The 144,179-nt window shown below is 40.7% G+C and overlaps 1 protein-coding gene, 1 long non-coding RNA gene and 1 pseudogene across 5 annotated transcripts; 1 reads left to right on the top strand and 2 right to left on the bottom strand.

Moving 5' to 3' along the window:
* Positions 1–37,429: 37,429 nt before the first annotated feature.
* LOC133371355 (uncharacterized) lies at positions 37,430–49,553 on the bottom strand. Of its 2 annotated transcripts, none has more exons than XR_009759311.1 (3): positions 49,038–49,553; positions 42,282–42,324; positions 37,430–39,311 (listed from the first exon to the last, which is right to left on the bottom strand). It is a non-coding gene; the product is annotated as an uncharacterized LOC133371355 (long non-coding RNA). The 2 variants fall into 2 exon arrangements; XR_009759310.1 differs by having other exon boundaries at positions 42,291–42,324.
* RB1CC1 (RB1 inducible coiled-coil 1) lies at positions 48,830–141,611 on the top strand. Of its 3 annotated transcripts, none has more exons than XM_061598669.1 (24): positions 48,830–49,198; positions 62,072–62,193; positions 64,844–64,973; positions 65,552–65,678; positions 65,760–65,930; positions 69,184–69,386; positions 70,565–71,000; positions 73,392–73,562; positions 78,753–78,937; positions 80,028–80,214; positions 80,467–80,548; positions 84,648–84,709; positions 87,600–87,703; positions 93,677–93,803; positions 99,841–101,747; positions 106,478–106,631; positions 107,657–107,765; positions 107,866–108,106; positions 117,564–117,615; positions 119,683–119,730; positions 132,927–132,985; positions 136,381–136,517; positions 138,590–138,660; positions 140,396–141,611. In XM_061598669.1, exons 3-24 carry the CDS (start codon positions 64,903–64,905, stop codon positions 140,471–140,473), a joined length of 4,782 nt encoding a protein of 1,593 aa, XP_061454653.1. In that variant the 5' UTR covers positions 48,830–49,198; positions 62,072–62,193; positions 64,844–64,902; the 3' UTR covers positions 140,474–141,611. The 3 variants fall into 3 exon arrangements, with proteins under 3 accessions (XP_061454653.1, XP_061454672.1, XP_061454663.1); XM_061598688.1 differs by having other exon boundaries at positions 48,831–49,198; positions 136,381–136,508; XM_061598679.1 differs by lacking the exon at positions 48,830–49,198 and adding an exon at positions 52,062–52,136.
* On the bottom strand, positions 125,825–125,943 carry LOC133375709 (5S ribosomal RNA; annotated as a pseudogene).
* Positions 141,612–144,179: the final 2,568 nt, after the last annotated feature.

The following is a 144,179-nucleotide window of genomic DNA, read 5'->3' as shown; positions in this document are numbered from 1 at the left end:
CCACATAAGGAAGGCAGGAGAAGGAAGGATGTACAAGCATCTTCATTTACTGAATGGTTGGATCGTGAAGCTTGCCTGCTGGTGCCTTCTTACCACAGTTTCTTGTCTCGGAGGACTCATAGTCTTGAGAGGAAGGGAATGGTTTGAAGAAAATGGAAATACGGAGGAAAGTGGCTCTTTTATCCATCTGCCCCAATTTTCTCTGTTCCACTCATCAAATTTGTGAGCCTTACACATAGTATTTTGTGCTTCCCATCACATTAGTAGTCATTTGTTTAATGTAACTTCCAAATACAATCAGAGAAAAGGGCTTTCAGAGACTGTTTACGCTTTGACGAATCTGTCCTTTTGAAAGTCTAATATGTTGAGGGACGCTCATATACAACTGTAGTCCACACAGTACTCAAAATTTCAGTGAAAGCACCAGGTCAGTGTATGAGTTGCGTTTTCCAAGCAGTAAAATATTTCAGAATGTTGTCTGTTGCAGTTTCCTCCCATCAGGATGCAATGCTCTTGCAAAAGAAGCATTTTATTTCTTTGAGGCAAGTTTTTTGGATTCCCCACATTAAAAGAGTATTACTGCACTTTTTTTTTTAACACCACCACCACCACTCAAGAAGGTTTACATCAAAGTTAGGAAACACAATAAGAAAATTTCATAAAAGCAAATTAAACACATTAAAAGAGACGTTGCCGTAAAAGAAACCAGGCAATACAAAAAGGCTAACCAGGAAATATAAAAAGCCTATCTAAAAAGAAAGGTCTTAGCTCAGCAGTGGAAAACAGTCAGGGAGGGGTTGAAATAGATCTCTGAGAAAGGCTCTACACTTTTTCCACAGCCCTAGAATGGTCTTGAGATTTTGAGACATATTAGTGGGCTGTTCTTCAGTTCTAGGAACACTCTCAGCTAACATGATTTCTCAGTGAGGAGAGGGGAAAACATGGGCATGTCTAGCCTGCAGCCTAAAAATTGAAGTGCCTTGGCATGAAACATTTAGGCTGTCTAGGGGCAAGTGCAGGGATATGGAATCTGTGGCCCTCCAGATGTTGTTGGAATACAATTCACATAATTTCTGATCATTATCCATGGTTGCTGGAGCTGATGAGAGTCAGAGTCCAACAACATCTGGAGGGCTACAGGTTCCCCACCCTGGGCTGCTGTCTCTAATCTGATAAAAACCTGAACATATTTGTTCTAGTCTGTAGCAGAGGACCAATCTGGCTTATATCTTTGCCCAGGCATTTTAATATTTTTAGTATTTTAGTATTTGTATTTAATGTTTGTAAAGATAGTTATATGTTTCATCTTTTTTTCTCTAATTACTTTTGATTTGTATTTAATATGGGTTTATTATGTTAATCTCACTGTTGTTGTATGTTTAAATTGTTGATTTGATGATCAGGTGGTTTTTAAATTGAATGTAAATATATATTTTTTTATCCAATGTACACCGCCCAGAGAGCCTTGCTATGGGCGGTATAAAAATTGAATTAAATAAATAAATATATTTCATAGTACCAGCTGAATGTTGCCTGGACTACCATTTGATTTCTGTTGACTGTCTATCTAAGGGGTAGCCAACATGGTGCTCTCCAGATGATGATGGACTCCAACTCCCATCAGCCCCAGCCAAAATGTCCATGGTCAAGGATGATGGGAATTGCAGTCCAAAACATCTGGAGGGCCAGGGCCAGATTAAGCTGAGGAGGGCCCCTATGCTGATTCTGAGCTGCCCACTGTCCCTTCCCATCCCCCCCGCTTCACCTACCTTTCCACTTTTTTTGCGGCTGAGTGCACTGTGCGCGCAGGGTTGCCATCAATCAAGGTGGTGGCCGAGGTTTCCCTAAGGGGCTGAAGCCTCTGCCGCCATCTTGGTTGATGGCAGCAATGCAAACGTGTAGCACGCATGCTTGCCATCAACCAAGATGGCAGCAGAGGCTTCAGCCCCTTAGGGAAACCTCGGCCGCCATCTTGATTGATGGCAAACCGCAAAAAACAGCAGAGAAAAAGGTAAGTGAAGCGGGGGGATGGTGGGTGGTCCGGAAGCTCTTGTCCCACAATCCGTGGTTCCTGTCCTGCTTCCGCGGATCGTGAGCCCCCAAGAGCTCCGGGCCCCTAGGCTTCAGCCTACTAAGCCTAATGGACAATCTGGCCCTGTGGAGGGCATCACATTGGCTGCCCCTGTCCTTGGTCAAGACGGTGCACTTGGATTTTTGATTATGGATCTTTCTGGCAGTCTGGTGCTTTCAATGTGGTTCATGCAGCTTCACACTTTGTCTTTAATGTCAGTTTCAGATACTATAGATCTGGACCTAATTGTGGCTCTCAGATATTCTGTGTAGGTAGTTTCCAGCATCTTACTGCTGAAAGACATTTTTTTTTAATCCACTCTACCCCTGCTTTCAATCCGTCTGTCAATTAACCTTAATCATTCCTTTGAGACAGGGTTTCTAACTGGACATCAGAGTTGAGCTAACATTCATAAATTGAGGAAAGGCTGAGTGTCCTCATCTCAGATCTAACATCCATATAAGTCTATTTAGTTTAGTTTAGTTAAGTTTAACCTTAAGGGCAATGAATATCAGCTACTGCTAAACATAAAGGGATATATTATCACATTTGAAAGAAACAGTTCCTATTGAGATAAAAAATATTCTGGATGAAGATAAAACACACATGCATTATTATTATTGTTAGCAAAACAGTAAATGTAAGGACAATCTAAACACTTTGATTATATTATATTATATTACACTTTCTTTTCCTGTACATCTGAAGTCATTAGGAAAACATAGTAGTGAAAAGGTCTTAGACAACCTGAGTGTAAACACACTTCTTAGGGAATCAGATTGAACACAGTGGTCAGGGCCAGGCCAAGACATTTTGCTCCTTGATGCAAGGGGTGTTCCAACTCTCCAAGTCAAGGGGCATAGCACTCAAGGCCAGTCAAGTTATTTTGCCACGTGAGACAGGAAACCTCACAAGTACCCATCCCTGGCAGGAAAAATACAAGAAGAAATCATGGGATTTAAAACGATTAGCAAATTGGTCAATTTTGGTCTCTCTCAGTTTCTTACTTTTCCAGTCTTAAATTCAGTTCTCCACATTTCCACATTTTTTTTAAAAAAAGCCCTCATGAACATTTATCAGCACCTTGGTGCACATTTCTCCCAATATACATAGTTTTGTATGCAATTTTGCCTAATACACATTTTTACAAAGCAGTGCTCCCTAATATAATGCATTTTTGTAGGTTATTTTCATATATGTGAAATGGCTACCTATCAGCTACCAGGCTAAGTTCAAGGTTCTACTTTTAGTGTACAAAGCCCTATACAGCTTGGGACCAGGATACCTGAAAGACCGTCTTATCCCTTATATGCCCGTCAATCACTGTGCTCTGAAAGTGAGGGCCTCCTACAGATACCATCTTATCAGGAGGTCCGTTCCACACGACATAGGAAACAGACCTTTAGTGTAGTGGCACCTACCCTTTGGAATTCCCTCCCTTTAAATATTAGACAGGCACCATCTCTGTTATTTTTTTGGCGCCTACTGAAGACCTTCCTCTTTCAACAAGCCTTTTAAGTAGAGCTTTTATCCCAGTCTGTGTCTGTGTTGGAATTGCTTTTTAATATGTTTTTTAACCTTCTTTTTTTAAAAAATAGATGTTTTTAAAGCTTTTAAAAATGTTTTTAACAATGTTTTGTTTTAATATGTTTTTAATGGTTGTTTTGTTTTAATATATATGATGTATTAAAGTGTTTTTAGTGTTTTTAGTGCTTTTGTTTGCCGCCCTGAGCTCCTACTGGGAGAAAGGGCGGGATATAAATCTAATAAATAATAAATAATAATAAAATGTATTTTTATGCACACTTTAATATGTGCATTTTTGTACACGTTATTTGGCTGAAGAAATATCTTGCAAAATTTGGAAAAGTGTGAATTTCAAAGGATTGCTGTGTTTCAGTTTGTTTATTGTTTTGGGAAGTGTGAATTAGGTAGGCTTGCCTTTAAATGTGAATTATGGGTTATATTCAATGTAGCATTAAGAATGTAGTTCCGTCAGTGCAAAGATTTCTTCTTGCACATGGGAATTTTCCTCCATCTTGTCCCCTAGTACACCCATAAATCTGTTCTAGGAGTTCCCCCAACCCTCTGGAGCAGATTTGAGGGTGGGAGTCATGCATGGGGGAGAGGAGAGGGAGAAAGTTCCCTTTGTGGTATTGGTAATTGTTGTGCTGATGGGATTGGATAGCAGAATACTGCCCTGAGTTGAATTACTTGTCCATCCATAATTGACATCCAAATCAGCTGCCGAAGGGCCCACTTTACCCGACCTAGTGGTAAGGCCTATCCTGATGGTGGGACTTATACCTGAATAAATATGCATAGGATTGCACTGTTAATTGTGTTATTCACAAACACATGTTCTCAAACTTATCTGAACTGCATTTTTCCAAACCATTATTGCTTTATGAAATTATCTTTCCTGTGCTCACAAGTGGCATTTTAACTGCATAGTAATATTGCTAGTATCTGAAAGGTACAGACCAATCAGAGAAGATGTCTGTCTATTTTATTTTACAAAACACGTTCCCATTAAAAAAGGATATTACAAAATAAATAGAATCTGGCTATGGTTATTTACTGTAGACTTGCTGAGTAGTCAGGCTATTTACAGTTAATGATTTTAGGTTGCTGCTTATTGAATTGATTGATATAAAATGCTTAGGTTGCTTTACAAGAAAATAAATCCATCCAGCTAAGTAAGATAAAATATCAAATTCTATTCCAGGGATGGCTTTTAACCCAGATCTGTCCAAAACTTTAAATGAAATACACAGATCCCCTTGGAATAGGCAGAGAGCAGAAGTAAAGAGCAGCATGACAGTATTTAATTCAACAAAGCTACAGATTAATGCTGGGTGTTGTACTAGGGAAAAAATGTCAACTAAAGCCAAATTGTACAGTATTACCTGTAACGTCCATCTTCAAGGGGTGGAAAATCATCTTTCTCTGGTTGTAAATCTGCTCTGAGCAGCTAGATTTGGTATTCTTCAAACAGATCAAAGTCAAACGGAGACTCTCTTCCTTGTGTGTGCTCTTTGTCCTCCCTCTCCTTCTCTCTGGAGCTGACTGAGCCCAGGCTGGCTTCCTCCTTCCCCATTCCCAGGGCACAAAGAAGAAGACGAGGAGGTCACATACACAACCAGAATTCCAAAATCCACATCTGGGCAGTATCAGTTTTGGGAACAAGAAAATGTCACAAAAGTGTGGCAAGCAGTAGTGTCCTCCAGAGCTCTTCAGACAAGATATTACACAAAGCAGGGGATGAAGGGGACGAGGAAAAGTAAAAACAAACTGCCCCCCAAAGTACAAAAATAAGGCTGGCATTGCAGCCATGAGGTCAGTTTGTAGGCTCAATGCCAAGGGAGAGATTGCAACTCAGAGATGGGGAGATGCCATTGCTTGTTTATCCCAAGGTGGAGAACCTCAGGCCCAGGGGCCAAAAGCCTCTCTATTTTTTAAAAAATATGTTTTTAAGGTGTTTTGTCTTAATACGTTTTAAAAGATATTTTGTTTTGATATGTTTTAAAGTCTTTTGTCTTCAAGATGTTTTAGAGTGCTTTTAGTGTTTTTGTTTGTTGCCCTGGGCTCCTTCTGGGAGGAAGGATGGGTTATAAACTTAATACATACAAAAATAATAAATATACTCTCAATTAAGACCAATGTTTACTTATGGTTATTGCCTTTTGAATTTCATTTTGCCTTGCTTCTCTGGATCATTTGTCTGGCTCTCTTGGGTGGGAGAGGATATGGGTCTTCAAGATCCTTTTCTGAATTATGTCCATTTCTCTCATAGTCATTTCCTGATGTGACAATGATGAAAAACAATGGGATGAAGGAGAAAAAGGGGGGGAAATCTTACAGACACACCAGACTGTATTTGTTGACTCTCATCACTCTTCAGATTAAAATATTCTTATGAATGCATATTGCTTTTTATTCATATAGAAGCTGGCACATTCATTACAGACATAAGTAGCAGGACACAGTTTAATTAATCTTGCCTTGGAATCATTGGGCCTCACAGATTTGGGGAATTAAAATTAAAGCAAGTCAGTAAATTACCAAGAAAAATCTTTTGGGTACATACTTCGGGAAGTTCTTTTGAAGTTTTAAAAGAATCAATATATCGACAGTGGTATTTAATTTTAGGTGATATTTAGAAATGCAGTGGTCTGTGAAATGTGTAATGCGGCTATGCAAAAAGAAATTGCCAGTGGAGTTTGTCAATCTTTAGAATAGATTTACTTTTGCTTATTCCTTACTATTTCAAATATACCTAAATGCAGCTGGCATCTAAAGCAAGAGATTTGTTTTGCTTATCCTGCTGATGGATGAATGATCTCTAGAGGAGCTTGTGTGGCAAAAACATTTTTCAGTGAAGATTAACCATAAACTTATTTGTTTGTTCCTATATGTTGCAAAAAGTAACCAAGATCTATGATTAATATTTATGTGTATTTGGCCATGCCAATGCCATTTTTTTAAATGCAGTTGTCATTCTGGAAGAAAAAAATGTTTGTCAAACCCAGCATGCATTGGCAGACAGCTGCACTTGTTTTCCTGTGAATATCTTGAAACCATCTCTTTGTTGAAGATATTTCCATTCCTTTGTTCTCTTATTGGTGGGAGGGGGATCCACATTTTCAGAAAGAAGCACTTACCTTATTAAAATGCTGGTCCACATTTCTTTTCCTCACTTAGGAACTTGTCTGATATGTTAATAATCTGTCTAATGAAGGCTGCTGCTTTCCCCTGCATCAATCTGGAAATTTGTTTTATGCCCTGGATCCAGAATAAGAAAGGCAGAGGGAGGTAATCTCACCTAGGTCCAATCTAAAATCAATTAAACAAACACTCACTACTAACTTTCCTCATCGAATTCCAATGAGACTGAAGCACAACTTTCTCCAGATAAGACCCCATATATATAATGGCTTAAAGATGCTTAATAGAGATATGATCAATCTTTCAATATTCTGAAGCAATGATGAAAAGCAAATATTGTCTGGGTGATAATTGTATAGATAAAAATACTATTTTTCTGCAAACCCTTTGCTTGTTGAAGTGAGTTATGATTTTTATCTTTGGCTGGGAGCAGAAGATTATGGAAATAATATTTCTGTTGACCTCTATACATTTAAAGCAACATTATACCACTTTAAACACCCATGGCTTCTCCCAAAGAATCCTGGGAACTGTAGTTTGTTAAGGGTGCTAAGAGCTATTAGGAGACCTCTTCCCAGAGTTCCAGTTCCCAGAGTTCCCTGGGAAGAGAGATTAATGGTTAAACCACTCTAGAAATTGTAGCTCTGTGAGAGGAATAGGCGTCTCCTAACAGCTCTCAGCACCCTTAACAAACTACAGTTCTCAGCATGCTTTGGGGGAAGCCATGACTGTTTAAAGTGGTATAGTATTGCTTCAAATGTATAGTGCAGATGGGGCTTTAGTTTCAATTAGAAATTACTGAGGAAATTTCCTCAAACTTCTGAATAAAAAAAAGTGGAGGGGAAAGGGGCCTGTTGAAGTTAGATTGATTTTGAAAAAAATGGTTAAAAGAACATACGCTTTAATATTTGGCAGATTAGTGGTGCTTTTTCTGCTTTGTATACTTATTTTATAATAGCCTACACTTGTTTAAGATGAGTATTTTCCTTGTTATAAACTGACTCATTTGTAGAGTCTCTCAAACAGTTAGGGTAGCAACTTACTCATCACCAAAGCAGAAGACAAAGGGGTCATCTACACAGTGGATTAATGTGTGTTTGGTGCTACTCAAATCTCCTTTTAATCTGCATGATTCACATGACATCACTAGCAAACAGAAGCTATGTCACAGTTTTTCCCCAGTGAATCTGTACTAACCCAATCCTCTGATAAGGACAGGAAAAAATGTTTTCACTCTGTATCTCAGTGAAATATGAACTGATTCTTCAGTTTCTTGACCATGACATTTTTTATTTGCAATCTTGGTGAATAATTCAATGCTCAGCTATAATTTAATTCTGAGAAGAATCCAAGATCCTCATTGTTGGTTTTATGTCAGCCTGTGAAATCCTACAGTGATTCCCTTTTTAAATCTGAAATTTATATTTAAAATCTGCATGAAAATGGTTTTCCATTTGGCTGGGGGGCGGGGGTTGAGAAAAGAAAATAACAGCACACATTTACCATGCAGGACATTAGGAAGCCTGAGAGACGACCAGAAACATAATGTGAAATATTTTTCTAGATACACAACTGAAACAAACAAAAAGACAGACAGGTTTATGCTCCTAAAAGAGTGTGGGAGGTGTAGAAGATGTAATGAGACTTCTACTGAAATTGCCTCTGCAGTGTTCAGAAGCTCAGCAGCTGAGCTGCCAGGGCCAATTCTTGTTCAAACAAGGCAAATGAACAGCAACTCAAATGTGCTGCTGTATGTATAAGATAAATAAATGTTTACCAATATAAATCAACAGCAGGTAACTTCACAGACTCTAATGAATTTACATAAGTTTGAAATCTGAGGCTCCTCTCCTGTTCCCTTCCCTCCCCCCCAAGCTTATTCACATGTTGCACTGACTGAACACAGGTACACACTATCTCTACATATGTACAAGTGTTTGTGTGAAAGACAAACAGCTCAACTGTTGTATAATCAGGTACACAGACTGTACACTTTTTGAACTCTACATGTGAATAACTACAAGCATACAGCTGAATTATTTGTGTAGCGGATACACAGCTTGTACACTCATTGAATGTAATGTATGAACACCCTTCCCTCTCTTTCACATAAACAACACACATTTCCATATTTATCAAATGCTGGGATCAGTGAAAAATCTGCAGGGTGATATATTTTATGAAACATATGCTTTATGAATTAGATGAGTTCATTCTTGGCTAGTTCTCTCTGCTCCTTTCAGTGCACCCTGTGCTTGTCAGCCCAGTTTTTAGGTACGTGAAGGCCAGTGGCTTGAAATTGCCAGTGGCTTTGAAATACTATATATAGACATACATATAGGCAGAATCTATTGAAAGGTAGTAATGGAATAGAAACTGTTTGATCAAAAAATTAAGATTGGAAGGGTAATTTAGAAGTTCAAGGCTAGTTAATGTCAGAACAGAAGTTATATTATTTCTCAATGAATTAGTATTTTCAAATAAATTTATGTTATTGTCAAATAACAGAGAAGCAATAGGAAATGGAATAACTGGAAAGAACAAAATTGTTGGAACAGTAAAGGACTAAAGAGCTCATGCCAAGTGATACATTTTCTTCCCACCAAATTTCTAAATGGTGGTGTTTTAAGCTCCCTTCTCCTGCAAATGAACTGGAAAGCGGTGCTTGGGATACTTGTATACATATTTGCATGGCTGTCATGTCCCCAACAGTCTGAGATCCAAAATCAGTTTTATTCCTCATGCTGAAAACAGCTGCAATGACTGCTGAGTTACTAGATCACAAATTAGCTATGATTGTTCGTGAAACAGAAAGCTAGTTCTTTATATAATATTTTGCCTTTGCAAATTGACATTTGGCAGTATTCTCAAGTATGAAATAGGTCTGTTCCTCATTTACCTGATTTTTTGGGGGGTATGGTGGAGATTTGGGGCAAACCCTGAAACAGGGAGAAGATAGGGTGGCAAGAAGTGATTTAAGCATGTTGCAGGATGGAAGGGCCTTATGATGCAGAGGGTTCTGGGTTCAATCACCAGCATCTCCAGGTAGGGCTGGAGACAGCTGTCTGAAATCCTGGAGAGCTGCTGATAGTCAGTGTAGACAATACTGAGCCAGGTGCCGCCTTGGCATACATCAGCTTCCTCTGTTCCTCCCCATGCCTCTGGAAAGGAAAGATGTCAGCAACCCAGCCCCACTACTGCTGCCACACTGCCAAAGCCACTAACAGAGCCAGAACTTTTAAAAGTTTCTAAAAGAGAAAAAGAAGGCAAGTCCTCCACCACTGCAAGTTTCCCCTCTGCAAAAAAGAGAGAGTCTGATTTCATAAAATAAACAATTGCTACAACTTACTCATACATGACCCTGTGAATTGGATTCTGGATTCTCATTAGATCCACAAAATTGCATCTGAACAAGTATGATATTCAGTCAAAGCACACAAGAATAATTTTAGAAAACAAGCTGTCCATCAGTGTGATCACATCAAGCCTAGCCTCAGGTCAGTAGACCAGTTTCAAAATCTCACCTATAAACTGTTGCAATATACAAATCTTTATTGATATAAATGCATGTGTTGCCACATTTCATTATGGGTCAGATTAGAGGAATATGCTATAGACTTCCTACATTTTTTGTTTCATTCCCCCCCCCCAGTCTTATTGGGGATCGGTATGCAAGTCAAAATCCCACATTTCAGGGTTTGCGAGAAAGGATAAACAAAAAATGTAAATCACTTGATATCTGACTACAGAGGTAGAGAAAACACAAGAAGATTTTCTTCCAGATCAGAATGTCTGTGGATAGTTCAGGAGGCCATTCTATTTTCTGAATAACGGTCTAGAAATAACTATATTCAGTTATAGAACATATACATGTTAGTCTTTGACTGGAGAGGGAATAAACCTACTTCTCCAAAGAACTGTTGACTGGTGTGTTGCATTAAAAAAGACAGATGAGACATTGAAGTGGTAATATCTTTATTACTCACAACTAGGAATGGAGGAGAAATTTGATTCAATTTGCTTTAAAAGTGAAAGCTAATTCACATTTTTCTGAAACAAGATTTGAACCCAAACATGGCCATCCTTCAAAATTCACACTTTTCCTAACTTTGCAGTTCAGTTCTCTAGCCAAGTAATGTGTAAAACAAATGCACATACTAAGTATAAAGTATCCATAGAAATGCAAATATAAGTGAAAATAACATTCAAAATTGCATTAGGGGGAACCTGCTTGCAAAAATGTATATTAGTCAAAACGGTGTACAAAAATGTGTATATTAGGAGAAATTCTTACTAAAATGTTGATGAATTTTCATGAGGATTTAAAAAAAATTACTGTGGAAATGTGGAGAACTGAATTTAAGACTAGTAAAAAGGAAAAACATAAAGAAACAAAATTGACACATTCATCCATCGCTGTCTACAACTTGTGTAAACCATTTCCTTTTCCTCAACAAGCAAGACTTGAGTAAAGGTTTGGCCATGCTTTGGTTAAAATAGGTTAAGGCCAGCTCACAGGACTAAATGTGGCTTATGAGCCACCACTTGTTCTCCCCATTTGTCACAGAGGGTGCCTCCAGATTGTCGCTATATTCAGGTGGGATTCAATCACATATCAATATACTGAGGTTGCACAATTAAAGCCAATTTGAGCTCTTGCACAAACCCACATCATCAAAATATCAGACTTTTTGCAACAAGGGAAGTGATGGAGAAATATGGTAGAAAGTGTAGAATAACACTTGCTTTGATACAATGTCACCTAGCCTTCCTACAAACAAATCAGAATGAATGCTCATTAAACAGCCAGTGCCATCTAATCTCCCTGCAAACAAATAAGGATGAATGCTTGATCAACAGGCCATCTGGAAGCACTCTGAAAACACATGCACAAGTATTTTTGGAATTCAAATCAGGTTAACAATGCAAACCTTTTAAAAGAAAAGGAAACACCATTTCTCTAGCTAACCTCCTATATGTAACTGAGGCATCCATTCTATTAATAAACTTGTTCCACTTGATACCCTTTGCTGGCCAAGGGAATGGATCAGAGTGGTTCTTTTTAGTTGTTGCTGGGGAATTTTTTTTGGAGAAAATAGTTACAGGTGCTAGAAGTGAACCCAGTCTCCGGAACCTTCTGAATCAGAAAACCTTGAACCCAAGACCTCCAAGCTAGGACCTCCAGTGACTGTGGCTCCCAAGCTGCACACCACTGAGGGACCAGCATCCTTCCTCCCCGCAAAGCCTCATGTGTCACCAAGCCTGCTCCCCACTGCAGGCAGGGAGTGCCAGGGTCCAATGGGGGGTGTCTGTTTAAGGAGTTCCATTCTCTAGCACGTGGGTGGGGCCTGGAAGGGACAGCAAGCTGAGGGACTGCACAAGAGCTCAGAGAGCACTTAGCATTTATTGAAAGAAGTTGTGTCTCCCTCGTACCTGCTCAGGGTTCTGAAGAAGAACTTGTCTCTGACTGCTCTTGCATCCTGATCCTGTTTCTTGATCTTTGAGTGGATACTGCCCTTGCCTGTCAGCCATTTGCTCTGACCGCTCCAGTCTTCTCCCTGAGCTGTTTTCTCCAGATTTGGATGGGCTCATCTGTGCTAGAACTGGACAGTTGGGAAAATGGGGTAGTTGCTCAGTCAACTCCAGAAGTACAAATGTCTGCATTTGTAGCAGAGTAATTGCTGTGTATCTAAGCCTTGCTGCATTTTTAAGGAGCTACCGAGGACTTAACGGTTGATAATGCTGTGAATAACAAGATAACAGAAATTTGGCCAAGAAATATTTGTTCAGAAAAGTGCTTCCATAAAATAAGGACAAATTTTTAAACAATTCATCATATCCAAGATTTTTTTTCAAAAATGCAAAAGGGAAAAAATAGTGAAAGAAAATTAAGGAGTAAGTGTGGAACTGCTTTGCCAGTGTCACTATTTTTTTAAAAAATATATCACATGCATATCTTACCAAAAAGGAACTTTTAAATACATACTTTAAAATATTCATCCAGAAACTAATAAATTAAATATAACATCAATATTTAATGTAACTTTATGTATTATGAGTGATGTGAAAAATAATAAACTTATAAAAAATCAATATTTAAAAGAAACAATATTGTATTTAAGCAGGGCTGGCTTCAGCCTGCCCTGGGCCCCTCCGCTCCCCTTCCGCGATCCGTGGCACAGCTGCACCATGGATCGCAAGACAAGAGCTTCCGTGCCAGCTGCTGCTGCCGCCGCCACCCGCCACCATCCCCGCCACTTCACCTACCTTTCTCTGCTGTTCTTTGCGGCTGCACGCACTGCACACGCAGGGTTACCATCAATCAAGATGGCGGGTGAGGTTTCCGTAAGGGACTGAAGCCTCTGCCGCCATCTTGGTTGATGGCACGCAGCGTGTGCATTGCTGCCATCAACCAAGATGGCGGCAGAGGCTGCAGTCCCTTACGGAAACCTCAGCTGCCTCTTGATTGATGGCAACCCTGTGAACACACTGCGCGCAGCCGCAAAGAACAGCAGAGAAAGGTAGGTGAAGCGGGGAGGATGGTGGCGGGTGGCGGGTGGCGGTGGGTGGCAGTGGGTGGCTCAGAAGCTCTTGTCTTCATATCTGCAGCACAGCTCGTGCCATGGATCACGGAAGGGGAGCGGAGGGCCCCTTAGGGGCCCCCCAGGGACTCCTGTAGCTTCAGGGCCCTCAGGCCAGTGCCCAACCTAGCCGCCCTTTGGAACCGGCCCTGTATTTAAGAATGAATGGATGCATGAGATGTAATAAAAAAAAAAAAGTAGGAGCAAAATGTGCAAACCTTAACCCCTGAAAATATATACTGTTTGTAAATATGCATTACTGGCCTTTCTTTGGTTGTAAAACAGGGTTGGGAAATCTGTACCCTCCCACTCTCCAAAGTTGTTGGATTCCAACTCCCATCAGTCCCAATCAACGTGGTCAGTGGTCAGGGATTATGAAAGTAGTAGAATAACAACATGTGGCCACAGGTTTCCTGTCCCTGCTGTAAAGGATCCTTTGTACCATCTTCTCCACCTTCTCCTTTCAATCAGTATTGTGCCATTGGATCTGAATGAGAAAAGCACTTTGTTCTTAATTTTCTGGATTCAGAAGCACAACAATGGTCTTCAGAAAACAGCCACAGATAGTGAGAATCAGAAGTCCATAGGGAGGAATGATGTAGAATATTATGGAGAAAATTGTGAAATTGAGGATCTCCTTAACAGTAAGAGACACTTGAGTTAGGCTGTAGTGAACTGTGATCTTAACATTATTTAATTAATTAATTAATTAATTAATTAATTTGTATCCTGCCCTTCCTCCCAGCAGGAGTCCAGGGCGGCAAACAAGGCACTAAAAACACTTTAAAACATCATAAAAACGACTTCCGGGAAGGGTGACTTCGCCTGTGCCTGCCTTTGAGACGAGCTCTCGTCTCAGAAGAAGCTTTTTCAGTTTTAAAATCAGTCAGAACGTTTTTTTTTGACTGGTAACGACTTTCTCCCGGGCAGGGAGAAGCGTAGAGATTAACCACAAAAGCCTGTGTTTGTTGGGAGGACTGGATTTCATTAGTTTATGAGAGAAGGTTCAGCCAGCAGTGCCGGATGGATTTTCAAACAAGCTCTAACTGATTAAGCGACACATTTATCTTTTCTTTAAAGAAAAACGGATTTTAACAGGCAAGCATCCTTCTTTCTGTTTTTATCATCTGGTTTAAATTGTTGCAGCAAAAAGAGATTTGTCAATGAATCAGCTATAAAGAATCCCTGGGTGAGTTATAACTCTTCTCTTTCATTCACGAAATTAAGAAGGAAAGAAATTGAAAAAGCTTATCTTTGTTTTTATTGCAAAAAGCTGGCCTGGAATTGTGCATTTTAAAGATACAAACGGATGAGGGATTTCTATTCCGAGGAGAAAAATAAATAAATCTGATTTATGAATTTTGGAGTATTATATGTCTGGGACTATTTTTTTTGGTCTATTCCATTTTGACGAATCTGCTTGTTCAAGATGCCACTAACTGTTTTGATGCTGTGAACTAAATTTGTTTTGCATTCCTGAACATATAAGAGATAAAGCAGGCTGTGCTGTCTACACTGTGATGTCATCAGGCTTGGAATATTAACCCAATTGTTGCTGGAATAAGAAGTGTTTTTTTTTCTTCTTCGTGGTTTTAAGAATGGCAATCAAGAAAGTGGCTGAGACCCTGGAAGTAATTATGTTTCAGAAAATAATGGATGAGATTGAGATAACGAAACAAACCCTGAGACAGGGTAGACAGGAGATGAAAATTGAATTTGGCAAAATGAAGCAGGAGCTTAAAGAAATAGGGGATCTTGTGACAGAGGAGGTTGATGAGATCAGAGATACAACTGGACAAGCATTAGAAGATGAAAAAAGAAAAATTAAAGGGAAGATGCAAGCCCTGGAGATTGGAACAAATGTGGAACTGGAAAAAGACTTGGAGTTTATGGATATTAGAGATAAAGTTTACTGTTTGGAATTCAACGTTGTCTCTGAAGAAATTAATGAAGATATTAGAGATAAAGTTATCAATGTCTTGGATAAATTTCTGTACTGGAATGATGTGATGGAGCTTGACATAGAAAAAATCTATGGAATTAATTACAGATATGTGACAATGGAAAAACTCTCAAGAGATGTGCCAGTGCATTTTGTAAAAAAGAAGAACAGAGATATGACTTTACAACAATATTTCAGCAACACATTCAGAATCGATGGCAAGGAAATATTTGTGATAAAGGAAATTCCCATCAGACTCTTATTATATGACTATGGCTATGACAGCAAGATTATTATGGGACACTGATAATGGAAGAATGGCTACTGAAATTACTGGACTTAACAGGATTATTATGGGTGCAAGGATGGAAGATGGAAGATGGAATTAATATTGATAATGGAAGAATGGCTATTGAAATTATTGGACCTAACAGATTTGATGAGATGGATTAATTGACATGTTTATTTGGAGAAAAATTGATAGATATATTTCTCAAGGAATTGAAACCTCTCTTTGACTTTTTGTGGAAAGAATAAAGTAATGTTTATGAGATTTGATGATTAATTAAGATAACTACTGGAGGAAAGTGATTTTGTAATATAATTTAAGAGACAGGTTTGTTATATATTGTAGACCTATAACTGATCTGCGACAAATCGGAAGTCAACATTTTATTTTATTGTTTAATTATTTTTGTTTTGTTTTGTTTTGTTTTTGAAAATTTGAATAAAAATTAATGATAAAAACAAATCATAAAAACAAATCCTAAAATACATTAAGACAAAACAGCGTTAAAAACATTTTAAAAACTTTTTTAAAAGGGTTAAAAACATTATTAAAAAACATATCAAGCAATTCTGACACAGACACAGACTGGGATAGCTCTCAACTTAAAAGGCTTGTTGAAAAAGCCATGAAAAAGTCAATTCAGCATGGCAGCTTGACACATGAAAAAATGGCATACAAATTAAGATTTGAGATGGGAAGAGGAAACTGAAGGCATCTTCATACAATATTACATGATGACAATAAATTCATATTATTTTCATGTGACTCATAAAAAAGACTACCCTTCAGTCTTCTCTGTAAATCGTCAAAACGTTTATTTGGCTTTAGCTTTCATTTTAGTCAGCAAATTTGAGGAGTTAGATGCATATTACCTTAACTCCCTTGAGTAAGCAACGGCAGCGGTGTCAGTCTGGCATGGATTGTCCTTTCAAAGAAATATTTTTTTCCAGGCTCCCACAAGGCATCATCTTTAAATTAAAGTTCTGCTAGAATGTCTCTTAACTCTTCTGTTTTGACAGGGCATATAATCATATTTCTAGGTTTGAAACCTCTTAAATAGGGCACCAAAGTGAATGGAACTAAGGCTGCAGTTATGTGGACACTTACCTCAGAGTAATTCCCAATGAACTCAAGGGGACTTACTTCTAGTAAACATGTTGTGCTGTGATCCTACTGACATGCTACTGTTTTCAGCTAGCAGTGTCTCAGTGGAACAAAACCAGCTGTTCTGTCAGTAGGTTTCTATATATAAATCACATTTTTAAGCACGGCAAAAGTGCATATTATCATATCATAACAAAGAAATATAAAAGACATAAAATATAACCCCATGGTCATTGACTAGCCTAATGGTTCTGTTTCTTTTCATAAGGTTCCAATAACGAAGCAGAGAGTAAGCAATGGCAGCGGTGTCAGTCTGGCAAGGATTGTCCTTTTCCTGCAGAGAAGAAGAGATACTGTTTCAATGGATCCAAATGTCCAGACACTCTGAAAGTTTTGCATTCTATTTTGGTTTTAAAATGAAAAGAACAGTATATTAGGCAGACCTGACATTTTTAGTATTGTAATTCTTCCCAAAGTAGAAAGATTTAACTTCTTCCAGAGATTAATGTATTTCCAGATTTTATTTATTAAATGGGGCAAAGTTGGCCTGGTATAGTTTATTTAGGTTTTTATATATCATCACCCTCAGATACTAAAATTGTTTGTAACTGAATGAAATGTTAAGTCTTTGCAGTACTTAGGGCGCAATCCAACTTGCACTTACACCAAGCTGAGGGGAGTTGGATGCGGCAGGTTTCCAGCTGAGCTGGTGGTGTTCTGGCTCAGCTAGGCTATGCTGGCAAGTCCCTCATCCCAGCTCGGCCAGGGCTCAGCCAGCTCAGCTGAGACCGGCAAAAGTGAAACTGGCATAAGCTGACCTAAGGCCTGAAAAAGGAGCATGTTGGAGGGATGTCTGGGTAGGGGTCAAGGTAAGGGGACTTAAGCCACACCCAACTCATGTTTGGAGCATGCTTGCTGGTCCCTATTCAGGCAAAAGTTACACCAGGAAAAAGGTTGGTCTAAGAAAATAAATACAGTGGAAGTCAATGGAGAGGGCTTACTCCCTGGAAGGGGTATTTGGGACAGCAGACTTTTATTTTCTGGTCCCTGCGTGCAGCTCCTGGCTGAGCCAGCCTTCAACCAACCCAGAGGCTCCTGAATGGGAATTGGATGCAGTGGAACTTTATGCTGGCTTGTCTTGTGCCGGCACCACTTATGCCGGGTTCCCCTGAGTTGGTTTGCTCTGCCCATTGCTGAGTGAAACTGAGAGCAGTGTGGAATATCATCATGGTTGATTTGGAGTAGTTTACAGAGAATCCAGCTACCCTTCTATATCTTTCTAATTTTTGCTTGAGGTGTGGGGCTGCTGCAAATGAGGCTGCCAACATCGCCACCATTTCATCAGCAAAAACATTTAGTAGGTGTTCCTTCCCTTTAATATTGATCCCTTGATATTTGGGTTTGCCCCAAGTCCTTCTGCCAATGGTTCTAATGCCAGTAAAAATAGCTGGGGTGACAATGGGCACCCCTGCTTTGTTCTTCTTGTAATCCTAATTGGTCTGATGTCATAATTTTTTATTTTTATCAGTCTGGAGACAGAGGATTCATAGATTTTCTGGACCGCATGCAGTATTGATGGGCCCATTGCATATTACAGAGTGGCTGTAATAACAATTTCCTTGCATACAATTGAAAGTATTAAAGGTGTCATGCTTGGTGGTTCTGCAATGGTGAATTACATTTAGGAGATCTTCTGATATGGACAGCAACTTTTCTCCTGAATAAGAAACCTGCCTGATCTAAATTAGTATATTGTGAAATTATCCGTCTAAGTCTGTTGACCAAGAAACCCAAGAAAATTTTGTAATCTCTGTTGAGCAATACATGTGGGCAACATGAGTCCATCTGCTTGATATCCTTAGCAGTCTTAGGAATCAAAATTTTTGAGTGATGCCAGGTTTCTGGCATCAAACCTTCTTTTAAAATTTCATTAAATAACTCTTGTAGGTGGGATCTCAGAGTGTCTTTATCGTTCTGTAAAACATCTCTGCTAAGCCCATTGGGGCTGGGAGCTTTCTTAAATATTTCCCTTCAAAGTAGAAATCCACTTACTTAAAGTTTCTTTTATTTTCTGATTATATTTTTCCTCATTCCACCCCCTCACCCCCCCGGGTTGAACATGCCATAGCATCTCTAGTGCCAGTGTAATGTGAGCACAGGGTTGCTCTGCTCATCAATCAATCTCTCTGTTAAATCTGTATAAATGTACATATGAATAAAACAATAGAACTGAACAGAAAACCCCACCCTTTTTGTTGCACTCATGTCACAGGAAGCATCATCACAGCAAAAGCAGGAAAAAAGTTTTGAGTGGTGCTAAAAACCAGAGAGGCAAAGCACCAAAAGGATGCTTAGAAGTAGAAAACTGTTATTCAAAGATGCAAACTGTCTTATGGGTTTTGGCATAATGCCTTATATAGTTGAGTCAAAGCACATTGTCTAAACTTAAACACTTTGGGCATTTTGTATTTTTTTCACTTTAAAACATCATTTTGAGGCTTTGCTTTTTGGGAGTGGGGTGCTGGTGTTCTCAGAAGAGCTCTTTCGACACAGTGTGTAGATATAGTTTGTGGATTACAAAACAGACAATGTAGTTTTAAGAGTGTCTTTGGAGAAAGTCATTAAGCAAAGCTGGCTGCTCCTGCTGCTGCATTACCTGCCGTGTGTGTGTGTGTGTGTGTGTGTGTGTGTATGTTGCATCTATACCTGTGTCTATGTTTGGGGGTAAAGGGAGAGGACAGAACTGATAGTGCCCTGTTACCTGGAAAAAATGGGACATTTCATGCACAGCCTGCCTACTCTCCCTATTTTGCAAGAAGGCATGTGCTATAGCTCTTAAAAACTTCACTTGCATAGCAGAGGTCAGTTTCAGTTTGACCCTGTTTTGTGGAAGAGTGGTAGCTGCTTACACAGTGTCTGATTCAGTTAGGGGAGGATGTCTCTTGTTGCTGGGCAGGCATGGCTCAGTTTGCTCTGGGAAGCTTTCCAGCAAGAGAGTACAGCAATATAGTAATTAAAGATTCATTCTCTTTGATTGATGGATTTACTTAATTAATACTATGAGGATGTACAGGGACTCTCCTTCTCAAATGACAAATAAAGCCATAGCAGCTTTTAAGGCAGACATATACAATCCCTTTGAAACAACTGTCACCTGTGAATTTAATTGGAAGTTATTAATTCCATATATGCTCTTACATAGTCTCTCTGATGTTGTTCATTATATGGCATTATTCACTATTCTCCTACCAGCACAATGCAATACAATGAACTCCTTGGTCAGAGGGCTTGAAAAATAATAAATTACCCTCCACTCGGAAGATGCACGAGAGTACTTCTTTAAGTGTCCCATGATGTTGAAAGATGAACAGGTGCTGGGTCAGGCAGGATATGAGCTAATGAATAACGCATGCATTTGGTTAGTTAGGCCATGTGTGTCAGCCGCATTCCCAGCCCTAGAGGATTTGTTCAAACTTTGATTGGCTCCTTTTCTGCTTGTCTCATTGTGACCCCATGAATGACTCATATTTCTGTAATGGGCGCTATGTCTTTTGGGGACCTAAAGTTTGCAGTGATCTTCAAAGGATGAAACAATGACCATTATCATAATCTTGGTTTTGAGTAATATGAATTAACAGGTATGATGGCTGGAGAACAGAGAGAGGAAAATTTGGGAGGAGTCAGACCAAGCACAGTCTGAAGCCTATTTTAATGAATATTCACTAATAGGCAAGAAACCTTGCAGTTTAATAATGTACCTATAGCTAACAGATATTTCTATCAAACTTCAAGTGACTGATGGGTGGGCAGCCCTGCCCACCTCAGAGTGGTCTGGCAGGGTTCCGCTGGTCAGCTGGAAAAAGTTCCCCACCCCTGTATTAAATCTTTCATATTGCAGTCCATTCAAAACCAATGTATCTACAGAGTTAAAAACATTACACTGTTAATGTCATTAACTTCACCAGTACTAGTTAACACTAGAGCAACTACACTAACACCAACTCCAAGAAAAATAGTTTCATTTGAATTTTGTTGAAAGTAATGTTATTTGAGCTGGTCACAACTTACTTCCCCCATTGATTTCCATAGGTCTTGTGTGATTTCTATGCAGCAATTGTGTTTTAATTTGTACTGCTAGTCTGCAGTATCATTGAGTGGCTAATAACAACCAGCACAATATCTGCTGTCCTTATCCTTATATACCCAGTCAATCACTGCAGATGTCATTTATCAGAAGGTCCACTCCGCACAACATAGGAAGTGGACCTTTAGTGTCGCCACACCTACCCTGTGGAATTCCCTCCCCTTAAATATTCACTAATAGGCAAAAAACCTTGCAGTTTAAGAATGTACCTTTAGCCAACAGGTATTTCCATCAAACTTTAAAAAGCAGGGAAATTGGGCAGCTATAGTGAATGCACCAGGGGAGCAGGAGACCTGACCTCCTCTCTGAGATCTTGTACTCCCCTACAAATTTGTCAAAATGCAAATACAAGTTGGCTTGGTCTTTCACAGTCCATTCCACTTGCTGTGTAGCCTGGAAGAATTTGGTAACATGTGCCTCAACTTTTAAAAGTTTGATAGAAATATCTTTGGCTAGGGTTTCTTTGCCTATTAGTGAACTTCTCTGCTTTTTAATCATGGAGGTAAGAAATGGGATCTTGTGCAAGTTTGCTGAGAATGAATTGATTTACAGGCTGGTTGAGTTCAATGGGATTTACTCCCCTGCAATCATGTTTAAGATAGGTGAAACTGACCACGGGGGAATGGGGAAGGGAGGAGGGCAGGTTTGATCATTTGAATGTTTATTGAGTTCAGTGGGATTTACTCCCATGCAATCATGCTTAGGATAGGTGAAACTGACCTGGGGGAGGAACAGGGAGGGGAGGAGATTGGGTTGGTGGGCACTGGGCAGAGGGAAAGCCCCTTTTCTTCTAAAAGGAAAACATTTTTTACAGTATCATTGTTTTATTCCACAGCAGGCACATGTAGTCTCCCACCCAAATTTAAACCAAAGCTGTCACTGGCCATATCCACACTAGATCTTTATTTCACTTTAGACACTCATGGTTTCCCCAAAGAACCCTGTGTAGTTTGTGAAGGGTGCTGAGAGTTGCTAGGAGAGGCCCTATTCCCCTCACAGAGCTACAATCACTGTTAAACCCCTCTGGCCACTGGAGCTCTATCAGGGGAACAGGAGTCTCCTCTTAGCATCCTTCACAAACTACACTGCTCAGGATTCTCGGGGGAAGACATGACTCTAAAGTGGCATAAATGTCTGGTGTGGGTGTGGCCACCTGATTAGCCAAGCCAAACAGCTGTGAATCTGGCTTTTAGAACACTGACGGTTCTTACTGAGCATGCCTGACATGATAATAGATTTCAATGTTAAATTTCTTAAATTAATTAAAAATCAGTCATGCATTTTAAAAACTTAAACTGTAGAAGGTCAGAGTATGGAGCAAGGTCAGTAGTAGGATTACAGGTACTCTGTGAACATGACAGAATTTTAATTAATTTCAACAAATTGTGAGACCCCGACAGAAAAAAGTCCAACGGAGGTCTGGATTATTTTTCTCTTGTTTTACACTTTGAACTCTCAATTCTCTCTGACTGTTTTGTGTAATGCCATGAAAAATTAGAAGGTTGTTAAGCAAGTGTTTCTGAGTTTAGGACTATACGTTTTGTAAGATTTTGTTTTGAAATGAGCTTATGGGAAGCAGCAGAATGGCATGGGGGTATTTTCAATTTAACATTGTGGAATGTGAAAAATCCATGCTGGCTATAGTATACAGCCACTCTTGTGGCTGTATAATTCTGTGGCATGAGAATATAAGAACCCTACCAGATCAAACCAAAGGTCCATCTAGTCCTGCATCATGTTCTCACAGTGATCAGCCAGAAGTCTATGGAAAGCCCACAAGCAGGACCTGAGTACAAGAGCATTCTCTCCACTTGTGATTCCCAACAACTGGTATTCAGAGGCATCTTGCCTCTGACAGTGAAGGTAGGACATAGCCATTATGGCTAGTAGCCACTGAAACCCTGATTACATGAATTTGTCTAACCTCTTTTACATCCACCCAAGTTATTGGCAAATTCCATAGCAATGATGGAATGGAACGGAACTTAACTTTGCCCTCATTGTGTCTGCTTGTTGCAATCGAGCAGAGCTTGCTTTCTTTCTTTCTTTCTTTCTTTCTTTCTTTCTTTCTTTCTTTCTTTCTTTCTTTCTTTCTTTCTTTCTTTCTTTTTCTTTCTTTCTTTCTTTCTTTCTTTTCAGTGCTAACATGCTGGACAGTAAGGTATTGGCTTCATTTCTAAATGCTTTGCTGATAAAATCTCCATTTTGGCTTAGTTGCCATATTTCAGTACAACTCAAATGTTGTACCTTTTTCAAAATCTGATGGGTTCAGATTTTGCAGCCTGAGGATGTGGAAGGTGCTTAGAGAAATAGAACCAGCCATTTGTTGTGTTTGTCATGCGGCCCTCAGTATAACTTCATGGGCCCTTGGGCTAATCTCTTGTGGTTGGCAAAGGGGGAAATGGAGGTGGCAGACAGAGAGAGACAGAGAGAGACAGAGAGAGAGACCTATTCACTTTTGGCTCTGGCCTCACCAGCTCTAGCCCTGCCCATTGGTGGCATTCACCTCTCAAACAATTACCCCTGGGGAAATGTGTCCCTTTACAGAAAAATGGTTCTCTACCTCTGCATTAGGGCATGATTTTGCATTGATGGCTGGTTCAGCTTGATACCTGACAAAAAAAATTACATACATTTTGCTTTATAATGGAGAACATGAAGCTGGGATTTGAAGTTTTTTTGCCTCTGGCTACCCAGCATCACTGTGCTCAGGAAGGTCAGCTGTTTTTTCCCAATCTGAGTCAAACATTCTGGCATGGCATTGCACCCTGAAGCAGTTTCTGGGTCCATATCTTATCAAAATCAAAATAAACATGGTGAAAAAAAGACAAAGCAAGTTACCATGTCATAGATCTTTAGATTCCTACCTGAGACAAAACAAAAATGCACAAACATTAATGCTGCTGCTAGCAGTTAAAAAGCAACAGTGTAGGATAGAACTCTGTTCCTCAGACAGAATTATGGCACTGGAAATCATGTTTTATTTTTATACTGTAAAGATTTTGGCTGCAATCATATGTGCACTTATATGTCCCATTGAACCCAATAAGGCTGAGTAGACATCTATACTAAGATGCATCCAAACTCAGAGGAAGGCAATGGTAAACCACCTAGGAATGTCTCTTACCACGAAAAACTTATGAACAGAGTATCCAAAATGCAACACGAGATAGTGCTGGAAGATGAGACCCCCCAGGTCAGAAGGCACTCACCGAGCTACTGGGGAAGAACATAGAACAAGTACGAGTAGTGCTGTGACTAATGATGCAGCTGGGTCAAAGCCTAAAGGAAGCCCAGAGGCTGATGCGTACAGATGCAAAAGGAGAGTCCGAAGTTGTACAACACACACAATAGGAACATGGAATGTAAGACGCATGAACCAGGGAAAGTTAGAAATTGTCAAGCAAGAAATGGAATGCATCAACATTACAATATTTGGCTTGAGTCAATTAAAATGGATGGGAATGTTATAGATCATGAACTGGTAATATCAAAAATCAGAGTAAAGCTAAAGAAGAACAACAAAGCAATCATAATGTCAAAATACAATTTAAATAACACCCCAGAAGAATATAAAGATCAAATAAGGAACAGATTTGAGGCTTTAAACTTAGTTGATAGAGAACCAGAACTATGGACTGAAGGCAGAGAAATGAAAGGGAAATTTAAACCAAGAGTAGGGATGTTGAATAATCAACAGTAGAACACACTGACTGACCGAAATGAAATAAAAGGAAGATGGAGCAATACACTGAAGAACTATATAAGAGATGCAGGGATGACAGATTCATTCACGGAGGAACTGTATGATGAAGAACCAGAAATTTTAGAATGTGAGGTGAAAGCTGCTCTTAAAATACTTGGAAGAAACAAATCACAAGGAACAGATGGCATACCAATAGAGTTGCTACAAGTACCTGAGACTGAATCTGTCCAAATTATGACAATAAATTGTCAACAAATTTGACAATGGGCTCCTGCTGGGAGGAAGGGCAGGATATAAATCAAATAATAAATAAATAAATAAATATGGGAAACTAAACAATGGCACACAGACTGGAAGCATACAATATACATCCCAATTCTAAAGAAAGGGGATTCTAGGGAATGCAATAATTAATATCCCATGCAAGTAAAATAATTATCAAGGTTCTACAACAAAGGCTCTCACCATATATGGAGCAAGAAATGCCAGATGTCCAAGCTGGATTTAGAAAGGGAAGAGGCACCAGAGATCATATTGGAAACATATGTTTGATAATGGAACGGATCAAGGAATTTCAGAAGGAAATCACCCATTATGTGCTTTATAGATTACAGCAAAACATTTGACTGTGTAGATCATGAAAATATATGGAATACTTTAAAAGAAATGGGGGTGCCACAGCATCCAATTGTCCTGATGCACAACCTATACTCTGGACAAGAGGCTACTGTAAGGACAGAATATGGAGAAACTGATTGGTTCCTAATCGGAAAGGGTGTGAGACAGAGGTGTATTTCATCACCCTATTTGTTTAATCTATACGCAGAACATATCATGCGGAAAGCAGGATTGGACCAAGATGAAGGAGGTGTGAAAATTGGAGGGAGAAATATCAATCATTTAAGATATGCAGATGATAACATACTACCAGCAGAAACCAGTAATGATTTGAAACAAATGCTGATGAAAGTTAAAGAGGAAAGCACAAAAGCAGGACTAAAGCTGAACGTCAAAAAGACTAAAGTAATAACAGAAGATTTATGTAACTTGAAAGTTGACAATGAGGACACTGAACTTGTCAAGGATTATCAATACCTTGGCACAGTCATTAACCAAAATGGAGACAATAGTCAAGAAATTAGAAGACGGCTGGGACTGGGGAGGGCAGCTGTGAGAGAACTAGAAAAGGTCCTCAAATGCAATGATGTATCACTGAACACCAAAGTCAGGATCATTCAGACCATGATATTCCCGATCTCTGTGTCTGGATATGAAAGTTGGACAGGAAAAAAGCGGATAAGAGAAAAATAAACTCATTTGAAATGTGATAGCTTGGCACAGTCATTATTTATTTATTCATTTATTTATTACATTTATATACCGCCCCATAGCCGAAGTTCTCTGGGTGGTTTACCGCAAACCAAAATGGACACAATCGTCAAGAAATCAGGAGAAGGCCAGGACTGGGGAGGGCAGCTATGAGAGAACTAGAAAAGGTCCTCAAAAACACTAAAGTCAAGATCATTCAGACCATGGTATTCCCGATCTCTATGTATGGATGTGAAAATTGGACAGTGAAAAAAGTGGAAAAGAGAAAAATCAACTCATTTGAAATGTGGTATTTGAGGAAAGCTTTGCGCATACCATGGACTGTGAAAAAGATAAATAAATAGGTTTTAGAACAGATTAAACCAGAACTATCACTAGAAGCTAAAATGATGAAACTGAGGTTATCATACTTTGGCTACATCATGAGAAGACATGATTCACTAGAAAATACCATAATGCTGGGAAAAACAGAAGGGAGTATAAAAGGAGGAAGGCCAAACAAGAGATGGATTGATTCCATAAAGGAAGCCACAGACCTGAACTTACAAGATCAGAACAGGGTGGTTTATAACAGATGCTATTGGAGGTCGCTGATTTATAGGGTTTCCATAAGTCATAATCTATAGGATTGCATTGTTCATGTGTTCCTTTAACAAGCATTTAATTGTCTTTTCCTTGTTTTCATCAAATGCAAAATTTAGTAATAGTGCTGTATCAATGGGATGTTGAACACACACACACACACACACACACACACACACACACACACACACACACACACAAAGTCTCACTATTTTGGAAGGCTTCTTAATTTACCCACTACTGGATTTTAATTTGTCTCAGTGATATTCATGCTGCTGATGATCAATACTTTGAACTTGCATGAGATCACAATTTATTGTTTTTTAATGACACTTGAAATTTTATATGCAGTTCTTTGTTCCATTTATATTGAGCTTTGTTTCCCCCCCCCTCAAAAAATAAAATAGAAACAGCATGTAAATTATTAAAATAAACAAACACCCTTGGAAGAAAATGGAAAAGCAGAGAGCAGCCCAGGCTATGAATGTTGGCGTGTGCGTGTATAGATCATACAAGGATGGAATCCAAGAGTCGTATAGAACAGGAATAAGCCAGGCCAGGCAAGTTTCTTGTAAGAGTCTTTACTAGGCAAAGACATTAGACACAGTTCTCTTCACAGACAGCTTTTCCCCCACACTGAGCTTTTTTAAGCATCCCACCTTATCAGGCTTCCCAGCCAGCTACTGACCTTGGCAAACCTGGCGCTCTGTTCTCACGGCTTAACCCTTCTGCTTCAGGTTTCACTCTCTTTGCTAAAAATCCTGTCTGTGAGTCTCACAGCCTGCTTCACTGACCAACAGCCCCCACCTGAGACTCACAGATTACAAAACTTCATTGTTCATCATTACATTTCTACAATATTAACTTTTTCATTACAATACATATCAGTACATGGTTTGTTTTCTTACAGTTTCTATTTACATTTTCAGTTCAGTTTTTGTTTCTTTATTTCTTTATTCACACAGGTTTTACAGATTCATTTTGTTCACTTTTATTTGATAATACATTTATATTTCATTCCTCAACACAAAACTTCCACATGAGATCCATTGTTTCTTTATCTATTGGTCCTTCTTTTTCCCATTCTACTGGATATTTATCTGTTTCATTATTCTGTTGTGTAACATTAAATGTGAATCTCTGAGGTGGTTGACCTTTCGTTTTTCTTTCTGATCTCCTAACATTATCTATTTCCATTTCTTCCTCACTCTCTATTTTACCTGCACCTGTGTCTGCACTTGTACTTGGCATTTCTGTGTCTTGCATTGCCATGTCTTCACCTCTCAGCCTTTTTACAGTACGTTTTCCACCGTGTATTAGATCAGTCAATGCAGTTCTTAATGGAATTTGCTGCCCAAAAGGAACATCTGCTGCTTCCTGCTTGCTTGCACTATCTAGGATAACTGTTTGACTGTCTCTCCAAGGTTTATCTATCACCTTTATGCTTCTGCTTAACACTACTTGTTGTTTCTCAGGCAACCAAACTCTATAATATGAATTCTGAAATCCCAAAATGCGTCCTGCCTGAGCTCTTGAGCCTAATTTACCATGCCTTTTCTGTTTTGCAACATGTACCCAGCATTTTGCCCCAAAACGTTCTATGTGTTTCACCCTGGGCTTTCTTCCAGTCAGTTTCTCATAGGGAGACATGCCTATTGTTCTGTGCATGAGACGGTTCTGAATATAAACAGTGTACAGAATACATTCACCCCAATAAGTGTTATTCATATCTGCATCTGCTAGCGTGGCTCTCATTGAATCCTGCAATGACCGGTTCCTCCTCAATGCAGTTCCGTTGGAGGATGGGCTGAAGGGAGCAGTGAGACTCTGTATTATTCCCTTCTTTTCCAAATATGTTTTAAATGAATTACTGGTAAATTCCCCACCTTGATCTGATTTGATATTTTTGATAACAACCCCATATTGTGTCTCTGTCCTCTGTATAAATGCCTTCAATTTCTCTTCTGCTTCACTTTTCTTTTTCAATAAGAATACATGTGTAAATCTGGAGAAGTCATCCACAATCACTAAATAAAACCTTGCTCCACCTTTTGAGCACTGGAAAGGTCCAGCCAAATCCACATGTATGAGCTGATAGGGTTCAGTGGTCGTGCTTTCACAGCTCTTATTTACCGGAGTCACAGTCATTTTTGTTTTATAGCATACCTCACACTCATCCACATGCTCACAATGTGTTAATTTCAAATCTTGACTATGCTTTGGGGTGTTTTGTACCTTTTCGAAATGTGCGTGTGCTAATTTTCTGTGCCATTCATGTAAACAATTATCATGTTTATCTTTATTAACTCTTATCCAAGCACACGTGGGTTTATCAAGATTGCACTCAACCATAAACATTTGGTTCTGTAATTTCCCTTGCATGCATATGTCACCATCCTTTCTCACAAAACATCTATCCCCTTCAAATGTAACTTTACAACCTATTTGAGCCAATTTTCTTACTGATAGAATGTTATATTTTAAACCAGAAACCAATAACACATCTGTTAATATAGTTCCCAAATTACTCAACCTGAGCGTGCCTTTCGCAATCATGTCTTGAGTCGATCCGTCAGCCAGATAAATCTTCTCCTGTGCTGGCTTTGAAGTGTAAAATAAACTAGAGTCTGTGATTAGGCAATTAGATGCTCCACTGTCGAGAAGCCACTTAGAGTTAATGAGTTTATTGTCCTCCTTAGTAACAAAGTTCACGCTTGTTCTCTGACTTCCAAAGTCCCTGTTATTTCTCTTCTTTAAACAATGTCTCTGTATATGTCCACGGGACCCACAAAAGTAACATATTTTATTCTCTTGCCTGCTTCTTTGATTTTGTTGTTGTTGTACAGCCACAGTCTCTTTTAACTCAGTTTTCTTATTTTCTTGTCTTCTATTCCACTCTTGTTGAAGTTTCTGTTCTACAAAGTCCAAATTCAGATGTCCGTCGGGTAAAGTTTCCAGACTAGAGACCATGACCTCCCATTTTTGATCAAATGAAGATAACAGTATCTGACCATCTGAATGTCACTATGATGCACTCCTCTATCTTGCAGCTCAGCATTTAATCTACGGAATTCAGCCAGATGCTCTGTCATAGTCACTTCATCTGTAAAACGCATCTGATAAAGTTTCCGTGCTAAACACAGCCTGCTCCCCGCAGTTTGCTGCACATGAGCGGCTCTTAACTTCTCCCACATCTGATTAGCTGTCGGCTCATTACTCACCAGCAACAGTTGAGAATCAGACAGCCCCAGAGTAATAAAAGCCTTCGCTTTCTCATCTTTCTTCAACCACGCTGCTGAAGGAGCTGCCGGAGGGGTTTTTTCTACAACATCATTCAAATCTTCTTTAATCAGAACTGCTCTCATTCTCCATTTCCAGCTGGAGTAGTTTACAGCATTCAGTCTCTCCATCGGCATCCCGGATAACAGGTTTACAGCCATGTTGTCCACTCTTACTTGCCTCTTTCTTGCACTTTGTTTCTCTCTGCACCAACGTCACGTCAACTGCTCTCGAACCTGCTACCTTGTATGATAAGCTGGGCCCATAACCCCTGTTGCGTGTGCGTGTATAGATCATACAAGGATGGAATCCAAGAGTCGCATAGAACAGGAATAAGCCAGGCCAGGCAAGTTTCTTGTAAGAGTCTTTACTAGGCAAAGACATTAGACACAGTTCTCTTCACAGACAGCTTTTCCCCCACACTGAGCTTTTTTAAGCATCCCACCTTATCAGGCTTCCCAGCCAGCTACTGACCTTGGCAAACCTGGCGCTCTGTTCTCACGGCTTAACCCTTCTGCTTCAGGTTTCACTCTCTTTGCTAAAAACCCTGTCTGTGAGTCTCACAGCCTGCTTCACTGACCAACAATGAATACCTGGACAGCTGAATATCACAGATGCTTCTCGGCTGTACTGTGTTCATTCCAAATCTGTCCTGTCTCAGGGAAGATGAAATAGATGAAGATAACGTCATTCAAACCACTCAGCAGCTACAACTTTGGAAAGGAGGGAGGACCTTTGATTCTCAATTGCATAGGCTTGTTAGCATTGCATTCTCCAGGTGCAAAGTTTCTCTGTAGAGGTCCATTAAAATGTATGAAATCAACTGAGTCTCATTTTAACATTTCTACAGAAAAGATTTGGTAGAGCTCATTGGGAATTCAAGGAGTGTGTTGAATCCAGCCATGTAACTGTGGGCCCAAGTCTCACTCAAACCTAAAGTTAACTTCTTTATTTAGTACTTTCTCTACATAGGAGAGTGTAACTCTAAGCTGCAATCCTATAACTCTTTCCTGGAAGTTTGTCACATTGAATTCAACATGGTTTACTTCTTAGTAGACATGTATAGAATTTCACTGTAAATAAGATTTTGTTTTGTTTTGTGGTCCTAGAAAGTGTGTGCATACAGTGTAACATTTTATGTTTTACTGAAGTATTTATTTACCACTAGTTGAGAGAAAGGGAAATGGGAGACCTGTGTCCAGACCAAGGACCCAACCCCGAACCACTGGAAGAACTATGCAGAGATTTGGCTGAGTGGTCTATTTTGGGAGGAGTGAACCGGTCAATTTACATTTCTCTCAGTTTATTTTTCCAGTCTTAAGTTCAGTTCTCCACATTTCCACATCAGTTTGGGTTATTTTTTTAATGACATGAAAATTCATTAGCGTTTTAGTGTGAATATCTCTGAATATACAAATTTCCCAATAGACACATTTTTGCTAAGTAATTTTATTTATTTACTTTATTTATTTGGATAATTTCTATACCACTTATATGTAAACAAAACTCTAAGAGGTTTACTACGCAAGTTAGCAAATGCAAGAAAAGCAACAGCAAAGAATTTCTGCAGTCTATAAAACACAACTAACAACTGGACAGAACATCCTCTTTAGTATCAAAATATAAACACTGCACATGAAAATCAACTACAGAAATTCAGGAAAAATACATAACATTAAACAACTGAACAAAATATTCTCTAGACATTGGGTAATAAAATTACTAATAAAAATCAAGTTTATATACATTCAACCTTTTTTTAAACAACATGAAAGATGAATAGATAAAGGAAAATCAACTCACTTCCCAACCACTAGGTATCAGTCATATCATTAAACAAAGCTAAATATTAAACTGCCAGCCCCCTTTATGGTAATAAACACAACTTCATCTAACTACAGTTGGAAATAGATATCATTCAGTTTACTAACACACCCTTACAAGATCAACACACATTAATCAAACCTATCAATATTCTAAACCAAAGCACTCAAACTTAGGCTGCTTTTATACATGGGGCTTATTGCGTCAGTTTTGCAGGTTACGTGCTTCTGTCCCAATGTCTAAAATTCTGTTCACACTGCAGTACCTGTTGCATTAAGGAATCATGCCTTTTTTGGCCGATATACCAGCATTTCATGCAAATGTCTTTCACACGGCTGCAATGAACAAGTTCCTCATCTGTTAGACACATGCACACTGTAGTTCCCCCATAATTCACTGCTTGAGTTAGTGTCTGAACACATGGGTGTGTGTGGGAAAAGGAGGAAGGGAATCTGCTGCCTGCTCCTACACCGGAATACTGGGACAGTATTCATCAGGCAAAAAAATGAAATAAAATTGACTCAGGCCTGAACAGCAGGAATGCATTCCATGCCGGGATACCTGCCATGTGAGCGGCTGTAGCTAGCACAAACTTCCTGTGATTTTCTGGGTTCCCAGGCTTGCAAATGGATATTTCTGGAATAATTTATCACAGAAATGAGCGCTAAACTTCCATCATATTCCACTAGAGTTCCGGAACTAGTTTTTATGTCATGTGAAAAGATCAAATAAAACACAAATTACCAGGTCAGAAATCATCAGACTAACGGAATATAGTGCAGTGTGAAAGCTGCCTAAGTATTCTAGTACACCTTAAATCACACTCTGCAAGTGCTCACATAATTCAACCTCACATCCTCAATCAACAACCCACTGGTGCGTTTACACCATGAGAACCTGCCCAATCTAATTACATACAAGCAAGCAACAATAAGTACATAAGAAAAGCCTGTTGGATCAGGCCAGTGGCCCATCTAGTCTAGCATCCCGTTCTGACTGGCCAACCAGATGCCCATGGAAAGCCTTCAAGCAGGAGAAGAGTGCAAAAGCACTTTTCCCTCTTACAATTTCCAGGAAGTGGTATTCAGATGCATACTGCCTCTGACTATGGAGACAGAGCACAGTCATCTTAGCTAGTAGCCATTGACAGCCTTATCCTCCATGAAGTAAATACACACTAAATAGAACATTCATACCAAGCTCTTCCCCTTGTTTCTCATTTGAGGGGACAGAAATTATTCCCAAGAGGCTGTCTCACTTTGGAGGTATAGAAACCACTTTTTTCCAGCATAATAGGCAATGACACTTCCCTTGTCTCTCACCTGAGGAAAAAAAAACTATCCAAGTATCAAGCTTTCACCCTAAAAAGAGGTAAGCTTTCAGTGACAACAGACTGTCAGTTTGTCCATCTCTCTCCAGCACTTAACAAGGTGTGGTGATGATTTCTCCTGAAGGGGAACAGACTCCAAGATGACTCCAAGTGTGACACTAATACAATGCATGTTGGACTTCAGACCCCATCACCTACAGATGGAACAGGCAATTGTAACAGATGATAGGAGTTGAAGTCCAGCAACATCTGGAAAGCCATTCTCCCCAACCCTGTACTAGAATGAATATGCAATATAGGTACACATAGTGCTGTGTTGCAGTGTCTGCAATAGTGGAGAGCTAGCTAGATACTGATAAGGGCAACTAGATGTTTGGGTAGGTCAGAAGGGATGCCAGTTCACTTGATGTTTAGTCCATTTAAGTCTAACAACAAAAGGATTGTTCCAACAACACTATTTGTAGTTCCCAAGCTAACTTTCTCAATATTTACATTCCTTAAATAACATTTCTTGAGGGAAATTTTGTTCTGCATGTCAACTCCCGATAGAGCACTATGAAAATCCACCTGGGCTCCTGCTGGGAGGAAGGGCGGAAAATAAATAAAGAAACAAACAAACATATAAATAAATCATAGTACATTAAGAGACTAAAACCACAGCAGAATAAAAAAGGCATTTATATCCAGGAAACCTAAATAGTCAGACAGGGAAGCCAAATGCTTGTATAGACAAAAATGTTTTAACATAAGAGGCGGGGCAAACAAGATCTTATGTGGTGGGGAGTTCCACAGTCTGCATGCTGTCACAGAGAAAGCCCTTCTCTGTATTTCTGCCTACTGCACTGTAAGTGGTGTTGGAACAAGGCCTTCTTCAGCTCACCGCAGAGGCAAGCAGAATCATACAGGGGGTGATGGTCCTTAAGGTTTCTTGGCCTCAAACTATGTTCGGGCTTCAAAACTGATAATCAGCATCAGCACCAAAATGAGTCAGCAGACAACAAAGATGATACAAGAGTGGAGGGACGTGCTTCCTAATTAGATTCTTGTTAAAAAACACACAACCTTTTTTGTTGTTGTTGCCAGTTTTATTAGAATAACATGAGCACATAGTGGTGAAGAAAAATATATCACTTATGCTTCTTATTCACGTTCTTTTTCACATACTTGAAATTATTTCACATTCAATTTCACATTCAATTATTTCACATTCTTGAAATGTGGTGTTGGAAGAGAGTTTTGTGGATACCATGGACTGAGAAAAAGACAAATAATTGGGTGTTAGAACAAATTAAATCAGAACTATCACTAGAAGCTAAAGTGATGAAACTTATACTTCGGACACATAATGAGAAGACATGATTCACTACAAAAGACAATAATGCTGGGAAAAACAGAAGGGGGTAGAAAAAGAGGAAGACAAAACAAGAGCTGGATTGATTCCATAAAGGAAGCCACAGACCTGAACTTACAAGATCTGAACAGGGTGGTTTACAACAGATGTGATTGGAGGTCGCTGATTCATAGGGTTGCCCTATGTCATAATCGACTGGAAGGCACACACGCACACACGCACACACGCACGCACACACGCACGCGCGCGCACACACACACACACACACTTCTTATGTAAGGTGACAGGCATTTGATTTGTCATTTGTAAATATTGAGTTCAATGGAATCTGCATCCAAATTATAGTGTATTTATGACTAGGATGTTATAATACTTCTCATTCAAATATGCATGCACTTCAACAAATTTCAATACATACATTTTATCATCAAAAAAGTGTCATTGTCCAATCTGTTATGTCTTCTCCACTGATGAAGACTTTTGAAATGGAAATTATGGTTTGAAGTGTCCTCTAGTGGTACGGTGCGAGTATTGCACTTTGCAGTTTGTACAAGAAGAAGAAAACCAAGGTTTGGATTATCTTTAATGCATTTGTTGCTTGTGACATGGCATCATTTTCCAGAAAAGGAACAGTTTGGTATGCTATATTTCACATACACATTAAACTCACTTTTGATCCTGAAAGGCAAGGAGCTTGAGCAAACTTTAGGCAACACTGAAAGAACTAATGCAGAAGCATCACAGTCCATGCATGTCAGTGAACAAAAAGAGAAAAGGAAAGTTTTCACAGGTTAATCAAACGCATCCGAGTGATGAGATGCTTTGTGATGGCTTACCATTGCAAGTGATATGTACCAGGCTCTTCATGTGTGGGGTCACTCCAAGGTAAAAACCCAGAAACTCCTAATCCATCAGCACAGGCTTGGAATCTAAGTAACATAAAAATCATGTTTGATTGCTCCAGTACTCAAACTATTGGGGTGGGGTTATTATTGTTATTATTAGGTTACTACCCGCCCTTCACCCTAAGGTTCCAGGGTAGGTGACAACAATTTAAAATAAAACATTAAAAACACTACAATAATAAAAATAGGATGGGTCCTAAAATATAGTGCAAGTATTCTTGGATGAAAGAGATTATCCAGCCTGGGTTCAGGCCTGGTTATGGGACTAAATCAGCCTTGGTCGCCCTGATGGATGAACTTTATTGGGAGGATGGGGGAGTGCGACTCTGTTATTCTTACTTGAACTCTCAACAGCTTTTGATACCATTGACCATGGTGTCCTTCTGAGCCGATTTGGTGAGATGGGTATCGGTGGCACTGTTTGGAGGAACAGTGGTTCCAATCCTATCTCCAAGGTTGTTTTCAGAGAATAGTATTGGGTGACTGTCTTTTGGCCCCCTGCAAGTTGTGCTGTGGGGTGCCATCTTGTCCCCCATGCTGTTTAACATCTATATGAAGCCCTTGGGAGCAGTCATCAGGAGATTTGGGGTGAGGTGTCAGCAGTAAGCAAATGATACCCAGCTCTATTTCTCTGTAACATCTGAACTGGGAGAGGCCGTGCAAGCCCTGGACCACTGCCTGGACTCGGTGGTGGGCTGGATGAGGGCCAATAAACTGAGCCTGAATCCTAGCAAGATGGAGGCACTGTGGGTTGGTGGTTCCCGAGTTCAGATAATTAGTCAGTTGCCTGCTTTGGATGGGGTTATACTCCCTCTGATAGAGCAGGTCCGTAGTCTGGGGGTGCTCCTGGATCCATCTTTGTTGCTAGAGGCCCAGGTGACCTCAGTGGCTAGGAGTGCCTTTTACCAGCTTTGGCTGGTAAGACAGCTGTGGCCGTTTCTGGACTGGGATAGCCTGACCACTTTTGTCCACACACTGGTAACCTCCAGGCTGGATTACTGTAATGCAGTCTATGTGGGACTGCCCTTAAAGTTGGTCTGGAAGCTGCAGCTGGTGCAAAATGCGGCGGCGACTGCTCACTGGGGCAGGGTATCACTAACATGTCACCCTGCTGCTGAAAGAATTGCACTGGCTGCCCATTTGCTACCGGGCCAAGTTCAAGTTTCTAGTCTTGGTGTACAAAGCCCTATACAGCTTGGGACCAGGATACCTGAAAGACCATCTTACCCCTTATATATTCAGTCGATCAGGTGAGGGCCTCCTGCAGATACCATCTTATCAGGAGGTCCGTTCCGCACAACATAGGAAATGGACCTTTAGTGTGGCAGCACTTACCATGTGGAATTCCCTACCTTTAGACAGGCGCCATCTCTGTTATCTTTTCAGCACCTATTGAAGACCTTCCTCTTTCAACAAGCCGTTTGAGACCTTATCCCAGTCTGTGTCTGTTTTGGAATTGCTTTTTAATATGTTTTCAAACCTTTTTTTTTTTTTTTTAAACCCAATATGTTTTTAACTTTTTAAAAAAGATGTCTTGAAAGCTTTTTTTTTTAAAGGTGCTTTTAAAGATGTTTTGTTTTAATGTATTTTAAATGTATTCCACATTACATATTTGTGACAAAGGCTTATCACATCTTCATGTGCACGTGCAGCATAACTTATCCACTGTAGGGATGGGATCTGTTGGCCAGTGCCGGTTCAAAAGCATTCCGTTGAACTAATAGGTAGAAATTTGAGATCGTTCTTTGTCCACTACCTGCTGCTTTTACCAATCCATTTTTTTCCTTCACAAAAAAGATTGATAAAAATATGTTAAAGGAAACATTGATATTTTCAATGGAAATACAGATGTAATTATCGTTCTTAATATCAATATTTTAGATAAATATTTTAGATCAAAAATAGCTGCAGAAAAATCCGATCTGCAACAATAGAGAATAAGCGACTTAATGGAAAATTTGGTACTAAACACAAATTCGGTGGAATTCTAGCACATCACTAATCCAGTGCAATATTATCTTTGCAGAAATGTTATTTCACATCTTCATCAGTACCTATTTGCTTACATACCTCACTTTTGTAACAATTCTAAAGTCTGCATTATTATGTACACTAGTGCCATTTTATCTAGAGCATTGGGGAAGACAATTGATTTTGACCTCTCAAAAGAAAAGGAGCATGTTATTGTTAGTTAATTGGAAGATACTATCTGCCTACTCTTTTCCCCCACTCCCTTATTCATAGGTTTTGAAATATTCTAATATAATTGACCTTGTAAAGGGGAGTATAAATAATGTAATAATGATAAATAGTAGGTTTCCACATGACTCTTTATTTTCTCCCAATACAAATACAAGTCTAATAATTTTGAGCGGAGTACAGAACATATACAGAACAAATATTCATCTTTGAATAAGTGGCACTGTGCTTTGTTCAGGCTTAGAAACAGAGAAGTCTGGTCACTGGTGGTGTTTAAGAATTTATTCCAGGCAACCAGACAGAGAAGGATTTGTATACTGGAGAAATGCTTAGTCCCGCTCCTCCCCTTGCTGTTTCTGTTCAACAGATTGCTAGCATAGGTATGTGTGGGCAGGTGGACTTTTGAGTTTTCTGTTTCAGCTTAGTTTTAAAGCAGAGTACAGAACATATACACTGTAGTAACTTCTGTGCAAACAGGCAGACATAAACACCAGGCCTTGGTACATCCCATCCAGTTGTCACATCCAAAGAGCATCAGGCAACATGAAAGAACAATCTAGGGCAACCTGCTTTTTTCTGAGGACTTCATTATAGATAATGGCCTGGATCCTAAGATGAGTGAAGGATGTTTATGTATGGAACATTTCTTAAGTATTTATTTAGAACATTTCTTAATTGCTTGATACTGAAAAGAACCTTAAAGTAATGTATAAATACAATATATTAAAACAATACAATTATAAATTACCAGATGTAAACCAATGAAAAATAAAATTATACTTTTCCAACATTAATAGTGACCAGACCAGGATCATACTTCTGGGAAGACCTGTTGGAATAGGCTGGCAGACAGGAGTGCCACTGGTGTGTGTGTGGGCTCTGCTGTGGCAGAGGCCCCCCATTGTGCCTGAGTAGGCAGAAAGTGACCACCAGCGATTCTGCTACCAGTACTAGCAGGTGGACAGTCCCCAAACTGGGCATTTCAGGGCACTGGCAGCTTTAAATCTGCTGGATCTAAAGTCCTGCAGAATCCTTGAGGGGCCCAAGCTATGCCAGCTCCCTCGTCCCCATGAAGGATTATGGAGGAAAGTGAATTCCTTTACTTTCCCCACAAAATGCCCTTGGGCCTATTTGGATGCCACTTGGCAGGCTTAATCCACTCTGGAGGGCTCATGGGCCAGTAAATTTCATCCACTTTGGGCCAAAAGGGGGGAAAGATATATTTGTTTCAGATTCCCTGTTATAGTGAATGCGAAACACAGATTAGTTTAAACAGAGCAGCTCAGAAGCTGAATAACAGATGAAAAGGGAGGAAGCACACAGCAACTCAAAAGAGATTGGAATTTTAAAAAACTTAGATACATATACCAGCCAAATCTTCACCCCCCAGTCTTTATATTTTTCTGGGGAGAAATAAAATATGAGAAGCTTAAACTTTATATCACAGTATATTGAGCTTCACAGAACAGCAAGTACAATACACAGTGGCCTGATTTTTAATTGGGTAACCTCATACCTCAGAACAACACTAATTTCTCCAGGTTTTATTGGTAGATGTAGATTGTGAGTCCTCTGGACAGGGTCCTTGTCACTTGAAACTTCAATGCTAACCCTGACTATTTAGACATAAGTCCCAGTGATTAAAAGGAGCTTACTCCCATGTTAGTGGAGTTAGGAATACAGCCCAAACCTTCTATTACAGGAAGCTAGTCATATGTTAAAAGGTAGCTATGGGGGAAACGGGTGTTTTCCTGCTCACAAAAATTCCCCTTCTTCCTAATGCCTTTGGTATTTACATTGGCAGATATAAAAAACAAATTAGTGGAAGTAGCACTTTACAGCATCTCTGTTTTGAAATAGCATGCCTAAATAGGCAAGCTCTGTCATTTTCTTTGTCCAGCAACACCCCCATTGAAACTCTTTGGATTCCTGCAGTCTCAAAGATTACAACATCTCATGGATTCTTCCACGTGGTATGCTAGATTTCTTCCACCAAATTTCCCTCTCCTGAAAAAAAAAATACACTTTTGTTGGAACAAGTTTTAAGTACTAAAATGCAAACTACAACACCACCACAAAAATTATCAGTGCAATCCTCCCCACAGATCTATTATTATTATTATTATTATTATTATTATTATTATTATTATTATTATTATTATTATTATTATTATTATTGTTATTATTGTTATTATTGTTATTATTGTTATTATTTTAATTTATTTATTTATTTATTTATTAAATTTATTAGTCACCCATCTGGCTGGCTGTCCAGCCACTCTGGGCGACATACAAAATAAAAACATACAAATACATTAAAACATTAAAAATCTCAACAACAATAATAAAACCTAACCTACCCCAAAAGCCTGCCTGAAGAGCCAGGTCTTCAAGGCCTGGCGGAAGCTCATCATAGAGGGGGCATGGCAGAGATCATTTGGGAGAGCATTCCACAAAGTGGGGGCCACAATTGAAAAAGCCCTCTCCCTAGTTCTCACCAGTCTAGCTGTTTTAACTGGTGGGATAGAGAGAAGGCCTTTTGAGGCTGATCTTGTTGAGCGGAATCCCTGATGATGTTGGAGGCGCTCCTTCAGATAGACTGGGCCGAAACCATATAGGGTTTTAAAGGTCAGAACCAACACCTTGAATTGGGCCCGGAAAACAACCACTAACCAGTGTAATTCCTTCAGCACTGGAGTGATGTGATCTCGCCGGCGGCTGCCTTTAATCAAGCGAACCGCCGCATTCTGTACCAGTTGCAGCTTCCGGACTGTTTTCAAGGGTAACCCCACGTAGAGCGCATTACAGTAGTCTAGGCAAGAGGAGACCAGGGCATGTACCGCAGATGGTTGGGAAGGTAGGGGTGCAGCCTCTGTACCAGATGGAGTTGATACAGCGCCGCCCGGCTCACAGCCGAGACCTGAGCCTCCATGGACAGCTGGGAGACAAGAATGACCCCCAGGCTGTGGACCTGGTCTTTCAGGGGCAATTGTACCCCACTGAGCACCAGATCAACATCCCCCAACCTTCCCTTGTACCTCAGTTTTGTCAGGGTTCAGCTTCAGCTTATTCCTTCCTATCCAGCCACTCACCAACTCCAGGCACTTGGACAGGGTTTCTACAGCCAACCTCGGTGAGATTTGAATGAGAGATAGAGCTGCGTGTCATCAGCATACTGGTGACACTGCAGCCCAAATCTTCTGATGATAGCCCCCAGCGGCTTTATATAGATGTTGAACAGCATCGGGGAGAGGATGGAGCCCTGTGGCACCCCACAAGTGAGAGGCCAAGGATCCGAAACCTCATTCCCCAATTCCACTCTCTGGTACCTACCAGAGAGGAAGGAACGGAACCACTGCAATGCAGTGTCTCCTATGCCTAACTTCTTCAGGCGGTCCAGAAGGATACCGTGGTCAATGGTATCAAAAGCCGCTGAGAGATCCAGGAGGACAAGGAAGGTGCATTTGCCCCTATCCAACATATCCTCATATCATCCACCAAGGCGACCAAGGCCATTTCAGTCACATGTCCAGGCCTGAAGCCCGACTGAAATGGATCCAGATAATCCGCTTCCTCCAAATGCACTTGCAACTGCTTTGCCACCACCCGCTCAACCGCCTTGCCCAGGAATGGCAGATTTGAGACTGGGCGAAAGTTGTTCAGATCTTGGGGATACAAGGAGAGCTTCTTTAGAATTGGTTTTATTACTGCCTCCTTGAGAGCTGATGGCATTACTCCCTCTTCCAGGGACGTATTTACCATCATCTTGATCCCTTCGCCCAGTCTGTCCTTGCTGCTTATAATGAGCCACGACGGGCAAGGGTCGAGTAAGCAAGTGGTTGGCTTTAAGGTTGAAAGCACCTTGTCCACTTCATCAGAAGGAAGAAGCTGAAACCGATCCCACACCACTGGAGCACCACTGGCCGCCTCTGGCTCGCTCAGTGTCCACAGCGCATGGCATAGCACTCTTACTACGATCAATTTTCTCTGTAAAGTGCTTTGCAAACTCATCACAGGAGACCTTAGCATGTTCTATCGGTTCCAGGGCAACTGGACCGACCAGGCTCCAGACCACTTGGAACAGCCTCCTGGGACAGCACTCTGCGGACGCAATAGAGACAGCATAAAAATCATTTTTTGCTGTCCTCATTGCCACATGGTAGGCTGTCACAGCTGCTCTAACCCGCGTCCGATCGTTGTCAGAGCGAGATTTCCGCCACCGGCGCTCTAGCCGTCTCACCTCCCATCTCAGAGTTCACAACCGTGTAGTATACCATGGTGCCGTCTGAGCTCTATTCAGGGGGAGAGGGTGTTTCAGAGCCACCCGGTCTAATGCCCCAGTGATTGCAGCATTCCACCCCTCCACCAGGGTCTCAACCGGATGCCTGTGTGCATGCTCCAAAGAATCCCCAAGTGCATTCAGGAATCCATCTGGATCCATCAGACGTCTGGGGTGGACCATCCTCATGGGTCCTCCACCCCCACGGAGGGTTTGTGGCACCAAGAAGTCCACCCTCACCAAGTAGTGATCTGACCATGCCAAGGGGGTGATGGATGTACCCCCAATTTTCAGATCACTCCCCTCCTCTCCCGAGACAAACACAGGGTCGAGAGCATGACCAGCTACATGGGTGGGCCCCATTGGAATAAGGAGCAGCTCCCAGGAAGCCATGGTTTCCATGAAGTCCTGAGGCGCCCGTGTGAGGATGGCCTCCGGATGTACATTAAAGTCTCCCAATACTAACAAGTTTGGGGACTGCGCACGGACATCCGAGACCACCTCCAGTACCTCGGCCAGGGAGTCTGTCGTGCAGCAGGGTGGACGGTACAAGAGCAGAATCCCTAGACTGCCCTTTGGGTCCAACCTCCAGTACATGCAGTCAACAACCTTGGTCTCACGGAGAGGAGGCCTGGTGAGAACCAGGGACTTTCAGTAAATAACCTCCACTCCCCCTCCCCGACTACAGTTCAGCACACCTGGTATACCTTTCAGCTGGAGATGGTAATATCAACTTGGTGCCTGCGAAAACAAGCAAGCAAACACAACATTCACTTAGATTACATTTTGAATGCTCTCTGTAATTGAATTACTCTCTGTAACAGAGAGTTACAGTGTACTCTCACAATTCCTGCTTTATATGTTTTCATTGCAAGAGATGAAAACAGAAATAGCCAGGAACAGGGCTTTTACTGCAATGTTCCTGAGGCTTTGAAACAACTGGCCTTCAGACACAAAAAATACTTATCTTCAGTGAGGAATGCAGCACTTAAATGAAGTAAAAAAAAATATCAGCAGTCGTTTGGTTGATTGAGTAGCTGTGGTGGTGTATAAAGACACACACACACACGGGACGGTGTAAAAGCCGGAATGGAACGGAACAGGCCGGAACGGGCCCTTTATAAAAGAAATTGATGCCAAAAACACTGGGATATGTTAGAGACACTTGAGAACAACATTTAGGAACAAAAACCATTCCGATAGGATTTTTTATTAATGCTTTAACAACCAAAATGCTCTCCAGAACGGAATGAAACAGCCCGGAACGGTGACTTCCCAGCGAGCCAGACTTCTGAAATTCACCAGTCCCACATGACTACATGGGATGCATGCAATAAGACACAAAACTTCCACGCAAACCACATTCTGATACCCGTTCCAGGCTATAATACTGTAAACAATATAGTACATTGTTGTTTTTCTTTCCTAGCAAGGTTTTTGTAGTAAGCTATACTAGTATTGAATGCAACTACAGATAGCTTTTGTTGCTAGAGAATAGCTGCAGTTTACTCTTCTTCCAACTAGGGGCACTATAAGATCTGTTGGTCTCTGCAGAGACAGGATGATCCCTTCTTTTTTCAGACCAAAAAGGCAGCAGCCCAGGTATGTTATATTTATACTGTGGAGGTGGCTCAGTGGCAGCAAGTAGTGTCTTCTCTCATTACCTACAGCAGAAAAGCCACGAGTGTAGTATACATGCGTAAGTTTGAGCAACTTTCACCATTTGAAGCTCTTGAGATTTTGGAAAACCCAGTAGCAGGGAAAATATCAACTCTCCCAGCTGCTAAGCCAAAATGTGTGCAGCTGTTTGTCTATAGCTACGAAGGCCACAGACATAAAAAAGATGACTGGAGATGTGATCAGTACAAATGGATTCAAAAAGGAAGGCATTTGTTGCCAAGGGCGGATCCTCTGGTACGAAAGATATACTTTCAAAGACTATTTAATGCAGAGCAAGTGTTGTTTCACAGATACGCATATGAAGTGCCTGATGGAAGTGTAGGCAGAGTAATTGTCCATTACCTTGGACAGGATGAGAGACCTGAACCATCTGTGCCTCATGGAAATATGAAAAAATATCCCATGAGATGTCATGTACGTACCATGCCTTCTGTATTGTCAGAAGCTATGGGGCAGAAACACTTTGGCCCGTGCAAAGTTTACCAGCGTAAAATATCAACAACAATCGTTTCAGCTGAACATATGAAAGTAATGCTGCCTAAAGATACACAACAAATAAAAAATAAACTGAAGTATGAGAAACAGAAAAACAGAATCAGCCATGATGATTTATATGGTGTGTATGAGCTTCACTATGCTCTGGAAGGGTTTGTATGTGAATTCACTCTTGTCCCTGAAGTGTCTGTAATTTTGGCACTTCCAGAAATTATTAGCATATTTGAAGAGGTGATGATGTTGAAGCCAAACACACTTTTGTCTTATGACACAACCTTTCAGTTTAGAGACTTCTATGTGTCACCTTTAATTTTCCAGTGTGCTTTCTTTGAGGAGAACCCATCCATGATAAGCGCACAACAAATGTGCATGAGTGGGTTTTTTTATTTATAGGAAAACGTGTGCCCAAGATCAACAATGATTCCACTGTGATAGCACAGACAGAGAAGCAGCCATTGTGCATGATATTGAGAAAGCTATCAGAGGCTGTGCACATGTCCTTTGCTGGAACCATATTATAAAAGATGTAGAATTCTGGGTCTCTGCACATGAAGGAGGGAAAGGTGATAGGAAAGTTTACACCAACAATATTCTTCAGCTTCTGGATAGTGAGAGTGAAGAGGAGTTTCTGAAATTGCTGCACAAATTGAAAGTAAAGTGGAGTGCAGGCTTCCTCAACTATTTTGATCAGAAGCTGAGAAAAGTTGTTATGACAAACTGTAGAAGATGGCTCTTGGAAAAAAGTGGGACCTATAAGGGAATCAGTGGCATTACCACAAATGTATCTGAAAGCATGAATGCCGTGTTCAAGAGGCTATGCAGTGAGAAGGAACTGAATATGGATGAAATGGTTTCGGTTTTTTATTTCCTTCAGACATATTACCTAAAAGAAATTTTAAGAGGATTGTGTGGAACTGGAAATTACCACCTCTTAGCAGAACATAATAGCAGAAAATTAAATCCTGATACCACACAGTTTCCAGTAGACTGTGTTCCTGTAGATGACATTGTTCATTTCATAAAGCAGGGAAAGATGGACACAGACCATGTGCCTGAACTTCAAAGAAAAGACTGTAAATCAAAGACTATGGAAGGTCTAGCAGATTTAATTGTAAAGCAAAACCGCATATTCTTACAAGCACAGTCTGGCTGTTTCCTTATCAGAGGATTACGTGAGAAGGAATATGTGGTGAAATTATTTCCAAAAGAAACATGTTCTTGCAACAGTTCCAGGACATGCTACCATATTATGGCAGCACAGATGTCTGTAGGAAAAAGTCTTCATCGGACAAAGGTAATGTATTCTCTGAAGAAATTGAGGATGAGTGGACGAAAAGGAAAATCTGGAAGAAAGAAACCTAGACAAAAAGATGAGTTAACCATATTGGCTGCATCAGATTCCCTTCTGATGCACGGTTATACTACAACTGATGCCTCCCAAGAGAGAAATGAGAAAAATGAAAATCAAGCTGATAGCAAGGAAAGGGCATTATCATCCTTTGCCTTTAATCTTGAGCAGGAAGCCCCCTATTTTTCAAGTACTCCTCAAAAACCTACTCAAGGAAAGCTGATGGGGAAAAAAGAACATGTTCCATGGGAATCTATAACATGCTATCCACACATGAGAAATTCAACCATACAAAGGGTCTACATCAATGCAGATGACAGGAAGTCTCTTCTGAATCAAAACTGGCTAGTTGACACTGTAATTGAGGGATTCCTAATTATTAGAACAAATCTAGAGACTGTGACAAGTACAGATGTTGATGTGTGTGTCTTCAGCCTATTTATTATGCAGTCCATGGAATTACAGGGATATACAACAAGTGTTCATAACTTTGGCACAAACTTGGATGTTGTGATGAAGGACATCTGGCTCATCCCCACCAATGTACACAGTTGTACACATTGGGTACTCATGATTGTGTTCTTCAAGTGGAAAATTACTCTGTATCTTGATTCCAAACATGGCATCTCCGCCAAGTACACCAACATGCTGCAAACATTTATAGAGATGTAGTCAGCTTCAGCAATGTATTGGTCAGAGTGGATCATTCATGCACCTCTTGACATACCAGTTCAAAAGGACTCTTCCAACTGTGGGGTGTTTGTATGTCTGTTTGCGCATGTGTTGTGCAGTGGCTCTCCAATCCCCTTCCCAGTAGACATGGTCCCTGTACGGCAGTGGATTGCTAGGGAACTGCTCAGCAAGAATGCATTACTTCCACAACCAAGTGCAACTCAGAGACAGCAGCAGAGAACAAAGAAACAAATAAATCAGAAAGTCATGAACAATTTCAACACTCCTGTCTCAAGAAATGTGCCTAAAGGATCATTGTCTACAATTGCATTCTTATCTTCAGCAGTACAACAGTATTATAATTCATCTTGGTCATTGTGTTTAATGGGTAATCTGTGCAAGAAACCCAAGGAGGACACAATGATTCTCTTCCAGGGAGTCTGTCAGGACTGGTACCATCTGTCCTGCCTTGAGATAAATCAAGCTCCTCGAGGCATATTCAAATGTCCAAAGTGGCACCTGGTTGGCCACTGTGAGAACAGGATGCTGGACTAGATGGGCCACTGGCCTGATCCAGCAGGCTCTTCTTATGTTCTTATGTTCTTCTTAAGTGTTGTGACAAATGAAGAATCCATGACACAGGCAAAAATGTTTTCCTCTATAACATGATCTTGTCTAATGTTATGATTATTTTCAGTGTTGTTCTCTACTTGAAATGATCTTGCACGCCTACTTGCACAAAAGAGTACATTTGTGTTCTATTTATTTTGCAAAATATTTACAAAAATATTGGTTCAGTTGCTGCTATTTATATTTTGTTACATTTTTTTCCTAATGTTGTTTTAGAATATATATATATTTACACATATTTGTATACATTGTTTTACTTCTTGCTATGTGTGTTTATTTTTTACTGGATTCATATTTTTCCAAAGAATATAGCTAATGATGCTATATGTTAAAATATCTTTAGAAGAATGAAAAATCATTACAGTATTTCAGAACTACTCTTTATAGTTATATTTATTTATTTGTGTCATCGTAGCCGTACATAGAACAGGTGTGCTAAACCTTTTCTGGGTGGAGGAATGAATGCTTGCCCCACCACTTTGTAGGCCAGATAATGTCAGAGGGACTGACCTCAACCCTGACATCTGATTGCTTCGTTTTGTGATTTTGTTGATATACACTGGTACAGTGGTGTGGCATTTTCGGCAAAGGAGGTGGTACAACAACAACAACAATAATAATGATAATAATAATTATCATCATCATGTCAGGACCCCACTAGGGATCAGCTGCCCTGCACCTTCAATTAAGTGTCGCAAAGCTCATCGTGCAATTGTTTATTGCATGATTGGTATTTCATCTAGTTTGGCCCTCAGACTGGCAGTGGCTGTCCAAGGTCCTGTTCACCAGCCTTCTTGCCTGAGAGCCTTTTGACTGGAAAGTTCTTCTGCCTCCACCTCATGCGCTCTGCCCAATGAGTGGGAGTCTTCCCACAGGTTCCAGACTTTACTAACCTTGATTTTGAAAGTAGTTGTGTCAGAAACTCATTTCACAGAAAGCAAACTGGTGAGGTTTGGCCCAGAACTTGAACACAAGGCAGAGGTGGAGTCTGAGCCCAAGCACACAAGAGCACTTCTTGGGACCCGTTTTTTTCCTGTGATAGCACATCTATTTCACAGAAGGCAAACTCAATTTCTCTCCCCCTTCTGCCAGCCGACTTGCCCCTCCAATCTCTCTTTCTCTCTCTCTCCCCAATTCACCAGCCATTCGTAACCTGGTAGCAGCACCAATAGTGCTGCTTAGTGGACCTACAAACAGCAAGAAAGGGTATTGCTGATCACCCCAGAGGTTCCTGGGTCATCTTGTGTTATCTCCCATTTCCCAACAAAAGGAGAGGCAGCAACATGTGTGGTTGGTGAATTTTGGTAGGTCTGGCTGATTGGGAAGTCGCCATTCCGGGCTGTTTTACGTAAAAGCGTGTTATAGCCTGGAACGGGTATTGGAACGTGGTTTGCGTGGAAGTTTTGTGTTTTATTGCATGCATCCCATGTAGTCATGTTGGAATGGTGAATTTGGTGGGTCTGGCTCGCTGGGAAGTCGCTGTTCCGGGCTGTTTTACGTAAAAGCATATTATAGCCCGGAACAGGTATCGGAACGTGGTTTGCGTGGAAGTTTTGTGTCTTATTGCATGCATCCCATGTAGTCATGTTGGACTGGTGAATTTGGTGGGTCTGGCTGATTGGGAAGTCGCCATTCTGGGCTGTTTTATGTAAAAGTGTATTATAACCCAGAACAGGTATCGGAACGTGGTTTGTGCAGACATTTTGTGTCTTATTGCATGCATCCCATGTAGTCATGTTGGACTGGTGAATTTGGTGGGTCTGGCTCGCTGGGAAGTCACCGTTCCAGGCTGTTTTACGTAAAAGCGTATTATAGCCCAGAACAGGTATCGGAACGTGGTTTGCGTGGAAGTTTTGTGTCTTATTGCATGCATCCCATGTAGTCATGTGGGACTGGTGAGGTCAGACGTCTGGCTCCCTGGGAAGTCGCCGTTCCGGGCTGTTTCATTCCGTTCCGGAGGGCATTTTGGTTGTTAAAGGGTTAATAAAATCCTATCGGAATGGTTTTTGTTCCTAAATGTTGTTCTCAAGTGTCTCTAACAGTGTCCCAGTGTTTTTGGTATCAATTTCTTTTATAAAGGGCCCGTTCCGGCCTGTTCCGTTCCGGCTTTTACACCGTCCCCACACACACGTACGTATGTAGCTAGATCAAATACTGTTTTGAACGTTGTGAATTCTAAATATTTTAAACGAAATAAATGAAGATACAGGAAGCACAAATATCTTGACACTACCAAACAAGGCTTCTACTTCCTAATTATATTTCCTCTTCCTAACTTTCTTTATTGCAACTTTCCTCTCCATTACCTAGGCTGATTCCTCCAGCATTTCAGTGACAAAGCTATATTCCCGTTCCTCCTTCCTATTGACCGAAGAGAAGGCTTTGGTGCCTGTCTATCCCCTGAACCACAATATCCTCTCTATGGTTCCTCCCCCCTCTTGCTCATCCGGCTTGTGCCCTACCCAGCGTACACTGCAGCGGAAGAGAGTGTCGACAATAACAAACAGCGGCGACGACAAGGACTACGCGTAAGCGAGCGGCGGCGGCGGCCCTGATAAGCACCCGGAATCCCCTGGTGTATTTCCCCCCCTTCGGGCCTCTCCTGTCAGGAGCCACGCCGCCCGCGCACCTGTTGTTTCTCCCGCTCTCCTCCGGGAGGCGAAGCCTGAGGCTGCCCTGTAGAGCCGCAGCGAGGAGGAGGAGGAGCTTCCGCGGCCGCCGGTCACCGGCGAGGGATGGTACGCGGGGCCGTCCAGCTGTTGCTGCCGCTGCTACTGTGGTCTCCTTCGGGTACGTCGGGAAAAGGGCGCTTCGAAGAAGCAGTGGCGAGCGAGTTGACCGCGGTAGTTGCTGTCGACCGGGGCGACCCCCCCCCCTTACCAGGGTGGCGGAGGGAGCTTTTCGTAACTGGGGTGGGCATATTCGTGTGTGGAGATGAAGCCGCCTCCTGAAGGAGCCTCTCCCGTTTGTTAAAGAATCTAGAAGTTGTAGGGATCAAAGCTCCGGTTCTTCTTCGTCCCCTTCCTTCCATCTCTCTCGTCTTCTGCTTCACGTAATTCAGCTCGGAAGGGGACTCTTCCTGAAGTTAACTCCACCAGGGGGATGACTCAGCCCATCTGCACTTCTCGCAATCCCGCCCACCCCTTGTTATGAAAAGGAGGCAACGTGGTTTTAGGGTGGTTGTGGTGGTTTGTTTTTCTTTCTTCTCACACCGTGCTGTCTGTTTTAAAGCCTTTATTTCTAGGGCCATTTTTTTTAACTTTCCCCCCAGCTTTCCTTGATGTCTTGATTCCTTTTGTGTTGAAGGCCATATGTAAATACCAAGTCACTTGATTTGAATTGCATTCCAAGTCAAGTGGTGTTGGCCCAAATTTGTGTGTGTTAACACCTGTCATGATTTATATTATTTTATTACTATAATTATATCTCACCTTTCCTCCAAGGAACTCAAGCTGGTGTGCAAACATGGTCTCCTCTGTCCTGATTTTGTCCTCACAACAACCCTGTGAGTTAGGTTAGGCTGAGAGATGGTGCTTGGCACAAGATCACCCAGCGAGCTTCATGACTGAGCAGGGATTTGAATCATGGTTTTCCAGGTTCCAGTCCACCATTACACTATGCCACACTGGCTATGCACACACACAAACTAGGTGACTGCTTGCTTGTAGATTTGGTAGCGTTGACAAAATATTCTTTACTCTCCCTTTGATGTAAGAATACTGTTACCTACTACAGGTGTTTGAGAGAGTCAAAAGCTTATTTGGCAGAGAAATTAATCATTACAGTATAACTGATTTTGTTGGCACTAGGGGAAAGTGGATTGGCTTAAGTGATGTATGTTACACTGAATATCATAAAAAGCTGATGTGCAGTAAGTCGTTGTAGTCCATTTTTGCTGTGGACGCTATAAAAAGTCTTGTGTTTTTCTACTGTAAAATAAAAGTTATTGGGGCATTTCTCAATGCATTTACATTGTAACTGCTTTTCTTTTTAAGACTATCCTAACTTTGAACAACTCCATATGCGGGCTCCTTCATGGAAGTCTTTTACTGAGCAATCCTATACTCACTTTCCTGGGAGTAAGTTCCAGTTGAACACAAGACTGACTTCTGAGTCAGTGTATATAGGATTGCACTATTATTCTAATTTCCGTTTGGATGGAGAGAGGTTTTCATCTAAGGCTTATCTCTGTATTAGTCTATAACTGCTTTGGTGTGTAAATTTCATGATGTTAGATTGTTAAGTTGAAATAGGTTTCCTGGTGGCCACAGGAGAGTTTGGGATTTCATGTAAACAAAACAAACTGTTACAGAATTTAAACTGAGTTGACACAAGAGAGGGAAGAAATTGTATCCCTGAATTTTTAGAATCCATACAAATGAGAATTGTTACTTGACAGCATATCTTATTTGGAAAGAGGATCAAAATTCCAAACTCTCTTCTCCCACAATAGTCTGGCATGCAGGATGTTGTCTGCAAAATGATGACAAACATCACAGATGAGAAGGTAGTGTCTTGCTATAGGCAAGTGAACAGTCTACTCACAACTTTGAATTTGGCTTCTCAGCTCCAGTCTTATCTATTAACATACATCCACTCTATCTAATGGAACACCATCTTTTGGGATCTGTGCAGTTTTTTCTGTTCCTACATGGCAAACCAATGTTAATAGCACATTTAATATATTACTGCTGGGGAGAAGTGAAATTCATAGGTATGAGATTTTTAGTATTTGAGATGTTTGATTCCTATTTTGGACATGGCTGAGAAAATTCTCCATGTGCTATTAAAAATATTTAGGTGCCTGGGATTTTTCCAGCTCTCCTTGAGTTTTCAGTGCTACTATTTAGTCATGCCCTTGCTAAGAACAGTAACAGCACTATTCACACAACATGGGAAGCCAAATTATGGCTTATGGAGACCACAAATGTGTTGGCTCCCAGAAAGGAGCTTGCAGTTGCTTTTTTCCTCCCCAGTCCTTCTTGCTGCTGCACCACATTGAGCTAAGCCATTATTTGTTGTCCAAACTGGTTCATGGATTAAGCTCTCTGTGTGCATACCGTAGCCAGTCTTTTGTTTTTATTTAATTTATGACTCATTTTCTATGAGGCATTCTGAAGTGATTTGCAATATCAAAACATATATGAAACAGCTGCATATATTAACAATTAAAACAATTGCATATATATATATATATACACACACAAACTTTTTTTAAAAAATAACTGTTCTTGATGCACAGTGGGATTCACATATCTTGCCTGTAGCTGAGTGCTCACTGAGAATGTGTGATGGAAGGAGGCTAACTCCATCTTGTGTCTACATTTGTGGAGTTGCCACTAGGACAATACTCCACCATCCAGTATAAGGAAATGCACTGGAACTCTGTCTTCAGCTATTATTTGTTTTTGCCATATGGGCTCCTACTGGGAGGAAGGGTGGGATATACATCTAATAAATAAATAAAAATAAATATGCCCTGCCTCTGGTTATGCAAGTTAGAATGCTTTGTGAATCTACTTGGCCAGAATCTGAATTGGTTGGGGTGGTGTGCTTGGTGCTCACTAATTTTTTTGTGTGTGCTTACTGATAATGATGGCTGTGTTTCCTAAGCTCAACCTAGGTTTGGAAGTTTGTGGCCCCCAGCTACCTTCTTCTGGCACAATACATATGCAAATTCCTGGTTAAGGGAGAAACTACTACTACTTGCTGAGTAAGGGAATGATTAGTGAGTATACAGTTTCCCCATATTACAGGGGATATGGGGAGGGGTCTTATGGTTATGCATGTTTGAATGCTCTACACATCTTGAGAGGCTTGGAGTTAGGGGGAGGAAAATAAGAAAAGCCTGCTAGATCACACCAACAGCAAAATGCCTCCAGCAATCCCACAGCTAGGCCATGAAGGCAATATCTCTTCCCTGTTTTATGTCTCTAGCATCTGTTCAGATATGTTTGCCTCGTGTAGCTATTGTGGCTAGTCACTGTTGATAGAACTTTCCTCTGTGAATTTGTATAATTCCTTTTTACACTTTCTTAACCAGTGGCTATTACCACACCCTGTGCTTTTCAATCTGTCTAAAACTGCATACAGTATTACAGCTGTTGGTGCACATTGTATTATGTAAAAGACATGATATGGTTAGTTTTATTTTCAGTCCTTTTCCTAATAATCTCTAACATTATCTCCCCCCCCTTCAGTGCTGCTCTTAAATTGAGAGGCACACCACGATCTCCTTGTAGGGTAGTCATAGTAAATTTAGACCTCATTAGTGTATGTTTGAAATTAGTAGTTTTTTGCATGATGCATATCTCTATACTTGGTTTGAATCTCATTTGCTATTTTGTTAACCATCCAGCTTGGAAAAAATCTCTTTTTGGGGCACTTCAAAGTCTGTTTGAGTTTGGCCATCCTTAATAATTTTGGCTCATCCACAAACCTAGGTACTTCACTATTAATCTCTGATTCCAGACCATTTGTGAATATGAAGTAGCACTGGTCCCAATACAGATATTTGGAGGACCATACCGCTTATATAAAAGTGTCTCTTCCTACCATTTGTTTGTTTGTTTATTTATTACATTTATATCCCACCCTTCCTCCCGTAGGAGCCAAGGGCGGCATTTGTTCTTTCACCAGTTTTCAACCCATTAGAGGAAGACATGTTCTCTTTTCTCCTGGTTGCTGAGCCTACTCAGAAGCCCTTGGACAATGTAAAAATGCTATTTGTCAGTCTCAGATGTATAGGGTTGTATTCAACTACATTTTCCTGTATTCAGATGACCCATTTAAATTAATGGGCCTGAGTTAGTAATGCTCATTAATTTCAGTGGGTCTACTCTGAGTTGAACTAACATTGAATACAACCCATAAAGTTTACCTGATTACCTCCATCTGCATACTTGTTGACACTCTTTCATTATAAAATGTTGGCAGGTTTGGACCTCTTTGATGAAGCCGTGCTGACTTGCACTAAGCAAGACTTATTTTTCCAGACATTTAATAGTTCTGGCTTTAATAATGCTTTCTGCAAATTTACTTAGAACAAAAGTTTCTTGTTATGTGCCTTCAAGTCAGTTATGACTTACAGAGACCCTATAAATCAGTGACCTCCAATAGTATCTGTTATAAACCACCTTGTTCAGATCTTGTAAGTTGAGGTCTGTGGCTTCCTTTATGGAATCAATCCATCTCTTGTTTAGTCTTCCTCTTTTTCTACTCCCTTCTGTTTTCCCCAGCATTATTGTCTTTTCTAGTAAATCTTGTCCTCCCATTATATGTCCAAAGTATGATAACCTCCGTTTCATCATTTCAGCTTCTAATGTTAGTTCTGGTTTAATTTGTTCTATGACTCAATTATTTGTCTTTTTCGCAGTCCGTGGTATGTGCAAAGCTCTCCTCCAACACCACATTTCAAATGAGTTTATTTTTCTTACTCGCTTTTTTCCCTGTCCAGCTTTCACGTCCTTACATAGACATCAGGAATATCATGATCTGTATGATCCTGACTTTAGTGTTCAGTGATACATCATTGCATTTGAGGACCTTTCCTAGTTCTCTCACAGCTGCCCTCCCCAGTCCTAGCCTTCTTCTGATTTCTTGACTATTGTCTCCATTTTGGTTAATGACTGTGCCAAGGTATTGATAATCCTTGACAAGTCCAATGTCCTAGTTGTCAGCTTTAAAGCTGCATAAATCTTCTGTTGTCATTACTTTAATCTTCTTGACGTTCAGCTGTAGTCCTGATTTTGTGCTTTCTTCTTTAACTTTCATCAGCATTCGTTTCAAATCATTACTGGTTTCTGCTAGTAGTATGGTATCATCTGCATATCTTAAATTATTGATATTTCTCCCACCAATTTTCACACCACCTTCATCTTGGTCCAATCCCGCTTTCCATATGATATGTTCTGCATATAGATTAAACAAATAGAGTGATAAAATACACCCCAGTCTCATACCCTTTTCGATGGGGAACCAATCAGTTTCTTCATATTGTATTCATACAGTAGCCTCTTGTTGTATACTCTGGGTTGTGCATCAGGACAATCGGATGCTGTGTCACCCCCATTTCTTTTAACACATTCAGTAGTTTTTCATGATCTACACAGTCAAAGGCTGTGCTGTAATCTATAAAGCACAGGGTGATTTCCTTCTGAAATTCCTTGGTCTGTTCCATTATCCAATGTATGTTTGCAATATGACCTCTGATGCCTCTTCCCTTTCTGAATCCAGCTTGGACATCTGGCATTTCTCGCTCCATATATGGTAAGAACCTTTGTTGTAGAATCTTGAGAATTACTTTACTTGCATGGGATATTAAGGGAATACGATAATTACTGGATTCCCTGGGATCCCCTTTCTTTGGCATTGGGATATATATTGAACGCTTCCAGTCTGTGAGCCATTGCTTTCCATACATGTTGACAGATTTTTGTGAAAATTTGGACAGATTCAGTCTCAGTAGCTTGTAGCAACTCTATTGGTATGCCATCTGTTCCTGGTGATTTGTTTCTTCTGAGTATTCTAAAATTTCTGGTTCTTGTCCAGATCCACTTTTAAACATTGGCATGTTACATTGATTGCCCTCCAGCCCTCAGCCTATGGCTTTAATATGTTATGTTCTTTGATAATGTTGGCAATTTTCACATTTGAGTTCTTAAAGAAGTCTTGGATGAATGCTATCTCTACATGTTAGTGATTTAATAACTTGTAATTTGACATTTAGCTTTAAAATGGTATTGTTTAGCACATTTATTTGGCATAGTTCTTGAATGCCTTCCCTGAAAACAGTGGTTTGGATGTTGATCTCTCTTCCACATTTTCTTTAATTAATATTAGTAGAAAGAATTAATTTAGTTTCTCTGTATTCTCCCATTTTTTTCACCCTTTTGCCATCTAAAGTCCTTATTGCCTCTTGGGCTGGTTTCCTGCTCTTTGATTCTTGAAATGAATGCTTGTGGTTTATTTTGTATGCCTTTGTTTATTAAACTCTTTGCTTGCATCCACCTTCATTTGCCACAGTGAATACTCTGGTTAAAGTTTCTCATTTGAGCAGGGCTTCCATTTTTTATAGATTTCTTGACCTAACTATTTAACCACACTGGTAGTCTCTTGGATTTGTTCCTTTGCTATCAGTTCTATCATATGGTATATATTTTGTCTGATTTTTTTATTGTAGTGCTTTTAAATTATCTCCAAGCATTTTGGGAAGATTTGGGCCTTCATATTCTCCCCTACACGTCTTCTTTTTAACCATCCATCTCCTATTTGAAGAGTTGCCTCTTCTAAAATGAATTATGACTATGTTGGACTTACTAGACAATTTTATTTATTAAAAGTATTATAGCCCACTCTTCACTGAATAATTTTAGTCCCAGGCAAAATAATAAACAGAGAAAAAACATTGTACAAAAAGTACGAATTAGGTACAGTAAACAACTTAACAATTCTGTCATAAGGCAAGCAAGCAAAACTACTATGAGGACAAAAAGTAAAGTTTCCAATTCAACCAAATACCTAGGTAAAAAAATAAACACAGTACATTCAAATACATCAAACAGCCAATAGCCTTAACAACTCCTATTCAGTTTTTGACATATGTCAGCCCACTCACTCCCCCTCTGTCTCTCACACCCTTTGGCTTAATGCTAAGCAGTGCCTAGAATCAGATCAAAGATGTATTGCTAAGCCTCTGATCACAACAGTACCTAATTCAACATGCATGTGAGTGAAAAATTCATACCACTCGGGTGTGAGAACCTGGATGAGTTGGAGAGCGGGGATGAAATTGCGGAAAAACCACTTGTTTTTCTTCCCACATTGGTTCTGGATAGGGTGCCAAAGGACCCAGAAAGTGATGGTGGGCAACTCTTCTTAGAAGGACAGTTGAAATATTGAACCACTGTTTGGTAGCTGTGAAGAACTAGATGGGTTGGAACAAGCAAATCCATACTAAGTGGAGCAGTGGTAGTTGATCTACCATTGCAGACAAGACTCGCCCATGCCATTGCACAATAAACCTCCCATGTAAATAAAACGACAAGCTGTGACCTGGTGATCTCAGTACACAAACCAGCGCTTATCGGGAAAAACACTTGTTTGAGTACTTGGGTACCAAACCATTCAAGGCTTTATACACTAATGTCAATATGTTAAATTGGGCCTGGTAGCATATAGGCAGCCACAGCAGTTCATGAAGGAGTAGTAGTATGTAATTACGTTTTAGAAGCCTGTATAGCAGTCTTGTTTCTGTATTCTGCACTAGCTGTAGCTTCCAGAGTAGTCCTACATAGAGCACATTGCAGCAGTCTAAATGTGAGGTTACTGGGGCATGAATAAATGTGGTTAGGCTATCCTGGTGTAAGAGCAGGCATTGCTGGTGGACTTGCCAGAGCTGGGAACTGTGACTGAAGACACCTGAGCATTAAATGACAGCCTAGACTATGCACCTGCTCCTTCAGAGTGAGTGTGATCCCATCTAGAACAGGCTAGTTCTCAGACCCAAAAATCACCCATCAGTCTTGTCAGGATGTAGCCTGGTTATTGGCCTGCTTCAAGGCAGTTGCTCAGCACCTGAACAATGTCACCTGATTCAGATGATACAGAGCAAGGATGGCTAACTTTTTTGAGCCGAGGACTATGTTGAGCCATGGCCTAGCCTCTGGACTGATGTGTAAAGTGGGTGTGATGAGAGTGTAGTAATCCAGGCTTCCTTCCAAAAGGCGTTCCCATCTATGTTACTTCTATATCCATATTATCATTATTCAAATTCAGTAAAAAGAAATAAAGAATATTATTTAGGGCTTGGGGGTCACAATTCTTTTGGCGTCGCAGAAAAGGGTCCCATAAGAGTGGTCAGTAAAAAAATTAGTTTTAGTTTTCCCCCCCAAATGGGCAAATTTTGAGAGTACAAAAAAACCCTTTTATCCTCATGACAAGACACTGGGAGACCCCTGGGAGTGATTTTTTTTATTAAACTATTTATGGATTTCAGGGTGTGTTGGTTTCAGGGTACCACAAAAAAGCTTCTGTGGGGCAGAATACAGGCAGAGGATTAGCTACTCATAATGTGCGTAGGGCGTGCATGCTGCTGACATCTGCATCAAGCTGTATGTCTTATAACTTTGCCAAATCTTCATTATACTGAGCCCATTCTGATTGCTTCTCTGACTGCCTGTCATGTTTGGCCTTTCTTCTTAGGAACACTTTGTTTCTGCCACTTCTTAGTTTTTATTATGTATTCAGTATCCTTTTCATTGTTCTCTCTCATCCTATTGATCCATCTAGATTAAGGTTTTATTTTTCTTTGTTTGAGTTACTGGTGCACTAGTTCAACATGTCTGATATTTACAACCCACACAAGGACTGTGCCAGTCCATCATGTCAGGGTTAGCTAAATGTTGTTGGACTCTCAACTTTCATAAGTTCCAATCTACATTAACAGTGGTTAGGGATGATAGAAGATGTAGTCCAACAGCATCTGGTGAAAACTACCCTGGCTACTGTTACAACCCTGCCCTTGGTGATCTATAGTAGTGCAAATAACAGATTGAGAAATTCCGAGATTAACACAGTCCAAAATACGCCTGTTGAACTTGTCTTTGCCAGTGATATGATATGGAAAAATGGATTTTTGTTCCATTTGTGAAGATGTAGCTTCATGAAATTAATTGGTGACATGATGAATGTATATACAGTGCCTTGCAAAAGTAATTGGACCCCTGACGAATGCTCTCATATTAGTGAATTACAAATGGTACATTGTAATGTTGTTCTGTTTGATATTTTATTATATTATATTTTAAACATGGATATTCAAAATCAATTATTGTAAGGTGACATTGGTTTTATGTTGGGAAATGTTTGTAAGAAACAAAAAATTGAAGCATTTTGCTTGCATAAGTATTCAACCCCTGTGCTGTGGATCTCCCAGTTTACACAGATGAAAGAAATTGCCCTGTCCAGGACACTATTACCTTACCATTGGCTCCACCTGTGAACCATTAAAGTTGCTGTCACATTGTGAGGATAAAAATGCCACTGTTGAAGGCATTGGTCAGTCTGTGGATCTGAAGGAAAATGAAGACCAAAGAGCATTCTACACAAGGAAGAGACAATGTAATACAAATGCATAGATTAGGAAAAGGGTACAAACTAATATCCAAGTGTTTGGATATCCCAGTGAGCACAGTTGGATCAATAATCAGGAAGTGGAAGCTGCATCACACCACCCAGGCATTGCCAAGAAAAGACGTCCCTTAAAACTCAGCACTTGAACAAGAAGGAGACTTGTGAGAGAAGCCATAGAGAGGCCAACAATCACTTTGAAGGAGCTACAGAGTTCAGTGGCTGGGAGTGGAGTAATGGTGCACCAGTCAACCATATCAAGAGCTCTGCATAATATTGACCTGCATAATATAGAGGTGATCCAGTGGACATAGTGTACTTAGACTTTCAAAAAGCATTTGACAAGGTACCGCACCAAAGACTTCTGAGGAAGCTTAGCAGTCATGGAATAAGAGGAGATGTCCTCTTGTGGATAAGGAATTGGTTAAGAAGCAGAAAGCAGAGAGTAGGAATAAACGGACAGTTCTGCAAATGGACGGATGTAGAAAGTGGAGTCCCTCAAGGATCGGTATTGGGACCTGTACTTTTCAACTTGTTCATTAATGACCTAGAATTAGGAGTGAGCAGTGAAGTGGCCAAGTTTGCTGATGACACTAAATTGTTCAGGGTTGTTAAAACAAAAAGGGATTGCGAAGAGCTCCAAAAAGACCTCTCCAAACTGAGTGAATGGGCAGAAAAATGGCAAATGCAATTCAATATAAACAAGTGTAAAATTATGCATATTGGAGCAAAAAATCTTAATTTCACATATACGCTCATGGGGTCTGAACTGGCGGTGACCGACCAGGAGAGAGACCTCGGGGTTGTAGTGGACAGCATGATGAAAATGTCGACCCAGTGTGCGGCAGCTGTGAAAAAGGCAAATTCCATGCTAGGGATAATTATTGAAAATAAAACAGCCGATATCATAATGCCGTTGTATAAATCTATGGTGCGGCCACATTTGGAATACTGTGTACAGTTCTGGTCGCCTCATCTCAAAAAGGATATTATAGAGTTGGAAAAGGTTTAGAAGAGGGCAACCAGAATGATCAAGGGGATGGAGCAACTCGCTTACGAGGAAAGGTTGCAGCATTTGGGGCTTTTTAGTTGAGAGAAAAGGCGGGTCAGAGGAGACATGATAGAAGTGTATAAAATTATGCATGGCATTGAGAAAGTGGATAGAGAAAAGTTCTCCTCCCTCTCTCATAATACTAGAACTCGTGGACATTCAAAGAAGCTGATTGTTGGAAGATTCAGGACAGACAAAAGGAAGTACTTCTTTACTCAGCGCATAGTCAAACTATGGAATTTGCTCCCACAAGATGCAGTAATGGCCACCAGCTTGGATGGCTTTAAAAGAAGATTAGACAAATTCATGGAGGACAGGGCTATCAATGGCTACTAGCTATGATGGCTGTGCTGTGCCACCCTAGTCAGAGGCAGCATGCTTCTGAAAACCAGTTGCCGGAAGCCTCAGGAGGGTAGAGTGTTCTTGCTCTCGGGTCCTGCTTGCGGGCTTCCCCCAGGCACCTGGCTGGCCACTGTGAGAACAGGATGCTGGGCTAGATGGGCCACTGGCCTGATCCAGCAGGCTTTTCTTATGTTCTTATGACCTGTATGGGAGGGTGGCAAGAAAGAAGCCATTACTCAAAAAGTACCATCTGAAAGCCCTTCTGGAGTTTGCCAGAAAGTGTGAGAGTGTCCCAGCTGCTATGTGGGAAAAGGTTTTGTGGTCAGATGAGACCAAGATAGAGTTTTTTGGCCAAAACTCAAAGCGCTATGTGTGGCACAAACCTAACACTGCCTATGCCTCAAGACACACCATCCCTACAGTGAAGTATGGTGGTGGCAGCATCATGCTGTGGGGATGCTTCTCATCAGCAGGGACTGAGCAACTTGTTAAAATTGAAGGAAGAATGGATGGAGCAAAATACAGGAAAAAACTGCAAGGGAACCTGCTTCAGTCTATTAAAAAACTGAAGCTTGGCAGGAAATTCACTTTTCAGCATAATGATCCCAAGCACAAGGCCAAAGTAACATTGGAGTGCCTCAAGAACAAAAAGGTGAATGTCCTATAGTGGCCCATTCAAAGTCCTGATCTCAATCCCATGGAGACTCTGTCATGCTCTCTGAAAACGGCGGTCCACAAGCAACGTCCAACCAACCTGAACGACCTGGAGCAAATCTGCCAAGAAGAATGGGCTAAAATTCCTCCGTGTGCAAAGCTGGTCCATACCCACCCCAAAAGACTTTGGCTGTTGTTGCAGCGAAAGGTGGCTCTACCAAATATTAATGTGTGGGAGTTGAATACTTATGCAAGCAACATGTTTCAGTTTTTTATTTTTCTTACAAATATTTCCCAACATAAAACCAATGTTACCTTACAATAATTGATTTTGAGTTTCAGTGTTTTAAAATAAAATATACAGAACGAAATTACAATGTACCATTTGTAATTCAGTAATATGTGAGCATTGGTCAGTGGTCTCATTACTTTTGCAAGGCACTGTAATCAAATTGGAGAGTTTCAAATGTGTAGTAACTTTCGGGGTATATATCCCAGGAAGATGTAAATTAAATATCACAGACGTTCATTCTAGCCCTAGTTGTTTGTAAACAGGAGAACAAATTAAAACTAAAAGTACACATAATCCAAACATTCTAAATCTGATCCCAGTCAATTTAGTGCCTCAGAAAATGTTCTGCGTTAAAGAAAGCAACTCCTCTACATCATTGATCCCTGTGCTAGTTGATACTTCCCTGCCCCCATAAACATTAGTTTCACTAGGTATGCTGAATGCTGTCATATGAACAAGCCCTTATTCGCTGATCTGTACAGAGAAGTTTTCACTTGCAATCTGAATGTGGATCTTTTTCTGTCTTCCCCTTCCATCCTTTCTAGTCACAGTCTTCCATCAGCCCACCAATTTGATCACTATGATATGGCCAGACCTGAGGGCCTTTCCTCCTTAGAGTACTATGCATTTTCATGGTGACTGGTCATTATTATATAGTAAAATGCTCGTCTTTGAATAAGTGGCACTGTGCTTTGTTCAGGCTTACAAAAAGTGAAGTCTGATCACTGGTAGCGATTAAGAATTTCCTCCAGGCAACCAGACATGGATGGATTTGTCTATTGGAGAAGAATTTGTTGGTTTCTCTCCTCTCCCTTGTTGTTTCTGTTCAACATATAGCTAGTGCAGGTGTGTGGGCAGGTGGACTTTTGAGTTTTCTGTTTCAGCTTTGGGGAAATTCTTCTGTTTATGCAGCACTGAAATATTTTAAATTATTTTTTTCAGGATTAGTCTCCTACTTCTTTTCTTTATCATCATCTAGTCCTGTCCATCTAATGCTTATTGTAAATCTTCTGGACAGTGGCTGTGGTAATTTGGTTCTTATTCTGTTTAGTACAAAGTATACCATTACCACAAAAAAGTGCTTTAAAAGTAGTTTCTGAAGTGCAGTGTTGCCATGCACATTTAAATAGTCATTGGTTAGGTGCTTCCTGTTGCATGAATATTAACACTTCATTCCTTTTTTTTCACGTTACAGGTCTTTGATGCTCTGCGTTTACTAGAAGTTTCAGTCTGTTGCCAAAGTCAAATGAGGAAAATCAGTTGTTTTGCAATCCAGCTATTATTAAAGACAGCGGTACCTCCATGCAGTGCCTGAAGGTAACTGTTCCAAGCTAAAACTCATAACATATTATTTGCTATAGTGGGTTTTTTAAAAAGAGAATTTGTTATTAAGTGGTTGCCATCATAATAGAATTGAAGTTGCTCATTTTGTGCTCTTTTAATTTAATGAATACATTATAACGATTCCTCCGAACCATCTAAGCATGACAGTGATTCTAGTTATTATACCCAACAATTCTTTTTAAGTCTTCAAAAGTGGCCAGTCAGAGGTAGAAAACATTTTTCAGCCCAAGGACTACATTCCCTTTTGGGGAACCTTCAGGAGGCCACATGCAGATGAGTGATGAGGTGGGGCCACAGGCAAAAATTGGTGGAGCAATAAGTGTACATTTTACGTTTGTATAGTAGGCTAGTTTCTAAACATATTCACATACTCCTCACTTTCCTGCATCCAGGTAAGCAAGAGGCATTACTGGAGTTCAAGGATGCATTTCAGTCAGGGAAAAACACTTGAGGGTGCAAAGCAGAGCAAGTGAGGGATGTGGCTTGGGAGAGGGGGTTTGGCTGGACAGAATCCCAATAGCCCGAGAGAGAGGCGTGGAAGGCCACATTTAGCCTCCAGGCTAAAGTGCAACAATTACATAATACTCTTCAGTGGTCTTATGAAGATTTTTTTTATCTGAGAAAATAGATGGCATTGAGCACCATTATTTTTGTCTAAACATTAGCGGGGCAAATGTGTGGAAAGAATTCCAATACTTGGTGTTTGATGTCTGCTATCAATTTTTTTTAAAAAAATGTTCTGCTGCTAATAGTCCAAAGTCTATTTCTTATAAATGCTACTTGCAGTAGTGTCTATATCTTAATATTTGAGGTATCCAGATGTCTAGTCTGTTTTTAATTATATGAAAAATAAGCAGAACGTCTATGTAAATCAGGTCTTAAAGACACAGATGTAGCTATCAAATTAGATTGTAACACATAGCCTGTGAATAAGCTTGTGATAGGACTGGGGGAGGGGTATGGCAGAGGGAGAAAACAAGCACTCTGTTTTTCTCTCCCACCTCCCTCCAGTTCTTTCTGCTTTCCCCTTGCTCTTTCTCTCCATGTGTCTTCTGTCCATTTATAAAGTAGATTTTTTCCTTTCCTTGATTAGTTGCCTTGCTCAGTAAATAGGTTAATACTTGACCAGCTTCTCTGTCACCATACAGATCTTTCTCAGTAGTAAGTATAGATTTGTAGACAAGAAGCTGTACAGGGTTAATTCAAATGGCTGATTGTGGCTTGATTAATTTCTAAGTCCAAAGACTTTTTTAGGCAGAAGCCTTGGTTTAATTTTCCAGTCTTTCTTCAAAGGAAGCATACATGGCTTTCTCCTCACACATTTTATTCTTGTGTGACCCTGTGAAATAGGTTCAGCTGAAAGATAGTGACAAGCCTAAGTCAGACAGTAAGCATCATGGTTGAGTGAGAATTTGGGGACCAAGCCTGACATTTTATTCTTGGCTTCTTGATTCACACAAATGTAGCAAAGCATGAAACCACAATTCAAACAACACTTGGTATATCTTACGTCACTGTCAATAATTTAGGAGCGTTAGTTGGGTGGTTCCCTGTTGAAATCTCTTGTGTCCATGAGCTCACTAGGTGGCCTTTGACAAGTAACTGTTTTCAGCTTCTGCTCCGTATATAGCATGAAGATATATTTATTTACAATATTTGTATATCATCCCAAATATATATAGTTCTCTGGGCAGGTTATGAAAAATAAATAAAAACAGTTTAAATATAAAATAAAACATACAATTAAAAGCTACATTAGCTTTTAGGAGGTCCAGATTATATAAGTGATTTAAAAGGCCCTGGCAGAGCACAGAGGCCTTCTCCTGGCATTGAAAAGACTACAAAACTGGCATCAAGTGAGCTTTCTTGGGAAGGCTTTCTGTAATCAGGTTGCCGTTACTGAAAAGGCCCTCTCCTGTCTGATTTCATTTGGAAGTAGCACCCATGGAAGGGTATCTAAACAGGATTTTAAGATTGGGGTAGGTACATATGGAGGAAGGCTGTCTTTCAGGTAACATGGTCCCAAGCTGTTTAGCACTTTAACACTTTAAAATGAGCCTGGAAACTGATTGGGAGCCGGTGCAACAAAGCAGAGGTATAACATGGTAAACCAGCCCAGCTAGCAGCCTATTCCATAGTTTTCTTCTAAGAATTCCGGAAAAAGTGAGTGTGAAAAAACTGGAATTCTCAGGAAGTTATGGAATGCCATAGTCTGGTCCATCAACATGGGAAGGCATGTAACTATCAGGATCAATCCTCATGTTCAGGAGTTTTTTATGTGCAAGAGAAGACGTTGGAAAAGGCTCAATAGACTAGAAATACGATGATACCCTGTGTGATGTTACCGTACATTGGCTAGTAGGCTTGGGGTAGTCCCTTTCACAAATCTTTCTGGTCCCTCTCAGGGTTTAACTAAGTGAATCTACAACTCCTGGTAAAGGCTACCACACACATCCTGACATAGATCCTCTGTGTCCATGAAATGGTATAAAGTCAGTTCCTAGCTGTACATTAGGATTTCCTGTCCTGAATATGCCTTATTTATTAACACTGAAGGTGTTCATTTAAATTGAAAATGATTTTTGTGTGCGTTTATGGAGCTAATACTTGGGTTTCTTTGCAGCTTCTAAATTATAATCACAGAGCTGAAGATATAAACTTCAAGAACCTAAAGAAGTCACCATGAAGTTATATGTATTTCTGGTCAACACTGGAACTACCCTTGCCTTTGACACGGAACTTGCAGTACAGAAGTAAGAAGACCTCTTCTGGTCTTCTCTGAAAAGTCTATTGCTAGATCATTTTGCTAAGATCAATCTCTTAAGTAACAGTATATGCTGTATCTGGGAATGAGAATTATATCAAAGCTACAATTAGAATGCACCAGTAGGTGAAGTCTTACAGCTTTTCTGTAGTGCTTGAACAATTTAAACAAGCTTTTTGTGCCATTAAATAAACCTTGCTACAGCCTATCCCCTTCATCCTTGCTTGAGATTCTTCTTCCTCTTTCAGTAGCTCTTTAAATCAAGGGAGATTGTGATGGATTTATAGCATGGTAATTGCAGTGGGGACAGCTGGCATTGCCCATCTAGTCTTTAAGCCACTGAGATGGCTCCTCATAATAGAGTTGCTGATAGGTGGCCAAAGTGCATTCATTCGTGGTCATTCTTTGTTTTACTGTAGGATGTAACAGTTTAATAATTTAAGTTTGGCATTATCAGTATTATGTCTTTAATGTTTAGAGTACTGTGTAAATACAGTTTTTACACAACTGTTGTGTATAGTTCTTAAAAATCTGTGGAACCCATACCTTTTTTATCATTTTACTCAGTGTGGCAGACCTTAAACAGGCAATCCAAACTAAGTACAAGATTGCTATTCAACATCAAGTATTGGTTGTCAATGGAGGAGAGTGTATGGCAGCTGACAGGAAAGTCTGTAGTTACAGTGCTGGAACGGTAAATACTCATTTCCGTTTTTATTATTTCATCAAAAAACTCTGGAAAGAAAAGGAAGTAATAAGTTTTATCTTAACACAGGACACAAACCCAATTTTTCTCTTCAACAAAGAAATGATCTTGTGTGAACGTCCTCCAGCTATCCCTAAAACAACATTCTCAGCAGAAAATGAGATGGAATTAAAAGTGGAAGAATCTCTTATGATGCCTGCAGTTTTTCACACAGTAGCTTCACGGACACAGCTTGCTGTGGTAAGCAATTTTAGAGCCTTTAACAATTGGACTCTATTAAAGCATTGAGCTCTCAGTGAAATATCCTAGTTTAAAGCAACCCTGATGCTTTGCTGTTTTCATGGTGCAAATGTTTTACTTTTGGTACTCTTCTGTTTCATTTTCTGCAGGTGGAAATGTTAGTATCTTGGATTTTAACATACTGGCTTAATCCAGGATCTCAAAACAAGTTTCAAAGTGCTGTCAGCTTGTAGGAGGCTTAATTTGTGTGGGAAGTAACGATAAATGGGGATAGATTGAACTAGTGTGGAAGAAGGAAGTAACTGTGCAGTAGAATGGAAATGTGTGATCCCATAGGCTACCTTTGAACTTTTCATCTTAATGTCCAGAAATCATTGCAATTGCACCATTCCTTAGTTCCATTTACACTGAGTATTTTTCTAAACTATATTTTCTTTATATGAAAGCCCACCATCACATTCAATAGAAATTGTATTTCTGATGCAGATACACTTTGTTGCTATTGATGGGAGTGCAGAAAGCTACATGGTGTTTCATGTGATTGCAGATTGAGAAACATGGCTGTGCATTTTAGATTTTTGAATAAGAACAGATTTCACACATTTTGCCTTGATTGGATAGATAAATCCTTTGATGCTGGGGAATCCAGTACATTCTATGTCAAACCAAAAGTCCACTGTCTCCAAATGTGGTCAGCCAGATGCTTCAAAGAAGCTTAATAACCAGCACATGATGGACCAGGGGGGGATCATAGCTCACTTCATGCAGAATATCCAGGTGAAATGTGTGGTATCTTCAGTTAAAATAACAGCTAGCAGATGCCTGAAACCTTGGGCAACCATTGCCAGTCAGAGTTAATACTGGGCTAGATGGACAAATAGTCTGATGGTGTATGGCAGCTTCCTAATGCTCCTATACAGGTATCTCCTATTTCTCCCTGACATCTAGTAATCAAAGGGATATTACCTCTGAAAATAGCAGTGTGCCCTCCATGCATTTATTTGACCTTAGTATTTGTAACTTTCTGCGATAATGAATTTCATCAGCTAAATTACTATAGCAAAAAGTACTTCCTCTTGTTTCTTTGTCCTGAGCCTGCAACCACTCAGCTTCATTTGATAATCCTGAGCATTAGTCCATCCTCTTTGAAAGAGGATACAATATCGTATTCAGTAAACACAGTTGGTTTATTTTATTTCCAAAACTTTTATACCACCAGCATTGGTGGTGAACAGCATGAAGTCAACAATAAAATCACAGTCATAGAACAAATACAAAATACATTAAGGATCACTAGATATATCAATATTAATATATCAGTATGGCTGGATCATCCCCTCAGAGCGAGCCTAGGTGAACAGATTAGTTTTAAGCAGGCACTAAAACAGCAGTACAGTGGTATCTGTCTGATGATCATTGGAAGCCCATTCCAAAGGGCAGGGGCTGCCACACTTGAGGCTCTGGTTTTGGTGAACATACACATTGAGGAGCATACAACACTACTAAGAGTGTCTCTACTGAAGGCCTAAGTGATGGGGCAGGAATATGCTATTCTCTAGAACTGATTTAGAGGTAGGAATAGAATCATTGAAAAATAGTGCCCCCAATACCCATTCCAAAGTATTAAAAGCCACAAGATTGAGGAGAAAGAAGCACAGTCACACTCCCCTTGTCCCTCTCTCCATAAAGGTAACTCATCAGGGCAACCAAAGCCAATTCAGTCTCAAAACTATGCCTTAACCTAGACTGGAATGGGTCTAGATAATTGGTGTCTTCTAAGGTTTATGGCAATTGCCCTGCCACCACCCTTTTGCTCACCGTCCCCCCAGATTTCTATCTAGTTGGTAGCTGGCATAAACCATTGGGTCCAGAGCAGCCTTCTTTAGAATGGCCATATCACCATCTCCTTAAAAGTTGGAGGACTACCCCCTCAAATAAAGATGTGTTAACCGCCCTCTGGACTTGTTGGCTAGCCTTGATTAGTCGTGAGAGGCCTATAGTTGGATGCATTACTTCACGAACTTTGTGCATATCAGGCTGCATCAACTGAAACTGATCCCCACAAATCAGGACAAGATGTAAGACGGTAATAATGAAGTGCATGTGTTCCTGGACATTACTTCTTTAACAAAAACTTTCCTACCAGAGGTAGGAATAATATGGAAAGAATAGGAATAGCTGTTCAACAAACTTCAGCAAACTTTTTTATTCAAAACTAATAATATGCATGTCTGAAATGAAACAACCAGGTCAGGTAAGCCTTGCATACAGACCATTGAAGACTTCTTCCAAAATGCATTCAGGGATGCCTGCCTTGCCTTTTTTCTTTTATCATGTTGTATCTTGCTATAGCAATCTAAAGCTTTGCGAACAGTACTCTTCTCCTAACCAGGCAAGCAAGGGGCAGCTTCCACCCCCCCCCCGTGTGTTGTCTGTCTGTCTGTCCCTCCCTCCCTCCCCTCACCTGAGGCAATGATGACTAACCTCTGACCCACCAGATATTGCACAACTTCCATCATCCCTAACCGTGATGGCAATTTGAGTCAAAAATATCTGGAGAGCCACAGGTTAGCTACTTCTGATCCAAGTCAAACACTATTAGTTCAACAGACTTGCAGCCTCCCTTTCCAAATAAGGATCTTGGAGACTAATCCTGACTATTTTAGGATATAATAGCCCAATTTATTCTAAATACAAGTTTTTGGGAGGAGGGATTGATGGGCAAAGGCATCTGCCTCCAATCAGAGATGATTTTGGAGTTTTGCTCAGTCTGCAGGTAGGTAGGAGATGGTACTTAACACAAGGACAGGCCTGGTGAATATTGGGAAAAGGTGCAAACTGGACATTTTTCTTTTTCTCTTGTCAGATGTTTTCTTGTCTATTGGGTATTAAAACAATTCAGTGCCTACATGTTTGTTAGCTTTAGAGACTATGCATGGCAAGAGCCTTCCTCACCTAGTGGGATACAAGAGTCCATGGAAGATAAGTGATTTATAAGGGGGTGAGGGATTTGGACTTCATTCTGACCCTTCCAGAACAACCACCCTCATTCACGTTCTTTTGCAGGTCCTGCTGCTTCAGCCTTTGCACTGAAGAATCACATTTTCCCTCTTAAGGAATATCTAATAAATGCTTTAGTGTTCCATATTGCCTCACTTGAAAATGGATGAGTTCTTTGCATCACATTTTGCAGCAAGTAAATAAGTTGTTTTCACTCCAGACATACATTAATATTTATTATGTTTTTGCACAGGAAATGTATGAGATTGCCAAGAAACTTTGTTCCTTCTGTGAAGGTCTAGTCCATGATGAACATCTTCAGCACCAAGGCTGGGCTGCCATAATGGCAAATTTGGAGGATTGCACATATTCTTACCAAAAGCTACTTTTCAAGTTTGAAAATGCATATTCAAGTTACCTGCAGTCCATAGATGATATTAAGCTGAAACTTACACAGTAGGTTTGCCATTAGACTCCTCAGTAAGAAGCTACCTCTACGCAGTCGCTTTACTGAAAGCTAAGGTTTTATGATTTTGTACATTTATAGTAGATTTCATTTAATCCAATAAAATCTGTTTTGTACTAGTTAAAATAGCAATGCTAACGATATTACATATAGAGATTTGATCTTGGAATTAAGGCTACAAACCCATACTAAAGTCTCATTGAATTCAAGGAGACCTACTTTTGAGTAGATACATACTGAGATTGCACTGTGTAAAATATAAGTTTTCCTCCTTACATTTCCCCCCAAAAACTCCAATACAGTACTTTTTCTTTGGATAATGATCGGCTGCACTTGTGGGTAGATATTTAGAACACCTTTTATGTGACTTTTCTAATACACTGCCCTATTAAAACACAATATAATCTTAATTGTTTAAATAGAAAGTTTTTTGTTAATGTTCATTACATGTTAGAGTGCTTTGAGATCTAGGCTTCAGATTTGTAGGACATGATTTTACAACTAACAATTAAAGAATAATTCAGTTTTAGCCCATCCATAAATTCTGCTTCTTGAAAAAAATTAATTGCTTTGTAACCAACGCTACCTGTATACAATATGCATTGACAAAATATTGCAAGGTCAAAATAGGGTAAGGATAAAATTGTATTTGTGTAATTACAAATACCAATTTATCATTACTTGAGTTTGATAAATAGTGTTGCAATTACACATGTAGAAGTTTTAGCTATAGTCAAAAGTAACCCTATTCAGGTATTCAGTAATTGTATCAGTGGAGGACTCGCAGCACCTCTACACTGCCCTTTTTGAAAGGGGATTATAAGGTGATTGATTCAGCTGAACACAGTTACACAGGATTTCTGTTCACATGGAAGACTGTACCCACATTCAGCTGGAGACAATTATAATCTCCCTTCCGACTTTCCTGCACAATGTGAGAAGGTCAGGAATGGAGAGAGCAAGGTCACTGCAGCCCCTCCATAGGTACAATTAACGAACAACTGAATACATTTCAATATTTCATATTATAAGGAAGCATTTATTGGATGAAGTTGATGACTAAAATATAAAATTGTATTGAGGACACCTTTGAGAGCGTATTTTTTATTATATATCCTATTATATCTTTATACTCAACAGATTTGTGTGTGTGCGTTGTTTTCCCAAGCTTAGGGGCTGCTGTTTCAGTAATGGCCAAGATCCCACTGTTGGAGTGCCTAACCAGACACAGTTACAGGGAATGTTTAGAACGACTGGATTCTTCTGCTGACCATGGTGGTACAGAAAGTGAAGATACTGAGAATGAAAAGTCAGCTGAAGTGATGCTTTCTCCTGATATGCTTAAAACGAACAAACGATTGCTGTTAGCATCATTCTGCAAATCAGTAGAGTACCCAACCCCAGATGGCACATCTTCTGAAAAAGTGAATGAAAATAATAAAGCCAGTCAAAAACCTTCAGTTCAGGACACTGATGCTTCAGTGGAACTTAAGGAGAATGATCTGCCTTCTTTCAATGTCTCCCTTCTAGACTGGATAAATGTTCAGGATAGACCTAATGATGTTGAATCCTTGGTCAGAAAATGTTTTGATTCCATGAGCAGAGTAAGTTCATGCTTTTAAGAATATCATTTCGTTCTGATCTAACATTTTTGAGTTCTGCTTTTCCACCTTGATACAAGTATTTTTCTTAGAAATACAGTGAGAAGTTCTTATCAGAAGCTCTGAATTAGATTTTAGTCATAATTGTGTGCTCCTTTTCTTACCCCTACAATTCTTGAAAAGACACATGAAAACCATGCTGTGGTCTGCTAAAGCAGCAAGGTTGCCGCTGTTGATGGTGACATTGCTTTTAGCCTAGGTTTGTCACTCCCTGTGGCAGTTGTACCAAATAAAGGTTGTCATTTCCCTTTCTTTTACCAGCAGCTGATTATTTTCTGGGAGGCTAGATGTGACCACTTGCTGCTATTGTTGTCATCATCAGAAAATGGAAATGAACCTTGGGTCCACCTAAGATTTGATTATATTGTTACAATATGTCCACCATGATGTTAACTCTGAAATACATAATCTTTAAAATTATTTTATGGAAAATAGCCTTTTTCAAATCCTGGAGAGCCTTCCCAGTGGTTCCATGAAAATGTTGAGTAGCATGGGGGACAAAATAAAAACTTATGGAACACCACAGGCTATTAGCAAAGGCATTGAGGAAGTGTCCCCTGCATCACCTTCTGAAACCATCCACTGGAAGAACTGGAACCACAGCAAAATGGCGCCACCTAGACCAACCTCAGCAAGGCAGTTCATAAGGATACAGTAGTTGATGCTTTCAGAAGATGTTAAGAGGTCCAGTGAAGCCAACAAGGACTCTTTCCCTGTCCAGTTCCTAGCAAAGATCATCCACCAAAGTGACCAAAGCAATCTCCTTCCTATAACTGGACCTAATACCAGATTGAAATGGATCTAGAGACTTTGTGTAATCCAGCGCTAACCACACTTAAAATAAACCACAGTAATGGCTAAGTATAGTTTATTCAAAACTGAAAGTGGAAGCCTCCAATTCCCTTCTTCACATGGGGAAGATGAGAAGAGGGGAAAAGGAGTGCATGAGTTCGAGATGCCATAGTGCATTCTTGTATTGTTACACCTATATGTCAGGGATCGCCATCGTGGTGCCTTTCAGGTATTGGACTATTAGCCTCATCTAGCATGGGCAGTAGTTTCAGATGATAGGAATTATACTTCAGTAACATCTAGAGGGCACCATGTTCGTTTTCCCTGCTATATATATATATGTATACATATACCAATAGATAATATTTGAAAGGGCTGTATGTTTTGAATCTAGCAGTGTTGGTCCACCTCTGTATTTTCAACTGTTAAATACTTCTTCTTACTCAGTGAAATACTCATTTTCTTGAAAATGCTAGTTGCATCCGCATTTCCACTTGTGTAAGCTGCTTCTGTCTAATTTTAATTGCTTATCTGATCCTAAATAAAGCCTCCCTCGCCAACCACATCCCAGGCCTTTCTCACCTTTGAATTTTGGTCTGCTACTCATCTCAGGAAAACCTAGAAACTGTGTGCTATTTCTAGCTTAGAACAATATTTCTAATGCTTCCTAATTTATGCTGTGCAATAGGACTTCCATTTCCTCTCCTCCCCCCACGTGTCCCCAAAATCTGCTCTGGAGAGCCCCCAACCCTCCAGAGCTGACTTCGAGGGTATGTGGGGGTTAGGAAATGGGGGAGAGAGCAGAAGTTCTGTTGTGTGCATGGAAGTCGCTTGTGCCAGCAGAGTTCCAGCATTTGATATGGCCCACTGTCTACAACTTTCTTTGGCTGTTAATCTCCAAATAGGTCATGCAGTTTGGAAAGACTCAGATTTTTCTTGATAGGAGCCAACTTCACCTTGGATGCACCCCAAAATCTCCAGATTGGCCCATTCAGTTTGGAATCATCAGAACAATACACAAACCTAATGGATAGATGGTCCAAGGGCTGCATATTTTAGAGGCTCGGTTTAAGCAAAAAACTAAACATATTTTAGAGACTATTGTGATAGTGTCCCAGAAGGGCATGCCTGTAGATCTACTCATGTGTAAATTACACAATAAAAGGCAGAAATTTGCCCCTAGGGGTTTTTGCTGGGGTATTTTTGAACCCGAAGGAAAATGGAAAGTTGCAACTGGCTGAAATTTGGGCACATTACACAGGTTAAAGTTTGAGACAATGTTCTCACCCCTGTTGGTCTACTTTTGTGTAAATTACACAATGAAAAGTTAATCTAGGGTCCAAATGTACCCCAGAATTCAGGATGAATGCTACAATCTTTGAAGCTTTCAGACCACATTGGATTTCTTACAGTGCAAGACTTCAAATGTACATTAAGTGAAATTGTAAAGTTATATATGTAGATTTCTTTTTACATGATCCATTTATAGTATCTCTTGCACTAAAAGTTGTTGTTCATGCCAACTGTCTTTTTGTTTTTCAGCTTGATCCAAGGATTATTCAGTCCTTTTTGGCAGATTGTCGACAAACAATTGCCAAATTAGATAATCAGAACATGAAGGCCATTAAGGGACTTGAGGACAGGCTTTATGCATTGGACCAGATGATAGCTAGCTGTAGCAGACTGGTAAATGAACAAAAAGAACTTGCTCAGGTAACAGTGGTTTCAGTTTTTATGTAAATGGCAGTTGGATAATACACTGTTTCTCAAGTCTGCCTTGAAAGTTTTTTTATAATATCACTATTTTTCTCATTTATTATTAAGATAGGCAGGCTAGGCAGTGCACTGTATCTTATCAAAACATGCATTGGAAAAGTAGCCTTCTGATGGAAAACATGGCTGTCTTGAGGAGGGTGATTGAGAGGGTGGCGGTGGAGCAACTGCAGACAATCTTGGAAGAGACTGATTTTATAGACCCTGTTCAGTCTTAGTTCAGTCCTGCTTTTGGGACCTGGATAAATGACCTTTATAGAGAGAGAGACAGGGATTGTGACCCTGTTGATTTTCCTTGATCTTTCAGCAGCCTGAATGACCATGGAATCCACAGGATCAGCACTATGAGTTGGGAGTAGGGAGCACTATTGCAGTGGTTCCACTCCACCCTACAGGGCTGATTCCAGAGGGTAGCATGAGGTGATTGCCTGGGAATTTTGTGGGGTGCTGCAGGACATTACTTTGTCCCTGGTGCTATTCAATATCTATAAGAGGCCTCTGGGATCAGTCATTACAAGATATGAAGCACAGTGTCATCAGTACTCTGATGTCCTGAACCGGTTCCTGAATGAGGAACAATAACATGAAACTAAATCCCAGCAAGATGATGGCTCTGTGGGTGAGTAGTTCCCAGATCTAGTCATTTCGTGTTCTGGAAGAGGCTGGACTCTTTGGGTTACTGCTCGATCCAGCATTGTCACTGGAAGCTCAAGTGTCTAGAAGTGCCTTTTTACCAGTTTCAGCTGGTATGCTGAGCATGTGCTTTTAAGGCATTGTGGGACCAGTTCTCTGTAACTTTTTCTTAGATGTGAAGCAAGCCCCAACATTATTGTTTTTTAAAGTTTGTTGAAAAAAATTCTTTTCCCCAGGCCTTCCCAAATTAGTCTATCTTATTTCTGCAGTTCTTAATTTTTGTTAGTTTCATGACTTAATACTATTTTAAGTATTAAATACTATTTTATGACATACATATAAAACAATGTTTTATACTTTGTTTCTTTATATCATTCAGATGTTCTCTGAAGTGTACAAATTATGAAATAAATAAATAAAAAATTTACTTTTATCACCAATTATTAGGGGATTGGTACTTCTCTTTAATGGACAAAGGATAGTGTTGTTCCCTTTGCTCCATGCCCACAGTTTGGTGATACCATTATTAGGACCACCTTTTCAAGTTCACCAGAAGTCTTCATCGGTCCAGATGTTATAGAAAGCAGAGGATGGGGGAGGAGGGCAAACAACAACAAAAATGGACTTTCTGCATCTAGGCTCAGTCTCAATCAAGATGAAGTGAGGAAGAATTTTTGATTTTGTTCCCCTGGTCTTCCTCCTATCACCCTGCTTTGTTTAACAGGCATCTAGCCTGCTGAAGAGTTCTAGAGAAGCTTGCTCATTATTTTTGACATTCTATTTGGTTATAATGAAGGAATTGTCAATTTGTGGATTTTTCTTATGGACCAATGTGACTTCCTTTGCTTTTTACTTTCTCTTATGAGCAATTCTTTCAAACGAAATAGATGCTAAAACAGAATATAATGACATACTATCTAAGCAAGAGTGCTCTACTGCACAAGTGAAGCTTCCCCACCTACAAGAGCTTTCTCATTTACTTTTTGTGGAAGGACCCAATCCTTGCATGCATTATTCCATTGAAATTAATGGAGACAGTAAACTTGACAATGTTCTAACAGCTTGAACTGTGCAATAATGCAAAAAATTATGGGGATTGTCAGAGCATTTCCAGTGGTGCCTTTTTATTTCCTAGTTCTGCAGAGTTATAAAGAAATGACATTTTTATTTCTTTCATTTGAATACCATCTACTGTCTCCTTATGATAACACAAACTACTCTTGAAAGTTTATTTTGGTATCAAAAACTAATTGTTATGTGGCAAGGACTGCTGTTCAAGAAACAAGCCTAAAACTCTCTTAGGAATGTTGAACTGATAGCATGGGGCAGTATCGAACATTAGGCCCTCAGTTGTGGGAGAACTTCCTCCCATCCCCAGAGCAGATTTGGGAAGTGTGTAGATTTCCTTTAACATTTTTAAAAAAACAGTTTTGATGATACAGTTTTAAAATTTTTTTTATTCAAGATAAAGTAAAAGTACAAATGTTCCAATTCGATTACATAGAAGCATTACAAAATAAAGCAACAACAGCAAAAACAAAATATGAAATGAACAAAAGTAATAATAGGTAATTATTAAGGTTAACTTCTTACCCCTTCATATTTAAGCATAATAATATAATACAACAGTTTCCTATATTGAGGTAAATAAATTAAATGGAGCTATTTCATCTATCACTTTATCATTCCAGAATTGTATAAATAAAGCCCATTTCTCTACAAATTTATTTTGATGGTTATTCATCGCATTTCTATTATAAGTCATTTTTATCATTAATACTGTCTCCCATCCCCAGAGCAGATTTGGGAAGTGTGTAGATTTCCTTTAACATTTTTTAAAAACACACTTTTGATGATACAGTTTTAAGTAGTAAAATTTTGTAAAGTTGAATCCTAAACCAGGAAAGACAACAAGATGGGAGATGAAAGCAATAATGTCTCAGATGTCCCTCATCTGTCTTTCCTCCTTCATTAATTACCTTAAACTTTGTTCCTTCTTCCTTTTAGATTTTTGCCCCATTTTGTTCCAATAGCTCAGGATTAGTATCTATAACAGAAGCAGAGATAAAGTGTAAAGAAATGCAAAGTTTAATCCTAATATCAGTCCCCTCAGGACAAATTCAATACAAGGTGGATGCTTATATAAGGAACTGACTAATAGATATGACTGGAGTCTTGAAAATATTATTCTCTCAGGTTAAATTAATTAGCAGTTACATCTCACTCCCATAACTTCTCCCTTGTTGTTCCTGCAACAGCTGTAACGGGTTGCTTGTTTAAGACACCCGATTCCATTGTACTGTAAACACTTTACTGTGGGATAAAAATTCACATCTCTGCCACAATGAGCCTGGATTAGGTAGGTTTATTGTGAGATGAGGATGTTTTGACTCTGCTGCCACAGAGCAGGGAGGAAGATCGGATGCAAACTCTGGGCTGGATCCTTGTGTTTGTGGTGGAAACTGAGTTCCAGTAATGACAGCTGAAAATATTTTTTAATTTTCCGTATGTGTGTGCAAGTTGTGCATAACTTAGAATAAAAATACAAATAAGGTTTTTTTATTGTAGAATGAAACTCAGGCATTAGATCTTGATTGGTATGGTCAGTAGGTGGCAATGCATAATAAGGCTACTTCTGCTCAACTACTAAACCAGATGCAAAGCTGTTGTTTGTGCTATTTGTTTTGGTTGTGTTTTCACTGGAATATGTTTAGTTTAAGAATGTATATACCACATCTTTTATCCAAAAATTGCTTTAGGTGGTGTACATAAAAAATTTAAATCCTCAAATAATTAAACAAAAATATAGCAAATTTGAAAAATACAAATTTCAGCCAGTTAAAAGTTCAGCAATTTAAAATTACTGGACAAAGAAAAAGGATTCAATCTGTCACTAAAAATAATACAGTATCACTTGTTTGATTTTCTATAAAAACTATTATTCAGAGACTTGTAAAGAATTCATTCTTAAAGAACAATTCAAATGACTTGAGGGTTCTGTTTGTGCACCAGCAGTCCTGCCATTGACAGCTGGGTCCACAATTTACACCACACATGTGTAGCTTTCAACAGCCAGACTATTTGGATTAATTCAAATCACTATGTGAAAAATAATAGTTGAAGATAAATCTTCAGCTTCACCCCACAAACAAAATGATTTCAGATGAACTTCCGCATACTTACTAGCTGCCCGATGTAGATGAGTAAAGTTTCAAAGATATATTTTTCGGTGGTGCCTTCCAGTTGATGATGGAATGCTTTCCTCAAGCACTTTGTTGCTGCCTACTTCACTAGTTTTTTGGCACTAAGAGATGAGTCTTATTTTCCTGAGCTTTTCATGTTTACTCTTATTCTTGTTACTTTTATTCTGTGACTTAAATGTTTTTATTGTTAGCCACTGTGGAAGTATTAGCAAAAAATATTTACACAAAGTAGCATTTATTTATTATAAGATACAGAATTGTTGTGGTTTTCAATTTATTATATGCAGTTGAGTTTACAATCCTATACACAGCTGGGAGTAAGTACCATTCAGCTCAGTTGGGCTTACGTCTGAGTTCACATTATAGGATTGCCCTGTAGCAGAAGCTCGGTTACAGTTCAGTTTCCTACAGTAATCATTCACTAAAATAAAGCAAGGTCCCTAAAATAGCAAGAAAAACACATTTTAAAATTAGCAGCTTCCATGATAGAACAGCATCTTTTGTTGGTCTTGTCGGCAAGTATTAGATTTTAAATAATATTTCTGTCATGCAGTTATATTACTAGGTTTAAGAAATGAGGTTTTTTATTCTAGGCCAGTAATTAAGTTGTGGTTTGTCGAACATTTTGCCAGTTCTGCAAAATGAGTGAATAGTGTTGTCCTTGATTTGAGTATGTGAAACAGCTACAGGACATTGTTTGTTTATTATGTATTAAGGTCAATATCTATACCACCCTTCATTTCATGATCACAGAGTGGGTTATGAATAAGACAGCAAAATCAATTAAACAATAAAATCATTACAACTAAAAAACCAGAATACATTTAAACAGTAGACCAACAGCAGTCATGTAAAGTTTGCAGATCCCCAATCTAGACAGATATTTCACATACATCATATATGCATATTTAAATACATATCTTTTGTCTTTTGAAATGTGTTTCTTTCTGTACTGTACAGCGTCTTATTTTATATTTGAGAACTCAAATAACTAACAGTCATTAGCTTGATTTTTGGAGATGGGCAGATCTGGTGTATCAAGCAATTAAGACTAACAAGATCTATGCTAAGTGAGTTTGGGTTGTGTTCACCTCAGTCGTCATCAGAGTAAACCCACTGAAATTAATGAACCTAACTTAGTCATCTCTAAGAATAGTCAGTGGGTCTATTCTGAGTAGGACTAGCATTGAATACCACCCTATGTGATTTGCCGTGGAGACCAGGAAATTATTTTGTCCTCATTTTGTTTTTATTTCTAGTTACAACAATGAATTTTAAACCTGTTTTCTCATAGGGATTTTTGGCTAATCAGAAGAGAGCAGAGAACTTGAAAGATCCTTCTGTGTTACCTGATTTGTGCTTGAGTCATGCAAATCAATTGATGATTATGTTAACTAACCACAGGAAACTTTTAGATATTAAACAGAAATGTACTACTGCCAAACAGGAACTTGCAAATAATCTACAAGTCCGACTGAAGTAAGTGATCCTACTGCAGTGTTATATGCTTCCCAGCCATGTTTGCTTTTGTCACCAGCTTGTCATATATGGAGTACTACTAAAATTACATTATAGTACAGAGGTGGGAAACCTCTGGCCCATGGGCCTGACTTGTCCTGCTAGGCTCCTGAATTGATCCAATGAGAAAATTTTGGGCAAACCGTGCCCAACTCTCAGTAACTTAATGTCATATGATACCAGGCCCAAAGATCTGTTCTTTCCAATATAAACACTGAGACAAGGCTCTGCTGCTGCCTTTTACTATCAAAGAGCAAGAGGAGGCTTATCTCTGATCTTAGCAGCTCCACAACATAGGTCTCAAGGGCAGCATTGTACCCGTGGGTACCACATTGGTGATCCCTGCATCAGATGATGCACATAGTCTATGATACTTGTATTTTTTGTAAACAAAAGCAATCACTCTTTCTGCTAGAAGGAACTTGATATGACAACTTCTATAACTCGAAACATACTTGAAGCTTTATCAGTGTTAAATCTTTAAGGGTCAGTCATCTATTTTTTAAGTCTTGTTTTTAGTCTTGTGCAAGAAGGATATTTAGTTGGTATCTGGCATGTATTTTTATTGTATTTCTCTATTGTATTTTTATACCTGTGTTTATTTTTCTTTGTAAGCTTTCTTGAGGGCCTTTGGCCAAAAGGCGGGGTATAAACAAACAAACAAACAAACAAACAAACTGGATTTAGTTGTAATTTTTTTAATGTGGCTTAGGGCAGTTCTGGAGTCTTGAATTTGGTATTGGATACAGAATTCAGGTCCCTGAGAATCGCAGGTTTCATTTTTTATGCCATAGAAGCTTGACAAATATGCAGAATAAGCAAATACGGGTAAGTATGTAGAGCTGGCTTTTGGTGTTGTGTTTTACATTTGGTGTCCAAGGGCTGAAACAAACTGAACTGACTAGCAGTCATTATTGAGGACTTCTTTTTATTTACAAATAAACAAATCAATATTAAGCTTGAAAACAAAGTTCAGGTGGAAACATTCAGTAGAGGAATTTTCTTGCTGATACCAATTCAGTATGCTACAGTGAAACTTTATAATCCATAGGTGGTGCTGCTTTGTAATGCTTCATGCTGACCAGGATGGAGAGAAACTGCAAGCCTTGCTTCGTCTTGTAACAGAGCTGCTAGAAAGAGTGAAGATTGTAGAGAAACTTAGTAATGTCCCTCAGATGTACTGTTTGGCTGTTGTTGAAGTTGTAAGGAGAAAAATGTTTGTAAAACACTACAGGGAGGTAAGCAACTTGAGTAGGTAACTTAGACCAGCCTTCCCACCATTGGGTCCCCACATGTTGCTGGACTATGGTTCCCATAATTCCTGACTGTTGGCCATGCTGGCTGGGGCTGATGGGAGTTGTACTCCAGCAACATCTGGGGACCCAAAAGCTGACTTATACTTCAGACCTCTGAAAGAGTAGAGGTGATAACATTACATTCTTTCTGTGTGTTGTATATGTACATTTAATATAAATATATTTTTCTTATAGTGGGCTGGTGCTTTAATAAAAGATGGGAAGCATCTTTATGACTCAGAAAAGGCCAAAAGGGAATCTTTTGGGAAGTTATTTAGTAAGTAAATTTTTTAGTATTTTTCCCTCTTGAGCTATGGTTCTTAAATTTTTAACACTGGCACAAACACTGCTTTTATCACTGAATAATGATTAGTTCATACATTATGGCTACCACATAGAGGCTGCTTTAAATTACAGTGTTTGATGGCTGTTGTTGAACCAGTTGTGTGCAGTGACGCAAACTAGATGTGCCAGGAACAGCCACATTTGTCCATCTATCTGCCCCAATCATTTATAATCACATTACGATGTGGGGGTGGGAGATTTTGCACACTCCCCTCTCTTGCTTCCCTGGCCTGTTTTGCCCTAAGTGCTTTTCTCCCAGCCCTTACCTGGATCAGAACTATAACATTTAATATTAATGGGCTCCTCCTGGGAGGAAGGGCGGGATATAAAACAAATAATAAATAAAATAAATATATATTTATTGAAAATATGTTGTAAAAAAAAGAAAAGAAAGGAGACCTCTGGGTATACATGTGAAAAAACCCCATAAAATGATCGCTGTTAAATTTGCCCAAATGTTCTTTGAGTTTTATATTTATTTATTTATTTATTTATTTTATTTTATTAAGCTTATATACCGCCCGACTAGCAACAGCTCTGTGGGCGGTGAACATTAAAAATACAATAAAAATAACACAATACAGTATATCACAATACAAAACTGTACAAAAAACTGTACAGTCTAAAATCAAAATATAATAATTTAGAATTAACAGGAATTAAAATGCCTCAGAGAAGAGAAAGGTTTTAACCTGGCGCCGAAAAGATGATAGTGTCGGCGCCAGGCGCACCTCCTCGGGGAGACCATTCCATAGTTCGGGGGCCACCACTGAGAAGGCCCTAGATCTTGTCACCACTCTCCGGGCTTCCCTATGAGTCTGGACCTGGAGGAGGGCCTTCGTAGCAGACCGTAGTGTACGGGCCGGTTCATATCGGGAGAGGCGTTCCGACAGATATCGTGGTCCCGCGCCGTATAAGGCTTTATAGGTAAGTACCAACACTTTGAATCTGGCCCGGAAGCATATTGGAAGCCAGTGCAAACGGGCTAGCACAGGTGTTATATGCTCAGACCGCTTAGTTCTTGTTAGCAGTCTGGCCGCCGCATTTTGCACTAGCTGTAGCTTCCGAATCGTCTTCAAAGGTAGCCCTACGTAAAGCGCATTGCAGTAGTCCAGACGCGAGGTTACCATAGCATGTACCACTGATGAGAGGTCCTCCTTACTCAGATAGGGACGTAGCTGGGCTACCAACCGAAGTTGGTAGAACGCATTCCGGGCCACCGAGGCTACATGAGCCTCAAGTGTGAGGGAAGAGTCTAAGATGACTCCCAGACTACGCACCTGTTCCTTTAGGGGGAGTGTAACCCCATCCAGGACAGGGTATATATCCACCATCCGATCAGAGAAACCATCCACCAACAGCATCTCAGTCTTGTCAGGATTGAGTCTCAGTTTGTTAGTTCTCATCCAGTCCATTGTCGCAGCCAGGCAACGGTTCAGCACGTCGACTGCCTCACCTGAAGAAGATGTAAAGGAGAAGTAGAGCTGCGTGTCATCAGCATTTGATGACAACGCACTCCAAAACTCCTGATGTCCGCCCCCAGCGGCTTCATATAAATGTTAAAAAGCATGGGAGACAGAACCGAACCCTGCGGGACCCCACATTGGAGAACCCACGGTGTCGAGCAATGTTCCCCAAGCACTATCTTCTGGAGGCGACCCGCTAAGTAGGAGCGGAACCACTGCCATGCAGTGCCTCCAACTCCCAACTCCGCAAGCCTCTCCAGAAGGATACCATGGTCGATGGTATCAAAAGCCGCTGAGAGGTCAAGGAGAATCAACAGAGTTACACTCCCTCTGTCTCTCTCCCGACATAGGTCATCAAACAGGGCGACCAAGGCAGTCTCAGTGCCAAAACCAGGCCTGAACCCCGATTGAAATGGATCTAGATAATCGGTTTCATCCAATAGCGCCTGGAGCTGGTCAGCAACCACACGTTCCAGGATCTTGCCCAGGAACGGAACATTGGCTACTGGTCTGTAGCTGCTGACATCCTCTGGGTCCAAGGAAGGTTTTTTCAGGAGTGGTCTCACTGCCGCCTCTTTCAGACAGCCAGGGACCACTCCCTCTCGTAAAGAGGCATTAATCACTTCCTTGTCCCAGCCAACTGTTCCTTCCTTGCTAGTTTTAATTAGCCAAGAGGGGCAAGGATCCAGTACCGAAGTGGTCGCACGAACCTGTCCAAGCACCTTGTCCACGTCCTCAAACTGAACCAACTGAAACTCATCCAACAAAACATGACAAGACTGTGCTCCAGACACCTCAGTAGGATTAACTGCTATTAAATAGGAGTCTAAGTCCCGGCGAATGCATGGACTTCTTATGCTGGAAGTGTTCAGCAAATTTATTACATCGAGCTACCGATGTATCTGCCGTATCTTGTAGGCCTGGATGGAGTAGGCCACGAACCACTTTAAAAAGCTCCCGTGGGCGTGAGAGAGATGACTGAATAGTGGCGGCGAAATGTTTTTTTGCCGCCCTCACCGCTCCTACATAGAGCTTAGTAGAAGCACGAACCAGCTCATAATTGCATTCGTCGGGAGTTTGTCTCCATCTCCGCTCAAGCCGCCTCCTGTCTTGTTTCATCGCTCTCAGCTCCGGAGTATACCAAGGAGCTGTATGAGCTCTACATAGGAGAGGGCGCGCAGGAGCGATCGTGTCAACAGCCCGGGTCATCTCTGTATTCCACAGATCGGCCAGGGCTTCGACAGGAGCGCCAGTCTTATCAGCCGGAAAAACCCCCAGAGCCTTTTGAAAACCTTCAGAATTCATTAGTCTCCGGGGGCGGACCAATTTAATAGGTCCCCCACCCTTGCAGAGGGAAAAGGCTACTGAAAGTCTAAACTTCAGCAAGCAATGATCTGTCCATGACAACGGGAGAGATGTAAAACTCCCCACATCCAGATCACTATCCCCATGTCCGGTAGCAAAGACCAGGTCAAGAGTATGCCCCGATGTATGTGTTGGGCCACTAACATATTGAGACAGCCCCATGGTTGTCATGGCGGCCATGAAGTCCTGAGCTGCCCCAGACAAAGTACCCTCAGCATGAATGTTGAGATCTCCCAGTACTAATAGTCTGGGGGATCTCAACAGTACCTCCGAGACCACTTCTGTCAGCTCAGTTAGGGAAACCATTGGGCAGCAAAGTGGGCGGTACACCAAAAGGATTCCCAGTCTGTCCCTCTGGCCCAGCACAAGGTGCAAACACTCCAGACCAGTGATTGCATGGACATGGTGCTTGGTGAGTGAGATGGAACTCTTATAGACCACAGCGACCCCACCTCCCCGACCCTCAGATCTACCATGATACTGAACCAGATACCCCGGTGGGCAGAGCTGGGAGAGACTAACTCCTCCCTGTTCGCCCACCCAGGTCTCGGTTATACATGCCAGATCGGCCACCTCGTCCACAATCAAATCATGGACGAGGGAGGTTTTATTATGTACCGATCTGGCATTAAAGAGCAGCAACTGGAGATCTGAGAATTGGCTGATAGGACAACCAACAACCCTGTGGGTATGAGAAGGACCAGAACGCGGCACAGCCACTACATGTCTGGGCCGCGTTCTCCTTACCTGGCACGTCCCTCTCATATCACCATACCTCCCTCTACCCGTCACTACGGCAATTGGGGCCCCCTCAGGTCTCCCCTCTTGATGATAAAATCTCTTCCTGAGGCACATGATAAACTATAAATACAAAAAACTCATATACATAAAAATACACATTCACTCACAACATACACTCATATAACACCCATTCATCCACTTCAAACCCACACAGAAGACACAGTCTTATATTCCTATGCATGGTGCCCTGAGAAAAACTCAGAAATGCATTGGACTCATTTTTTCTACTGTCCTTTGATGTCTTCCCATTTTTTTCTTGAAAAGTTGTTCAGTCAATAAATGATGGGAATAATTTTCCTGCTTAGCCATTGCAGAATGGCCATGGTATTGCACTTTCGTATTTTTACCATTTGTTTTACATATGTGACTAAAGGAAGTAATGTTTCTTTCTGTGCACAGGGAAATCTTTTCTAAGAAATCGTTTGTTCAGGGGACTTGATGCCTGGCCTCCATTGTTTTGTGTGAGTATATTATGTTCATTATTTTTAGTGAAGACTTTTCTCTTTTCCCCAAAGGGCTTTGCAGGATTACTATAGTTTGAATCTAGAAGGCTGTAGCTACTTTTCGTATTAACTAGCTTGCAAGATAGGGGTGTTTAAGTTCTTGATGCCATAGAGTGATTGCTCGGCCTCTTGAATTAACATTATTACAGTTTCTCTAAGAAATGCACTTTTATCTAGTGATCTCTTTTATCTAGTGATCACTTTTCCTGTTATATTATAGACAGATATTTCAGGATTATAAATTGTCTGTCTGAGGCAAGCAAGAAACATCTTGAGTCAAACAGGCAGGGAAGCTTTACCAAACCTCGGTTTTCACTCTCTCAGAAATAGGTGATCAGTTGGTTTAACAGAAGTATTGTGGGCAAGATACTTTTGTAGACTTGTGTTGAAAAACATAATAGCAACTGAAACAATTGAAAATATCACAAAACAGCAGCTTTTCATTTCATGTGACATGGGGGCTGGAAGGGGACAGCTGGCATGAACTTTCTGACATAAGTGGTATGGCTTGTATTCAGTATAGCGCTAAATAGCCTGTTCTGTTAGAGCATTTACACTTGTACAAGGAGCATTTCCGCTGTGCACTCCCTAAATTTGTTCTTGGGATTCCCCAAACCCTCTGGAACAGATTTTTTTTTCGTGGGGGAGGTTCATTATGTAAGCATAAATGCTTATGCTAAGGGAACGAGTGCATTGGATGCTGCCCTATAACTTGCTATGCCTCTTTGTTGTAGGTGTAACCTTACGTCAGTGCAGGGCATCGGAATGAACCCGAGTGAGTTTAAGATTTCGACTAAGCCCTGGTCTTCTCTGCCATACCCACACTCCAGATAGTCCCCCTTTCCCCCTGAATTGATGGCTATCTGCAAGTGCAATACCAGTGCAATAGTGTGACACGCCAGTGCAGAGGGTTTTAAAACTGTTTCTATGTCCACCTAGCGGATATAAAGCAGGGGTAAGATCATAATGTAAGGCTCACAAGAGCCCAGTTGTATCTGGGAGTTATCTAATCCAGTTCTTGCTCTATTTTCCATAATTGCCAGCTGGATACTACTGTCCACAAGCAGTAGATAAAGGATTTTATCATTGTGAGAGTAGAAGAAAGGTAGTTCCCTATACTTTCTCCCATTCCATTAATATTTAAACTTTTTAATTAAAATATTAAAACATCCGGACAAATGGGAAAAAAAGAAAAGAAAAAAAGACAAAGCGATAAGAGATTATAAAATAAAAACGGTTCATCCTCACCTTTGAATTTAGTGTTCTAGAACATAATAAAAATGACTACCTCTCAAAAAATGTTAGTTTCATGAAAAATATACTAACTTCATTAATAAAATGATATTGCATATTATCTTAAACTATTCCACTTAATAATGGTGGTGTGATTGTGAGTTTATTCTCCAGTATTCTGTGATACAGATTTTTGTGACAGTTTATAAAATTATTACAGGTTCCAGATATCATATCAACATTTTCTTTCAAATAATGCAGCATGATCCTTTTTAGGTTTAGGATTGAGTATCCTGTAAGCCAGTGTGGCATACTGGTTAGGGTGTTGTACTACAACCTGGGAGACCACGGTTCGAATCCCCACACAGCCGTGAAGCTCACTGCCTTGAGCCAGTCACTGTCTCTCAGCCTCAGGAAGGCGGTGGTAAACCTCAATACTGCTTACCATGAAAACCCTATTCATAGGGTTGCCATAAGTCAGGATCTTCTTGAAGGCAATCCATTTCTATTTTCAATATCAAAAATTCAGAAGGAAATTGTTTCAACCTTTTGACCATATTCGGTTGCTTTTGGGGGAGGACATGTTTCCCTGCTCTGTGATAATCTCCTAGTAGACAATATCTAAGCATGTCTACACTATAGATTATATAAAATGGCATTACATACTAGCCGTTTCATTTTGCATTCCTAACATGGAATTCCCTGCTGCACACTGACAGTTTTCATTGAGCTATGATCCAAAGAGATTTCTTGGATAATCACAGCAGACACGATCAGAGTATTATGTGAAGTTAGGACATTTTTTGCCTTGACATGCATCGTTTTTACATAGGGGACTTGGTATTCAGTGTTCAAATATTTTTTCCTACACTTTGACTTGATTTAATTTTAATTACATTAGTTTTGATAACATCTGCTTGGATCTCATCACTTCATGAACTATATGACAATGTTGCTTATGTGTTTTAGTATTTCCTCTTAGGAAGTTAGATAACACTTTGAGTAGTTGCATTTGGATCAGACTTGCATTTAGTGGAGTTCGGCTTACACTGGAGAAACGGTAGAGGTGATTTTTGCCAATTTCTTCTCCCCCCCATCACCCCCTATAATTATGCTGCAGATGATTGGAGCCCCCCGACCCCCAAGTTACATGAAAGGAAGCACAAGGAGCTAGGGGAAAGTGCAATTGGGGAAAACAGCCCTGTCTCTCTTCTTCCAGTGAGAAGTCTCCCTTGGATCAGATTCCTTCCACAAATGGAAGGAGTCCTTTTGGTCACAGAATGAACACTGAAGATCCAACTCTGTTTTGAAAATATATTTTCTAATGCTGCAAATCCTTAGAGGTTGTATATTAATCAGCATTTGCTGCTGTTTTTCCTACTGATTATCAAACCTGAAAATGGAAACATGCTATATGCTGTATCTAAAATGAAATGAAACCACATTTTTCTTAAAAAATGGAATGATCCACCTTTAAACAAATTTTTAGTTAAAGCAGTCTATTAAGCTATATGATTGATATTACATGAGATGTTTTGAGGACCAGCTATTTATGATCTTTAGTTGTCCACAATCAACTATTTATCATATTCATATTGATTTGTTTTGCATACAGACCCGAAAACCTCGCAGGTTTGATGGTGAACTTCCTGATATCTCATTATCTGATCTACAATTTCTGCAGTCCTTTTGTCCTTCAGAAGTCCAACCATTACTCAGGTAAAATGAATTCCTAAACACATAGCTAGGCAGAAGATAGATTGGGATCTACGGGTAGATCTCTGGGTAATTTCTAGTAGATTGACAGTGGTTTTTATCTCTTGGTAATTTAACAATAGGAAGTGAAATTGCAGAACGGTGGCTCAAAGGAAAATAAAATAACCTTCCACAGCTGGCCTTGCTTACCTGTAGTAGTATTAATTTCTTGCTTTTGGCCAGGTATTTGTGCAGCTCTGCTGGCCTAGATTTAGCAGTTTAGTATTTGAATCCCTGAACTGTAGCAATTTGGGGACAAACTAGGCACACCATTCACACAGTTGACAATTGTAAAAAAAAATACAGTAGAACGCACAAGCCTGAAGTCTAGCTACCTCACCTCTACATAATATAAATGAAACAGTTACACATTTGTATAGTATTACTCCTAATTTTTTTAGCAGTTGGAACATAAGCTTTCTTTCAAATGTGAAAAATGTGGACTTTGAGGGACCTACAAGCCTTTAAAATATATCTCATGCTTGAATTTGGAACACGTCAAGGTGGAAATAAGAACATAAGAAAAGCCTGCTGGATCAGGCCAGTGGCCCATCTAGTCCAGCATCCTGTTCTCACAGTGGCCAACCAGGTGCCTGGGGGAAGCCCGCAAGCAGGACCCGAGTGCAAGAACACTCTCCCCTCCTGAGGCTTCCGGCAACTGGTTTTCAGAAGCATGCTGCCTCTGACTAGGGTGGCACAGCACAGCCATCATGGCTAGTAGCCATTGATAGCCCTGTCCTCCATGAATTTAAATAAATGTTCATCATCCAAATATTTTTTTTCGTGGCTAATGAGTATACAACAGACTTTAAGTACTAGGGAGTTGCTATCAGTGTGGACAACTTCTTCCAGCTCTACAACTTTTATGTGCTAGTGTGTATTCCCTGTCTCTGTAAGGCAGTGGACTACTAAAACTTACTGTCTTCATATTGCCCGAATGACTCTTATAACCTATTATACCAGCAGACACTAAAATGTTTAGTATAGCACATCCATGTTTTTTGTGTGTCCCCTTTCCTTCTACCTAGTACCTGAGTCCTGAACGGAAATGTGGTATAACTTGCAGTTAGACATGAATTCAATGTATAAGGAACCTGGGTTTTCCTTCATTATCTACTGACTCGAGTGCACTGCAGCATAACCTGCTATTTTCTGCACTAGGACCCAAGTCTATAGTTATCCTCGATATAATTTTGGAGTGTAACATTTGAAGTAGCCCCTTAGTTGTTTGAAGGCTTGTGTTCCTTTTTAAGAGAGCTTTTCATTTTGTAACCCTGGGAAGGCATGACCCCACTTCCTTTCAATATTGTATGGAAACATTAAAGGCCTAATCAAGCAATTTGAATGTATTGCAGAAAAAAAAGTTGTACACCTTCATAAAGAAAATTCTTGGAATTTAAGCACACATGTCTCAGGGTCATGCCGTAATAATTTGGGAATAAGGACTTCTTCAAGTATTACAAAATTCCTACCCAGAAATTGTGGAGAACCTAAATGTAGATTGTCACATATCACACATTTGTATAAACAACCAAATAACCTCACATGTATGTGTCTTCCATATAGCAACCAGAATGATCAAGGGGATGGAGCGACTCCCTTACGAGGAAAGGTTGCAGCATTTGGGGCTTTTTAGTTTAGAGAAAAGGCGGGTCAGAGGAGACATGATAGAAGTGTATAAAATTATGCATGGCATTGAGAAAGTGGATAGAGAAAAGTTCTTCTCCCTCTCTCATAATACTAGAACTCGTGGACATTCAAAGAAGCTGAATGTTGGAAGATTCAGGACAGACAAAAGGAAGTACTTCTTTACTCAGCGCATAGTTAAACTATGGAATTTGCTCCCACAAGATGCAGTAATGGCCACCAGCTTGGATGGCTTTAAAAGAAGATTAGACAAATTCATGGAGGACAGGGCTATCAATGGCTACTAGCCATGATGGCTGTGCTCTGCCACCCTAGTCAGAGGCAGCATGCTTCTGAAAACCAGTTGCCGGAAGCCTCAGGAGGGGAGAGTGTTCTTGCATTCGGGTCCTGCTTGCGGGCTTCCCCCAGGCACCTGGCTGGCCACTGTGAGAACAGGATGCTGGACTAGATGGGCCACTGGCCTGATCCAGCAGGCTCTTCTTATGTTCTTATGTTCTTATAGCAATATACACACACATGGGCTGTATGTTTTAGCATATTTATTACAATATATATATATATATATATATGAAACCAAAATGGTTTTCAATACCTAAGCAATATTCATAAAAATATAAAAAAATATGCTGCAGCAATCACATTCAACTTTTGTGGGAGATTAAATGCTTGCTTAAATAAAAATGTTGTCTCTGTAGAAATTTAAAAAATTGAGGTCAGGATTTCAGATGGTCATTTCCTTTCTTTTTTTTTTTACAATAATTTTTATTCAAATTTTCATAAAACATACAAAACAAAATCATAAAACATTCAAAGACAAAAAACAAAACAAAACAAAAATGATTAAACAAAAAAATAAAATGTTGACTTCCCATTTGTCGCAGATCACATCAGTTGTAGGTCTACAATATATAACAATCCTGTCTCTTAAATTATATTATAAGATCACTTTCCTCCAGTAGTTATCTTAATTAATCATCAAATCTCATAAACATTACTTTATTCTTTCCACAAAAAGTCAAAGAGAGGTTTCAATTCTTTAAGAAATATATCTATCAATTTTTCTCCAAATAAACATGTCGATTAATCCATCTCGTTAATAATAATAATAATCTTATTGTCATAACCATAGTCCAAATAAACATATCGATTAATCCATCTCATCAAAATCTGTTAGGTCCAATAATTTCAATAGCCTTTATTCCATTATCCATATTAATTCCATCTTCCATCTTCAATAGTCCTGTTAAGTCCAGTAATTTCAGTGTCCAATCTTCCATTATCAGTATTCCATAATAATCTTGCTGTCATAGCCATAGTCATATAATAAGAGTCTGATGGGAATTTCCTCTATCCCAAATATTTTCTTGCCATCAATTCTGAATAAGTTGCTGAAATATTGTTGTAAAGTCATATCTGTGTTCTTCTTTTTTACAAAATGCACTGGCTCATCTCTTGAGAGTTTTTCCATTGTCACATGGCTGCAGTTAATTCCATAGATTTTCTCTATATCAAGCTCCATCACGTCATTCCAGTCCAGAAGATTATCCAAGCCATTGATAACTTTATCTCTAATATCTTCATTAATTTCTTCAGAGATAACGTTAAATTCCAAACAGTAGATTTTATTTCTAATATCCATAAACTCCAGATCTTTTTCCAATTCCACATTTGTTCCAATCTCCAGGGCTTGTATCTTCCCTTTATTTTTTCTTTTCTCATCTCTGATCTCATTCTCCTCTCTCACAGGGTCCCCTATTTCTTTAAGCTCCTGCGTCATTTTGCTCAGTTCAATTTTCAGCTCCTTACTGCCCTGTCGCAGGGTTTGTTTCGTTATCTCAATCTCATCCATTATTTTCTGAAACATAATTACTTCCAGATTCTCAGCCACTTTCTTGATTGCCATTTTTAAAACCACGAAAACAAAACAAAACAAAAATAAAGAAGAACCACTTCTTATTTCAGCAACAATTGGGTTAATATTCCAGGCTTGATGACATCACAGTATAAACAGAGCAGCCTTCCTTATCTCTCTATGTTCAAGAACACAAAACAAATTTAGTTCCCAGCATCAAAACAGTGGCGTCGTGAAGAAGCAGATTCGTCAAAATAAAATAGACCAAAAAGAGAATAGTCCCAGACAATATAATGTTCCTCGGAATAGAAATCCCTCTTCTGTTTATATCTTTAGAATGCACTCCCAGGACAGCTTTTTGCAATAGAAACAGAGATAAGCTGTTAATTTCGTGAATAACAGAGAAGAGTTATAGCTCACCCAGAAGTTCTTTAAAGCTGATTCATTTGACAAATCTCTTTTTGCTGCAACAATTTAAACCAAGTAAAAAAAATAATAGAAAGAAGGGTGCTTGCCTGTTAGTCCGTTTTCTCTTTGAAGAAAAGATAAACGTATCGCATTAATCAGATAGAGCTTGTTCGGAAGTCCGTCCGGCATTGCTGGCTGGACCTTTTCTCATAAATTAATGAAATCCAGTCCTCCCAACAAAAACAGGCTTTTGAGGTTGATCTCTACGTTTCTCCCTGCCTGGGAGAAATTTCATCAGTCAAAAAAAAAATGTTCTGACTGATTTATATCTGAATAAGCTTCTTTTGAGGCGGGAGCCCGTCTCAAAAGCAGGCACAAGCGAAGTCACCCTTCCCGGAAGTCTCAGATGGTCATTTCCTTTCAATGTGTTATATAATTCTGTGGGTTGTGTCTAATGTAGTGCTAAGTAACTTGTTCTGTTAGGCCAAGGATTTATAATTTTGAAATGAAATTCTACACACACACATGCCCCCCCTCCCAAATCTGTTCTGGGGGTTTCCCCAACCCTCCAGAGCAGGTTTGGGGAGGGCATAGGAGGAGAGGGCTGGAGAATTCCATTGCCCAAGTGTAAATCCTTGCACTTGCCCTAATGGAATGAGTGCTTTGGATACCAACCGAAGCATTTATATCCCTGCCTTGAAGTTTATAATCTAAAAAGGAGATGGGGAAGGAAGAGGAAGAGAAGCAAACTCACAAAAATTATTGGTATTGCAAGGTTCTTATACTGGCAGGCTGCTTATAATTGAAGAAAAATTTCCTGAAAAATTTCCTGATAACCCAACTTTCACAGAAATTGTTGTAATGCCACTGGTTGATGTTACAGCGGCGAGGCCTCAGCCTTCTGCAGCATAGCTTGAATCTGCTGGCTTTTTGTCACTCTTACTATGCCATGGAGATCTGGTTGATATTATTACCCATAGAGCAGATAGTTCTGCCTCACAGAGCAGTTAGGACTGATGGCCTCTGTTAGTGGAGAGGAGGGGCCCACCTCCACTGGTGAGAATAGCAAGTGGAGATGACATTTCCACACTGTCTGATGCGGTCTCACTTCCTCATGGAGCAACCTCTTGCATTCATGTTTAGCTCTTCATTAAATTTGGGGGTCTTAAAGAGTAGCATCTGAATTGGTGTTACGGGCCAAGATGGAAGTTGAAATCCTCAGAATGCTGTGAGTGTATGCAGGAGATCTTAGCTTTAGCAGATGAGTATTCTTTGTACAGACCAAGACAATCTTTAAGATTTTCCAAGGAGACACTGCTGCTTGTTCCAAGACCAGTAGATTGTCACTTGGTAACAGGCTTTTTTGTGAGGGCACCCACCCTCTGGAATGCTCTCCCTTGGGTCATTTGCAAGGAAGAAACAGTAGGGACCTTGATTGATTGATTGATTGATTGCACTTGTATACCACCCCATAGCTGAAGCTCTCTGGGCGGTTTACAGCAATCAAAAACATTAAAACAAATATACAATTTAAAACACATATTTTAAAAACAATTTTAAACATAATTTTAAAATTTAAAACAATATAAAAACAATTTAAAACACATGCTAAAATGCCTGGGAGAAGAGGAAAGTCTTGACCTGGTGCCAAAAAGATAGTAGTGTTGGCGCGAGGCGCACCTCGTCAGGCAGATCATTCCATAATTTGGGGGCTACCACTGAAAAGGCCCTCTCCCTTGTTGCCACCCTCCAAGCTTCCCTTGGAGTAGGCACCCGGAGGAGACCTCTTTAAAATGTATGTCTACCCAAGTTTTCTTGGACTCTGACTCTTAATTGTTAATGTTTTGTTTTGTATCTTGCTCAGTTTTATTTGTGATACACAGTTGTGTGTGTTCTTGTATCTCATTTTTTTTGTTTTTAGGAAATTTTACTGAATGCTTTAATACTGAGCAATATTCTTAAATGCAATTAACATATGTAATATATTAATCTCTTTTTAACGTAATGCATTTAATGTTATATATTTTAAGGGTTCCTATACTTTGTGATTTCGAACCTCTCCATCAGCATGTACTTGCTCTACATAACCTGGTCAAAGCAGCACAAAGTTTAGATGAAATGTCACAGACCATTACAGATCTGCTGAATGAACAAAAGGTATCCTTGGATTATGCATGTGACTTTATATCATGAATGCCACTAAGTAAATTTAGCTGTAAAGTGAGGACTAGCGTCTAATAAATGTATTTTGGTTTGAGGAACAATAACAAAAATAGGAGCTTCTCATTTTCCAGTGTCTGATTTAAATTTATACCACAATCCCGAGAGCTGCTGCTGCTGCTGCTGCTGGTGGTGGTGGTGGTTTGAAAGTTGTATTACTAAGCAATGGAATATATTAGCTAATATTGTGAAGCTGTTTGCTAATAAAACATCTTCCCATAAGAAAATACTAAAAACAATTAAAACAATTGCATGTTCGCTCACACAATTAAAAAAAGTATTATAAACATAAAAACAACAATAGTTCAAACATAAAATCATTTCAAATCCAGGACAGATACAAACTGGTATTTTAAAAATATTTTAGAAGGCTTGTTGAAAGAGGAACGTCTTTAGCAGATGCCAGAAAGACAATAGAGAATGCACCTATCTGATATGCTGTGGGTGGAGCTCCAAAGGGTGGGTGCTACTACACTGAAGGACATTGTGCGGTATTGACCTCCTGATAGGATGGTATCTGCAGGATGCCCCCCTAGCAAAATGCAGTGATCAGTTGGGTATATAGGGGCTGAAGTTATCTTTTAAGTATCCTGGTACCAAGATGAATAGCACTTTATACACGGATACCAGCACATTGAACCTAGCCTGGTAGTTGAACATAGCACAGCCAGTACCTAATATGGTGATATTTCATCCCATTGAGCAGTAGAGTCGCCACATTTTGCACCAGCTGCAGCTTCTGGGTCAGCCTGAAGGCAGCCCCATTTAGAGTGTGTTGCAGTAATCCAATCTGGAGATTATCTGCACATAGACAAGAGTAGTCAGGCTATCCCAATCCAGAAACAGCAGTAGCTGTTTTACCAACCAAAGCTTGTAAAAGGCACTTCTAGCCATCAAGGTAACCTGGGTCTCTAGCAACAGAGATGGGCCCCAGAGCACCCCCAGACTACAAACCTGCTCCTTCAGTGGGAGCACAGTTCCATCCAAAGCAGAAAATCGTTCAGTTGCCTGGAATCGGAATTCATGAATCCTTCATTTCACTTGAAAAATAATATTTATACTTGTTTTTTGTCAGTTTCCTCTTCAAACTCAAGCCCTTAATCTGCTTATAAAATATTTGATTTTTATATTTGGTTTGACTCCAAGGATTCCCTTGCACAAGTGGAAGGTGTTTCTCAGTGCACACTGGCAAAGGTTATTTGTTTTGCTGATTTCCCTCCATACCCAAACTGCATCACCTTATTTTTGGGCGGTTTTATCTCATCAGTTTCATACACCAAGTCTTTTCATTTGACTGAGGCCTCAAGTGGGAAAGGTAGATACTTAGGATGTTGGAGAATATTCCAGGGTAGCATTCATCCTAATATTGTATCCACTGTTACTCTGTAAAGACTTATTCAAATCCAACATCCAGTTCATGTAGTAAAGTTAAATTTAAGTTGTATCCAATGCAGTGTAGACACAAGGGGACTTGTGCAAGGGGAATTTTGTCTTCCAGCTGCAGTCTCCTGTACTCCTGAAAAGCCTCTTGTGAGAGTTGGAGGGATCCCCGAGCATGCTCAGGGATATGGGCCAGGGCTATTTGGTCAAGCAGAGCTCCTCTCATGTAATGTGCCCTTGCTCCACTCCAGGCCTTTTCTGAGGGGTCTTTTTCCCTACATTTGCGTTTAAAACATCTCAATCAACCTCTAAAATCTTTCATTGAAAAACTAGAAGGGTTGAATTCTTTAATTCTTGATATTAGACATTTTTCAAAATCCTAGACCTCCTTTTAAGTGCTTTCATATTTTTTTTGTAAAGTGAACACAAGCTATTGGATATACTGCAGTAATGAACAAGAGATGCCTCCCTCACCCTCAGGATAGTTTTGTGGTGCTTTCAATGTTGGGTTTCTGAAGTACGTGAGACCTCTTCCTCACTGTGTTTATTTGAAGTAACATTCGTCACCACAAAACGTTTCAGGTTTAAACACATATAAGCATCAGTTCCATATTTCTAAAAGCATCTGCTGTGAATCTATATGCTTGTCACCTCATCAGGGGTCCCTTTGACTATTTTTACAGCACCTTCAGCATATGGAGAGACTTAAATCCAGGGGAAAATTTGTAAAATATTTGCCTTAGTATACTTTTTCATTATAGTCTTGTAGGGCTGCTTCTGTTCATGTTTCTGCTTCTCAGGATATTTTTCTTGAGAATTTACTATTGAAGTTACATGGGAAGCAAAAGTGCTGGTGTACCTTCCCTGAACTAGCATGATGTTTTGCAGTACATTTGATCTAGTTATCCACAGCACCATTCTAAATGCTTAGTTGTTTTATTGCTACAAGCCTTAATTAGCTTTCTGGGTTGCATGGCTAATATTAGGGAGGAAATGTGATACAGAAGCAGAATCCCTTTCCTAGCTCTTCTTGTTTTTCTGAACTCAATATTTGAATCTTGTTTGTTATCACAGCATAAAACCTGAATCAGCAGTCTTGTTAATTTAAGAAGATATGACTTAAAAGAAATGAAGGCAGAAATTGCAGTGTGTGATCATGGCTGGATTTCTTTCATATCTTTGTGTTATGTGATTCACTTATTAAATAAAATTGTGCTTCTGTAAATGCATGCAAACTGACAAAATACAGTAATTCAGAGTAATGCTGTAATCTACCAGTTGACAAGTCTTGTAAGACTCATTTTATACAGCCACAAGAGTAGCTGTATACTACAGCCAGCGTGGATTTTTCACATTCCACAATGTTAAATTAAAAATACCCCCATGCCATTCTGATGCTTCCCATAACCTCATTTCAAAACAAAACCTTACAAAACTTACAGTCCTGAACTCAGAAACACTTGCTTAACAACCCTCTCAATCTTCATGGCGATACACAAAACAGTCAGAGAGAGTAGAGAGTTCAAAGTGTAAAAAGAGAGAAAAAAATCCCAGAGCCCTTTTGGACTTTTTTCTCTGAGTGTTCTTATAATCTGTTGAAATTCATTAAAAACCAGACATATTCACAGAGTACCTGTAATCCTAATACTGATGTTGTCCCATACTCTGACCTTCATCTTCTGCAGTTTAAAAGTTTAAAAAATGCCTGGCTGATTTTTAATTTAAGAAATTTTAGCTGGAACCCTATGATAACGTCAGGCATGTTCAGTAAGAACCAACAGTCAGAGTTCTAAAAGCCAGACTCACAGCTGCTGGGCTTTGCTAATCAGGGGCGCCCACCCACACCAGACTTTGATTTCACTTGAGACAGTCATGGCTTCCCTCAGAGAATCCTGGGAAGTGTAGTTTGTGAAGGGTGCTGAGAGGAGACTCCTGTTCCACTGAGAGAGCTCCAGTGGCCAGACTGGTTTAACAGTCATCCACTCTGATGGAAAGTCTGTGAGGGGAACAGGGTGTCTCCTAGCAACTCTCAGCACCTTTCACAAAGTGAAATAAAGGCCTGGTGTGGATATGGCCAGGGGCAGCTTTGGTTTAAATTTACGTGGGAGGCTAGATGTGCCTGCTGTAGAATAAAAAGGTGGGGGAAATGCTGAAAAGCAATGATACTGTTCACAGTGTTTTCCTTTTGGAAAGGAAAGGGGCTTCCCTTCTGCCCAGTGCCCACCCACCGAATCGCCTCCTCCTCCCCTCCCTGACCCTCCCCCAGGTCAGTGTTGGACTATGACTTGGGAGACCAGAGTTCTAATCCCCACACAGCCATGAAGCTCACTGGGTGACCTTGGGCCAGTCACTGTCTCTCAGAGGAAGGCAATGGAAAACCACCTCTGAATACCATTTACCATGAAAACCCTATTCATAGGGTCACAGAAATAAATCCCATTGAACTCAAAAAGTATGCAAATGATCAAACCCACCCTCCCTTCTCCTCCCTCCTATCCCGTCCCTCTTGCCCCTTCCCCCCCTTCCTTTGCCCCTCACTCCCCATCCACATCCCTTTCCAATCACCTCCTTCCCTTCCCCCTCCTCCCCTTCCCTTCCCTCCTCCTCATGGTCAGTTTTACCTATCTTAAGCATGATTGCACAGAAGTAAATACCATTGAACTCTATAAGCATGCAAATGATCAAACCTGCCCTCCCCCTTTCTTTGCCCCCCCTCCGAAATGCTCCTTCCCCCTCCTCCTCCCCCATGGTCAGTTTTTCCTATCCTAACCATGATTGCATAAGAGTATATCCCATTGAACTCAATAAACATGCAAATGATCAGATCTGCTTTTCTCCTCCTTCCCTCTCCTCTCCCTTCCTCCTCCTCTTCCTTCTTCCTCCTCCCCTCCCCTCTTCTTTCTTCCTCCTCCCCTCCCGTCTTCTTTCTTCCTCCTCCCCTGCCCACTCCAGCCCTCCCTCCCTCCCCCCCAGTCAGTTTTACCTATCCTAAGCTTGATTGCATGGGAGTAAATCGCGCTGAATTCAATAAACATGCAAATGATCAAACCTGTCCTTCTCCTCCTCTCCCCCTCCTGCCTGCTCCCATCCCAGTCCTCCCCTCTGTGTTTCCTCCTCCTCCCTCCTCCTCTTCTCTTCCCCATCCTGTGTGGTCAGTTTCACCTATCCTAAGCATGATTGCAGGGAAGTAAATCCCACTGAACTCAATAAGCATGCAAATAATCAATCCATTCTCAGCAAACTTGGACAGGATCCCATATTTTACCTCCCAGATTAAAAAGCAGGGAAATTCACTAAGAAGAGGAGGTCAGATCTCCTGCTCCCCTGATGCTTTCACTATAGCTGCCCAATTTCCCTGCTTTTTAAAGTTTGATAGAAATATCTGTGGGCTATAGGTACGTTCTTAAACCACAATGTTTTTTGCCTATTAGTGAATTATATACAAATTGTTATCAGTTTACTACATAATGTTGTAGTACTGGGGTGGGCAACCTTTTGTTCTATTGAGGGCTGCATGTTAGTTGTCTCTGGCTCCCCCCTCACTGTTATCAGTTAACCCAAAATAAGACTGCCCAGTTTCACTTTTTACCCTGGCTACATCAGATTAGAATTCCAAATCTTAACCAGGTCTACTCAGAAGTAAGTTCCCCTGGTTTTGATGGGGTTACTTTCAAATAAGTATGCAAAGAATTTTGTTTAGTACAACAGACAAATACTTTCTAGACATGTTTTGGAAAGGCAGTGAAAATACTTCATTTTTTTCTTAGTGTGCCCCTCCCCCACACAGCAAAAGCCTATCAATTTATTCTTAGAGGGGGGATCATTTTCTCCAAGGCATGCAAGCAGGAAAAAAAGTTTTTTAAAAAAATCAGTTATCAAATAAAATACCGCCCCTTTCAGTTATTCTGGGAGAGAATAGGCTGAAGCTGAACCCCGACAAGACTGAGGTATTACTTGTGGGAGATAAAAGGAGGTTAGGAATTACTGACCTGATGCTTGATGGGGTAAGTTTACCCCTGAAGGACCAGGTCCTCAGTCTTGGGGTCATCCTTGACTCCCAGCTGTCCATGGAGGCTCAGATTACAGCAGTGAGCCGGGCATGTTGATCTATATGTATTGTTTTTATTCTTGTTGTTCATCGCCTAGAGTGTCCCTAACCCGGACAGATAGGTGGCTGAAAAATAAAATTTATTATTATTATTATTATTATTATTATTATTATTATTCTAAAACTATATTTTAAAAGTGGAGAAATGCTTAAGCCAGGAAAAAACAAATAAGAGTGAAAGGACCTCTGACGGGATGTAAGAATGAGGCAGATTCAGGAGGTGCTGGGGCTGCATCAAGTGAGGTTGAAGGCTGCCAAGTATTAGTTTGCTGGTGTGCACTGGGTTACCATAGTTCTGCTACCTAAGAGCTGCCTGTAAGATGCCATGAGGGTTTAGTAATTCTTGGTTCTCTAAAGGGATGGAAGGTTTCAGAAGTCTCGCCATATGTATGGAACGCACTGTTAATGGCTTGAGGCTTACATTGGGAATTTTGTATAAAAGAAGTAGGGTTTTTTTTAACTCTGGCTTGTGTTTTATACTTTTAGGCTTCCAACAGTCAAGCCTCACCACAATCTGTCACTACACCAAGGATAGAAAGTACAACAATTGCTACCTCTCCTAGAACTCCTCCACCACTCAGTCTTCAGGGTCCTTTGTGCCCTCCTGTTTGTCCCCCAGGACCTTTAGAAGAATTGTCCCCAGACAGTATTGATGCACATACATTTGATTTTGAAACAATTGCCCATCCAAGCATTGAGCAAGCTCTTAAGCAAGGGTCTTTGGACTTGGACTCACTGGCAGAAAGTCCAGAATCTGATTTTATGTCAGCAGTGAATGAGTTTATAATAGAAGAAAATCTGACCTCTCCGAATGTGATAAGTGATCCTCAAAGTCCAGAAATGATGGTGGAGTCTCTCTATTCCTCAGTTATCAATGCAATAGACAGTAGGCGGATGCAAGACACAAAAATAGGTGCAAAAGAGGAAGCTTTAGAAAATTCCGCTATAGACATTTATATGGGAAAATGTAGAGATGTTGCCCAGGAATCTCGGTTAAATTTAATTAACATAAAAGAAGACCTTTGTCACTTTAGAACATTTGTAGAAAAAGAACAATGCGACTTTTCCAGTTCTTTAAAATGTACTTCAATAGAAATAAAGAATATTATAGAAAAAGTAAAATTTTCTCTTGAAAGAACACTGAAAGATAAACATCAGAAAGAACTTCAATCTGTAAAAACTGAATATGAAAGCAAAATGAATACCTTAGTTGAAGATGGCGAAGAGAACAAAAAAAAGATTACAAAATTAAAATGTGACCTAAAATGTCTTGAAGATGCTTTGCACGATAAAGATAATGAATTTGCAATAGTAAAAAAAGAAAAAGAAGCAGTTGTGTTTTTACAGAATGAAAAAGAACAGAAGCTGCTTGAATTGGAATGCCAAATGAAGAATCAGAATTGTGAAATTAAAGAACTAAGAGAGTCACGTGAAAGGGTATTAGAAAGTTTGAAAAAGCTTCATACTGAAAATGATGAAAAAATGCAACTTCTGAGGGTGGAACTTCAGACTTTGGAGCAAGATCACTTAAAGGAATTGGAATCCAATCTACATGTTAGACATACACAAGAATTTGAAGAACTAATGGTGAAACACAATGATTGTTTAGAGGAGTTAAAAAAAGAAAACCAACACCGATTTGAACAAATGCAGGAAACTCATGTTGCAGATGTCCATGGAAAAGAACAACAGATTGAGGAATTAAAGGTCAACGTTTCTGAACTGTCTGACTTAAGATGCAAATTGGAGGTTGAACTTGCACTGAAAGAAGCAGAAACAGATGAAATGAAATTACTCTTAGAAGAAAACAAAACTCAACAGCAAGATAATCTCAAAATTCTTATTGATAAGGAAATGGAAATGTTAAGAAAAGAGATTGATAAATTAAACCATGTAATACAAGTTACTAATGATGAATATCAGGTGGGTCTAGCAGAGCTAAGAACTTTAATGACAGTTGAGAAAGATCAGTGCATTTCAGAATTAATTGACAGGCATGAAGAAGAAACAAATTTGCTTAGAACAGAATTGACTAAAGTAACCTCTTTTCATCAACAAGCTCTTGAAGCAGAAAAAAGATTGGAAGAACAAATAACAGAATTGCAAGGTAAGCTAGAATTGGAAGTAAATGCCCTAGAAAAGCAAAAAGAAGAGAATTTGTCTCTGTGTGAACAGCAGAAGAAATATGAAGCCACTATCAATAAGATTGCAGAAGAAAAAGAGCTACTAGTAATTGACCATGAGCGGGACAGGAAGCTGCTTGTTGAAAAGCTTAATTGTGAAAAAGAAGATGCAGTACGAACTGCCCTTAAAGAATTTGAATTGCAGAGGGAAGCTGTTGAGAAAGAACTTTTGGGGAAAATCCAGCAACTTGAGATGCAAGTTAATCAGAGGTACTGTATGAATTAAGTTGCCCTCTAATGTTTGAAATAAAATAAACGAACAATGCTAAATACATTTTGCAGTCAGTGGACTAAATGCATGCAGCCAGTGGGAAGAAAAATACAATCTCAAGCTATAGGAGGATTCCTTCATTCTTGGATGCCTTGGTACCTGCCCTCACTCAGCCACATCTAGTCCCCTCAGATATTGTTAACTTTCTTCCCAAACCAGTCCCTAATTCCATCATAGCATGGGTAATATCCAATTGTGGCTTGCCTCTTGTGAGATGAACTTGTGCAAATGGGATTTCTTCTTTTCTCTCCTGCATGGTGGGACTTCTCCTTTCACCTGCATGCCCCAAAATCTGCTCTGGAGAATTGGGGGGGGGCTGCGAGGAGAGGAGGGGGAACTCCCATCGCATCTATGACAGTGGATCCCACCCAGACACTCTAAATAATTTATTTTCAAAACCATTGCTTTTAGTTAGATTTGCTATGTTTCTTTAAATCTATTAGGGATCGTGCATCAGGATTAAAACATTTCTAGCATTTAGCCCAGTGAAAAGTTGTGTAAGTTAATAAAAAAAGCTTAACACATGAAGGGGAGTCGTTGGGAATGAAGCCAAGTTCACTATTAGTAATCTGATATTTTCTGTTCAATCAATTATTTGAGCTATTTTTTTTTGTTAGTGGACATTTTGATTAGATGTAATGTGAAATCAGCATTATGCAAACAGCCTTCCAGTAGAACAGTGGGGTTCCCCCCTCCCCCCCCGGCAGCAGCATCCCATACTTCTTCCAAAGTCCCCCAACCCTACAGAGCAGTTTATGAGAGTACAGAGAGGGGTACAGGGGAAGGTGAAGTCTTGTTGCACAAAGTGAAGTCCCTTCTACTGGTGAACTGATGGTGTTGGATTTAGCCCTATGTGCATTGTTTTAAAACTGTCAAACTGGAATTTTAAAATTGTTTTCATTTGATAAGGTAGAAACCAAATACTCCCTTTTCCTGGTAGACTGATTCCAATAGAAGAAGCCTTGAGGTTACTTGAATTTTACCAAGATCATCACCAGACACCCCAATGGCACAACCAAAACAAAACCCAAAACCCAATATTTGGAAAACTATGCTGAAAATCTTACAAATGTACTCAGTTCTATAGTTCCAGAGCAGTTTAAAGTCAAAGTATGTTCCAAACAGGTTCTTTGTACTAAAAAGGCCACTATTGCTTCTGTTCTTTTCGTCTAATTAAGATATCATGGATCTTGTTCAAATGTAACGCTATGTAAAGTTAGCTATTCATGTTTGGTATAATAAATTTCATTTGCAAAAATACTTAATTAAAAATATTCAGTCTAATGATTCCCTATACTTATAATATTACAGTTGTCATACGTTAGCCACTTTGTATAAATCAGACATACTATTTTGTATTGTATATTCTATAAATTTGAATAGAATGGGGGCTCGATTCAGTCCTACTGGAAGTGTGATGCCCATGTGTGAAGCGGATTGCTCAGGGTATACGAAACCAGTTGGAGAACCGGATTGAACCTAGTTACTAAAATGCAACAAAAATCTTTTAAAATGTTAAAGAAAAAACAAGCGTGCAAAAGTATAATCTGTTTGCTGTGTCTGTACACAATTACTTAATTGCAACTGCAAGCTGTTCTGTTCTATATGGAAGAACAATTCGGTATTTCTTTGCAAGCAGTAATTAGGCTTGGTAGTGTTGATCACCTAGGATGGGGATGTTGAGGGATTGAATCCAGACACACTAATGAGTGATCCAACAAGTGATGACTGATGACACGGTTATTACATCAGGGTAGAGAACAGAAATATTTGCATAGTTTTGGTTTTTTTCCCATCCAAAGTCCTCTGGATTGGGGATTCTTTAAACAGCGTGCACACACTCTCTCTTACACACGCACACACAGTGTACATAATATCGCAAACTGGTTTTTTAACTTCTGTTAGTGGGAGCACCTAGATAAGGGTCTTCATAGGAAATATTAATGAATGAGCTTGTTCACATGGGAATAGGCAGTCCTCTAGGTTGCAAGCAATATATAACATGATAGGCTAAATCAGCCATTTTAAAAATTTATGTCAGGAACTGAACAGAAAGCTAGTGAAGCTGGTTTAGAACAAAAGAAACTTATTCTGGTCAGTGGTCTTGCTGATGTATTTTTGACTAGCAAGGCTTTTCCAAGTTGTCCTCAAAGGCAGCACCATGTACAATCCATTACAGTTTACACAGGATGATATTAGGGTCTGAATGACTGTGACCATGCTTTCTCTCTCCACCAAGGAGCCCCAGCTACAAGCTCTGGGCCATGGACTGCTACATAGACTTGCTTTGATGATCTTGTTAGTATTTGAGCCAGGTTTCCTCTAGGATGAAGTCCATATCTGTATAAAGAGACAAGATGGCAATGGATGTGAATGTGAACAACAAAAGCAAATAAAAGATCTTACTCTCACGCATGACCAAGGCCATGCCCCCATGGCCTTCTAAACCAGCAAGGAGTTCCACAGAGGGAGTTGTTCAGAATCTTTAGGGCCTTTCAATGGGAGGAGACTCAAAAGTCCAGTAGATGCAAGGGAGCTAAAAATAAGCTCTTATTTTGGGGACAATATGTATTTGTCCTCTCCCCCCTTCCCCACACGCCTGCCCTAGTTAAAAAGCATCTATATTGTGTTTTGGTTCCAGTCTGATTGCACATGATTTTAGACGATTGGATGCAGGCATAATCTGAGGTATTTGCTAGAGCCAATGGCAGTGTTTAAAGCAATCCAAAGCTGCTTGGGCCTGGATAATGTGGAGCCAATACCACCATGAGAAAGGTCCTTAAGTATCTATCTGCTTGGTCAGAAAAAAATTTTTGTCCCTAAAGTTCATACTTCTACAAGGATACACACCAGCTTGCTGGCATCACCAGGAATCTCCTAGAGCACTTTGCTTAGAAGGTCAAAGCATCGTGCTATAAAGATAGTCCAAGGCAATATTACTAATTAGCCAAAGTTAAAGTTCTGATAAGTTTGAGGGCACAGGGAATCAGGGAAGAAAATGGACTAGTTGGGGACAAATGGAACAAGAGGAGAAGAAGCCAGGCAAAGCTACTGCTCAGGTAAAGAATCTGACCTATCTGGATATATTTATGTTTGAGTGAAGGAGGATTGCCTGGAGGTGGGGGCCAGGTGGGAGCCTGGGATGAGAATACAGCTTTTTTTCCTCCTCCTTGCAACTAGGTGTTGAACACCAGAGCCCAACAGCGTGGTATAGTTTTCTGCAGGATCAGATTAGGACTGGAAGGAGGATTCCAATCAACACTGAGACATCAAGCCTTGAGTCTTTCTAAACTACCTCATAGGGTTATTTTGAGGATAAAAAGGGGATCACAGAATAGTAGAATTGGAAGGGGGCTAAAAGACCATCAAGTCCAACCCCCTGCTCAGTGCAGGAATCCAACTTAAACCAAACTGTGTATGCTGCCCTAAGTTCCTTTTAAGGTAGAGAAAGGGAAGCATGTGTTTTGATGCTTACCTAGAAATAAAAACAGACCTATAGCCTTATTGTATAGACTACAGATTTTTTTATTAAAAAATTCAAGCATTATAAAAATATACTTGTTTTGTTCCAGTGCTGCAATTGGCTCAAGGGATTGTAGAAGGATTCATTGATTCCAAAGTTTATACTCAAGGGATTGTAGAAGGAGTCATTGGTTCCAAAGTTTCAAAAGCAAAAAATAGTACATTTTCAGTTGTTGGAATGAAGCCAGTTTGTTGAGGCATAGCTACTTTGGCATGTGATATGCTTAATGCTAATGTCGTATTTAAATTCTAAATGTAATTTTCTTGAAATTGATTACATTGCATGGGAAGTGTGTAATAACATGCAGGACTAAACTGCTTCTGAACAATGTTTTTGTAACAAGGTTTTAATGTTACCAAAGGAAATGTAAACATTTGTAATAAGTGGAAGTGGCTTGCTTTTAACATGTAGTTTCACCTCATAAGTAGAATAATTGAGCTGTTACCACATGTGAAAAATAAATGCTCAGGGAATGTTCAAGAGAGGCAAAATCTGAAGGGCATCCTTACATCAAGCGTTTCCCATCTCCCTATGAAAACACTGTGCCCCCTATGTTGCCTGTCAGGATCACCATGTGACAACTTGTATGTAGTGTCTTGGTGTTGTACCTGATTCACCCAAGGCTCCCCTGCCTGCTGTTGTTGTAGGAGACACACAGAATAAATTGAGTTTCTATAACTTTAGAGCCACAAAGGGCTTTGATGTATTAGTGTATGCCATCCATGTAATCTCTTCATATTATAGTATAGGTTTAGAGTGATGCTCCACTTATTATTACTTCCCCTATAACTTCAGGGTTTAGTTTAGTTTTTAAGTGCTATATTAGTTGCCCCTCTTTCTTACTACAAATACCCAGACTGCTTGCACAGTATCTGAACATTCTTCAGCCAAGCCAAAAGAAAGAGAGAGAACATTCTTTCTGTGTGCTAGGAATTCTGCTTCTTTTTTAAAAGGGTTTTTCATACCTTTATCAGATTTTTTCCCTGTTAACACAGTTTATAGTTTATAAGTAGTCAGAACCTTGTATTTCTTAGTTCTGTAAACACCAGATGAAATGGAATTGAAGTTTGAAGGTTTCACCTTTTTGTTTGTTTTTTGAGCCACATTGGATAACCATTTATATTTGTGATGTTTTTCTTTTTCAAGTTGGGCTGAATCATCTGCATCAAGCTTAGTTGCAGAACTTAAAGAAAAACTTCAGGAAGAAAAAGTGAAATTTTTGGAGCAGCTTGAAGAACATGAGAAAAGAAAAAATGAGGAAATGCAAAATATTCGAACATCACTCACTGCAGAACAGCAGGTAGACTAGGCTCTTTCATGATTTCAGATTAAATATGCTTGTTGGCAGGGTGGTCTAAAATAACTGGGAGCTGCTTTGTTTTTCAAAGCCTATGTAGCAGGTAGACATTCTTCAAAATTCCTGGATCTTTTGATGGTATCCTTATGTCTTCAGTTGTGAAGGAATTATTGCCTAGTTTTTCAAGCTTGTTAGGTGGTACATGCTGGCTTTCAGGTTTTGTTAGGTAATTCATACTGGCTTCATGGGCACTGTCAACCAATACGTGCTCTTATACAATCTGTGTTTGAGTAGCATTTGAAATGTGTGGTGCTCCTAAAGTAGGTCCACCAGATCCATGAGTCAGATTTGTATCTCACCTTTCTGACATAATGAATGCTTGCACCTGGTGAACTTTCATCTAATTCACCTCTCACATAACTGAGACACAGTTAAAGGAATGTGATTTCAGAATCATGTCTTTATACCGTTGATTTCAGAGGGCTTAAGAACACTGACTAATGCAGTATCATGAGGTGCAAAATATCAGTAATATGGCAGCTTGGAGAACATCCAGATTGGATGCATTCTAGGCTTCTGCTAAAAGTAAATAATTCAATAGCTATTATTTTTAACAGGTATTTTATCTGGTTCTTAAGTCAAAAAAGACTCATGGAGTGATTTACAAATATCAGCAATAAAACAGTCCCTGCAGGCTCACAGTTTTTAGGAGATACAGCACAAAAAAGAGAAAGGACTGGGAGGAAGGAGAAGAAAGGCAAACTCAGGCATTAGTTCTTGTTGTGACCCACTGGAATGGAAAGTTTGAAGAAGAGGAGCCAAAAGTTTCTTGTCTTTCAGTCCCATCTCTCTCCCTCTCCTGTACCCTGATAGAATGGCTGCTGATAGATGACAGGTGAGGGAGGAATCTGAAGCTGGTCTATTTTAGCCTACTCAAGGATTGAAAAGTGATGATGCCTATGTATTTTCTCCCTGTCATGTATTTATACATTGTATTCCCTAAAATAACGCCAACTCTGTCTTTTCAGACTACTTTTAACACTGTTCTAACGAGAGAGAAAATGAAAAAAGAAAACATAATAAATGATCTTAGTGACAAATTAAAAACAATAATACAACAGCAAGAAAGGGATAAGGGTAAGCATGAGATGTCAGACGTTTTGTAGTTTGAATCCAATTAATTGTTATGAAGCATATCAGAATGTTAAATATTAATTGCTGACTGCCTCTTGCTCAGATCTGATTGAAACCCTTTCTGAAGACCGAGCTTGTTTACTTGAAGAGAAGAAGAAACTTGAAGAAGAAGTTAATAAGTTGAGAAGTAGTAATTTTGTTCCATCAGCCTATTTACCTCCTACTTCAGAACCTTCTGGAGCTTGTGCAGCTGATTTTACAGCAGAAACTGAGCACTTAACTTCAGATACAACAGATGAAGGAAAAATGGATTCCACACTGGAAACGAGCATGATGGCTGTAAAGTTAGTACACAAGTTTTGAAATAAATATATATCTAAATGTTAGCATGCACTTGGGTGTAAAAACACTTTCTTATTTGAAATGTTGTATTTTTTTCTGTGAGCACTCTTTATCTCTGTCCCTCTGTTAGGGACTCTTGCAAAACTCCAGCCATTTCTATTTTATCTTTTAGTTATCTGTCAGAGACCTTGTCAAACTGTCACAAGATCAATTTTTGATTTGCTAGCAATGCATGATTTTTCCCATCTTTAATTCCTCAAGTTAGGCCAGTACGAAATGACACTAATTTTGACAATACTATAGTGATATAGAGATGTTCCCCTCATCACTGTTCGTCCACACAATGTGATGTCACATTGTGATGTGAAAGTTATGTTTTCTAGTAGATTTACAGGCATGATAACGTGATAGGATTGTGTATTCAGTTTGGACAAGGCGTAAGTCCATAATGAATATCCTCCTCAGGGCTCCCCAGAATGCGAAACAACTCAGATGAGAGATGAAGTGGCCTAGTCTGAAGCAACTCAGATCTGAGGTGAATTGGGCAGCTTTCAGAACATTGGCACAAGCTTGGGTTCTCAAGAGAGTTTGTATTTATGTTTTGGGTCCAGTTTGATACTTTTTACATCTCCAAGCTCTTCATAAATAGAAAAGACTAGGCAGAGAGGGGTATGTGGTTTTATGACTGACTGCTTTAGCTTCCAGTGAGATTATTAGGACTTCCTTTTTTTCCAGTCACAGTGCTTATTTTACAACTGGGTAGGGGGTACCCATCCATTTATATCCTAATCAGCTATTGTATTTCTGTGACTTTGGTGCAAATTTGAGCAGAAAACAATAATTATTTTTTAAATGCTTCAAATAGGGTTTTTTTAATTCATAACTCTCAGACCTGTGCATTTTCCATAGGAGGAATGTCATCATGCGGGTTATAGCTCCACCTATTGTCCTAAGGCAAGAATGTTTCTGAAGTCAAGACTAGGGGCGCCAGGCCCCTCCCACTCCCCAGTTCATTCTTGCCTTTGTCCGTGCAAGATATATAGCTAGTGACTAGATAAGTTTTGTGTATTTGTGTGACAGGGTGTGGAGGTTCTTTAGTGTGTATTTCACGTTGTTTCCTTCCCTCTGTCTTGTCGTCATTTGTATCCCTGTTTGTCTTATTATTTGGGGGGAAATTCCTTGGGGGGCTTTCCCTTCCCGGGTGTTTTTTCCCCGATCCCTAGCCTCACGTTGCTTCAGAGAGACCGCGGCTGCGGCTCTTTCTCGAGCGGCGGACGCAGTTTTAACTCAGGAGCTTGCGGCTGCAGCTTCCTGTTCTGCTCCGCCGCCTTTTTTCGTTCCTTTTTCTGATTGCCGCCTCCCCGGAGCCTGCTGCTACGGCTCGACTCGGCCGCAGCTTTTTTCTCCGAGACGGTGCCTCCATACCCCCTCCAGGAGCCTGCGGCTGCGGCTCTCCCCTCTCCCCCTTAGCGGGTATTTTCCATAGGAGGTATGCCATCACTGCGGGTAGTGACTCCACCTATCATCCGAAGGCAAGAATGTTTTTGAAGTCAAGACTAGGGGCGTCAGGCCCCTCCCACTCTCCAGTTCATTCTTGCCTTTGTACCGAACAAGTTTGAAATTCTTGCTAGCGTAGCTTCTGATAAGTTTTCTCTGTGTTTGTGTGACGGGTGGGAGGTTTGTGTGTGTACTCCTGTACCTTCCTTTTCCCCTCTCCTATCTCAACTGTTTTGGCTATATGTAATTTGTTCTGGGGAATTTTGTTGGGGGGGTTCTCCCTTGCCCTCGTTTTTTCCCCCGTCACCAGCCTAACGGCTCTTAGGGAGACCGCGGCTGCGGCTCCCTTTTCCCTCAGGCGGCGGGCGTAGTTTCTACTCAGGAGCTTGCGGCTGCAGCTTCCTGGTCCGCTCCGCCACATATTTCGTGCCTTTTTTGGCTGGCACTTACAAGGAGCCTGCGGCTGCGGCTCCTTTTGTCTTTGGTTACTGCCGCGGCAACTTTTTGAGGCGGCCCCAGAGCCTAGGCTCCGTGTCTCACGGACGTTCGGGGAGACTGCGGCTGCGGCTCTCCCTCCTTTAGCAGGCGAACTACAATTAACTAGAGCTTGCGGCTGCAGCTCTCTGTCCCCGCTGCCTCTATCCTTTTTCTCCCCCCCTTGCCACCTATTCTCGCGGCAGCTCCAGAGCCTGCAGCTGTGGCTCTGTGTCAGAGCCCCTATCTGGTGGGGTTGCTCCGCCTCCCCCGGCTCGTCTGCGGCATCTTAAGCCTACCGCAACTGCCTTTAGAGCCCGCGGCTGCGGCTCATTCTTTCCCTCGTTTGCTGAGCCCAATCGTGCTCTCCCAGCCCAGCGGTCCCAGAGTTTTGGTTTGAGACTGTTTTGTGCTTGCTGGTGCGTTCCTGTGACCACCATTGCTTCTTTATCACCCCAAGCTTCTCTGATTGGCCAATTTTCCCGCCGTTTTTTGCGGCCGCCATTTTATTTGTCTCTTTCTGTCTAGTCAGTTACAGTGCCAAAAAGGGGGGTCTCAATTACACGGGCTGTAGTTTGCAGAGCCAAGGCTTTCTGGCAGCCCTACAGCGTGATTTACATAGCTTTCTCTTTGCTACTGCTGCTGCCTCTTGCGACTATTTGAATACTGCAACTGCTTGAAGCTGTTGATACTATACCAAAACTGTTTGCTCTGTACATTCTGCCCCATCCGTGGCCATGTACAAAGGCTGTTGGTTATATACAAAAGCTGCTGGACCTGTACAAAGCCTGTTATTGCTGCAACTGATACCTAGTGTGCAAGGTGTTCATATCCAATAAATCGTGTCTGGACTGTACATTCTGCCCCATCCGTGGCCGTGTACCAAGGCTGTTGATACTATACCAGGCTGTTTGAATTGTACATTCTGCCCCATCCGTGGCCGTGTACCAAGGCTGTTGATAATATACCAGGCTGTTTCAACTGTACTTTCTGCCCCATCCGTGGCCATGTACCAAGGCTGTTGATACTATACCAAGCTGTTTGAACTGTACATTCTGCCCCATCCGTGGCCGTGTACCAGGCTGTTGATACTATATAAGGCTGTTTGAACTGTACATTCTGCCCCATCCATCCATGGCCGTGTACCAAGGCTGTTGATACTATACAAAGCTGTTTGAACTGTACGTTCTGCCCGACCCGTGGCTGTGTACCAAGGCTATTGATACCACGCAAAGCTGTTTGAACTGTACATTCTGCCCCATCCGTGGCCGTGTACCAGAGCTGTTGATACTGTGCAAAGCTGTGCAAATATTACATTCTGCTCCATACTGTACCACACCTACGGATACTGTGCCAAGATGTCTGGACGTGCTTTCTGGTCGTGTACTAAGACTGTTCATAGTGTACATTCTGCCCCATCGTGGCAGTGTACTTAGCCATCAGCCAGTGCATTCTGCCCCAGTCGTGTGCCGTGTACTGAGCCTGTTCGGGTCTGTACATTCTGCCCCATCGTGGCAGTGTACTGATACCCATAGAAAATATAAGATGGTGGAACAGTGCATTCTGCCCCATCGTGGCAGTGTACTGCTACTCTTAATAAATATATGATGGCAGAACAGCCAGAGACAACCCAGGCAACCTTACAAAGCTGTTTGGACTGTACATTCTGCTCCATCCCATCTGTGGCCGTGTACTAAGCCTGTTCATAGTGTACATTCTGCCCCATCGTGGCAGTGTACTTAGCCATCAGCCAGTGCATTCTGCCCCAGTCGTGTGCCGTGTACTGAGCCTGTTCGGGTCTGTGCATTCTGCCCCAGTCGTGTGCCGTGCACTGCTACCCTTAAAATATATGATGGCAGAACAGCCAGAGACAACCCAGGCACCCAAGCCGAAACAACAGCCAGAGGCAAACCAGACGACCAAGCCTAAAACACCCAAGGCGGTCAGATATAAGCATGTTAAAGCGGTTGCCAAAACAAAACATCTTGCCAGCCACAGCACACCCAAGCGACCTCGCTATGTCTCTGCTCCAGATCCAGAGGGTTCAACCAATGCACCGTTAACTACCCTCTTTCAGTCTCCTGCTGTGTCCTCTGATGAGGAGGACTTCCCTGGCTTTTCTGAGCATCCAACGGTCACCCAACCTGGGGCTTACTCTATTTCACAACCTGTGGGGCCGTCTGCACTTCCGCCTATCCAAGAGCAACGGGCTACATCTCCAGGACTGCAGCTGTCCCAGGAGTTCATTACTCAACTTCAGGGCATGCTGTCGTTTTTCGCTCAGAGACAGTCACCATCACAAGTTCCCGCTATACCTCCACACAGTGGGGACCAACTTGCTCACAGTGAGACGAACCCTTCATGTTCTCCAAATCCGTTTGACATTGCCAGGGGCAGGTTTGCTGATGACGTCTCTGGTGCGGAAGATTCCGCATTTCCGCTGCAAGCTGAAGGAGACGTCTGCAGTGACCATTCGGAACATGAGCAGGATACATCCTATCACCTCTTCGATTCCTCAGACTACCAGCCTCTTGCGCGCAGAGTGTTGAACACCCTAGGCCTTCAATCCACCCCAACTCCAGATGCTACTCCCACTTTAAAAGGGGCCAGGGTCTTGAAATCCGCTGCTCCAGCAGAACACTATCTACCTGTGCCAGACCCCATCGCTAAACTGGCCAAGGATGAATGGTCTCACCCCTTACAAGCACGCCGTTTTAATAACATTGCGGACAGACTTTATCCTTTGGCCCCGGACTTTACTACCAAGCTGGCCGTCCCTGGCATAGACGAGCCAATTTCCAGTTTAGTTTCCAGATCTCTCTTGCCATGGGAAGGAGAATCTCATTTAAAGGATGCCACTGAGCGGAGACTGGACTTCGCCTTACGCAAGTCTCATGAGGCTACCGCCTTTTCTATGCGGGCATCTACATCAGCCTCTATTTTTACCAGGGCAACGATGATGTGGTTGGACGACCTCATCGAGGATCCCAATCCAGACCCTGTTTCTCTGCGAAGATCGTTAATAAAATTGCGCAAAACAGCTGCTTTCGTGGCCGACGCCACCTTGGACGCGAATCAGCTAGGCGCACGCTCCATGGTGGCTCAGGTTGTGGCCCAACGGACACTCTGGCTTCGTCACTGGCAGGCTGACTATACTGCCAGAGTTAAACTATCACGGGCACCTTATGCTGGATCTTTACTTTTCGGCGAGGAAGCACTAAAGGCAGTGCTTGTTGACCCTAAGGACACTCGAAAGCCTGTCTTGGCAACAGTCAGAAACATAGAGAGCAGGCGGTGTTCCTGTCTCCAGACCGCATAACCACCATCACAGACATCGCAAGATCCCTGATGCACAAAACATCCGCAGACGTCATGCTTCTAGCCAGGGCTCTAGGAATGTTGGTGTCCACCATTCACATTGTTCCATGGGCTCCAGCTCATACTCGTCAGCTACAGTGGGCCTTACTGCCGTTCCAACACGACATTGCCAGCTCAAACCATCGAGCCCCAAACTGCGTTTATCATTCCGCTGGTGGACGAGGGTAAAACATCTCACCCGGGGCACTCCGTTCAGAGAACCGCACAGGACTGTCATCACCACAGATGCCAGTCTCCTCGGCTGGGGAGCCCACTGCAACTCTCAGTTTGCTCAAGGGGTTTGGACCGCAGCAGAACTGGCTCAGAGCATCAATTGGCTGGAGCTAAAGGCGGTCCCCTTTGCTGTGCTCCATTTTCAATCTCTGCTCCCCTTGGACCATGTTCTTATTTGAACCGACAACACGTGTGCAAAATCACATTTGAACAGACAAGGGGGAACGAGGTCGTGTGCCTTACAGGATCTAGCTTACCTCATCTTCGACTGGGCGGAACACAACCTACAGTCCTTGAAAGCAGAGCATCTCAGAGGTATTTGGAATGTGACAGCGGACTGGCTCAGCAGACAGCAAGTCTTTCCAGGAGAATGGAAACTTCATCCGACCGTTTTCCATCTTCTCCAGCGTCAATTCGGCCCCTTCTCAGTCGACCTGTTTGCTTCCCGTCGCAATTACCAGCTTCCCAGGTACTTCACACGATACCTGGACACGACAGTGGAAGCGGTGGATGCTCTGTCAATACTGTGGCCGGATGGCCTATTGTACGCCTTCCCTCCAATAGCACTGTTAGCCAGAACCTTGCGGAAGGCACGGCGCGAGAGGGCACGGCTAGTGCTGATAGCACCATATTGGCCCCGTCGACCGTGGTTCTCGGATCTCCTTGCAATGTCGGTGACGGATCCTTGGCCACTACCAGTCAGGCCAGACCTCCTATCCCAGGGCCCAGTATGTCATCAGGACCCCAAGTGGCTCAACCTAACAGCGTGGCTTTTGAATGGTGACATTTGAGGTCGGCTGGACTGTCGGACGCTGTCATTGACATTATTCTAGCCATCAGCCAGTGCATTCTGCCCCAGTCGTGTGCCGTGTACTGAGCCTGTTCGGGTCTGTACATTCTGCCCCATCGTGGCCGTGTACTGATACCCATAGAAAATATAAGATGGCGGAACAGCCAGTGACAACTAAGACAGCCAAGCCGAAACTATCCAAGGTGACTAAGCATAAGCACAGCAAAGCGGTTGCCAAAACTAAACATCTTTCCAGGCACAGCACAACTAAGCGCCCACGCTATGTCTCTGTTCTGGCTTCTGATGGCACAGCCCAGGAACAGTTAACAAATCTATTTCACTCTCCTACTGCTTCCTCCGAGGAGAAGGACTTTGCTGGATTTCCTGAACAGCCAACTACCAGCCAGCCCCCTCCCATATTACCGCCCAGGGCTTATCCCACGTCACAGCCCACTGAGACGCCTCTACAAGCGCAACCATCTGCTTCACAGGGCTGCAGCTGTCTCATGAGTTCCTATCCCAGCTACAAGGCATGCTCTCGTTTTTTACTCAATCACAGTCACCACCACAAGTCTCCGCTTTACCTCAGCACAGTATGGGCCACTATGTATGTAATGAGGCTAATCCATCTTGCTCCCCAAATCCCTTTGACATTACCAGAGGCAGATGCATCGATGACATCTCATGTGGGGAGGAGGCATCCTTTGCTGTACAAGCCGATGGAGACGAATGGAGTGATCATTCGGAACATGAGGAGGATACTTCTTATTGCCTGTTTGATGCCTCAGATTATCAGCCTCTTGCTTGCAGAGTATTGAACACCCTTGGTCTCCAAGCTACACAACCGGCAGCTGCCGCTCCTGCTATTAAAGGGGCCAGGGTCTTGAAATGCCCCGCACCAGCAGAGCACTACCTTCCTGTGCCAGATCCCATTGCTAAACTGGCCAACGACAAATGGTCTCATCCATGTCAAACCCGTCGCTTTAACACCCTTGCTAACAGACTTTATTCGCTGGCTCCTGACTTCACCAGCAGACTGGCTGTTCCTGGCATAGACGAGCCGATATCCCGTCTAGTATCTAGATCCCTTTTGCCGAGGGAAGGAGAGTCCAATCTAAAGGAAGCCACTGAGCGGAGGTTGGACTTTGCCTTACGCAAGAATCATGAAGCCACCGCCTTCTCCATGCGAGCCTCTGCATCAGCTTCCATCTTTTCCAGGGCAGCGATGATGTGGTTGGATGACCTTTTAGAGGATCCTAATCCTGATCCTGTATCTCTACGGAGGTCATTGATAAAACTGCGCAAGACAGCGGCGTATGTAGCTGATGCCACCTTGGACGCAAACCAACTGGGAGCATGAGCTATGGCAGCTCAGGTAGTCGCTCGACGGACCCTCTGGCTTCGTCACTGGCAAGCTGACTCTATAGCCAGAGTTAATCTTTCAAGGGCTCCTTATTCCGGATCTTTATTCTTCGGTGAGGAAGCCCTAAAAGCAGTGCTGGTTGACCCCAAGGATGCTTGCAAGCCTGTTTTGGCCACTGTCAACGCTGATCACAGGCCTTTCAGGCATTTCCCCTCATACCGCATGACCCAGCCCTTTTGAGGAACGCTGCCCGGGGGACGAGGCCGCGAATTTCGAACCTATGATTTCCGTCCCTTCAGGGGAGCCTGGAACAGACGTTTCCTTGGCAGAGGTCAGTACCAAGGGCGCAGAGGTGCCTCTACATCCTCATACAGGGGAGGGTCTCGCCAGCACAAACAGTACTGACACGATAGTAGCAGGGTGATTTTCATAGGAGGAATGCCATCACAACCCTCCCAGTTGGAGGATACCTAGATATTTTTTGGGATTTTTTATATATTATAGTTACACTATTATATTTTGTTTTACTAGAGAAGTCAAGACTGCTATTACTGTTATCTCGCTATGTTAGAGTCATATTATTATGAATGTTGCTATTATGTTATGTTCTTGCTGGTAGGCCCGTTGGCCTTTTCTCTTGCATTTTTAGATATCTCTCTTTGGACTCGCTGCAAATGAACTGGGGAGTGGGAGGGGCCTGGCGCCCCTAGTCTTGACTTCAGAATCATTCTTGCCTTCGGACGATAGGTGGAGCTATAACCCGCATGATGGCGTTCCTCCTATGAAAATCACCCTTCAGGTGAGACCAATGGTCCATTTTGTCCTTATGAAATTTTTCAGGGACCTTTCCTAGGGGCACCTTTTCATTTGTATCATGTTTGGAAATTGTGCCCACAAAAGCACAAGGGAAAGTATTGAACCTTTTTTTAAAAAAAATCTCAGACTTTAAAGGGTTGATACATGTGACAAGTTTCATCCCCTTGGAAGTGACTACTGGATTGTATTAAACTAGGCCCTACTCAGAGTAGACCCATAGATTGAACTTGTTAGTTGTGTCTATTAACTTCAGTGAGTTTACTCTGAATAGGAGTAGCATTGGATACCTCCCACTATGCCTGCAAATGTCATGCAGTTCTGCCAAAAATTTTTATAAAGCTATACTGTACTATACTATAACAGGCAATTGTTAATTTTTTACCTTTCGCCTTGGCTCCAAGGTGAAACACAATGCCAATACAAGCCACCAACTCAAGGCAGCCCTCTTTACAAATGAACAAGGTGGGTCCTGAGTTGAATATTTTTTCTGTATGTAGCTGTACTGTATTCGCACACAGAAGTGTTTTCACGGAACTACTTTTATCATTTGAAACCTGAGAGAACTCACCTGGTATAGTGACTCCTTACCTCACAAATGGTTGCTGAATTGGCTTTGAAAATCATTGTTGATTATTCTGATCAGGAGGTTTAAGTCGTCATAGAATATTGGACATTTTTTCCGAGGCATTATGATAAATGTACTTAGATAAATGAGCCAGTTCCTATTATCATCTGCTATTTAAGAGTAGGGAATGTACAAGTCAGATAAATTGGAAAAATAATATAGAATGACAAGATGAACGTAATACTATCTGTCTTCGTTTTAGTGTGATATGCTAATCTACTAAATCCCTCTGGCTATTTGACATTTTTTCTTTAATAAGGCTTCACATCTTGTTAACAACTACTGATTTTGTTTTATTTGTAGTGAAAATGTGCAGATGTCTGAAGAAAAACAGAGGATAATGATGTTAGAAAAAGTGAGTAGTTCTTCTCCTAGGACCTGTTTATTGTCATCGGGATAGAGTAGAAATCTCTATGTTCTATTGTACTGAAATAAATAGCATAGAGAATGTTCTCTGTCAAGGGCATGGACCACATGAACACAAAAGCAAAGGTCATAACTAGTTCTTGCCCATTGTGATTGCCTTTTTACTGGTGGGTACTGCTACTGGTTATTTAGAGGAAGGGAAATTTTGCAGCTTCAGGATGTCGTCGTATTTACTGCGTCACTTCTGGTTTTCAAGATGCTTGAAGATACTTATTTCAAAGAAGAAGAAGTAAATTCATTAATATTCCTAAGCGGTTGGTCCCTCCCAGTGTCATACATAGCAGCTTTAACAGCACTTATTTATATTTTGAATGAGTGAGGAGCCTGAATTCAGAATCAAGGTTGGGGAATAGAATAGAGCAGAACAGAACCTCCCCACTCCTTCCAAATAAGTGTTCGGTGCTGTAAGATGACGTTACCAACTTCTATTTGGCATTACACAGGGAGTTCCCAAACCACTGTCAGTAACTGTGTGCACACTTCCAAGTACAAGATCCTGAGATCCAGCCTCAGGAACTGCATGTGCAGCACTGTTTGGACATACGGTTCTTGGGCCAGCAGGAGATGAGCTCACATCTTTTGGTCACAGGAGCCTGGTATTTGTGCAAACCTGCCCTTGGTATTGTATTTGCTGTTTATGGCACAAACCCATTATTTCATTATGTGTAACCTGCAATATCTGTAACATTACTTCATTACCTCATTACCTCATTAATTCTCAGATTATGAAAATGTATTAAATCAAACGAGTTCCTATCTTTCCTTTGACAAACATCTTACTGAGTTTTAACATAACCATCACTATGGTTATCCTGAAGTTAGATGGCTGCAAATATTTTCTCATATTATGTGCTTAGAACTATCACATCCAAGTCAACTACCCTTTTATATTAAGTCTTTTAAACTCATTCAGCTAAAAACATAGAAACTCTTCTGGCAACTCTGGTTTTCTAAACTATGCACATTTCTTATGTGACCGAGGAAAAGACCTGTAGCTCAGGGATGGTTTGTATCCAGAAAGCCCCGGGTTTAATCCCTAGCATCTCCAGTTAAAAAGATCTCAGGCAACAAGACTTGGGAAATCTTCTTTAGAACAAGGAGAGCAACTGCCAGTATTCTGTGTGTTTATCTCACATTGGCTGGTTTTAGATGTGTGACTGGCTTTTATATATACATATAAAATTATGTGCATATACACATCTCATCTACCCAGCTATATGACCATAAGAAAGGAAGGAGAAATGCTTGGATCTCACTCCGATCAAAGCTGAGAAGGAGGTATCTACAGAGATGAATGTTTTAGATTTCCTCCCTTGCTTCCAGCCTAGGTGTGATAAACTCTGGGGGGCAGGTCTTAGAAGTCTAGACATCAAGGGCCAAATAGATTAACAGCATCAAAAGACATGTGTCCTGCCCTGAGGATTCCTTCTATTACCCAGCTGATCTGCCAGCCATTGAGATAAAAATCTCTAACTTTCATAAAATTAAAGTTGGATTTCCAAGCTATGAAACTATTTTGAAGAAAAGCTCTTCAGCTGTGAACACCAAATTTGAGGGTTCACTTCTAATTTAATGAATACCACATGTTATGAACAGCTGCTTTTCTTGGCCACATCAGAAGCTCATTCTCAAACCCATGAAGGTCTGTGTGGCACAGCAGATCAGGGTGTAGACTGTGGAGCATACATATAAGTGTTTGTGCACAGTTTCGTGTATAGTTTCTTACTTTAAAAAAGAGCCTCTAGCAGCACAATGCTAAGTCCCATTGCATTAAATAAGCCATGCTCCCAAATTTATAGGATTGCAGTCTTAAAATACTAAAAATATATTTTTCCAGTGGGCACCAGGACACCCCCAAGTGGGTATTGTCTTCCTTGCTAGTGCTTGAGGCACCTTTCTGGTGAGTAAAACAGTTCCATATGAAGGTGTAATAGTGATACATGCAAAGCCATATTTAAATAAAACATTAGAAGGTTTGTGTTATCTTGTTTTATAGACATTGCAGTTGAAAGAGGAGGAAAACAAGAGGCTTAATCAAAGATTGGTATGTATATATATATATTTATATGGATTATTAAAGTTCTGCATTTAGAAAACATTTTCAAAGCTCTCTGTAGGCCTCAGAATATGATGCTTATGGCAATGAGTGGTAACTTAAAAGGATATATATTATTTATAATAAAAGGAAGTTTAAGATAGGATAAATCTAGCTGTAAAGGTAATTGTAATTGAGAGAAAACTGCTGTGGAGAAAAAATTCAGACCAATTCTTTGAAAATAGCAGAGGGGGCACATATAGCAAAATGTTTGGTCGGGGTGGTTTTTTTTTTTTAAAAAAAGGAATGTAGGGTTTCAAAAAAAGGGAAAGCAACTAAAATATTTTTCATGAGTCATATGTCTAAATAGGGTAATTCCACAGTAACCAACATAACATTTGTAAGCTTCTTTACATATATTTGTTGTGCTAGCTACTATTATTTGAACTCCAATTAACATTAAACGTGTTAACTGAATTGATCCTCCCTACAAAAGTAAATCATGAAGTACGTAACAGGTAGTTTACATATTACTTTTTTATTGTCTTTTTAAAAGATGTGACCAACATAACGGTTTTGCAGCCTGAAGAATTTATATGCAACTTAGATTGTGTTCTCTAAAAGTATGAATCAAAAAATAAATTCCATTGACAACGACGTACTTGTTTCATGGACAAGTGTCAAACATATAGTAATGTTTATAGGAAATTGTAGAAAAAAGGTTTTCTGGTAAATGACCTGTCACTAATGTAACATGTGAAAATTCAGTGGCAGACACCCACAAATAATGTCTGCAAAAGCAAGACTGTGTGCATATGTCATGTTACTTTGCATTTGCAAGTAGCAGGTCAGCATCAAGTCCATGTAGGTGTAAAGCCCATGGGAATTCACACTTGGCTGTGGCAACACCCTAATTATTTGTTTCTTTTCAAGCCAACATTTAACATCATTTGCAGGGAAGACAAATGTCATGGAAGTCTCCTCTTTTTCAAGGAGGATTTAATATTGATCATCAAACGTTCACCAAAAAATTTCACTAGTAAATTTTCTTTTCAATTTCTTTGTCTCAAACTCAACAATAATAAAGTTGCCAATTGACACCAGTACCTCAATAGTTGTTTCTGCTTCCGCACTTTCTTTCAGGATAACCACATTTTCCGTAAGGGCATTATTCCCTGTATTTATGGTGTTTATTTTAAATTAAGTGAAAAATTAATTTGTGGGCAAGGCGTGCCTTCAACCTTCTTCAGGGTTGTACTCTTCTCTGATGCAAGACAAGAGACCTTTAGCTCCCGAGATAGAATCATAGAATAGTAGAGTTGGAAGGGGCCTATAAGGCCATTGAGTTCAACCCCCTGCTTAGTGCAGGAATCCATCTTAAAGCATACCTGACACGTGGCTGTCCGGCTGCCTCTTGAATGCCTCCAGGGTTGGAAAGCCCACCACCTCACTAGGTAATTGGTTCCATTGTCGTCCCACTCTAACAGTTTTTAGGAAGTTTTTCCTGATGTTCAGCCAAAATCTCGCTTCCTGCAAGTTGAGCCCATTATTCCATGTCCTGCACTCTGGAATAATTGAGAAGAAATCCTGGCCCTCCTCTGTGTGACAACTTTTCAAGTACTTGAAGAGTATTATTATATCTCCCCTCAGTCTTCTTTCTCAAGGCTAAACATGCCCAGTTCTTTCAGTTTTTCCTCATAGGGCTTTTTATCCAGTCCCTTGATCATCCTTGTTGCCCTCCTCTGAACCTGTTCCATTTTGTCTACATCCTTCTTAAAGTGTGATGTCCAGAACTGGATGCAGTACTCAAAATGAGGTGAATTTTTGTATCTTTAGTTGACCCCTTCTGGAGGTTGCTAACCCATCACCCTTGAATGCCAGGGCGCCCATGAAGGCCTTGGCATTGTGCTCAGCAGGTAGCCCAGAAGCTGAGCATTCATTTTTTAAAAGTAAGCCTGTAGCCGTCCTAGAAAGTTATGGAGCAAAATGAGCCAGCCTGGCTGCTCCTGCCTATCAGTATTAACCGATAAGTGAAGTCAGAATTCTGATTGATAATTGAATTGCTTGGACACCAGGCAATAGGAATCCCTGGGGTCCTAAAGAGCTGTTATTTTGCCTTCCCTTTTAGTGCATTTGTCCTGCATCTGCCTTTTGTTTTTTAGTCCTTGGAATCTTCATAGTTTGCCCTTCCTTTTTCCCTAGCACCCAGGATGCATCTTTCCTGTACTGAGTTCATCTGAGATCAGATAGTGCCTAGAAATTATTTTCTGCAAATACTACTACACGATAAGTGTGGGTGAATGTTAAAGAATCCCCCTTCCCAAAAGGCAAATGTGAAAACTTTGCAAAGATTAGGTCTGGCATTGGGGAAAAACAGGATTCTTGTGTCTTGAATTTCTGTCTGCCATAGAGCTGTTAAACAAGTCAAAGCTTTTCTAGTATTGGAATACAGTTATGGGAAAAGCTTCAGTATGACTACTCTCTAATTTTGTGTTATGCTAAACCTCCATGGCAGCCATTTTGTGTTATGCCACACCCCCATGACAGCCATTTTGTGACTGGTGCCCCCAGCACACTCAATATTTAAAATATACCCTCTGGTCTAGAAAGGTTGGTGTACCCTCACCCCACATATTCAGCATGACTAGGGAAAGCTAATCAGGACAGGCTTGTCCCCTTGATACATCTGAAAAGAAGCTGGTAGAAACTTTTACATGCTTCAAGTAGCTGGGTGAGGGTCTAATAGAGAAATATCAGTTCTACATTTTTGTAAATCACACTAGGTTGAAGCTTACTGATGATTAACCTAAAATATTATCTATTTACTAAGAGAGCAATCCAACTTGAGTTTGTGCCAAGCTGTGAGGAATTGGATGTGACAGACCCCCAGCACTGCCAGGCTCCACCAGTAGAAGCCCCCTGTCCTGGTTGAGCCATGGTGGCAGTGGGGGCCTGCTGGGAATGGCCAGTCAGCAGATGGAGAACCAGCAATAGTCCTGAAAATGGAGTGTTCCGGGGCATGGTGGGATAGAGCCTGGGGGGGGGGACTTACACAGCATCCAAGTCCTCCTTGGAGCGCTTCCGTAGGTCTTGAAGCGGCCCAAAGTTCCTCTGGCAAAAAGGCCAGCGCAGTAAAATTCTTCTAATAGAGATCTGCGGAGAGTGCTGACTCTCTGGTATGCCTGTTTGTGGTGTCTGGTTCTTCCCTTCCAGCTCTAGATTGAACCTAGATTCAGCCAGGCCGACGGTTCCCAAATGGCAAGTGGATGCCACGGAGCTTCCAGCCGGTTCCTCCGCTGGCCCCCCTCCCCCAGCTACCCCTGAGTTGGATTGCTCTGCCCGTATATTAACATATATTATCTATCTTCTAAAAGTGATAACATATGCCCTCCCTGACTTTGTTTGACTTGTCTTTTAGATTTTAAGCTTGTCAAGAGCAGGGACCTATCTCTTTTTGTTAAAACTCTGTAAGGTGCCCTACATTGATAGCATGGTACAAATAACATGCCTAATAATTATTAACTTATCATGGAAAGAATTATGACAGTCCTGAAAAGAGATTTAAATGACACACATGACAACACATTTATACTATGTAAGTTGTGCATTATGGTGTTATGCTGGTCACAAGACTGTTACATGCAAAACACATTTCGGTTAGCATCTCATCACATTTTCTTAATGCTTACAAACTCAAAGAAGAGAATAAAGTTGAAACTTACACACTTTTCATTTGTTGAGGAGGAAAAAAGTATATTTCTGTGATCAATGTCACACTCAACCAACATACGTTTTATTGTCCTAAGCTCATCAGATTGTGTTCCTAACATAAAATTTATTCTCAGTTTATCAAATGAGAAAGTAAAACTATCAATACAATAAAGGGTCATTAACCTATTGTCTGTTTTCTTGGAGAGGTCCATAACTGAAGATACAAAAAAAAACCAAATTCTGAATCGCCTTGCATGCTATTACTCTGATTGTTTTACTCATGTGTAAAATGCCATTTTGAAAAACTATTGCCAGATAATATAACTTGGGGAAATTATCTTTAAATTGATGTAGAACATGTTAACCTGCAGGCCAACTTTTCATTTTCATATATAGTTGACATTTTCATGGAATTATCCAATATATAAAAAAATACTTGACAATCATCCTAGTAATATGTAGGGGGGTGCAACCTTGCCAGCACTAGTTCCCTAGGAGTTGATTTAACATAACAAATAGAAGGATGAAGTCGTAATGGAGGAGTTGTGGCTATATGTTGGCTTTGATTTGAAGTTGGCATGAAGAAAAGTCAGTAACTGATTCTTTGCAAAATCCCTTTGTCAGATACTGCTGAGACACATTTTAGTTGTAATTCAGTATAACATTTAACTGGATCAAATCTCTCTAATTATTTTGAAACAAGGAATCGGTGATACAGTAATTTTTTCATGAGGTAGAAATGCAATAATAAGGTAGCTTTTACTGGATGTATTTTTCATTGGTTTTCTAAAATACTGTGTAATCTTACTTTTACTTGAAAGTAAGTTTCACTGATTTAAATAACTTGCTTTTAGGTGTTTAGCAGTGAAGCCGTACATTTATCAATTTGTTTAAAACTGTCATAATTATATAACAGTGAATGTTTCTTTTTTTCCTCATGTGGAAGTTTGTATTTTATATTGATTTGTTCTAAATTGGGACATCAACAAAACTACAAGAGAGGATATGAGAGTTTGATATCTGGTTTAGACAGCTTTTGGCAGTAATTCACAGGAGTTTCCCAGGGAGAAACAGTAATTTAATTATTGCACAAGTAAGCAAGCATAACCTAAAGCCAGTTTTTGCCATCCATTAGCAGTTATAACTATGACTTGATTTTGAAACAACTAAAGAAGGAGCTAAGAGCATGGCTGCATTTCTTTTCTTGATACAGTACTCCCAAGATGTATCAGCAAACACTTCCTTTCATTTACGTCACCATTAAGAAGATATGTGAAGTGCATTCTCTTCTTAGCTCAAACTTCAGATGTACTGTGAGAGCAATGGTTTTAAGTTCCATTTTCTATTGATTAGGTAGCTTGTGTTATTTTAGGACCCTCTCGGTGTCTGTAAGATGCAATAGGAAGCAAACCTCTTCCACCTAGAGTCAATAGAACATGTCCTTTCTGTGGCTGAGACCATGAAAACCTTGCATCTAAATGCCACAAATAGAAGATACATAGAAGATACTGAAAGGTGTTGGGTAACGAAAAAGCATATATATTCAGCTTTGTGTTCCATATGAGCACTGCACATAGAACTACAGCATGAGCATAGCACAGTAGAAATTGGTTGCCCCTTAACAACCCTGTCATGCATTTAGGACAGAAAAAATCTATCCTTTAACATTGTATGCTTATAGAAGTTTAAATTTCAATTGGTGTTCCTAATTATAAGTATAGAAGCAGGGATGATAGTTAATCCAGTTGTAAACAGGTTGTATCCAACTAAGCTCTGCTCAGAGTATGCCCATTAAAATTAATGTACCTAAGTTATTATTCACCAATTTCAATTGGTCTACTCTGAGTAGGACTTAGCTGAATACAACCTAGAGTGCAAAGTTGTAATCAAAATATGAATTAGGACAAGAGAAACTGTTGCCATTCAGAGTAGGTTTTTCAGTCAGACCTGAGTAATACTGTCTTAAATACACTGACTGTAAGTCCCATTAAAATAGTAATTGCAGCAGAGAACAACACAGAAAATAATGCTCAATAAAAAAAGTCAGGAGAAATGGGCATTAGAATTGTATAGACAAAAAGTATTTACAAGGTGAAAAGAAGCAATTTGTAATAAACTGGAATTACTATGTACTACAGTCAAACAGTATACATTTACTTCTCCTTTCCCAAAGGTTTGGGGAAGGAAACAGTATTTTGCCTGTCATTCTGACCACATGCTTAAAATACTGATGTACAATTGATGTACCATTTATGTTGCTGACTATACTATTGTTGTTATATGCTTTCAAGTTGATTATGACTTATGACAACCCTATGAATCTTGTTTTGGATATATTCATGGTTTTCATGGTAAGAGGTATTCAGAGGTGGTTTACCATTGCCTTCCTCTAAGCCTACAGCACCCGGTATCCCCAGGCGCTCTCCCATCCAAGTACTAACCAGGCCTGACCCTGCTTAGCTTCCGAGATCAGATGAGATTGGGCGTGTTCAGGGTAGTATGGCCGTGGGCCTGACTATAAAACTGTAAACTAGTGCAAGATGGCAGTCCTGTGAGTCTGCTGCTAGAACCAATGTGTCCCTATTTGCTTTTTCCTCATTAAATTTGGAAAGCCAATGACTTAAATTAGGGCTTTGGATCCTCCGGCCAATGGACCAGTCAACCTGCCAGGAGGTCTAATTTGGTTCATGGGGCCATTTCTCAAAAACCATGTCCAGCTGCCAGTCAGTTGTCATTCTGTTGGGGGTAACATCAACTGATGGGCAGGGCTCAAGTCTGTGTTCGCTGCGCATGCCAGTTTCCCTGCTGGGAACTGGCAGTACAGGCAAAGCAGCAGGATTTAACCGCTGTAGTTAAATCCTGCTTAGTTCGACTGTGTACCAGTTCCCAGTGGGGGAACTGGTACACGCAGCCAATGCATAGCACAAGACTGTTTTGAAGCCTTTTTTCAAGCAGCCCCATGCTGTTCTTTAAACCTCCGAAAACAGGAGATTAAAAGAGCAATGCAGGCTTGCTTGCAAAAGGGCTTTGCTTTGAAGTCCTCATAATTTGGGCTTCAAAGCTCTGCATCACCTGACGCTGTAATGTCCCAGCAGAGTGGGGAGAAGATGATCTGGCCCACCCACCAGAAATGTGCCACTCCCCTGGTTTAAATTGTTTGAAATGTACAAGGAATGTTTAATATAAATACACAATTAACTTGTTACGTTGTTTTTGCTAAATATCTGAATAACTGAACAGATTTTATTTTCTGGATTTCCATGCCTTGGAATACCTTTCTGTAGAGTTTGGATCCAACTCTTCCATTGTGTCTGTGTGAGCATTTGTGGGGGGCCTGAAGAGAGGGAGGATTGACACTTCCAAGTTGCACTGCATGCCACTCGGGTCTCTTGAATGTATTTTTAGGGCACAAAAGCAGGGATTGCAATTGGCTACCCGCTGTCTTCTTCCCATCCCTTTCCACATGCTCATGTGGAAGTGTGTTTTTCTCAAGCTTGTAGATCTTTGGATCTAACCCAGTATGTAGGAGAGAGAAGGATAACAGAAAAAGGATGGTAAAAATAACTTCCTTGTTTGATATACTGTGACTTAGGAGCAGATTTGGTAATTAGACACGCAGTTTTAGAAGTCCTTGTTTACAATTCTGTTGAAATGGGAACACATGTTAATAAGTTCTCGATGGTGGTTGGACCTGAAAATGCCATGAAATTGACCTTGAATTTCTAAAATATTTCTAAAATAAAAAGAGGGATTATCCATTGCTTGCCATTTCTTTCTCTGAAGTTCTGTACAGAGTAGCCTGTGGAAAAATTATAGTTCAACAAAATTCTTGAAGTATAAGACAATAATTTCCATACATCATTGAATTTCAGAATTTGACAGATTTTCTATGTCTACTCATCTTCTATTTTGGTAGCATTGTGAAGTGTAATTTGGTAGGCTTCTGAAGGTTTTCTTTCTCTTTTCACAAGTGAGAAGAGTGCTGTTTGCACTTATGTCCTGCTTGCAGGCTCCAGTTGGCATCTGGTTGGCCATTGTGAGAACAGCATACTGAACTAGATCAACCTTTGATTTGATCTAGCATGATGGTTCTTACGTACTTAGGTACTTTTTGCCTGAGATGGAAGTGCTCAGTCCATGCTTGTACGATAGGGGTGGGCAACCTTTTTGTCTCTGAGGGCTATATGCAGTAAAAGGTGGTGGGTCACATCCTCTCCCCCTGCGCGCACACACCCTCTCCCCCTGCGCGCACACACACAGACATACATAGCTTCTGTTACAACCAATTCATACCACTTTTAGATCCAAACTAAATGTACTATTGTTTATTGTAATGTTTGTGGCGACAGCTTTGTTACTGAATTACTAAACAAACTGCACTCTTGGAGCTTGTTGGTGGAAGAGTACTTTAAAGTCTTGCAGAATACAGAATGTCATTCATGAATTTGGTCTAGTCTTGGAGTCTGTCAAGCTTACCAAGGCCTTTGTACAACACAGCCTTTGACTCACTTGCTTCTAAATGTGCCTTAGATTTTTCCTTCTTCTGGATCAAGTGTTACAAAGTCCACAAAACTGAAAACTTCCGTTGGGGAGCTATGGATCTTTTAGATACTGATTCTGATTAAAAGAATAAAGTGTTATGATATTAATTAGGAGATGTTCCTTAGTTGCTAGGATGGCGCAAGCTATATAGTGAATATGGATTCAGCATAGATAACTTGGGTCCAATACATGGTTATTCACAAACATGTCCCTCTGAGTTCAGTGGGGCTTACTTCAGTATGCATTGAATTGCATCCTTGCTATGTGTGATCACCATCATATTATCATCATCTCATATTCTAATTTAGATAAATTCTCTGAGTACTGTCACATATGTAGCCAAAATGAAAACAGCCATGCAAGAGAGAAAGATTCGGGGTAACTGTGATCTGGGGTAACCTTTTGATATGCATGTCAGAAAAAATATTGTACCCTCCCCCAAAACAGCTGAATAAGCACTGAGCATGCCCAGAGACCACAGAATGGTGACTAAGAGGAAAAACACTGAAAACTGGGTGGGAGGGGGACATGCATGTAACATTTCATTGCAGGACTTGTTCCCTTTATTTCCCATCTTTGGCCAACAGTGCTTGCACTTATGTAGTAAAAATGGCACCACCCACTCACAAGACTGAAGGGAACACTTAAGGTTTGCAGAAGTATATAATTTGTTTAGATAATCTCCAGTTGCTGCTTTTTAATGCCAGATCGGTAAATAATAAAACCTCCCTCATCCATGACCTAATTGTGGATGAGGTGGCCGATCTGGCATGTATTACCGAGACCTGGGTGAGCGATCTGGGAGGTATTAATCTCTCCCAGTTGTGCCCACCTGGGTATTCGGTTCAGCATCTGGGTAGATCCGAGGGTCGGGGAGGGGGAATCGCTGTGGTCTATAGAAGTTCCATCCCTCTTGTTAGGCACCCTATCCAGATGGCTAATGGTCTAGAGTGTCTGCACATAACGTTGGGTCAGCGAGACAGACTGGGAATTCTGTTGGTGTACCGTCCACCCTGCTGCCCAACAGCCTCCCTAACTGAGCTGACAGAGGTGGTCTCGGATCTATTGTTGCGATCCCCCAAACTTTTGGTATTGGGGGATCTCAACATTCATGCTGAGGCCGCTTTATCTGGAGCAGCTCAGGACTTCATGACCTCCATGACAGCCATGGGGCTGTCTCAATTTGTTACTGGCCCTACGCATGTGTTGGGGCACACTCTGGACTTGATTTTTGCCACTGGATTAGGGGATGGTGATCTGAGAGTGAGGGATTTTTCATCTATTCCTTTGTCATGGTCAGATCACCGCCTATTAAGGTTTAGACTCACACTGTTTTCTCCCCTCTGCAAGGGTGGAGGACCAATTAAGATGGTCCGTCCCCGGAGACTAATGAATCCTGAGGGTTTTCTGATGGCTCTAGGGAATTTTCCGGCTGATAGAATTGACGGTCCTGTCGAAACCCTGGCCATGCTGTGGAATACGGAAATGGCCCGGGCAGTTGACACGATCGCCCCGGTGCGCCCTCTCCGTTGCAGAGCTCAATTGGCTCCCTGGTTTACTCCGGAGCTAAGAGTGATGAAGCAAGAAAGGAGACGGTTTGAGTGCAAATGGAGGCGAACTCCCGACGGCTGTAATCATGCACTTGTGAAGCTCTCTACCAAACTCTATGTGAAGGCAGTGAGAGCAGCAAAGAAGCAATACTTTGCTGTCTCTATTCAGTCATCCCTTAACCGCCCAGCGGAACTTTATAAAGTTGTCCGGGGACTTTTACACTCTGGTCCCCAGGACGCAATAACACCATCAATTGCCCGCTGTAATGAGTTTGCGCGACACTTTCGTGATAAGATCATGAACATCCGCCGGGACCTTGACTCCATTATTGTAGCAGTTGATCCTAATGAGGTGTCCAGAGCACAGTCTTGTCCTGTTTTATTGGATGAGTTTCAGTTGGTACAGCTCGAGGATGTGGACAAGGTGCTTGGACAGGTGCGGGCGACCACTTCTGCTCTGGATCCTTGCCCCTCATGGCTAATAAAAGCTAGCAGGAATGGAACAGCTGGCTGGGCCAAGGAGGTGATTAATGCCTCTTTACGAGAGGGAGTGGTCCCACCCTGCCTGAAACAGGCGGTGGTGAGACCGCTCCTAAAAAAATCCTCCTTGGACCCTGATAATTTCGACAACTATAGGCCAGTAGCAAATGTCCCATTCCTGGGCAAGGTTCTAGAGCGTGTGGTCGCTCGCCAACTCCAGGCTCTCTTGGATGAAACTGATTATCTAGACCCATTTCAATTGGGCTTTCGGCCGGGGTTTGGTACAGAAACGGCCTTGGTCGCCCTGTATGATGACCTCTGTTGGGAGAAAGACAGAGGGAGTGTAACTCTGTTGGTTCTCCTTGATCTCTCAGCGGCGTTTGATACCATCGACCATGGTATCCTTCTGGAGCGACTTACAGATTTAGGAGTGGGAGGCACTGCTTGGCGGTGGCTCTGCTCCTATCTCGGGAAACGTCTCCAGAAGGTGATGCTGGGGGAACATTACTCGAGTCCCTGGGTACTCCAACATGGGGTCCCGAAGGGTTCAGTTCTGTCCCCCATGCTTTTTAATATCTATATGAAGCCGCTGGGTGAGGTCATCAGGAGTTTTGGAGTGCGTTTCCAGCAATATGCTGATGATACTCAGCTCTACTACTCCTTTTCATCTTCGTCAGGTGAGGCTGTTGATGTACTAGACCGCTGCCTGGCCACAATAATGGGCTGGATGAGAGCTAATAAACTGAAACTCAATCCTAACAAGACTGAGATGCTGTTGGTGGGAGGACCCTCTGCCCAGATGGTTGACGTTCGACCTGTCCTAGATGGGGTTACACTCCCCCTAAAGGAACAGGTACGTAGTTTGGGGGTCTTATTAGATCCGCTCCTGTCACTTGAGGCTCAGGTAGCCTCGGTGGCACGGAATGCATTCTACCAGCTCCGGCTGGTAGCCCAACTACGACCCTATCTGAGCAAGGAGCATCTTGCCTCAGTTATCCATGCTATGGTAACCTCTAGATTGGACTACTGTAATGCACTCTACGTGGGGCTACCTATGAAGACGGTTCGGAAACTTCAGCTAGTGCAAAATGCTGCGGCCAGAGTTCTCACTGGGACAAAGAAATTTGACCATATAACACCTGTCCTGGCGCAGCTGCACTGGCTACCGATATGTTTCCGGGCCAGATTCAAAGTGTTGGTTCTTACCTATAAAGCCCTAAACGGCATCGGACCGCAATACCTGATGGAACGCCTCTCTCGCTATGTACCTACCCGTTCACTACGCTCGACGTCGAAGGCCCTTCTCCGGGTCCCAACCCATAAAGAGGCCCAGAGATCAACAACTAGATCTAGGGCCTTCTCGGTGGTGGCCCCCGAACTATGGAATGCCCTCCCAGACGAGATACGCCTGGCGCCTTCTCTGTTATCTTTTCGGCGCCAGGTAAAAACTTACCTTTTCACCCAGGCTTTTTAAATTTTTAAATTTTGTAAATTTTTAAATATTTTAATTTAACATTCTAAACTTAATATGATCTTAATTTAAATCTCAATGGCAATTTTATTAATGTTTTATAATTGTACTATATATATATATATTTTTCCACACTTGCTCATATTTTAATTGTGATTTTATTTGTTGTACACCGCCCTGAGAGCTTTCTGCTATAGGGCGGTCTAGAAATGTAATTAAATAAATAAATAAATAACCCCCCTTGAAAAGTGTGGAACACCAAAAACAGCCCAGTGTTGACTCAATATGTTCAGTGACCATATTGAGTGGGTGTTGGGGGGATGTTGATAAACCAGGGCATGTGTGACATGTTAGGATACAATGTACTTAGCTAAGGAAGGGATGCATAACTCAAATAACTCAAAGGGCCACTTACATGATTTTGCTAACTTTAGAGGATTGCAATACTACATAGTAACCATGAGAAAGTATTCTATGAATTCTATTTTCCTTTTTCTACCCCAGGTACATGCTTTCTTCTCTGTCTTGCTACAGATCTTTCTGAATCTGTCTCTTTATTCTTGTTGAAAGCAAGGCTTGCATTTGGCACTAAATTTAAATTTAGCACAATATGCAAGCTCCTAATTGAACTCCCACGTGAGATGATCCCTGCCAAAAGCAGTCAAATGCAGTGCTGCTTTTGGCAAGAATTTTTTCAGCACCTCCCAACCACCTATCAAAAGTGGCTTGCGAGGGAGGGACCAATTTTGGATCCAGCCTGCTGACCAGATCCACTTCTCCGTCCCTGCTATAGTACATACACGCTTCTCTCTGTGCACCATCACAAGTCTGCATTCATTACCTCTTTCTTTTTCCACTATCTATAGGTCCCACAACAGCCCATTTCACAACCTTTTTCTCTTGCACTCCATGGTCAAAGAAGCATTCTGTCTTTCTGCACTCAAAACTTGATATCCCAGTGTTTTGTGTTTCATTCTCACAGTTCAGCCCCACTTTATTTTATTATGCTGGTTCTGTGCCTCATCCCTTTTTCTACTCTTGCTTGCTCAGCTCTGTGGCAGCAGGCTGGAAAAACTGGCAACAACTCTATAGTGTTCCTTAGCCAGGAGGAACAGAATACTGCAGATGTATAATGCAGACTTATTGTGCCATCTTCACACCAAGTTTAAAAGGACTTTGGCAGGCTTTTGGTAACTGACATCACCGGAAGTGGAGAGTGAAAGTTTATCTGCTGCCACAGTCCTGCTGTAATCCTGTTAAAGAGCAATCCTGCTACAGTCCTAATAAAACTGGAAATCCTCCACAGTGTCTATTGTGGCCCTTAGACAGTATAAGTGGTAACAAATGTAAGTTGTTTTACCTCAGTATGTTATGAGATTGACCCTATATACAGAATACGTTGTACAACCATTTCAGAATAGGATAATAATCATGCTGTCTCATTTTTGCAGATGTCTCAAAGCATGTCTTCGGTGTCGCTAAGACATTCTGAAAAAATTGCTATCAGAGAGTAAGTATGTGTGTTGATTTTATTTATTCATTTATTATTTGATTTATATCTTTAAAACATCTTTAAAAAAAGGGTTAAAACATTATTTTTTTAAAAAAAATATTAAAAAGCAATTCCAACACAGATGCAGACTGGGATAGGTCTCAACTTAAAAGGCTTGTTGAAAGTGGAAAGTCTTCAAAAGGCACTGAAAATATAACAGATGGCGCCTGTCTAATATTTAAGGGGAGGGAATTCCACAGGGTAGGTGCTGCCACACTAAAGGTCCATTTCCTATGCTGTGCAGAATGGACCTCCTGATAAGATGGTATCTGCAGGAGCTTCTCACCTGCAGAGCGCAGTGATAGACTGAGTATATAAGGAGTAAGACAGCCTTTCAGGTATCCTGGTCCTAAGCTGTATAGGGCTTTGTACACCAAAAGTAGAACCTTGAACTTGGCCTGGTAGCAAATGGGCAGCCAGTGCAATTCTTTCAGTGGTGGGGTGACATGTTGGCGATACCCTGCCCAAGTGAGCAGTCTCGCTGCCGCATTTTGTACCTGCTGCAGCTTCCAGACCAACCTGAAGAGCAGCCCCACATAGAGCGCATTACAGTAATCGAGCCTAGAGGTTACCAGTATGTGACCAACAGTGGTCAGGCTATCGCGGTCCAGAAATGGCTGCACCAAAGCAGGCAACTGACCAATTATCCAAACTCGGGAACCACCAACCCACAGTGCCTCCGTCTTGCTAGGATTCAGGCTCAGTTTATTGGCCCTCATCCAGCCCACCACAGAGTCCAGTCCAAGGGCTTGCACGGCCTCTCCCAATTCAGATATTGCAGAGAAATAGAGCTGGGTATCGTCAGCATACTGTTGACCCCTTGCCCCAAATCTCCTGATGACCGCTCCCAAGGGCTTCATATAAATGTTAGCATGGGGGACAAGATGGTACCCTGCGGTACCCCACAGCACAACTGCCAGGGGGCCAAAAGACAGTCACCCAATGAGAGCGACTCTGGAGATAATATCGAAACCACTGTAAAACAGTGCCTTCAATACCCATCTCACCAAGTCGGCCCAGAAGGATACCATGGTCAATGGTATCAAAAGCCACTGAGAGATCAAAGAATAGCAGGGTCGCATTCCCCCTGTCCTTGATAATGGTCAAGCAAAACTCTTTTATTAAATTATCTTTTTAAAAAACAAGTCTTCCTCTGGTAGATCCTTTTTTAAAAATTCTAATTGACTACAATTGAAAACACTATGGGTAAATTCTCTGCCATTGTTTAGCTGAGTTTATATAGTTGCCTAAAACAATAAGAACAAGCAACTAATTGTCTCCCACTGTCTCTTTTTTAATATGTCACAGAAGCTATTGTGTAGTTTGTGCTGGGATAGATCCTGAACTTCCATTAGAATGTTTGTTTAAAAACACCTTGCTTACAAACATAATGGTTTTTGAGGGTTTTTGTGTTTTTAACAGAGGGGATACAGAAATCCTCCATAAAGCCATTTGAGAGATCTTGGTCTACATGCATAAGGGAGTACTCTTCAGTAGAGTGCTGCAGTGCATCAGGCATCCCTAGAAGTGTGCATAAGCATTATGAGGCATTTTCCTACCCTAGCCACCAGACTTAGCCACTGTGCTGAAGTTAAGCAGGTCTGGGTCTGGTCAGTGCCTGTATGGGAGACTGCCTGGGAACCCTGTTTATGCACCTGGAGTTCCAAGATGAAAGAAAGTCAAAATATAAATATAATAAGTAAAATTGATAGGTTATTAGGGCCAATGGTATCCAGCCACCTTATATGTCTTTGTGACCATTTCAAAATATTTAATAAGGCGTCAAGCCCTGTCTCAGTACGCAAGGTGGCACAAGGTCCATATAGATGATAAACCTGATATCTAGCTTTCCAGTTCCTTTCAATAGGCTCTCACCCTCCCACTGATCCTCAGTCACCTGATGGTCCCTCACCTGATGTTTCCCAGACATCTTCTGATCCTTATGTCCAGGATCACATGTTTTGTTTGGCAGCCTGACTCTTTGCTACTGCAATCTTCTGCAGAGGCTGGACCTCCTGGGTTGCAGTGCAATCTCACTGCCCACTGGCTCTGTTTCTAATTGCAACTTTAGGGTTGAGAGCTCAGGCATCCCCACGTTCAGGCTTGGTAGTAACACTTGCACTGACTTTATTTATTTTGGGTCTGTGGTTCACAGCCGTTCTACTTTGGCTTGTAATCAGCAGGTTTGAGATCTGCATCCTTACCAAGTCTTTTCTGTTGACTGATGAGTGCAGATACATGCCTGTCTTTGGCCTTATTCTGCATAATCAACAGGCTCTAACAAATTAGCAAGCCTGGAAAGGAACTGTCTGTTTCTGTCAAAACAGTTGCTTATAGCAGTCACAAAATTGCTCACGATCAAAGCAAGGCTGGTGGTACTGGACCAGCAAACAGTTGGCTCTGAATGACACCTTCTGTAAGGCATGGGTGGAAAACCTGTAGCCCTCCAGGTGTTTTGGAGTACATCTTTCCTGATGATTGACCATTCTGGTTGTTGCTGATGGAAGTTGAGTTGAATAGTTTCTAAAGTGCCCCAGGTTCCCCATTACTGCTGCAAGGAAAATACTTGTTGAGAAACAGCTGTCTCTTCTAAATCCTGACCTATCATTGTTGCCACAGGTATTCTCTGAGTGAGGCAAAAATATACATTGAACCATCCCCTTAACTGGATCTTCTTCTTTTTTTCCTCTGGGGCAGACCGCAGAGGCAGTCTTTCCTCTCAGGTTTGTCACTGTCAGTCCAGTTGCCAGTACAGCACTACTAAACAGGTCATCTGGGCTTGGTGCATTCAGCCAAGTGATACAACACAGTGATGAGCCACAGAATAAACACTCATGAGCTGCCATGACAATTAGTTCTTTACGTCCTCTTATGGAAATGGTTGGTCCCACCACCATAACTCAGTACAAGGAACTTTGTATCTTTACTGAAAAAGAAGAATGCTTAAAAATGGAATCGATGTCTCAGGCTGAAAGTGAGGATTTGAACCTGAGTCATTCCAATCCTTGTTTGACACTTTAACCAGTATACAACACTGGCTCTATTTTTTTTAAAGAACTACAGCCGATTATGTGATTCAATATAATTTTATTTTACAAAGTCATATAGAATCACATGATGGGTTGCAGTTTGTTTTACATTCACTATTCTGGCACCATTGCTATATCTAATATTCTTCCAATTGCTAAAAGCTAACCTAAATAATGCTTCAAAAATATATGCCACGAAAGTACATAAATGATATACTTACTTGGGCTCCAATCCTCTGGTCACTTACCTAGAAGTAAGCCTATTGGACTTAGTGGGGCTAAGATTGTTCTGCAAGTTTTCTGAGCCTTGTATTCTTTATCCAGTTTTCAGGTTGGTGATTTGGTTCTCATTATTTTGGATGAACGTCATGACAACTATGTACTATTTACTGTTAGCCCAACTTTGTATTTCTTACACTCAGAATCTCTTGCTGCACTGGATCTCAAACCAGGTGAGTGTGGTAAGTGTCATAACTCTAGAGGGTGTGTTCGTCTGATGCATTTAAAATACTCAATCTCATAATGTTTTTGCACATGCATGCATTACATGTACATATGTATATGTTAAGGAGAAGGTAAGATGAGCAGTTTATGTGCATAATAACCAGCCATTGTGCATATTCACCACTCCTCATAGAGAATGTGCACACAATATCCTTCCATGAAGAGGGAATTGTGCACATTTCTCAGCTAATCTCGAACAGGCCTTGGGAAATGTGCCTTTATTTATTTATTTATTTATTTATTTATTTGATTTATATCTCACCCTTCCTCCCAGCAGAAGCCCAGGGCGGCAAACAAAAGCACTAAAACATCATAAAAAGTCTTTTAAAATACATTAAAACAAAACATCTTTGAAAACATTTTTTTAAAAGCTTCCAAGACATATATTTTTTTAAAAAGGTTAAAAATATTGGGTTTAAAAACGTATTAAAAAGCAATTCCAACACAGACACAGACTGGGTCCCAACTTAAAGTCTTGTTGAAAGAGGAAGGTCTTTAGTAGGTGCCGAGAAGATAACAGATGGTGCCTGTCTAATATTTAAGGGGAGGGAATTCCAAAGGGTAGGTGCCGCCCCACTAAAGGTTCGTTTCCTATGTTGTGTGGAACGGACCTCCTAATAAGATGGTATCTGTAGGAGGCCCTCACCTGCAGAGCACAGTGATCGACTGGGTTTATAAGGGATAACATGGTCTTTCAGGTATCCTAGTCCCGAGCTGTATAGGGCTTTGTAGACCAAGACTAGAACCTTGAACTTGGCCCAGTAGCAAATGGGCAGCCAGTGCAATTCTTTCAGCAGCGGGGTGACATCTTGGCAATACCCTGCCCAAGTGAGCAGTCTCGCCGCCGCATTTTGCATCAGCTGCAGCTTCCAGACCAACCTGAAGAGCAGTCCCACATAGAGCGCATTACAGTAATCGAGCCTAGAGGTTACCAGTGTGTGACCAACAGTGGTCAGGCTATCCCGGTCCAGAAATGGCTGCACCTGTCTTACCAGCCAAAGCTGGTAAAAGGCACCCCTAGCCACTGAAGTCACCTGGACCTCTAGCAACAAAGATGGATCCAGGAGCACCCCGAGACTATGAACCTGCTCTTTCAGAGGGAGTACGGCCCCATCCAAAGCAGGCAACTGATCAGTTGTCTGAACTCAGGAACCACCAACCCACAGAGCCTCCGTCTTGCTAGTATGCAGATTCAGTTTACTGGCCCTCATCCAGCCCACCACTGAGTCCAGGCAGCGGTCCAGGGCTTGCACAGCCTCTCCTGATTCAGATGTTACAGAGAAATAGCTGGGTATCATCAGCGTACTGCTGACACCTCGCCCCAAATCTCCTGATGACCGCTCCCAAGGGTTTCATATAGATTTTAAACAGCATGGGGGAGAAGATGGTACCCTGCGGTACCCCACAGCACAATTACCAGGGGACCAAAAGACAATCACCCAATCCTATTCTCTGAAAACGACCTTGGGGATAGGATTGGAACCACTGTAAAACAGTGCCTCCAATACCCATCTCACCAAGTCAGCCCAGAATGATGCCATGGTCAATGGTATCAAAAGCCACTGAGAGATCAAGTAAGAGCAACAGGGTTGCACTCCCCCATCCTTCTCTGGATAAAGGTCACCCAGTAGGGTGACCAAGGCCGATTCAGTCCATAACCCGGCCTGAACCCAGACTGGAATGTGTCAAGATAATAACATTGACTGAATTTTGTACATTTTCTGGTCATTATACATCTCCAACAGGCCTTGGGGAATATGCACAATGGCCAGTTATTATGTACATTAACCACTGAGTTTACATTCCACTTAACATTTTCAAATTCTTAGAATTTTTCTGCATTATGTAAGATTATAAAACCTGAATATAGTAAATCATTTCAACTTGAGACAGAATTTTGTGTATGGATTTTTTTAAATTTTGTCAGATAGTTAAACTTAAAATGTCTTGGACAATTTTGTACATATTGAGAGAAAATAAAATCCTTTGTATATTATCATGCCACAAGTAATGGACATTTTCCTTCTAGCTTCAGGAGCGTCTCGAAGACCCTGGGTGTTGGGAAAAGTTATGGAAAAGGAATATTGTCAGGCAAAAAAGGTAAGGATAGACTGAAGATTTGTTTCAGCGTGGTTCATTGAAATTAAAAGTTCCTGTTCGTTAAAAGGGAACTTTATACTCATTGAGTACTATCTGTATTCATAATTCTGTTTTAAATTAATTTATAGGAGTAATTAAAGAATTAAAGTAAGAGTTAACTTTCTAATTCATTTCTCATTCTGGTTTTGTATGTCACATATGATAGTTAGCTATGAACACTACTATCGATTAAGGCTGTGCACCAACGTCCCCAGTTTGATTCATGAGCCTGATTTCTATATCCGGCTCCGACCCAATTCATTCTGGACTGGATCTGGCTTGCCCCAGGTCTGGATGAAGATCTGAAAAGTACACATCTTTTGGAAATCCCATTGACTTGCATTGGGCAACCAAAATAGCCAGAACATCTTTCTTTTTTCACATAGGTCCATGAGATTCGCAGACAGAATAGCCCCTCATGAGAGGATTAACACTGTCAATTTTCAGACAGGTAGCTCCAGGGGTCTTTGTGTTAGCTTTTTTAAAAAATGGTGTTCTTTTTTTTAAAAAACCCTGCACCAATGCATGCAATGTTATACTGTATGCAAGCTGCTCGTACACGGACTATGTACAGTGTACTGGACTGTGCACAAGGTATTCACAAGAGCTACTGGCACATATGCATGTGCACACACACACACAAAATAAAGTACTAATAAAGACAAACACAGAAAACAGAACAGAAATGCTGATAAACCTTACCTAAAACTAGAACCAAATTTTTTTTTTGGGGGGGGGATGATACTAGGAACAGAAAACAAACCTTTTAAAAAAAAAAAAAAAAAGAATGGGAGTGGGATTGATTGGAAAAGGTTAGAAAACAAATAGGTATAAGACTGGATTATGTACTGTGAAGGAAACAAAACATAAACTGAACAAATGCCACCAAGCTTCCAAAGAGATGAAACCTACAAAAGAGTTCTGCATTTTAAGACATCACCATCCCTCCTCCCCCTCTCCACACTCTGAGATTCTCTCTATATGGTACAATTAGTAATTTAAACAGTTTGGAAATGGTTCGACCCGATGTGAACAGGGCACAAATGGACCCAATTCATTTCAGGATTTGGCTGAATTCAGTGCACAGCCCTACTATTTATGAAAGTGCTCTTGATCAAGTGAAGTCTATAAACTTTTGGCTAACCTTGGAATTACTATTAAATCATCTCAGGGCTGTTACCTTGAACATTAGTTTTGTTGTTACCAATGGCTAATAAAGAAGCAGGTGGTTTGTGATGTCATAAAATTGATTTTTACTCAAAGCGCTGCTAGATGGTGAAACAGCCACTGACTTCAAAAGGAGAGCTGTCTAGATTCCAGTTCTCATTTGTTTAATATTTCAGTCTGTTCGAATTCTCATCCATATGAGTAGATTTGTTGTATTGCCCTATCAGAGGACAATCCTGCACGTATGTATATCATTTGCACCTTAAAAAGATATTTGAGATTGTTGAAGGACATTTGGTTTGTATATAGCTTTATTGTGCAAGCATAAGTTAGTGTACCATTATTGTGCATAAATAATAGACAAATGAGCTGTGTTTATATGATGGAAAAAACATAAAATACCATACAACTACCAGTTCAACCCTGTCCTTCAAAAAACTGTTTGGATCTGAGAAAGCTAGTCTTGCCTGCTGACTAGTTCAGGTACAACATTTAAAATCATTCTTTGTGTTGTTTTTTGTTTGCTTAGGCACAAAACAGATTTAAAGTTCCTTTGGGTACAAAATTCTACAGAGTAAAAGCAGTGCCATGGAACAAGAAAGTATAACACATGATGGAAACTCAACGCATTACCATTTTTTTGGCCTGGCCTTCAGTGCTCTTTCATCACTCCCAAGTAGCAGACCATCATCTTTTTATACTGAGGTCCCATGACAATGCTTCACAATATAATACTTTTTCTTTTTAATGTGTTACATTTTGGAAACAAGAATTTCATCCCAATGTCTGGCCTAACTGTTCCAGTTTTTTACCCAGATAACCTTAGAAGTGTGGACCAAATGAGTTCATTTTCTGAAAGGGCAAATCCTGTGTATCATGGCTTATTTACTAGCCGTGTTAATTGCCTGTTAAGTATACATTAGATCATATTAGGTGTTAAATGTTAGCTACCATTATTACCAGCATATGTCCTTTTGTGAAATCATTATCAAAGTACTTGCACTCTTTAACAGATTCTTTATAATATGTGTAAATCCATCAGCTATTTAAAGAGGAGTGTTCATTGCATGCAGATAATCATAATTTTCTTCAACATGAGTTTGCCTCAGTAGATGAAAAGGTAACTACTACAAGTTGCTTCATTGCATTAAAAAGCCCTTTAATATAAAAGAGAGAAAAGAAAAACGTTAGGCTGATACAAATCAGTCATAGGTAAATCTGCAGTCTTCAAGAGTTTTTTTTGAAGGATGGATCACAGAATTTTGCGGGGAAGTAGATGTGCTCTTCTATTTAAATAAAGCACCAGGACCTTCCCAATCCACAGAGATGTCTTGTATTAATCTATTTAGAAAAAAAATCATATTGATAAAATTTTATTTCATGGCTGAGGTTCAGGAAAAAGAAGAATCCATTGTACATTAACTATAAAAAGGTCATTTAAGTAACAAATTATTGTATTGTAAAAGACATGTAGAATTTTAAAACAATAAAGATTTGAACCTGTAAATGTCTAAATGGTCTGCATGCTTTTTCAGTGCCCATGTGGTACGGCAGTTCTATCAAACTATTCTTGTAAATTTTAAATTTAAATGTATAAGAAAATTTGTATGAATATAAAATGCCTGTATTATTCTAAAAGAAACAACATTCTGAAACTTTCAGTGTATGGTCAAGCTCATAATTCAAACAAGAGTTCATGTGTGCATAGAAAACATCTTAAGTAAAATGGTTCAAATAAATTGCGTGGGACAAGGCAAAACAGTGTTTTTGTTCTAACAGTTTTTCTTAAACTGTATCTTCCTGGTGCTAACTTGTTCAATTCTTCAGCAGAAGAATCATTAATAGTAGGATTCAATCTACATTTAACATCCAAGCATTTAGAGCTGTTGGAAATGTTGTGAAAAAACAGCAGTTTATGCCAGCTTTGCATGTTCAGTTTTCTGGTGGGTTTTGCGTTTATGTAATTTCACTGTATGCCACCCTAAGCTCTTCTCTCAGGACATTTTCTTGGGGGCTGTAAGTAGACACTTGATGGCAAGAATATGCATTACCACCAGGGCTGTGGAGTCGGAGTCGTGGAATTGGAGTCAGAAGCAATTTTGGGTGGAGTCAGAGTCGGTAGAAATGTATTGACTCCGATGTCAAAATAAAATTAATATTTTAATATTAATAATATGAATACATTAATATTAATACATTAATATACATTTGCCATTTATGTCGGAGTCGGAGTCAGACAGGAGAAAAATTAATATACATTTGCCATTTATGGAGGAGTTTGAGTCAGTCAGTAGAAAAATAGAGGAGTCGGAGTTGAAGGTTTGACATACCGACTCCACAGCCCTGATTACCACACAGAAAGATAATCAACAAAAAAAGGCAATGGCCCAGTTCAAATGTAATAATCCCAGCCTGGTTAACTGTAATTTATTGGACTGGGAACAAGCTGTGGGCACTCGTATACCTGGTTTAAGATTTTATTGTTTAAGTCCACACTTCCCATGACATCTAAACTGGGGAATTGTGGCTTAAGAGCTCTCAACAGAGCAGAATATGAAACTAGGATCAGAACTTATCTTCGTGCCCTGATTTGTTGAGAGCCCCTGTTCTTTCCTTTGTATATTCTGTGTAAGGTCTTGGGGGGCAGGAAGTATTTTGTGTGATGAAGGAATCTGTATCTGAAGTCTGCACATCTTCCCTACACAGAATCCTGCTCATACATGACATTGAAAGTGAAAAGGCAAAAGGATATATCATTTGTGCCTGCCAGCACTTTTCATAGGAGCACTTCTCCTATTTAAACTTCACACTTTACATTACTCTCAGCATGGGATATACATTCTTCTAAATGCTAATCTTGAAAAGAGAAGTTGTTCCTTTCTTACACCAGCCTCTTAGAAGAACTTTAGGAATATTAAGTCATACATTTAAAATATAAACAGCCAGAGATGGCCTTAGATTTTCAGGAATATTTGTCATCTGTTTCATTTTATAATCTTTGTGTGTATCTAACATGGAAATTCTGTCAAACAAAACCCTAACATATTCAGTAATGATTGTGAACAGTCATCTAAAAATTATTTCGTTTACATACTTGTTAGATATCTTAGCCTGACTAACTTATGGAAGTATGACCACTATGCACCACCACATTTCATCTAGCTCCACAACAACAAACCTCATCTATATCTTCATCATTTAAATAAACAGCACACACACAGTGAATGTACTAAATTACAATAGTTCTTTTCCAATTCTGATGTGTTATTTATATACATTTTTATTCTCATTAGTATCTCATTAGTCCCAGATCTGATCTGAAAGTTGTAGCATGCATTCTTTTGGTTGGAAAAAAAAAATAGTAGCTTATCAGTTTGCCTCCATTGATGCTTTTCATTTCAAACAGAAGTAGAAGAAAATAGTGATTTTAAAAATGATTTTGTATACTTAAGAAGGGTCATGGCTCAGCGACAGAGCAAAAGGTCCAAGATTCAGTCCTGGCATCTTCAGAAAGATCTAAGGCAGTCTCCTGTCTGAAGTCCTGAAGAGCCATTACCTGCCAGTGTAAACAGTGCTGAGCTAGGTGGGCCAGTGATCTGACTCTATAAGGGAGCTTGTATTAACGCATGAGAGTACAGAATGGGAAGGCAAGCTGCAGTGAGAACTGTTGCACTATATGGTCAGGAAAGGAAAGTTTCAGCCGTTCCATAAGCAGGCCTAGTAGCCAAGCCAGGAGTCAGATCTTTTTTGTGGGGTCGAGCCCAACAGGAGGAGCCAATGTAGTCGAGTGGGGAGCCAAAGTTCCTGGAGTAAGGATCTTTGCACACAGTCTGTTCTATGTCGCGTGTCTCAAGCTCCAGGAGAAACTTCACTAGGAACGCGCTAACCTACCTATTTCATAAAAGCAAATGAAAATCATTAACAGTTTTGTTTAACAATAGAATGTTGTCACCAACTGGATACATGGTCTCTGAAAACACATCAAGGGTTGAAAAATTTATTCCCTTATATACATATGAACCTTTGAAACCATGGCTGTGATCTAAAGATTCATACTCACTGGGGTACATGTAGCTGTTCACATTGTACATTAATGGTTCCCTATTAGTCTACAAATTATTGCAAATGCATTGGGAGTTAGAATTTGCTCCCCAAGAGGCAATAAGGACCACCAACTTGCATGGCTTTAAAAGAGGATTAGACAAATCCATGGAGGATAAGGATATCAATGGCTGCTAGCCCTGATGGATATGTCAGAGGCAGTGTGCTTCTGAGTACCAATTGCTGAAAACCACAGGAAGGGAAAGTGCTGT

This window comes from Rhineura floridana, chromosome 1, assembly GCF_030035675.1.
Source record: "Rhineura floridana isolate rRhiFlo1 chromosome 1, rRhiFlo1.hap2, whole genome shotgun sequence".
Classification (NCBI taxonomy): Eukaryota; Metazoa; Chordata; class Lepidosauria; order Squamata; family Rhineuridae; genus Rhineura; species Rhineura floridana.
Note: the sequence above shows the minus strand (reverse complement) of the source record. Positions and strands in the feature narration are given on the sequence as shown.

What these genes read in the sequence shown, in the direction of transcription:
- RB1CC1 (XM_061598669.1), top strand. Translation starts at nt 64,903, where the DNA reads ATGAAGTTATATGTATTTCTGGTCAACACTGGAACTACCCTTGCCTTT. An exon ending in TTGTAAAACACTACAGGGAG is followed by an intron (nt 80,215 to 80,466) that starts GTAAGCAACTTG and finishes TTTTTCTTATAG; the next exon opens with TGGGCTGGTGCTTTAATAAA. An exon ending in AGAGGCTTAATCAAAGATTG is followed by an intron (nt 119,731 to 132,926) that starts GTATGTATATAT and finishes TCATTTTTGCAG; the next exon opens with ATGTCTCAAAGCATGTCTTC.